Source organism: Indicator indicator, chromosome 16, assembly GCF_027791375.1.
Source record: "Indicator indicator isolate 239-I01 chromosome 16, UM_Iind_1.1, whole genome shotgun sequence".
NCBI lineage: Eukaryota > Metazoa > Chordata > Aves > Piciformes > Indicatoridae > Indicator > Indicator indicator.
In genome coordinates, this window is record NC_072025.1 from 23423868 (window position 1) to 23545763 (window position 121896).

Sequence of the window (121896 nt, forward strand, 5' to 3'; positions counted from 1 at the left end):
CTTGTTAAACATTTTATCTACATTGGCTTTAAAGATAAAAGCCTTGAGAGCTGGCTCAAGTGAACTTGCCCAGTGCTGCAAAAGAGCAGTGGAGGTGCGTGTAAGGATAATGTTAGCTGAGAAGTTGGACGGAGTTAAATGGTACCCTTAATCCCCTTGATACTGGCAGAGTCAAGTTAAAAGGTCTTCCCCACTTGGGGATGAAGGCTTTGCACGTGTAGATGCTGGTTCACTTAAGGGCAACACTGCCTCTGCGGGAAAGAGCCCTCTTCTCTGCTGACATTTGCTTTATTGCTGAGGTTCTGCAGTGCCTCATGTCATGAGCTGGGGATGTGTGTTGAATTTTTGGTCCATCGAGGCTTTTTAAATGAACAACAGTGGAGACAATAAATGGCTAGAAGCAGAATGGCTGAACAGGAGGAGAAAACTATAGTAAATGTAGTCCTTGTTTTCCTTCTGCCAGTCAGTTTACAGCGTCATCTGACTTCTGTGCCTTACACTTCCTATTTTAGCTGGATTTTGTCTGGTTATTCACATAGCAGAGATCCACATTTTCCTTCTCATTCTCACAGCTGTTGAAAGCAACAGGAGGCTGCATTCGCCTGGCATAGTTTTTCTTGGGATCCTTCTTGTCTGCTGGGGTTTAGTGTCCCCAGTCCCTTACTGTGGTTTTTTTTTGTTTGCCCCATTTCCTGCCTCTGGACCCCTCTGATAGGACTGCTTGGTCTCCTCTGGAATGAAAATCCATGTGAGCACGGGAACAGGAGCCACTTTTCTCTGATCCCTTCCCAGGTTTGTTTCAGCTCCCAGAGGGGGATTTTCAGCAACAGCTGTACAACATCCCTAACTGGATCCCTGAATTGGATTTTTTTTTCTAGCCCCTGGTCTTTAGCATTGCCTCCAGCCTAAGGCAGCGTCCATACATCGCAAATGTTTTGTATTGAAATATTTTCCAGGTGTAGCGTCCAAAATGCATCAGGTAGTTGAGCTTAATTTCAGTTGACTTCAGTAAGAGTTACACAGCTGTCATTGCAGAGAGTGGATGGATTTTGAGGTCACTTTGGGGAGATTTTGTAATTCAATGCAAGAGGAGCAAAACAGGCCAAAGGAAGACAAGTTTTCTGCAACCCTACTTCAGTTGCAGTCAAAGAAAGCCCCCCCCCCATTAATGCTAATAAAAAGATAAATAAAGTGTAAATCAGGAAATTAGAGAATTTGCAGGAGTTTATTTTTTGAGGTGTATGGAATCATTTAATAAACTGAGAAAATACACCTGGCAGCAGAGATCTTCATCTTATGCTAGAAATAATGTGGCTGAATATTTCTGTATGTAAAATTAGAGTCTTAAAGAAATTGTTTGGGTAGTTTTCTGTAAGTGACTGCAGGAATGACACGGATGTATTGAAACAGTATATTCAGGATCCTAAACAAAATCCTGTGTGGTGCTCTGAATCTTTTGTCTTTGGGTGTATTTCCTCTCTTTCTCAACTCAGTTGTTGATGCACTAGTTATATGCCTAATACAGCCTTCTACAACAGATACATTTTTATTTACATGCAAATTGGTAGGAGGCAGCTTGCCTGTAAATACTGTGCTAATCATTACAGATTCCATGGCTCATCAGGACTCTGATGCCTAATTGGCTGCTGGATTGCCTGTAACTCTCAATAGCCTGATTCAGAGCAATAGGAATTGTTGAATCTCCATAATAAAGGGAGTGTGATGAAAGGTGAGTGCACACCTACTTTATATGTGTGTTGTTGTTCTCATCAAGGTCAAAGCATTTTTTTTCCTTCCAGATATACATATTCATAGAGTCTGTGCTCAGCTAATGGGTCAGAAGATTAAATGGTTGTGGATTAAGAACAAACCCTACTGTTCTCCTAATTAGATTGAAAGTTACTTAGTTCATCTGATTAGAATTCTGAATTCAAACCAGCACAGCACTCCTTGTCTACTTGGAAAATCTGAGCCTAAGAGTCACTAGAACAGAGTAACAGTCTGCTTCATCCAGTCCCTCCCAATCTCAGAGAGGCCACCCCTGAAGGATCACCAGAATCCTCCTCAAATTTACATAGGGTGGGACTGACCCAGGGCAGAGGGGCTGTACTTCCAGGGTTAGCCAACACACAAGATATCAAGCCAGAATTAGAGTTTTTTTTTTTAATATTCTGGCAGAGACATTACTTCTTCTAGTCCCTGGTAATGGGCACATTACCTAAAGTACTGTCAGAAAAGTTTTGTCTTGCAAGTGCCATGCATTAAAACGTCTGTCTTTTTAACACATACTAAGGTATGTAGTTAGCAGCCATGACTCAAAAGAGTCCTTGCCCTGAGCCTGGAGTGTCACCACTGCTCTTCCCCTAGGCTTGGTCCCAGGGCTTGGAAAAGACTGCAGCATCATCAGGCTTAGAAGACCTTGGGAGACAAATGGCCAGGTCTAACAATAGGTGTACAGTTGCTTTACAGTTAGGTGATTTAATTTCCTGTTGCTCTGCTGGTTTGGGCTGCTTGTTTTGGGGAACAAATCCTTATTAATGCTTTATCTGTAACACCCTCACTTCCACCAAAAGGATCCCTCTGTGAACTATTTTCCTGACTTGTGCTGTGTATCACTTCCTTCTGCTCCCCAGCCACGCAGCTGCTCCTGCTCCAGCTGCCTGTGTGAGGAGTTTTTGCAGAGCTCCTTAATGAATGCAGCTCCAAGATGCTTGGCTTAACTTCATGGCACCCATGAACATTTGTCCTTTCCCTCTAATCTTCTGAATTGCAGGAGTGTTCAGTATTTGGGCTTTAGATCCTTCCTGGGTTTATTTAGGTGTAGAAAAGAGAAGGGAGGGTGATGGAGGGTCTGTTTAAAAATAAGAAAAAAAGATAACGGTTTGGTGCTACATTGTCCTAGTGCTTTCTTTTACTTCTTTTTTTTGGGGGGGGGGAGTTGGGGAGTGTATGAATTATTTTAACTTTTCTGATTGAAGGTGGGGAAGAGACCACAGGGTCAGACCTGTGTATTTAACAAAAAGAGAGCACCAAATTAGACAATTTCAAGAAGTTTTCACAGGTGCATTAAAATAGGATAAAATTCATGTTTCCTTAATGAAAAGCCATGTGTGTCATTGCACAACAGATATGAAACAAAGAGAACTAAGAAATGTGTTGGCACTCAAAAGAGCAGGAAAGTAACACTGTTCCTGTCACTGTTAGAAGGTTAAAATCCTGCCTGGCAGCCTATAAACTATTTAAACGATCCTACAGAAATTCCATTTACTGAATCATCTTTGGGATTTATAACTAAATCCTTCACCCCAATTGAAGACCCAATGTACTGACAGCCCTATCAGAAAATACACGTTAATGAGGGGAAATTGTAAAACTGGGCAGGAAAAAAAAAAGCCCTCTTCAGCAGAGGTCCTTGCTTCAGTCCTCACTTCACATGGCCATTGAGATGATGGCAGCTGTGTTGCTGTGATCATATGTGACCTAGATTTTCCTCACAGTAGTCCTGTGCTCTCCCTGATCTTGTGTAGGCCTAAATGAATTGAATAGAAACAGTTCTGGATGCTTTCAGAGAGCAGTGATATCATGTTCTTTTTCATTCTCTCTTTTTCTTCAAACCACAGTATCTGTTCCCTTGTGGTTTTCTCTCTTTGCTCTCACACAGTGGTTGTGAAGGAGGACAGGGCTGATGTAGCTTTAATTTGGGTAATGGTGGATGGGGAAATCAGGGCAGGTGCAATTCCTCCTTGGTGTACTGCGACACAGCAGACTGTAAAACTCAAGTCCATGGATTTTAGCGCTGACTGCATTAGGGGAAGACAGGAGGGCTGTTGGGAAGATTGATGGGTGAGACTATAGCAGCAGGAATCCCTGATTTTCTGTGCTGACCATGGGTCTGAGCCTGGTATCAAGAATGCTTTTGGGTACCACTCATATTAAGCTCTCCTGCCTGGGGTCAGAAATTACCTTAGTGCAAGCTCCTAATTCTCTGGGGGAGAAGACTTGGAGAGACTCAGGTCTCAGTGCATGCCCAAGCTGTTGTTAATGCTGATTGGCTGGATTAAGTGCGGGCAGGAACAAACTTGTTTACATTTACGGCACCCAGCAGTAAGTCTGGACTCTTCCCTCGCTGCTGGTATGGAGGCTGACAGTTCTCAGACCCACTCTCCGGAACATAGCTTTTGACTGCCCAGCTCTGACACCAATACCATTTGTTTGCTTGAACAAAAATCACTCTATTTGGAGGGTCTTGGTTAAGGTGCTTGGAAGAAACTTGACAGGTCTGATTGGATTTCCTTTGGGAGATCAGCAGGGTCTTGCAGCAAAAATGGCTGAAGCAATCTGACTGCTAATAAAAAAAGGCTGACTGCTAATATTTTCTTCCTTCCATGTAGATCCTGCCGAGCCTGAAAATTCCAAGTTTTTAGGATTGAATGTAAATTTTTTTTAAACTTCAACCAAGCAGCCAGCACTTACAGTCAGAGTCCAGTGAAGACTTCTAGATACTGTTCTGACAGGAACAAAAATAAACACTTACTCTCTGCTTCAGCTCTTATGTGTAATAAAATTGTAATGATCCCATCGTCTGCTTGGCAGAAAGCTGTGAGGAATACTTCTCTTGCTGCTGTCTTCCGTTACAGAGCTGTTCTGACAGTGGCAAGTGAGTGTTACAGGTGGTGGGTGGGGGTTCCTTCCGAAATTTTATATAACTCCAGTATTATCTGTTCCCATGATTGACTTGACACATGAATTTGAAACAGTTGGAGCTTCTCTCCCACTCTGGTGTAGCAAACTGGATGTGAAAATGACACTTCCCCCTGGGAGCTGATAGCTTGCTGTTTTGGTGCATGGTGTTGTGTTCCTTTGTTCGTTGAATGTGGCACTTGGCAAGTGGTTTCTGCCACTTCAGGGCTGTCAGCTCTGTCTGCTAGAGGCCTAGATAAAGCTTCATGAAAAGCCTTTCCCTCCAAACAAATCTTCTCTCTAAAGTACTGACTCTATAACAAAGCAAGCGGGAGCTTAGAGGTGATTTGGATTTTTTTCCACCCCAAAGTGTGCACTCTTCCCTTGTCATGCCTTTTTTTTAATACGGTATTTCCTACCCTGCTGTAAACACCAGGGTGAGTTTTGTCTCGTGACTGGGTAGTGCTTTGCCATGGCATTCCTTTCGTAACACGTTGCTGATAGCACTAGATGTGCTGCTGGCTGCTTCCAAAGCTTATCAGAGGGTTTGTCCCAAGAGCACTTAGATAATCCTATGAGGGGATGCATTAGCAATAAGGAACCTGTGTGAAGCACTGTTGTGATACATTTGTGACAAAGCAGTATTAAAATATATGGGAACAAATCTGTGGTCCTCAAGAAAAGTATGGTTTTAATATGTCATGGGGAAGCAATGTGCATAGAGTGTCCTGGTCCACAGTGGCATCATATCATTGGTAAAGTGGCCTCAGGGACTTATGTACAACATCGTCCCAAGGTGAAAAGTTGGGCAGTAGCATCTGTCCTGAAGCCCTTTCTGACATTCATGTTGGTCATTATCAGAGTAAGTAGCAGAATGAAAGAGGTATTCATGCCTATGGAACTTGCCTGGTTCTTGGGTTTAGTGGCAGAAAGTAGATTTAATTTGTCTTAGGGTTCACAAAGGTATCTGAATACTTAAGAGATCTTCAGCAGCCATCACTGGACCCATCCTAGTGGAATTTGCAGCTTTGCCTGTTGAGGTGAAGACTCATCACTTTTTGGATGAGTTTTTATTCTGTTGTATTATTCCTTACTCCCCAACAGCACAAGGAATTGTATCTGAATTCAGAATTACTGTGCTTTCAAATTACATGCAAGTGGTCTGACCCAAGCTATAAATTGATATTTTGGCTCATTTTTACTGGCTCCTATAACACAGAATACAAATCACAAGCTGCCCAAAGATACTGGATCCTGTTTTGTGTACTGTGCTTTTTCCCTGCAGTCTGGCAGTTGTCTGCTCAGCTCCTAATGGGGGAGCAGGGCTGATATACATACAGGGACAAGGCAAAAGCCATAATTCATGGTCAGATAGGAATAAAAGGAAATGTTTGTACTGAAGGGATGTCTCCTGTGTAGTGTGTCGGGACTGTCACAGCCTCCAGCTGCCAGAACAACCTCCAGGGCAGTGGGATAAATACTGAAATGTGGGAAGACAGCACTATTAGGTAATGAATCTGCAAAACTAGAGGTACAATACTTGCAGTCCAACTGCAGATCCAATTATAATCAATGTAGGTTGTTTTAGGGACTTTGCAGAAACCAGGATTTGACTTCACAAGATGAAATGAGAAATTTAACAAGGATGAAGAAAGGTGTTACCATGCTATTCATAACACTCCTTGTTAGAAGCTGCCAGCTTCTTCCTGCATAAAATGAAGGAAGCTACAGGTGATGGAAAAATAAATTGGTCCCTGTGGGCACAGTGATTTTGACTATACACGTGTCTTAGAGATGAGGCTGGTGTGCTACCAACTGCAGGTGAAATGGCAACAGTGGGACATGTAAACCTGGTACGTGTTGGTGATGCTGGAGAGCTCCTCAGCAATGGTCAGGCAGTAATGCCACATTTTGTTCAGGCTGAGGCTAAAATAAACCCTTCCAAGAACACAGAGTTGCTTGTTGGAAGAGTAAATGGTAAATTGTGTGAATACTTCTGAATTTTCTGCCCCCTTCTCACAGTTGCACCTGGCAATGTGGGGCTTGCTAAAGCTATGGGAGAACATTGGGGTACAATGAGGAATTGGATACAGTTTCTTACAGGTCAGACCTAGCTCCTCATTGCTGGCTCATTTCCTTGTACACACTTTCCAAGTGCTGAGTTGTATATGGTACTGAAAAAATCAGCTTTTGTAACCCACCCCCACCCCCCCCCCCAGCTTTGGCTTCAGTCTGAAGCACAGTTATGTGGGCAGGGAGAAAGTGTTCCCTGAACGAATCCACCAAAAACATAGTGCCTGTCCTGTAACAGCTGAGATTGGAAAATAACAAACTAATAAACCAAAGTCTTTTATTTCTTCCCTTTTGTAGATCACATACTGAAAGTGTCTGAAAAGTGCCTCTGTCTCTCAACCACAAGGCAGGAGCAGAGACAGCCTTACAGTTTGCATAGTCAGATGTGCTGAAGAAGAAATATTTGCTGGGTTTGCCTGGAAGCTCACAGCTAGGGTAGGCTTTAAATCTAAATGGGCAAGGTCAAAGTTTTTCAGTAGCTTTGTCTTGTCTAGAATAGGACTATCTAGATGAGGATGCCTCTGACCAGCCCACTGAGGCTCTCTAGCTTCGTGAAGGCTTTCTGGTCTGCCGTTTTCCCTGGATATTTAGCACTGCATAACATCACAGAGCTACTGCCATGCTCATGTGGCCGTAGAGAGCAACTGTGACTGGGCTATGGGTACAGGACTTTTGTGTGGTTATGTCTGGACTTATGTGAGGTGAGTGAATAGTGACAGAGAGAGAGGGAGCAGGCTTGTCTTGAGGGCCTGGGTTTGTTTGCCAAGACATGGAAGTCCAAGCAAAATCTAAAAGCTGCTTTCATAGAATCATAGTTGGGTTGGAAGGGACCTCAAGGATCATCCAGTTCCAACCCCCCTGCCAAGGGACACCTTACACTAGGTCATTTCATCATTTCGTCTCTGGCTGTGCTGCCCAGAAAGAACAGTGTGTGGCCTGATCTTGTTCATGCTCTAGGTTTCCCCATGAGCTCAAAGTGAAAGACAACTTTCCTCAGTCCTGTCCTACCAGGAGTGTGTATGATGAGCCCATACCTGGAAAACACCAGTGCTTTGCCTGTTCAATATATACAAAAATAGAAGATGCTCTTGCTGCCTAAGAGAACATAGCACCTCTGTTCTCTATCCTTTTGGATGGTGGCTTTTTACCTGTCCTGTGGTCAGTTTTGTGTTGACAGCTTTACATCCAAGAGCTTTTTTGTGATGCATGGAGAGCTTTGTGAAGCTTCTTTCAGCTCTGTTACAAACATGAAGGTTCTCTCTTACAGTTCAGGTGCACAAAGATAATGACTAAATGGTGGAGGAGAATTGGCCTTAGGAGGTAATTTTAGTACCTTCTTGCAAGCTACAGCACATGATGCTTTTTTTTAGTAACAGGACTCTAATCTCACCTAGTGTAGTCTATGCTCCTTCTGATGACAGTCTGTAGACTCAAACCAGGTTAAGGAGTAAAATATCCCTTTCTAAGGGAGCTCCACATACAGTCATGGTGCTAGAAATCACCTGGATGCTAAAGCAGTGCTTGATTTATAACAACAAAGACTGGAAATTTTGACCTGGATATTCAGGTTCATATTAAAATCAAACAGGCCCCCTTTCAACTATGAAAAATAAGACTTTCCATGGCAGTCCAAAGGCCACCCAGAGTGGAGCAGTAGATTTTTGCATAGAGGAGAGCTCATACAGGGCATATCTACCAAATTGTTGCTTCTCCCTCATATTGTTTTTCACTGTCATTTTTCTCCCTAAGCTCTGTGGCCTGAACTTTCCCTGACCTCCATAGGCTGAGGCCAGAGACAGCAAGAAAATGTTGCCTCAGATGAGTTTTTTTCTTTCCAGTCTTTTTCCTGTATCTTCACAGTTTCTCTGTCTGGTTTATTGCATTTGGGGACAGATTTTTTTCTTTGATATTGTGCAGATAATACGATGGTGTAGTGCAACCTTTGGTAAGTGGACAACCTATAATCTCGTCTTCACAGCTCTTTTTCTTATGCTTACATCGTGAATGTGAGATTTGGATTTGCACATTTTCGTTCCTCTACAACACAGCCACCCTGGTACAAAGTATTGGCTGTATTGTATGTAACAGGTCCTGGAAAGTTGCTTAGATCTTTATTTCTGAGCTTGGCACAAATAGTGTGGCATGAGTATTTTTAATGCTGTTCTCATTATGAAGGTAGAACTTTTCCCTGGAACTCTACAATCATTTTTAGAAAAGAATTGGGAGCAATAGCAATGAGTGACAGCTCTTCCCTTGAACCTTTTCTATTAACCAACAAGAAAGGATATCATTTGCTTCCTTTGCAAATAAACTGGTTAAAATAGTTCTAGGGCTACCTGAAAACGTCATGTAAAAGTGGTAGTAAAAGGCAGCCCTGGTATCTGTTGAGAAAGGATGTTGTTCTTACTCAGTCTCAGTCATGATGAGAAACTTACCTTCCAGAGCTGACCACATTGCAGGCTATTTTGAGGGGACAGTCTCTTCACATTGCTTGACTGTTAAAGGCTTTAAAAAAAAAAAAGTATTAGAAGTAGGCAAAAGGATTACATTACAAAACCCCCTCATGCATTCATTGAAACCTCATCTAATCTTTGACAAATCTTCCTTAATATTATATAATAAGAAATAGATAACTGGGCCTATTTTTACCCTAATTTGCTTTCGTTTGATGACATTCAATAGTAAGATTTATTATTACCCACATGGAAAATATCCTGCCTGTGGGTGGTTAAAATAGATCCTGCAGACAAGTCATCAATCAGCTCATGTTTATCTCTTCTGAGATCAGTGATATCAGTGGCAGGAACAGTTTAAACTAATTCAAGAATATTTACTGATAATGAAAGGAAATGTTCATGTGGATTTATACTGAATCTCTCACCAGAGGTCACACAACATTTGTGCAGGAGGGCTGATTTATTAAGCTTTGTTTAAAGATGAGGCATGGAGGGCTCAGAGGTGCCTGAGCTCTCTCAGGCAGGGGCAGCAGCCCTTACCCCAACATGTGCTCTTGCCACCGGCAAGAGGGTCTGACTTCCCTTGGAGAGAGTGGCATGCAGAGGGCTTTAAGACAATACTGGTCTCCCTGTCCTCATTGCTGACAAGTTCAGCTGAAAGGATTTAAGACTAATGCAGACAAAACGACTTTTTACAGCAGACGAATAGCATGCAGAAGGATGGTCTTGTGTCTCTAAGAAGTGAACTGTAGCTTCTAACTTAACTACTCATTTTGAAGCAGAAGGTCTTGTGTGTGTGTGCGCGATAGAGAGGTTTTTCAAAATTTTATGACAGCATTCAGAATATCTATAGGTATTGACTGCAGGGTTCAGGACAAAGACTTGTTGTCCGTGAGGCAAAATAACAACCCTGACTTTACCTAGCATTTGCCTCTCAGTGTAATCAGTCTGGAACTAAGACTGCAATTGTTATTTCACCCATGTGCAGCAGTTTTCTTTCTTTGTAAAAGTCAGTATTTATACTTGCTGAAACAAAGAGCACTTTGAATTGCAACGTGAAGTGTATAGTTTTTAAAAAGTTATAAAGGAGTCTTTTTTGTTTGATTTTTTTTAAATGTTCTTGTTTAAGGAAATTTACTGGAACATTAATTTCTCTTTGAGAGGAAACTTGCTGTATGTGGACAGTAAAGATGTTAAGATCAGGATGAATGTCTATGGGAGATAATAATAGTGAATAAAAAAATGCACTAGTCCAGTGATCATATTTTCCAGGAACTGCAAATATTCAGTTCTGGGTTGTGTTTTAAATCTAAGCCCCATTGTTCCTGGATGGGTTCTGAGTCTGTAAGAAAGACTTCTTCTTTGTTCCTTTGAGCAGCTTCAATCTGGAGCACTTGGACCAGTTTTATGCTTTAAGCAAGGTTTTGAAGATGTACATGTATTTTCATTCTTGTGGCTTTAGAATGTAAAGCAAAGCATCTTTTTACCATTTCCTGTTGATCACGAGCAGGAATAATTTGAATGACGAGGAGCCTGCGTGTGGGACAGCCAGCAGTTATCAATGGTACGTGATACAAGCCATTAATACACTCCTCCCCTCCTGCCAGGGAACATGCCTTGTGAGGCCATACAGCACTAGTGAGAGCTTCACCTCAGGCAGCCTGATAGCCTGGCATGTGTGTTGTGGTGATGCTGGCTGTACAGGCTGACACGATTTGTTCTCCAGAGAGATACAAGGTAGGTGGGAACATTTTTTCATGTTGATGCTGGTGCAGTTGGTAGCAATAATTATACACTTTCAGCATCAGGACCAGGATTTAGTTGTGCTTTTGTACGGGTGAATACCGTAGACTGGCAGTACAGAATATTTTTTTCTTCCTTCTTTGTCAGTCAATATGGGGTTTTTACAAAGCAAATGATACTTCAGCTGTGAAGCACTGGTGGTGACCAATCCTTTAATGCTTTGGCATTCACCCTGTCCTGCCGCAGGGGCATGGGAAGCTGCTTCCTGTTCACAGTTGGGATGTGTTGGTGGGTGAAGTTAGTCACCTTGTAAGAGAAATTATTTGGAAATGCTGTCATTCACCCTTTTGACATGCACAAGTTAAAATTCCTGCTTTTCAGAACGCTCACGTAAGGTTTCCTGGCGCAGCCCAGCACCCACATTTTGCCCATGTGGCTGTGTCACATCATGCATGACACTCTTTCATACCAAAAACCACAAGAGTCCTAGATGCCTGTGGCACACTGCATTTGTAAGCCTGACTCTGCTATTGAAAGATCACTGATCTGTGTGACGGCTTTGACAATACAACCTGGCAAATACTAGCCTAGAAAATACTCAGGAGCTTGTTGCCATCAGCAGACCTGGGGTCCCCAAGAGGTCATTGTCAGCAGCATGCAGGGTGAAGCCATCCAGTACAATTGTGTTAGTGCTATCACAGAGCATGAACTCCTGAGAGGGGACTTGGCACTGGCTTATGCTCAAGGGCAGCTTGTGAACAGGCAGCATGCCAGCTAGATGGGCATAACTATGGACAGCTGATAGACTGTGTGTGTGTGTGCAGGCAAGGCAAGATGCACAGCTGGGAAATGGGAAAGAGATTTCTACAAACTTCTGCTCTGAGGGGTAAGAGTACATTGAGGCGATTCCAATCCACAGAGGAGTAAATAAATGATTTCTGGCAGCTAAGACAGTTTCTTGGTCTGTCTGAATCTGACAGAATGCTGTGGGGGAGAACTGGAGATGTCATAGTTAATGAGTATGAAAATTGTATCAGCAGCTTGGCCATCTAGGTTTTAAATGTTGTCAATCTATAACATGAAATACTTCAGTCTAAGGTTTTCTGGCTGTCTAGTGTAAGGCATAAAAGCAGCCAGCCTCTCTGTAATGAGTTGGTATGTATAGACAGCAAGCTGTTTATAGTAAAGCAGAAATCTTGGCTCTTCATCTCAACAAGTGAAGTTTAAATTAATCAAAAAAGATGGTAGGCAGAAGAGGAAAAGGAGTTGTTTTCTCCTGTTTTCACCTCTTTGACCCACCTAACAAACTGAATTCCCCATGATTTTAACCTACCAGACATCTGCTGGGAACTTAATTCAGCAGAGAGGAGACAGTCCAGAAGGTTCCTAGAGTGCATGGATGACAACTTCCTGATGCAGCTCTTAGGTGAACCTACCAGGGATAAGGCTCTGCTTGATCTGCTGTTCTCAAGTAGAGAAGGGCTGGTGGGAGATGTGATGGTTGGAGGCTGTCTAGGGTGCAGTGACCATGAGATAGTGGAGTTTTCAATATGCAGGGAAATAGGGAGGAGCAGTAACAGAATCCTCACTTTGGACTTTCGGAGGGCAAACTTCAGGTTGTTCAGGCAACTTATTCGGAAAGTTCCCTGGGTAACAGCCCTTAAGAAGAAAGGGGTCCAGGATGGTTGGACCTACTTCAAACAGGAGCTCTTAAAGGCACAGGAACTGGCAGTTCCCACATGCCGTAAGACGAGCCGGCGGGGAAGACGACCGGCCTGGATGAGCAAGGAGCTCCTGAAGGATTTAAGGGAAAAAAAGAGGGTTTATCACCTTTGGAGAGGGGGGAGGCAACTAGTGATATGTTTAAGGATGTTGTTAGATCATGTAGAAGAAAAATTAGAGAGGCAAAAGCACAGTTAGAAATTAAACTGGCCGCTTCCGTGAAGGACAACAAAAAGCATTTTTATAAATATATTAATGCTAAAAAGAGGGACAAGAGGAGCCTCCACTCTTTATTGGACATGGAGGGTAACATTGTGACTAAGGATGAGGAGAAGGCTGAGATTCTAACTACCTTCTTTGCCTCCATTTTCAACAGTAAGGCAGGAGGACTTCAGGATAACTGGCCTCCTGAGCTGGTTGATGGGGTCAAGGAACAGTGTTGTAATCCTGAAATCCATGTGGAATTAGTTCGAGACTTGTTGAGTCACTTGGATATTCACAAGTCCATGGGACCTGATGGGATTCATCCTAGGGTGCTGAAAGAGCTGGCAGATGAGCTGGCCAAGCCTCTGTCCATCATTTTCCACCAGTCCTGGCTCACTGGAGAGGTCCCAGAAGACTGGAAACTGGCCAATGTGACACCCATCCACAAGAAGGGGCAGACAGAAGAACCTGGGAACTACAGGCCTGTCAGCCTGACCTCAGTGCCAGGGAAAATCATGGAGCAGATCATCCTGGGGGCAATCACTGTGCACCTGAAGGATGGCCAAGGAATCAGGCCCAGCCAACATGGATTTAGGAAGGGCAGGTCCTGCCTCACCAACCTGATCTCCTTCTATGATCAGGTGACCAGCCTGGTGGACGTGGGAAAGGCTGTGGATGTAGTCTACCTGGACTTCAGCAAGGCCTTTGACACTGTCCCCCACAGCAAACTCCTGGCCAAGCTGGCAGCCTATGGCTTGGACAGCAGCACTCTGCGCTGGGTTAGGAACTGGCTGGAGGGCCGAGCCCAGAGAGTGGTGGTGAATGGTGCCACATCCAGCTGGCAGCCTGTCACTAGTGGTGTCCCCCAGGGATCAGTGCTGGGCCCCATCCTGTTCAATATCTTTATTGATGATCTGGATGAGGGGATTGAGTCCATCATCAGTAAATTTGCAGATGACAGCAAGCTGGGAGCAGGTGTTGATCTGTTAGAAGGTAGAAGGGCTCTGCAGAGGGACCTTGACAGGCTGGACAGATGGGCAGAGTCCAACAGGATGGCATTCAACAAGTCCAAGTGCCGGGTGCTCCACTTTGGCCACAACAACCCCATGCAGAGCTACAGGCTGGGGTCAGAGTGGCTGGAGAGCAGCCAGACAGAAAGGGACCTGGGGGCTACTGGTTGACAACCAGCTGAACATGAGCCAGCAGTGTGCCCAGGTGGCCAAGAGAGCCAATGGCATCCTGGCCTGCATCAGGAATAGTGTGGCCAGCAGGAGCAGGGAGGTCATTGTACCCCTGTACACAGCACTGGTTAGGCCACACCTTGAGTACTGTGTCCAGTTCTGGGCCCCTCAGTTTAGGAAAGATGTTGAATTGCTGGAGCATGTCCAGAGAAGGGCAACGAGGCTGGGGAGAGGCCTTGAGCACAAGCCCTGTGAGGAGAGGCTGAGGGAGCTGGGACTGTTTAGCCTGGAGAAGAGGAGGCTCAGGGGTGACCTCATTGCTGTCTACAACTACCTGAAGGGAGGTTGTAGCCAGGAGGGGGTTGGTCTCTTCTCCCAGGCAACCAGCACCAGAACAAGAGGACACAGTCTCAAGCTGCGCCAGGGGAGGTTTAGGCTGGAGGTGAGGAGAAAGTTCTTCACAGAGAGAGTGGTTGGCCATTGGAATGTGCTGCCCAGGGAGGTGGTGGAGTCACCATCCCTGGAGGTGTTCAAGAAGGGATTGGACGTGGCACTTGGTGCCATGGTTTAGATAGTCATGAGGTTTAGGGTGACAGGTTGGACTCGATGATCTTTGAGGTCTCTTCCAGCCTTCTTGATTCTATGATTCTTCTGTCTCCCTCACAGGCCCACAGGAGCATTGTCTCATTTCCTCTCTTCTTGGCTCTGTGCACCCCAGCTGATGAGCAATGCAGAGACCCTTTGGCCCAGCTCATCTTTGCATCTTGGAGTGTATTTAGAATCTGCACCATGAATGCTGGAATAAGACAAAACCTATTTACTGTAAACACATTGGCACCCAGTTTTGCAGTCTAGAAAGGAATAATTACCAAAACACCAAGACAAAGGTTTTGTGTATCTTTTAACTGGTGCACAGAAAGGATTCTCTTCATGTCTAGTGATTCTGTGGCTGTTGCAGACATCCAAGTGGGCCTTGCTGTCTCCAGAAGAGACAGAAAGTGACTCTGGGAAAGGTAGAGTGTGGTATCTGACACTACTGTGTAATTGAGGAAAAAGAGGCCATATGCATTATTTATGAGCACAAGGCTGGGCTTAATGTTAACAAGTGAGAAGAAAGTGGCTTCACAACACTCACTTTCTGCTCTTCTCTGTAAGAAAGGTTTCTGTTTTAAAATGCTTGTATTTTAGAGCAGGAGGGAGACAGAGCTGTTATTTATACTGTGCCTTACTCGGGGTGTGTGGTGCTGTACAAGATTGAGGGAGAGGCAGGGATTGCCCTAAGCAGTGCATTCTGTTCACTCAGGCTGTGGCAAAGATGTGTCATGCACGCTGCCCTGTAACTAGCTAATCCAAATTGGCTCTGGGCAAAAGATTTCACTGCAAGACAGAAGCCAGCAGAATTGCTACCAATTTGGCATTTCCACTGAGCAGGGACAGTTTTAAAGAGCTGAGGAATTTTCTCTGAATCACTCTATCCACCAGATGTATTGGCTATGCTCTCTACACATCCAGCTTTGGGGTTAGATGAGCTGTTGTGGCTTTTGTACTCTTATGGATCACTCACCAGCAGGGTCTGTCCTGTCTGCTGTTGGGGTACACACAGGAGCTGGCTTGAGCGGTCCAGCTCCGGCTGTAGCAGTGTCTGACTGCAACAAGCGTGCTGGGGTTTTGGGTTTCAGTTGTTCTCTGATGAGAAACCAGGCCTGGCTGGCTAATGTCACATTTTGCTCTTAATGCTGGCGATGTGTGATCATTGCCAGCAAAAGATGCTATGTTCCGAAGAGCATGGGATGCTGAGCTGCCTCTCTTTCTTGGAAAACAGCATGGGCTGAGGCAGGGCAAGTTCCTCCCTATGGAGTGATCCCCTTACTGAGCAAGTTGCAGTGGCTGTCTGTATGGCAGTCACACCTTAGAGGTCCCAAGCAGAGCCTGAACACTTACTGGAGCACTTTCCAGATAAGAACATTCTTTAAAGACTCCACCACAAAGGGGTAAAGGGCTTTTCCTCCCATTCCCCCCTGATGGAAATGACCCTTGCTGCTCAGGGCTGCTAAGTGCAGCCCTGCTTGGGCTGGAGTCCATGGTCAGCATGTTTGTGTGGTAAATCTGGCACCTAGCACTAATCCATGATCTTGTATTTCCAAAAGATGTATCCTGTTACCTTCTGCAGGTCCCAAAAGGTGAAACCCCAATTCACTCTCTACTCTTTGTAAAGGCCATTGGCTTCTCCTGTCCCCGTTTCTGCATTACAGACAGTTTGTCCTTCCTATGGCATGAAATCCTGATGCTTTTTGTTTTGTTTTGTTTTCACTTCCTGGCTGCTTCCCAGTGTGATCCCAAGCAGACAGTAGTTGGTTTCTGGGAGGAAAAGTAGCCCAGCGGGATAAGATGAGAATAACAAGGCCTCTGTAAAAGTCAGGAAGCAAAAAGCGAGCATCATTGCACTGGAACTGATGGGGGGGAAAAGCTCTCTGTTCCTTGATTTCTAACACTGGCTCATTGATTCTTCTTTTGGTTCAATCAGCAGTTACTGCTTCTCCTTAAACCAGGTTCATAAATACTTAATGGAGTGGGTCCTTACAGAAATACCCCTGAGAAATCATAACAGGGTGAGGGGAAGCTGAGGAACACTGGGATCTTACCAGTGGCCCAGAATGAATGCATTAGAGCAGGGAATTGCTGCTTCTAATAGACCTCACTTGAAAGTCGCCTTGCAGATGGTTTGTGGCTGCACAGCTTGTGTGCACGTCCAGAGGGGCCAGGAGATAGACACCTGGGTGTTGGAAACAGGACTACTGTGATGTTTTCCTTCTCCCCAAGCATGTTATAGTGAAGAAGGTAATGGCAAGAAGGAATAACGAATAAGGATGATTTTGGTAAAGGTGGGATTAGAATAGGAGAGCCTGGAGGTGAGGCATAGTGGTGGGGGAGGGATGCAGCTGTATGGGGACTAGTGAGTCATGCATCCTCCAGCGAGAAGCACTGACTCACTGGGAAGATGATCACTCTGTTGTTCCCTTTCTGCTAAGACTGAGGAATAGTCCGTTGATGGTCAACTGTACTCTGCAAGCTCCCTGGTTAGAGAGTGAGATGTAGAGACCACCATGGAAAGATGAAGTGAGAGGGGAACCCTGGCAATTGTAGCCGAGTGGTTGGTGTGTCAGCAGAGGATCTCTGCAGCAGCTGGAGCAGAGAATCCCGTGGTGCATGGGCTGGGTGTGGAGCAGCAGTTCAGCTCCTACAGCCAGGCTATGCACCAGAGGCTCCAATCCCTGTTTGTGCTTCATGCTGCAGGGCCTAGGCTCCGGTGCTCTCAGTCTCTTACAACCACTGCTCCCACCGAGGCAGAAAAACTTCATAGTGTGCCACCTGGGGGAGGTGACACCCACCTCCACTGTGGATTGAAGTTAAGTACAGTCAGTGGTGATGTAGTTCTGATGTTCGTTATCTCCAGTCCAGCTCATAATGCTTAACAGATGAGGACATTTAATCTGCAGTATCTGCAGATTTCTGAAGGAAAATAGATCTTTTTATTGCTTGTGTACACAGGAGAGTAATTCAGCATGGCTGAATAAAGGAACCAGAGGGCCACGTGGTTTCTGCCTCCTAAGGAAAAAAAGGAGGAAAGAAAATGTCTAAAAAAGAATTTAAAATTACCCTAAAAGCTGATTTGCACACAGATTGTTGCAGCTTGAAAAAGATTGTTTTGGTTTTGTTTTTGGTTTTTTTAATGAGTAAAGTGTAAAGAGCCCTGATACACAATGTGGTGGTGTAATTCTTTTCCAAGCAGCAAATGGCTCAAAGTGTGTTTGTGCAGCAAGTGCTGAAGGCAGGGGCTGTAACTGCGGAATACAGAAGATGTAATGGCAATTGCAAGCCAGTGCTGCAGTTTTCTTTTGCTTTATGTTTTAAGTTTTATGTTGGTAATGTGAAGTAATTAATGAACCAGAGCAGTGCTGCAGAGGGAGAATAATTTTAATGTTCTTTGTAAAGATGCTACTAAATCAATGGGGCCGTTTAAAAAGGAACAATAGCCTGGAGATTAGGAAACTTAATATGAGAAATTAGGCAGGGTTTTGAGAGTGATCGAGTCTTAAGTAGGCAGATACTTTGTGATGTGCTATGTGGGCATTTGTATGTTTGGCATACACTGGCAAAGGCAAAACTTGTCAAGTTTTAGGCCTAACTACTCAGACACTGCAATGTCGATCAGAAATAAAGATCCTCAGGACCTGGAAAAGGCACTGAGAGGTTGCAAAGCACAAGCTACACTCCTGCTTTCCACTATGCAGGAGCAGTATTTTTCCACTCCTGTGATAGGTCTCTGGCTAGCAGCTACATAAGCGATGTCTACATGGTCTTTTGAAGGCAGATATGCGCTTACTCTGGCCGCTGGCCAAGAGAACCAGAAGCCATGTAGCTGCAGCTAATGTGCTACATGCCCAAATTACTGTGGCCTGCTGAGAGGCAGGATATTAGCTTGGGCTTAAGGCGCTGGCCAGCTCAGACCATGAGCAGAGTTTTCTTCTGCATGCAGTAAAGCATGTAGGCAAGGATAGCCAAGTGGCATAGGATTTGGAAACCCCTTTTTATTATCAGTTAGGGCAGGTTAGTTGACCCCATGAAGATCAGGCAGACACAATTTACTGTGCATCCTGCCCCAAGCACAAAGAGCAACACCACATGGTTGGCCTCAGAGCCAGACAGCTTCTTAGTGGCCAAAGAAAACTGCTTTGTGGGCTTGATCCAAATTCTCTGGGCCTCCAGTTGGCTATTCCTGTCATAGGCATACCCAGAGTTTCTCTTCTGTTTTGTATGGCAGTGACTCGTTGTGGACAGGCAGGGTTTGAATTCAGTCTTCACTGGCCCTGTGAATTTCTGCAGGAGCTGTGTAATGTGACACCTGGTTGCCCACACTGAATTCTGAGCCATGAAGGTCTACATGTGCAAGCAACATGCATACACAGCCCAACAGTTAACTAAGAAGAAAGGCTGTCTCCATTTTGGATGGATATCTTTGCTGGTTTTTTTCCTTCCTAAAGTTTTTTTTATTGTCTTAATTTGGAATAATGCTTTGCTTGAGACATGTCACCATATTTAATGTTAATGAAGGCAGAGCTATGTGTACATATATGTGCATGTGCATATGTGCTCATGCCATATATAATACAAGAAAGCAGGTATGTTTATATGTAAGCACATTTTCAGGCTTTCTTATCTTAGAATGATACACAGATACTAAGCATCACAGCAAAATCTAAGACCACAAATGCACTGTGTACTAGGCAGTAACATGGTGCAGTGAATCAGGGACTTCTCACTCAGAACATGTAGCCTGCCTTTCCTGCTCTTATGTTCCCCCATCTGCAACATTTCTGGAACATTAAAGCATTTTAAAAGCAGGAATTTGGGTAGTTGTCTCTGTTGCTGAGGACTGAACTGCAGTTTGAACAGGGAGAAGCTTTTAATTAAACCCATCAGGTGAAATCCTGACCCTGTTAGGGCCAACAGCACAACTCCCACTGACCCTCCATGGAGTCAGGATTATGCTCCTATCTTGTAACACTCTCCTTTTCTGAATTTGAGATATTAGTCCTATAATAGAGTAGATAAGCTAAAAATGGAAAACAGTCTGACCTAAAATAATTTGACATCCATATCATAGTGCTTATTGTCTGCGAATACATCTAAATGGCATGCTGATTAATCCTGAACTGAAGAAAATGTGATTCACTGGAAAGAACTGGGATTGCACCAATAATTCAGTACCAGGAGCTACACACCGTTGACTCAGTGTGTAGTGTTGCCAGTAAAACTTTATTTGCAAGCTGTCAGATTCATCTGCCATTTTCCCAGCTACTTTGGTTCACTTTTGAGTGGCCTGGCTGAAATATTCCAATCCAGTTCAAGTGGGCTATCAGCTACTTTGCTGAAGCAATTTTTTCCTCTGCCTTTTACTGAAAGCAAAACAGTCACATCAAGTCAGGTTGCTGTGAGCAGTTTTGAAGAGAGATAACGGTTGCACTTAGCACACAGCTGGGGCCGAAGTGAAGCAGTGTAAGTGCCTGAGCTATTCAGCTGGAAATTACCTCCTGTGCAGGAACCTAAATGTCAAGTTCCCCAGTCCCCTTCACAGCCCTGACTCTGACAACTCCCCTTCTCCCATGACTCTTCTTTATTTTCCTACAGATGTAACTGTGCTTTCCTTCAGCTACACTAAATCATGGCTGGGAATGCCACAATTTATAGCAAGGCGAGCTGTCACGCAGGACTTCAGATAACACTTAGCCACAATAACGAGTCAACAGACCCACAGGAAAGATGCCTTTTGAAATGCACACTTTGTGTCAGCAGTGCCAAAACTAAGGAAACAAAACAATAAGGGGAAAAAACGGAATCATCAGATGCACCTAAAGCTATAGGCTGTAAAGTCAGATTGGGCAAGAAAAGCTCAAATAGGAGCAGATCTCAGGGACAGTACATACGTTGTTTCCATAAGCTATAAGCCAGCATATACTCCCGCCATGCAATGAGAGGAAAGCGATAAAAGAAAGACTAAACATAACCATGCAAAGAGAAGAGAGCAGGAGTCAATGTGTTTTCTTGTTGTGGAACCTTCTCATGGCAAATAAGCAAGACTCAAGCCAAAATTTCAGGACACGGAAGCTGGAACTGCTACACTGCCGCATGGCTCACAAGCAAGCTGGCATGCAGAAAGGGATCAACTATACATTGTTTAGAAGGAGCCACACAGAGCATGCAGCATAACATGCATCTCCAAGGCATTTGGAGGCAAAGACTATCAACAGTCAATGGAGCTGATCCAAATTTACAACAATGTAACAATAATAATTTCACTTTCGATGATGGAGGAACAAAAATGTGCACCAGAAAAAAAAAAACTGGTAGTAGGCTATAGAAATGGTGCTGGGGAAATGGCTTTGCTTTACTCGCTAGCTCCTTCAATTCTGGCTCTTGTAGTACTCACTCTAAAACTGATTACTCTTTCATTGGACCACTCCTTAAATAATAATCCTCTGAAGGAACTTTCCAGGTCACTAACACGATGAGAGGAAAACAGTATTAGCTAAAGTTCTTGTATTTGTGGTTACTTCATGTTGGTACAAACAAAAGTGCTTGGTCTTGAATTAACAATAGCTGTGGTTTAGGTTCTCTTCCTTCAGTGATCCCCAAATTATACTTGCATGCATAATTTGGTACTAGAGGCAGAATAAACATCAGCTGTAATAGATGATTTTTTTTTTAAGGTTATTAAGGGTAAGTGCATAACATTTGTGTTCTTCTGAAGAAAGTATGCTCAGGTTGAGGGGGCAGATGAAAACCATGTCTTTGAGAGCAATGGCTTATGGCTTAGTTCTGCATGATAAAATAAATAACTTGGATTAACTTCAAGCTCCAATACCTCGGATGTTTGTTGTCACAGAGCAGCAGCTTGGCTGATGGGCAGCTCTGGTTTAGTCGACATGTATTAGCTGAAATTGCTCAATTTACATGGAGTGCTTCAATCTGCTGGTTTAGAAGTCTGTCTCACACAGACTAACGTTTCAGCTTGTGAATAAATGGAGGACTTGTAAGGGTCATTAAAGAAATTGCTAAAGCTTCTGCAAGTGCTATAGGCCAGATTGCTGATTGAGACGCATAGCATGCATGTGTCACTGCAGATACTTCCCAGAGAATGGTGCTGATTGGGATTTTAATCTGGACAAAGTGCTAGAGGCAACTTTCTTTCCAACACGCAATTATCCTGATAATAGTATGCTTATTTTCCTCCTGTGTTCAAAGTGTGTGGTTTGCTGCCACTGTGCAGTGTGTGTACAGCACCGTTGGTAGAGAGAAGGGGAAAAAAAACCCAGTGGACAAAATTCCTGCCACAGCAAAGGGCACTTGGAGCACAAACTCCATTTTATGGAGGACAGTGTGTTTGTACCTTGGATGGATGAGCCAAGTAACCAGCACAGGGCTGCCTTGCTTCCCACAGCCTGCAGGATGACTCCTTACTGGTTCTCAACAGCCACATAGGAATAAATTTGAAGCTCAGCCTGCTGCTGAGTCTAAGTGGTGCATTGGAGGGGCAAGACTATCATTTTATTGTGCTTACACCTCTTGTGACTTCCCTAGTGGGATGCTGAGCTGTGACAGAGTCTTCCAATATCTCACACAACACAAGGAATTCAGACTAGTTTCCCATGGACATTTGCCATAAAATAACTTTTTTAGAAGAGATAACTCAGCCAGGAAATGGGAACTAGGGGGCCAAATTCCTTCACTGAAGTCACCCTCCCATTGGTAGAGGGTTTAAAACGTTGCCCCTATATGACTAATCCCGACTATGCTTCCTCATCTCAGCAAGTTTCGAGAGATGAACGGCAAAACCTTTTGAGAAAAGCAGGCTTTATTTGCTTTTCTTCATTAGGGAGTTTTCTGCTAGACTGAATTACTAATAACACTTTGTTTATTAATATTTATGAAACCTAGATTTACTTTTCAGTATCATTATCTTCTGCTCCTTAATACCTTTCATCAAGCTCAAGGAATGAAAACAAACTCAGCTGTTTTGTGTTTGTTCACAATCGACTACCAGGATCACATTGGCACTGTTACGTCCTTGTTAGTGATGGCAGTGTGTGCATTTCTGAGGCAACATAGGAGACCTGTTCTTACCTTCAGCACTCTACAGCTGGAAATGATTGAGTGTGCCAAAACCTGCTAGGAGAGCCAGAGAAGGTATTGCTGCTTTCACAGCTACCTCTGTCCTTCTCTCAGCAGACAGCTGTGCATTTGGCTCACTTTCTTTGTGTCCACTTGTATTTGTTGCTTGGAGTGAATGCACATGCCCTAGGCAATGCACATAAGATTTGGGGATTCTTATGGCTAGTTTAAAGTCTTTCCATTTATTGAGATAAAGCTGGACTGGATTTAGTTAAGTTTGTGCTGGGCAGCCACTTTTATTCTAGACTAAGCGTGATTTGTGTCAATTTACCTTAAATCCATTCCTAATTGACTTGCACTGAACTGAACTAACACCTGATTTATACCCTCAATTATCCCATTTTAGCCAGCAGCTCAGGCATGCTGTCCAGTTCCAGCAACTTAACGAGTTGCCGCACATCAGTTGAGTCAGGGTAATCCCAGCCTGCTGCTCTTTAGCCTGCAGCAAATGTGAGGCTCAGTGTGTCAGCTTCACCTCGGGGCCAAGAAAAAGAAAAACCTAAACTGGTTTCTTCCATCCGAGATGGCTACAGGCAAAGAGCAAATACACATGGTCAATTACCACGGCTCAGATGATGCATGGTAAGTTGTCAAACATGTCAGTACGTGAATGAGATCGCTCCTTCGTGTATTCAGACCCTGGAAGTATCATTTTTAAACTGGTGTTACATAAACAAGTGTAGCTGGGAGATGGACACATGGACAGATTAGCCTGGGGACAACAGCACCTTTGCTTTATGTGTCAGTCTTTTACATATGCATACATGCATGAAATGCAGGTATGCCTCTCCTCTTGTACCCAGGGGGAAGGTAGAGCTAAGGCATGGTAAATTCAGTGTGACTTCTGTTGCAGTAATGGTTTTAGCTTAGTTTAGAACAGTTCAGCCTGGCTGAAGTGTAATAAAATAGCTTTAAACCACTTCTACACCAGTTAAACTATACCTCTCGTGTATTTTACTCTTTGCTTAGGTGATGCAGATTGGCAGGTCATATCTTGGAATTAATAAGAGACTTTCCATGGATTTTATAGAGCAGTATTTACAGAGAGGTGTGAAGACCCTTCATTTTGCAGTCTAATTTAAAGAAGAACTTGTGTCTTTCTTAAAAACATTAAATAAACAAACAAACACACACAAACCAAAGAAACAAACCCCAACCCAAACAATATATAGAATGAGCTTGGACCCTTTCAAACTCTGACTGAGGACTAATTCAAGGCATGCCTGCAGCACCAGGCATTATTATCTTGGCTAGCATGGACACATTTTGAACACTGCTTCTCACTCTGCTATCAGCCCCTGCCACTTCTGTAGTAATGTGACAGCAAGAGAAAAAGGATGGGAAGGTGATAAAGTTTGCCCACGCAAGTAGAAAAGAACTTTCTGTTTAAAGCCAGCTGGCTTGGCTTGGAAGTGAAATGGCTTTTTAGCGTGAGGTGACCTGCTCATGTGTATCAGAGCTCTGTCTCAAAATACTTGTCCTAGGGGCAACAGCAGGGTCAGTGAAGTGGTTTATTGTTGAATAACGATAGGAAACAGGTGAGCTGTCTCAATGCCAGTTCATCTTCTAAACTGTTTGACAGATAAGAAACCATCCTCAGAGGCTGCAACAAATGTGCTGCCGCATTTCGTGGTTAGAGCTGAGCATATTTTTAGTAAAGGGTTGAGAAAGTATGTAATAATCCTAAATCACAGCCAAGAAAACCATAAACCCCTTAACAAATGCCTGTTCAGATACAGAACTCAGAAATGTGCACCACTTGATCCATCTTAACGCTCTGGTAAAATTTTTAAGGCCTATTTCCAAACTCAAGCAAGCTTCCGAGAGAGGGTCAATGGCATTTTTGCCTTTACCTGAAAGGGTCAGAGGGAGAAGTTATTTATCTTGTGGGACACAGACTAATGACCCTAGGCATAGCCCCCCCCAGAAATCAATGGGAAATACACCCAGGACACAAATGACACCCAGGTCACAAGTGACCTGGAAAAGGCTGAGGTTCTCAATGACTTCTTTACCTCAGTCTTCACTGCAAGGGCCTCCAGCCACACCTCTGGAATAGTCATGGAAGCTAATGGCAAGAACCAGAAGGAAGAACTGCCCATCATAAGTGAAGATCAGGTTGGTGATCACCTGAAGAACCTGAAAGTGTTCAAGTCCATGGGACCCGACGGAATACACCCACGGGTACTGAGAGAACTGTCAGAGGAGGTTGCTGAACCTCTCTCTATTATATTCCAAAAGTCCTGGCAGTCTGGGGAAGTCCCCACTGACTGGAAACGGGCAAACATTACTCCCATTTTCAAAAAGGGTAAGAAGGAAGAACCAGGGAACTACAGGCCAGTCAGTCTCACCTCTGTGCCTGGTAAGATCATGGAGCAGATCCTCCTGGAAGCACTACTGAGACAGAAGAATAGTGAAGAGGTGATTTGGTACAGTCAGCTTGGGTTTACCAAGGGCAAATCCTGCCTGACAAACCTGGTGGCCTTCTATGAACAGGTGACAACATTAATAGATGAGGGGAGAGCAACTGATGTCATTGACCTGGACCTGAGCAAAGCCTTTGACACTGTCCCACACCACCTCCTGGTCTCCAAACTCGTGACACATGGGTTTGATGGGTGGACCACGAGGTGGATAAAGAACTGGCTTGATGGCTGCACCCAAAGAGTGGCTGTCAATGGCTCCATGTCCCAGTGGAGGCCAGGGACAAGCAGAGTCCCTCAAGGCTCAGTCCTGGGACCAGTCTTGTTCAATATCTTTGTCGGTGACATGGACAGAGGCATTGAGTGCACCCTCAGCAAGTTTGCTGATGACACCAAGCTGTGTGGTGCAGCAGACACGCTGGAGGGAAGGGATCCATCCAGAGGGACCTGGACAGGCTGGAGAGGTGGGCACAAGCCAACCTCACGACGTTCAACAAGACCAAGTGCAGGGTCCTGCATCTGGGTCGAGGCAATCCCAAGCACAAATCCAGGCTGGGCAGTGACTGGCTAGAAAGCAGCCCTGAGGAGAGGGACTTGGGGGTGCTGGTGGATGAGAAGCTCAACATGAGCTGTCAGTGTGCACTTGCAGCCCAGAAAGCCAACCAGATCCTAGGCTGCATCAAGAGAAGTGTGGCCAGCAGGTCGAGGGAGGTGATTCTCCCCTTCTACTCAGCTCTGGTGAGACCCCACCTGGAGTACTGCATCCAGTTCTGGAGCCCCTATTACAAGAGGGATCTGGACATGCTGGAACATGTCCAGAGAAGGGCCACCAGGATGATCAGAGGGCTGGAGCACCTCTCCTATGAGGAGAGACTGAAAGAGCTGGGGCTGTTCAGTCTGGAGAAGAGAAGGCTCCGAGGTGACCTTCTTGTGGCTTTCCAGTATCTGAAGGGGGCCTACAAGAAAGCTGGGGAGGGACTTTTTAGGATCTCAGGTAGTGATAGGACTAGGGGGAATGGAATAAAGCTGGAAGTGGGGAGATTCAGGCTGGACGTGAGGAAGAAGTTCTTCACCATGAGAGTGGTGAGAGCCTGGAATGGGTTGTCCAGGGAGGTGGTTGAGGCCCCATCCCTGGAGGTGTTTAAGGCCAGGCTGGAGGAGGCTCTGGCCAGCCTGATCTAGTGTGAGGTGTCCCTGCCCATGGCAGGAGGGTTGGAACTGGATGATCCTTGTGGTCCCTTCCAACCCTGACTGATTCTATGACACATTTGTACTGAGAAGGCTGGACACGATTACAAAAGACCCAAAAATGACCAAGTAAACTGCCCAAGTTGAAGAAATGAACTATTTCATAAGTGAAGTGCTTTAAAAGTTTTGTTCCTGTGCCATGTATGTTGTAAGAGGTCACGCAGGGCCATCGTGGGCTCACTGTATGAAGCTTGCAGATCAGGGCAATAGAATGTGCCTTTTTATATGTGGAATTTAGTCAGTGGTGTTTACAGTGAAGCAGATAAAGTGCAGGAAAAATAACACTTAAACTTACATGTTAAGAGCATCTCCAGCTAATTGCAGTAGGAGCTGAGGGTGCTCTGCACATGTCAGAAAAAACTTACCTGGCTTTTAAGAGTTTCACAAGTCTTTTGTTACTTGAAGGGACATTGTTAACTTCAAATCTACTTTAAAAAGTAGTTCAAAGACTTTTCAGGTATTATGGTCTCCTATTTCTATTTCTATCCCTTTTGTTTCCTAACCACATGGGATACTGACCACACATACTGCTGTCAAATATAGAAATTAAACTTACAGAAAAAAGGAGATACTTTCTCTTTAATCTCATGGAAAGTCTTCCAGACTAAAGCGTAATTCTTAAATTGATAATAGCCCTTTAAGAATTTATTTGCCATGTAATGTTAGAAGAAAAAAGTCTTTAAGGTCAGTTTGAACATTAAAAAACATTACAAATCCGTTTCACATCGTTATTAGAGATAGTGGCAAGCAGTGTTTGAACGTGTTTCCAGATATGTTCTACATTTAACAAAGTAAATAACTTTTAAAACCAGTTAAATGATTTCTAGGTCTTTGGAGACAAAGGGCAAGACCTATCCTAAGAAATACTTTGTTGCATAAAAATAGTAACTATAGTTCAGCATTGCAATATTTGACAGTAATTTATGAAGTGGCAAAAGTGTTAACAGATGAAGGCCTGCAGCTTTTGAATCATATAGTAAACAGGAGTGTTTTTTTAGAGGTAGAGTAATACGATATCATCAGAAGAGGAAAATACATTTTAATAACAAAAATATTGAACATAACTATTTTTCTTTAGATCTCCCTAGCAATCTGTGTGTTCTTTTTAAGATGTCAAACTATACCATGCATATGTACACTTTGCTCTCTCTCTAAATATACATGTGCATGACACATTTCTAAAGGCAGTAAATGAGTGCTGGGGAAATACAGAAACAATGAAGTTCCTAAGAGAGGCTTATTTTTTCAAGTTATTAAAAGAAGGTGGCAAGCATTCATGAGGATATGAAAATTTAAAGCTGTCTGCAGGAAAATGGAAACCTCTGGTTAAGGCTGCTGCCAAAAATCTCAGCTATGTTATGTCAGAATGTTTAATTGCAAGCTGCAATTTTAATGAATGGAAAGATATGGCAAAACCAGGAAGTTTCTGAAGCAACATAGAGGAGCCATGAAAATAAAATACCAAAGGTTGTAAACTTGAACGCTGTTGGAAGCAGGAATTTCCTACTGTGCAGAATTTGCCAGCTGCCTGGTTGAGAAGAGGTGCTGGATATCATCTCCTGGGCTCAAGGCAATGCTTCTTATGTCTGTGTGAGGAAGTCAGCTTTGCATGTGTCATTATGGGTGTTTACAGAAATGCAGCTTAGAGATAAGGGGAGGAAAGGCAAATGTCATAGTGCATTAAATAACATATTTTCCTTACTTTCCAAGAAGCTTGCTCGCAGCATGATGTTACTATTTATATCAGATCTCTTAAACCTGGCTGTTGCTTCATGTTAACATGCTGAATGGTGAGAAAATCCCAGCAGAAGAGCGTGAATCCCAGTGAGACTTGTGTTCTGTCATTGTGAGGACCTACAAAATACCACAGGTTTTGCTGAGGTATGGATCAGGCATGCAGGCAGAAAGGCATGCCATACAAGTATTTCCCGTGTTGATCCTCCAGAATTAGAAGGCCAACAGCAAAGCAAAATGAAAAGTACCAACAGACAACTTCAGATAACAGCGCTTGAACCCCTGGCTGGAAAAGTTTGAAAGAGAACTTTTACCTGTAGCTCAAAACTAGCAAATATAATGTACACCCACATTACAGCATTCTTAGACAAGCTGTGTCTGATCTATGTACCTTGGCTGCAGGTTTTGGAAAAACAAATATTCCCAAGGCAATCAGATTACTGAGCGCACCATATAACGATGTAGAAATATCAGTGGTTTACAGAGGGCACTTTATGAAATGGATTGAGCAAACTTAATTCATGCATTGTCAGGCACTTTAGCCTTAACTAAAATAAGGAAACCTTTACTTGATTATATCAGCCTGTAGTGGAACACCAGAGCCAAATAGTGTACGAGCAATACTCCCAGCCACAGGCAGGGAGGTCAGGGGAGTTTGTTCCAAGCCAGCTTTCTCAGAAAGTCTGTGTCTGCACCGAAGTGGTCATTACAGGGTTAACAGGGTCACCCAACATGTTAATGGGAAGGAACCATTATCTGCTCCTCTCTGATTTCCTGCTCCCTAGGTGGGTGCCTCCCCTGCTCCTACTCTTTGTTTCTGATTCCAGTTCCCATCCTGAAATGCCCCGAGTACAATTTGGTTTTGTTGCACTAAGTGGTCCTTTACAAAATCTTCATTCATGGAGTATTTCCACCATTGTAAGTGAAACAATGTTAGGAATTAATCTGTCCTGTGATTTTAAGAAACCTTGTTCGTGAAAGCTTGTTCTGAGATCCTCCTTCCCTATGAAGGATAACTGAATTGTTTGGTAAACATGCAAAAAGCTGCATAACACCCCCTGTGCCCCTTACCTGCAGTTTTAAAAGTCTTGCACTTTGTTTTTATACAAAGTTCACCTTTAGAAGTCTGAGACTGAGAATTTTTCTTCAGGACACAAGATGTAAAAGCTGATTTCTGCAATATAGGGAACATTTGTAAGGAGGCTGTGTCAGTGTGAGCTGAAATTCCCCCCACACTGACAATAACCAGGCTAGCTCAGTCTGGAAGTGAATGAAAGCTGTATTTACAAGCAAAATCTACAATGTATGATGAAATGCAATGAATATGTACAAATATACAAAATTCACAACATTACAAATATATACAATCAACAGAAAAGCACACCAAGCTCCCTTTGCTTCCCCCCAAAGGGGAGTTTTCCCAATGGGCCTCTCTCCCAGGGGCCTCCCCGCCAGACCCCCCTGGCAGAAAGCAGAGTTAGTTAAAAGCAAAAAAACTGTTAACTTAGCTTGCCAAGGTCAGTGTGTTATCTCCAACCGGAAGAGAAGAAGAAACAGCAGCCAGACAGCCCAGCAAGCAAGCGAACTCCCCACTCCGACTGCAGAGTGCCCCACTTTGTTTTGAGTAGTAGTTCTTAAACATTTCTATCTATCCAATGGAAGTGTTTAGAACAATCATTATTTTGCTTTCTTACACCCAATAGTGACTTATTTACACTCTTTTCGCTTTCTCTGCTTGAACTTTGAGAAGAAAAATTAAAAAGACAGGTTTAAACCATCACAGAGGCCTGAGGAACAGTCATGGTACATCTCTGGAGTGTTTTGTAAGAAGGTCCTAAAATGCAATTTAGTGGAGATACAATTTAGGTGGTAGTGCCTCCAAAATACCTTGAATGTATGGGTGGCAATGCACTGGAACAAAGATGCAAGGGAAAGCTTTATTGCCATAACAACTGCTGGGTGATAGCTCTATTCAACTGTAAGGCTATTCAGTTAAGAATACTGCTGTCTTTTTGTCCCATATTTTTCTTTATATTTGCTGTTTCTCTTGATTTATTTTCTGATATCATGGAAACTACACTGTCTGCTATGTGGCCAAGGAATGAGATTTCAGGTGATTCTTTTCGGCCTCTGGGTGGTTGTGCATAAGATGGGCAGAAATGCATTCAGTAGTTGCTCTCTTATATCTCAAGAGTGATCCTAGCAGATGCTTGTGATAACCTTTCACTTGCCATATTGACCCTCATGTGTGATGTTCTTTGGGGTGTTACACTGTTGCTTCTAGGGTCTTACAAAGATCTTTTTTTTTTTTCTCTGCAGTGTGGATTTTTGTTAATCACCTACAGCTTTGTATTCTTTGGATTGCCCAGGTGCATTTGACCTTTGCACTTGTTCTGGAAATCAAACCTGATGCTGAACATGGCCATCAAGTCAAGTAGTGATTTTAGTCATTCTGATATGTAAATTCTTCAGTGATTTTACTTATGTCATCCTAAAGGGTGATATTTTCCATTTATGCTGTTGTGGCATGTGTGAACATCTGTGACCTCCCCACCACCCATTCTCTTCCACTCACAGTTCCAAGAAGGGGCTGGAGAAGCAGATGCAGTAGCACATCCCAGTGTATGGAAAACATCATCTGTAATTTCAATTGGAGGCCGTATTTTGCACTTCCTTTTCTCAATTGTTACACAGGGCAGTGTTTCAACTGAGGAAGGAATGTGTTTCAGTGGGAAGATGCTGCTTTAGACCCCTTACCCATTGTTTGCAAGGCATATAGAGAAATCTCTGGAGCAACACATTATGCTTATTCTCGAAGTGCCACTGAAAAGGACAGATTAGAACCAATTATTTATCTCTTTGGCTTCCTTCTCTACACTTGCCAGCTTAGAGTAATATGATTACATACTGAAAATAATTAGTATATGCAGAAATCCTTTCTCAGGCCTTGTTTCAGCATCTTACTCAGACTCCCACTGACTTTCATAGCATAAAGAATTGCGGGTTTTATCTAACATCTTTTTAGCATACTGTTGTCATGAGAGGATTTCATGGTATTAATCACTGGATGCTGGCAACAGAACTTACAGATGCTATGTATGATAGGTATAGTGAGCCACTTGTACAAAAATCAATGACATTTGTAATGTTCGTGTTGAGAACTGTAAGAAAACTGTGTGTATTTAAATCTTTCTGACTAGTATAGGCAGTAACTGTCAGCTTGGAAATATGACACTACATGGCAAGTATTTGTATTTTGTTTATTCCTTGCTTTTCACACCTCTTACTAGCTTTTCCCTAGGTCCACAATTAGAAGTGCCTATTCTTGCACTTCTGTTTTGAATGAAAGGTGGATGCTTCGGAAGTTATTCAACTTACTTCCTTATTTATTGGCTGTATATTTAAATCTTAGATAAGCTTTACATTATAAACCCTTCATTTCAAAGTTTCTGTGAGCTGTGAATTACTGCTCCCATTTGGGCTAAATGTTTAGTGATGGACAACAGAAATTTACATTAACTTTTTGGCCATGACCTTGGAATAGCTAGCTTTTTCTTTCCAATGGTATGGTTATTGCACTGCAAGTTTGGTGTTTGTGTCATTGTTTATTGCATCCTGATTTTGAATCACTTGTGGAACAAGTTTTTTTTGTACTGTTAGTGATGGAGTCTTCCAAAAGTACTCTTTGTAGAACACTCTCTCCGTTTTCCAGAGAAGGCACCTTTGATTCTTGTGTCCTCAAGCAGAGATGAGCTCTCTCCATTGGTGATGTACTGCTTTGAAATGGCTCCTACCATTTCACTCTGAGGCTGCAGGTATCTTGCAGAATAAATCTGGAGAAGCTGTAGAGAGCAGATGATTTTTGGCAAGTATCTTTTTATGATACAAATTTTTTTTTCGGGAGGTGTCATTCTTCAGCTGCTGCCTTCTGTGAAGAGGACGCCAATTTTATGTCTTTTATTCTGTATTCCCAAGTAGTCTTTTCTACTTGAGGCAAAACTAATGGAAACTGTGACAAAGCTAATATAGAAATGGATGGAGGATCCAATGTGGACTGTCACCTTAGCCTGAATGTGAAGGCAGAGATCCTGTCCTCACAGAGCAGTGATTTTCATGGAAAATTAACCGGAAAAATAACAGATCGATCGATCTATCTATCTATCTATCTATCTATCTATCTATCTATCTATCTATCTATCTATCTATCTATCTATCTATCTATCTATGTCTATATGTACACTGGGGAGGTGGTGGTTTCTGTGAGAGTGCTGAGCTTTTTGGGGTTGGTAATTGGTGTTAATCTTCTGCATCCTCCAGTGACTACGTCGTGCAAGAGGGTAATGGGGCCCTTAACGAGACTTGCTTTAATTATGTGAAGGACATGGGTTTGGACCCTAAGAACCCAGCTTTCCCTCGTTACAGAGATGACAGTGGGGGGCAGCAGCTTTACAGGGGCCTTCCCGCTCCGGTTTCTCCTTCTACGGAGGCAGCCGGGCTTACGCAGCGTCTACAGGTCCCTGAGATGGCGGCCGGGTGCAGGACGAGTAGCAACTGCTTGGCACGGCGGTGGACAGGGAGGGAAAGAGGCCGCGAAGCCGTGACCGTTACCCCCGGCAACCCCTCTGCACGCCGCCACCCGTGCCGTGCCGTGCCGTGCCCTGCCCTGCCCAGGGCGAACACCTTGGCGCAAGCGCTGCTCCGGGGCGGGCCGGGCTCGGCTACGTGCGTCACTGGCGGCGCACAAGGGCAGGCCCTTCTGCGCAGGCGACACCCCCACGGTTGGGGAGGAGGAGGCACGACCAAAGGCTTCCTCCGCCGTAGGTCCGCCATCGCTCGGCTTCGATTGGCTTCCGGTTCCCCCCGCCTTGCTGATTGGACTCTTCCCCGTCACTCAGGCCCTCCACTTTTGGTTACGCCCCACCTACCAACTGCTTCCTGGTTGGCCGGCACCCGGGTTTCTCACGGGTGCTGTGATTGGTAATGTTGTCCCTTCACTCTGGCGCAGTATCCTATCGGCTCACGGCGCCGCAGGAGTGGGTCGGCGGAGAGGAATGTAGAGTCGGCCGCTCCCCATGGTAGAACAAAATAATCCGGCGATGCTGGTTGTGCGAACTGGGGCGCCCCCAGCCCCACCACTAGGTGCAGCTTCACTGCGTGTTTCCTTAGGCTTTTCGCCTTGTTCCGCCCCTGCCTGGCTCGGGTGAGAGCTCTCAGCGGCCTCCGAGCTGCCAGGAGAAAAGGGCGGAAGGATATTACCGGGAGGTCGCCGCTTTTGAGGCGCGAGTGTGACAGGAAAAGTAGTTCCGGCTCCGATTGGGCCTTGTTTCCCAAAAATAGCGCCCAGTGGGTATCCGTGCGCCGGTGTCAGTGTCTCCTGAAGGAGCCTCAGCGGGGAGGAGGCAGGAGCGGCGGCGGGTAGCGAAGGGGCGCGGGCGGGTAAGTGAGCTAGGGGGTCCTTGCTTTGGGGGGTTAGCTGGGAGAGTGTTCCCTCAGCCCAGCGGCTCTGGACAGTGACGAGGGTCGGAGGCAAATAGCGGGGTCGAAGGCAGGGGCAGCGGGTGACGGGCGGTGGCAGCCACCGAGGGGGTAACTCGGGGTAAGGAGGGAAGGGAAAGGAGAGAGGTGGAAGGTTGTCCTTCGCCGTTTGCTGCCTACTGCCTTTCCGTTCTGCCGTACCGAGCGCAGCGGAGCCAGGGCTGCCGGTGGGGAAGTTGTGGCGGGGGAGGGGCGGGGGCAGCAGGGTCCCGCGGGTGGGCAAGTTCCCCACGGCCGGGGCCGCTCCGCAACTTCCTGCAGTGCTGGCGGAGGGGAGGCTGAAAATGTACGGAGGAGGCCGGCGGAGCCTGCCCGGGGGCTGGTGTAGCTGCAAGGCAGGGTGGGGTGCGAGGCCCTGGCGCTCGGGGGGCGCTTAGGTAAAAGCGGCTTCCCCTTGGTGTCCAACTTCGTGTTGAGGGGTGCGAGGTTGGGGAGGGGGCAGCTGAAGGACCTTTTGTCCTGCTTCTCGGCAGCCACGACGGGTAAGCAACATCACGTCAGGGGGGAAAAAAAAATAACAAAGGTACCAAACAAAAAAATTCTCCTTTGGGGCGTCTGGCCGTGGTAACCGCGAGCGAAAATGATTGGGAGGGAAGGAGGCGAGGGTGGAAATTGTTGAAGTAGTTGCACCCCGTGTGAAGGAGTGTGACGAATGGGAGGAGAAGCTGCTTGCTAGTGTGTAAACTGAAGGATGTTTTGTCCAGAGGAGGAAAAGATTGAAGGTGCAGCTGTAGGATTTTGTGTTCAGCAGCTTTGTGCAGAAGTCAGGAGGATAAAAAAAAGAGACTGTGCTGGAAAGACAGTGAATTCTTTGAGTTTATGGAGCCGTGTTTTCTAATGGTTTTTTAAAATCTGCTTCTGAGATGCTGGATAGTGAAGAGAATGGAGTTGCTTGGAGAAAACTAAGCCATAGTGGCTTGTTTGACAGGTGATTAATTTCAGAATTGAGAAAACGGCGTTCTGTTGGGAGGAAAGACAATTTAAGAAAAGTTTTTTGGTTTTTTTTTTTATGCTTAGTATAAAATTACTGTGCCCCGTAGTCATGTAAAGAATGTATTTCTCATAAAGATGGGGCCAGGGGGTTTCGGGAAGTACAAAGGAGAGACAAGGAACACTTTTTAAACAGTAATAAAAATAATTTAAAAAAAAAATGGCTTGGAATGCTGATAGACAGTGGCTATAGAATTGGTAATATAGGCAGGATTTATTTTAAACCTTTTTCACAGTCTGATCAATTTTTATGTATCCGAAGCTTATGTATGTAAGCTTTCAACTTAATTATGTTAATTGTCCACACATAACTGTTCCTTACGCAAGTCTTTTCCTTTTTTAGGAACTAGGTATCTATATTTTCATAGGTGTTTCTGTTATTGCTAGCTAGTGTTTAAACAACCTGCACAAAAGGTGTCAGAACAACAGTCCTATAATCTGTACTGTCTGGTTTTAAAATTATTTAAAGTGTTTATCTCTGTCTCTTGCTTGTAAGAATGTAATCTTTGGGGTTTTTTTCCTTCTCTCTGACAAGTGATTTGCATTTGGGAGAGAAATGTGAGGTTCTTTTTAACCATTTTTCTCGTTTAGGTGATAAAATATATGCAAAATGACATCTTTACATTACAGAATTTAGAAGAGTTGTAATAAAGGATGTAGTATTAACACTTTTTGGGCACTAAAGGGCATAATTATAAAATGATATTTTAAAGTTCTGCATTTGTTTAGCATAACAAAAGCAAGAGAATGGAACAAATTGTCTTGATAATGAAGGGTTTATTTTTAATAGTGCTGGGCAATTGGAGATGAGCCTTTTTTTGACTGAGGGCATTCAGTTTGGAATTTAGGAAGGAAAATAACCCAGTGCCCTGGTTAGTTATTTTTCTTTTCTATAATTCTGTTCTAAATTTGCAGCTGACATAGTCCACCAGTGGTAGTAGAGGACTGTCATCATAAATGAGAAGAATCCTTCAATGAGAGGGACAGGATCTGCTTCAGAACAATTTTAGAATGGATAGCAGTCTCTGCCAGTGTAGCTCATGTAGACCAATTTTAATATTCTAGCATTTGTAAGGATTTATTTGTGAGAAAGTGTTTACAGATTGTAAAAGGCTGTGGTAGAAATGTGTTAGCCTTTAGCTTGTGTGCTTTTTGTGTGTTTTGCTCCATGTTTTAAGAGTGCGTTTAAACCCATGTGGTTACACCTCACCTTTAGTAAGTGAGTGGGCCTGTAGAATGCTTTGTATATGTATAGATACCTGGATTTAGATACCTGTAGTTTTACATACTAGTTTTTTTTCTCTGTGCAAAACAAAGGATGAAGAAATAACATGAACATGGAGTTTAATATAACTGGGCCAATTGATCTATAGAATTGACTCAAGTGGGACTAGTAAGATGAAAAGGACTTGGCTGAATGAAAAGTTGGAATAATTCTGGAGAAGAGAATGCCTTATTATGGCAGAAGTCCTGTCTTATGTAGAGACCCTGGTTGAGCTGAAGTGTGTGTGGTTTGCCTTAAACTGGTTAATGTGGGCAGCAAAGCTTTAACAGGGTTTAGTTTAGAATGTTAGCCAAGTTTCTCAGATAACTTGTTGATATTGTTCTGTGTATTTTGGGCCCCAGGTGCTGCTTGAGAGATACTGGGAGCATGTCTGTGAACAATGCCATGCTACCTTCCTGCTGATGGCTAGGCCTGCCTCACAGTACACAGCTGATAAATTTGCTACCAATAGTAAAAGTAGCGTAGCATGATGCTGTGTGATGTGCAAGTCTATGTTAGTTTGGGAACTAAGATTTTTGCTTAGATGAGAAATATCTTGAAGCAGTAGTAACTAGTTTCTTATGCCTTGCATGAGACAATGACTCTGTGTTTCAGCTCAATGCTTTCTAAAAACACATTTTCTAAAAAATGGCATTAGCACATTTTGTTCACCCCACTAATTTTTTTTTTTTTTTTAGAGGCCAGAGGATTAAATACTTAGTGTAAAAACTGGAGCTTTTGGCCTGATCAGTCCTAGCAGCAGCCTGATATTGCATGCAGAACACTGGGACGTATTTCTCCTCACTGAAACAAAACTTAACTTTGAATCAGTTGGACCATTGTGTGGCAGTGTATGTGCTATATAATTTCTAAATGCACTGTTGCTCTAAGTTTTCACATTTCTTCTATTTGAAGGATGTTATCTCACTTGCAATGTTCTGTTCTTCAGTTGGTCACATGGGACAAGTTAAAATCTCTCTCCCCGATGACATGGATGAATTTTGGTGTTTGTTGTCTTGTGTTCAGGTGCGATTCCTTCAGCTCTGGTAAAGTAACCAGAGAAAGTAAGTTTGCTATTCCTCTATTTTTCTGGTATGCTTTACTGCTAGGCTGAAAGGCTAATGCAGTAAATATTGGAATGGACTGGCTGATGTGTTGTTACTGAAGTGGTACCAAATGTGACTTTTTCTGTCATGTGGAATGAATACTCTCTGAAGGTGCAGTCAGGCCCCGAAATAACTGGAAAAAAAAAACAAAACAGGTAGAGCTGTCTTTTCTCCTGAATGTTTACAAGGTGGCTTCAATGTCTTAAGAAATTTGCAAGATTACAGCATGACTGTTTTTATTCTTTTTTCCTCAAAGTTAATTTTGTTGATCATCTGGTAAAAGACTTCAGCAACTTCTTTGGACAGCTAATCCAAATACTGTATCGATGACCTAGAATATATCTAGTGAATGAACAAAAGGTTATTCCTTTGAATTAAAACTAGACTTCAGCCATGTAATATGATGATAACCCTCCCCCAGCATGTGTTCTGTGGTAGAGTGCCAGCTGAAAAATGTCATGGAGGGTTAAATTTGTGGCCTGCAGTAGCATAGTTTGCTTTGTCTGTTTTAAAGTAAGCATCTGATCTAGGTTTCTACTTACTGCTACTCCCCTCATATGGTGCATTCTCATTTGAATATTTGATCTTTGAAGTTACTGCTTAGGAAGTTGAAAGGAAGGAGTTAGTTTTTTTTTCTTGAATATTAAGGGAGTAATTTTTTATTAACTGTATTATTTTGACTTCAGTTTAATGATTCTGTGAGAATTTTTCTGGATTTTTTTAATCTTTAGCTCATGTTATTTTTTTCTTTAGGAATATAAAGCCTGTACTGTGTACTTGCATCTCCATTTGACACTAAAGAGGAATTAGTATCTTGCAAGACAACTGTGTTCCTGAAGTTTCAGCCTCCCCTTGCCAAAACAGTCACTGAGTTGGAGTACTTTAAATGATATGTATGGAAAAAATTACTTTCTCCATTTCCCCTTAATCTGGGGCTGCGCATTTTGGTGCAGGGGAACCTTTTCTGCATGAAGCACTAGGCTTTTTTTCCCCCCATGTATTGTAACAGTAGAAGCAATCCTATGTGATGAGAATACATCCTTTTTATGTGTGTGACTAATTGAATTATTTTTTCAGGGAATTAACTACTTTATATTCATAATGCTAGTGATGCTTAATTCGGTAGGTATCCCAGTTATATTTGTCTTTGCCCCTGAAGAGCTTTTCAATTCTGCCGAAGTCCTTATAGGCCAACCTAGAGAGTTGAGTGTCTTCTGTATTGCTCTGTGCTCAGCTGAATTTCACTAGTAGTTACTAAGTATTGTGTCATGCCTATATATACCAAGATAAAATGCCAGCCAGGCATAGTTGGGAAAAGGTGTCTGCTTTGAGTTAAGTATCTGTGTACCAGGCATTGATGCTGAAGCATAATTTCTTGTTGCTTTCGTACATCTTTTTTTTCTGCTAGTTATTTAGCTCTTTTATTAAAAAAAAAATTAGTTAGCCTTCATTGTGGTGATTTGAGATCACTTAAAATTGTAGAACAGGTGCAGAATGGAAGGGCTTGTGCTCTTGACACTTTTATGATGATCAAGTGGTTTTGAAACTCAGCTTCATTTGAAAACCAGTTTGTTTGCAACACACTAATTCAGGACTTCATGAGTTGGACTAGTTTTACTTTTGTTGGAAAGCTAGCCATAGACTTGTGAGAGTATATAAAGTGGGTATGTCATCTTGATAGCTGCAGCAGTACTTGCAAGCTGTGGTCTGTGTGGGTATTGTGCACTGTATCAATACACACAGACTTGATGTTTTAGTTTTCTGTGATAACTTAAAATGTTTGGAAGGTCAAGGGGGATAAATTATTAAAGTTTTAGCTATAAAACTATGTAAGTACATCTATAGCTGAGCTGTGCTGTGGCTCTGCTGTTAAACATTTCCTTCTTGAAGATATTGGCATACAGAGTTGAGAGAGAGGATTCAGAGATCACTTTAGTATCCCTTGTGATGTATAGGGAGGTATTGTAAGTGTATAAAGATGGAATACAAGGGATTTACAAACAGTTGTAAGAGAAGACAGTAAGACAGTAGTTGAACCTTGAGAGACTCATAGATAACGTACAAAAAGATAAAGGGTTGAAAAGGGCAGGACAGATCTGCCTTGGCTATGTCCATTAAAGGAATCAGTGAAAGGTGTCAGGATAAGGTGGCTTCTATCCCGCGTCATGCAAAATCTGCAATGTTTGAATCCAGGAGGCTGAGAAAGAAGTTGTAATAGTTTTTTCCTGAGATCCCAAAACAAAGTGACCTTGTTTTAGGTTGTATTTAATTGACCATCTTGCTGTTGGGGAAAACTTGGATAGTATAGCTCAGAAGTATTGTGTGAGGTTATCAATGTTGAGGACATCTTGGTTTTTGGTATCATTCTTTCACAGCAACTGCCCCCTTCCTGATATGACTGCATGCATCCTGTTTCAAAAACTGCAAACTGACAAGAAGGGCTGCAAACAAGCTGGTGTATATAGCAATTCAAAGTGTTGCTTTATCCAGTGTGAGCTTTCAAAGCTCTGAGCCTTCTGAGAATATTTGAGAAAATGGGATGTTCCATCCATACTGCATGTATTATGTTGGCATGCAGTGAGGGTAATCAACTACGTTTTTCAGTAATGAAATGTTTTTATCTTTCCTTGAAGCTGTTAAAATTGTGCAGTTATATGAGGGTTTAAATGCACTTTAAGTCTCTTAAATTTATGAGTAATATGTATGTAGGTAGGGCAAGAGATAAACTCTTTGACTTGATGCCTACAGAAAGGGAAAGTACTTTCTGCCAGAATTTTTGAGCCTATAGGCTGACAAATGATGTTTGTTAGTCTGAGTTTGATAACACACCTATTAACTTGACTAGTTGGCTTTGGGGATTTGAAGCTTTTGAGTGCAGAAGAAGGATTTCCTTTGAGGGACTTCCTTGATATCCTGCTGTGTTTCTTTTGGAGCATTAGAGGGTTTGTGGTTTGTGTGGTGGTGTTCTTTTATTTTTTTTTTAATCCTCTTGTTGTTCTCCTTATCTTTGTTTGCAACATTCCAAATGGTGGTGTCTTAGCTTTTAGTCACTGAAACACATATGGAGAACTTTGCTGTGAGAGACATTGGACTCAACTATGAAGAAAGTGGCAGCAGTAAAAGTATTACTGGCTTCCATTAGTAAGCACTAAATTAGAATTTCTTCAAGGGAAGGAAGCAAAAGCATGGATGGCTGAAGGGAGATGCGGTTAGTAGGTGGAGGCAGGTATTAACTCAAGTACTCTGAAAATTCACAAGTAGTGTGTAGAGCATGTAAAAGCATTGTTGAATATCAAAGAATAAAATTCAGTTTTAAGCAGCTATTTGTTGTTTTCTTTGTCACAAGTGTAAAAACTGCTAACCTGGATAGCTGTTAACAAAGTAACAGCAAACTATTAATTGAATTAACTGAAGTTTTAGAAGTATTTTATTTTACCAAATCTGCATTCCAAAATTAGACCGAAACACAGAGTACTTGTTCTCAGTGAAGGACACAGAGATTCAGGATGGCCACCAGCTTGTCATAGGTTTAGTATGAGCTGAACTTTATGGGGAAGAGGGAAGCAGCCAGAGTTGTAAGATAATTGTCAAATGATTTTTTAATTATTATTACTAGGGTTTTTTTTATGCTGTAGGTCAATATTTATCACCCTTAAATCAGCAGCTTCAAGTAGAAGACAGTGTTCAAATTATTGAAAGTTCTGGATTTTAGAACATTAATTATTTCTGAATAGTGGAGTAATTTAGATACTTTACGTAAAATAGGAGGAAAGTACTTCAGGAGACAGGGTTATGGCAGAGTTGAAAATTTCAACTATTAGTGTCTTAACATTCTGAAGGATGTTCCTAGTGACTCCCAGTTGAATTGCTTTTTGCAGGCTTGTTTCTATAGGAGACTGGGATTGACAGAATAATGAAATGTGACTGGATAATGTACAGTTATCCCACAACCTGCTTGTCAGTGAATCTTTCTGCAGATACTTTTAGCATGGTCTGTATATGAGACTTCTATAATTCAGTTGGTTGCAATCTTTTTTTCTCTGTAGATTCCCCATGTGTTTTTGCTGAGGAGATGGACTCTGTACCATCGAGTTAACCCTAGTGGTGACCTGCATGTTTTATAGTTCTCCTTTGAGGATTCCCTAGACTTAGTCTGTGAACCCTGGTCTTTTCAAGTACATGCATTTACAATGAATAGTGTTAGCACAGGGGCTTATACAAAACTTGCTCCAGATTCTATCAGAAAATGAGAGTAATTCACTTCAGAAGAGGTGACTGGAGAGGAGATCGAAGTGTTATGACTGCAAAGAGATACAAATAAGAACTTTTTTTTTTAAAAGCTGGAAAAAGGACTTGGCCCATGTGAGAAGGTTATGATCTAAGCCCAAATCTACTACTCTGGAGTCATGTTATGAGCCTCTGCAGCACCCTCTGGTGATCCAAACATGCTTATGCAGCAGATGGGGTCCTGGTTAAGCTTCTTGCGGAGTGTAACCATTAGATCTTGCCACAGGACTGAAGAAATATTTCAGAACAAGCCAAGGCTGTGACCAACTTTATGTTACTACTGGGTGTGATTCAGTTTTGCTCTTTTTTTTTTTTTTGTTTAGCTTTATAATTTTTGTCTAAGAGGAGGTCTAAGTCATTAAAGAATCTGCAGACTGTCTTGTTAATATTGGCTCTAGTCAAGCATAACCAGTGTGATTGCATGAGAAGAAAGGATTCCAGGTTTATGGCTGGGTTGCTGAGGAGCAGAATATGGTATGGGGAAGAGGGAAGAACAAAGACAATGTGATATGAAAATTTTTATTCTCTGTAATATAGCCCATTTATGAAATGAAAATATGACTTAGAGAAATGGTGGAAGTAAGTTTGAAGTAAGACTTGAACAGTAATAGTGACGTAGAGGATTTGCAAATAATACAACTTACAGAACTTCCATTTCTTGTGTTTTTCAACTCTTCTGTTACTCCCTGATCATTCAGAGTATCCCCTCTGTACAGTGGATTTCTCTTAAGTTAGTTAACTAACTTAGATGGCCTATTAGCTGTGGCTGGTCTGAGTGCAGGTGGCTGCTGGCTGACTGTGTGATCCAGCAGAACCTGCTACCTCTCTGGTCACTATAGGTTGGGTGCTTTAATGGGGGTTCTGTGCAACTGATAGGTCAGAAATTCTGTATCGTTTCTTATGACGTCTTAAAAATAACCGATGCTTTTACTGTTGCATGTAGTTAAAACTGGCCAATTAAATCAGAAGCTGTTAATGAGGGAGAATAGACTAAGATCATGTGAACCTCATTTTATTACAACAGCAGGTTTTTAAAGTTGTGGGTAGTGGACAGTTCTGACTGCAAGATTTTATTGCCATCATTGATATTGCCCTAATCTTATATCAGGAAACAGTGTTATTTTCTTAAGTGTTTTTATTTAATTTTATGTGAAAATAAAGGTAGGATAATTTAAAACTCCACATTCAGTTTCTTAATTTGCTTTGCTTATAATATCTTTGATTTAATATAAATGCAGTATTAGCCTGTGATTCATTCATTCAGCAGAACAAAGTTAAGTCTTAAATAGATCTTAATTTTGATGGTGCCTGTTTATAAGCATTTCTAAGTTGTATTTCTTCCTATCCAGAGAGTCTGCTCAGGATGTTTGCAAACTTCTGCAGTGGTTTAAGGATTTTTGTAGAGGGAATTGACTCTGTGGCGTTTGTACTCAGGATTTGATTCTTATGATCTTGAACAGAAACTCAATGGGTTGTCACTGCAACTGTCTGTACTCTGTTTTTCCCTTGCCAGGCCTTGGACCACGATTGTGTGCAGTTTCAGACAGCAGTTTGCTTCTCTTACACATATGTTCTGGAGGTCAGGGAGCAGGAGCTTATTTGTGTACAAGAAAGTCAGAAGACCTGTTTGTCTGGAAACCTTTTAGATGTTTCTTTTCTTTAACACCCTGTGTCTTCATCTCCTGAACCCTAATGCAACCCCCCCCTCTAAAAAGGGTCAGAATAGTGGAGGGAGTATCTTGTGGTCTAGGAGATACTAGTAGATTTCTTTAGAATAAACACACAATGTGAGGCTCATGCCTGTGTTTTATTGAGGACATTCTGGATCCTATTTTTTAAAAATGAGGTGTTTTATTGAGGCTGAGTTGTTCTGTAATGAAACCTGCCACAGTATTGCTGAAGATAGTGGCTGATAGTGGTTTCAGCCTGCTCTTCCATCATACATTTCTTTAATGAAATGTTAATGGGATGGTGATCTGATAAGCTGCTTGAAAACTTTGTGCAGCAAACTCACTTATCTGAGCAGCTTTCTTCATATCTCTTTCAAGGTATCTATGTTTTTCTGCAGCTGTCTTGCATGCATGTAGATAATACCTACAAGCAAGCCACCAAGATTTTCGTGTATTGTTCTTCTAAGGCTTGAATGACTAATTTTCTGAAGTTGTAAGGGAAAACAGCCCTTTGTGTGAAGTTTCTTTTGTGCTTGTTACAGCTCTTAGGAGAAAGTACAGACTAAAAGAGTTGCAATCTGAGGAGGAATCCTCCAGGCTTCTAATCTTCAAGCGTTGAGATCACAATTCTTGTTTCTGTCTTACCTGTACTTCACTGCTTTTAATTCTTATGGTTTCTTCTGCTTAATGGCTTATAAGATACTTCACTGGCATAATTAGCTTATCTTAAAATAGTCTGATCTGTTGTCAATATTGGAAAAGGGAAGGAATAGCCAGCCCAGTCACTGGGTTTCCTGTCATGCACCGACAGAGATGTGTCAGTGTTGGGGCCACAGGGGAGGAAGGAAGGAGTAGGTGAGAATTTTTAAAGATGTAACAAGAGCTTGAACATGAATGCCCATGTGTGTTAGGATCTGCAGATGTTTTCTTGCAGGTTTTTTATAATGTCCAGTTAAAGTAACTAGAAAGCAGCTTTTGTTTCAACCAAGATGCAAGTGAAGTGTAATGATGATACAAAATTCAATTCCTAAGGTGTTCTTTTCCTATATTGCTTTTAATGCTTGTTGCTTGGGTGTGCCTGACTTGGTTTATTGACTTTCACACTTGAGAGTGAGCCTTATCTTACCTCAAACTCCTTGGTTCACACTTAGGAGTACTTCTGGTGTTAGACCTTTAAACTTGGAAGTGTTCTACCATTCATTTATCTACTTAGCTGAGAATGGTGTGACTACTTTCTGTAATTACCTTGTCTTCTTTTTCCAATTCCACACAATTTTAGGCAAGGAAACAACTGTATATATTAATGAAAAGACTGTTGCAAGTGTTTATTTCTGCAATGAAAAGGCATTATTTCTGGAAGAGCTTGTGCTGCAGTTATTTTAGTTGCTACAATATTGAACAAGGGATTAGGATACTTGTTTCTTGTTACTATGCAGGAGAAGGAACTTGATATACAATACACCCAGGATGATGCTTGTAATGTGATTTATTCCATATTTTCTGGAAGACTGCTTTTTGTTTGGATTTCTGTACAAGAACATTTTTTTTCTCAAGTTCATAAACCCTCTCAGAATTATATGCCAAGTTGCCATGCTTTTTATTGATTAAAAATGAATTTCTTCATTTAGTGTGATATGAGCTGTTTGGTGTTCAGAACTTCAGTAGCTATTGCCGGATAGACAAATACTGACTGCTCTTGACTTTCAGCAGAAAATATGTAAAATGTTTTTTAGGTAAAGTTTGTTCTGCTTGTGGATTGATAATTCCATTCATTCTGGAATCTAACAAAATTGCAACATTGACAGTGTTAGGTCTTAGAATGTTGATCTCTCAAACCCAGAAAACAAAACCAAAACCAGAAACCAACAACCACCCCTCCTCCCTTCCCCCCTCCTCCCTGCCCCGAGACACACAAAAAACAAACAAAAAACCCCCAGACTTCTAAGAACTGCTTTTATTACATAGTGTTTGAGTTTGCAGACCATCACTGAGAAACTAACTTTTGGACTTAGTAAGAGACAGTTAAAAAATAATTTCTGGATATTGTTGGAGTTCTACTTCCAGGTGGATTTTACATGCTACCTCCATGCAGGAAGCGAGTAAAATAGTTCTAACTGTACGTTAATGTCTTGCATATGCTGCAAGATTTCATTTCCACCCCCCCTTTATTCTCCCTTTTCCCTCTAAATGGCAATAACTTGGCATGTCCTATGTATAGCTTAATTTTTAAGCTAACTAGTTTTCTGTTGCTGGTGCTCTTAGATACAGGAGTAGAGTTGCTATGTAACTGAAAATTGGAAAGTGGAACCTGATTCTTTTCCTGTAGAGCTATACATCCCAAAAGCTTGGTATGGGCATTGTTTTAGTATGGTTCAGTTTGTTACAACAAATGATTTGGAGAAACTTTTAGACTAGGTTAGATGCACTAAATTCAGTTGAAAGCTGACTTCATTTCTTGTAGCACTTGAGTTTTTGTGTTGTGCCTGTGTGTGTGTGTTGTGTTTTGGGGTTTGTTTGTTTGTTTTTTCTCCTCTTCCTGTGTTTATTAACTGTGCTTATGATTTTTTTCAGTGAATTAGTTTCACTGTTCCAGCTAAATCCTTGGCTGCAGTGGTGGTGTAACTGGTTGCAATCTTATTTCAGTATTCTTTCTACTATGTTTCCTTGTCTGTTAGATCTATTGAGATGAAAATGCTGTAAGCTGATGACATTGCTTGTGTGCTTGTTCTCTGTTACGGTATTAGTGTTTATGTCTTAGAACTGTTAGTAGAAGGATTATTAGGACAGGAAATCTAGCACAGGAAAGCTTCCTGTATGCTACTTGAAATAATGGTGCATTCTAACAAGATTCCTGTAGTAGTGGATGTTTTCTTCAGTACACATTAGTTGGCTCTTGCTATTGTCCTCCTTATAATCATCATGTTGGCTGTGTTACAGTCAATACACAAGTTGCTGTAGCAAAACTTCCTAAAACACTATAAAAAAAGTATGTAAACCCATGTTTGGCAAAAAAAATGCTCAAGGGTTCTAATGGTCCCTGACTCTGTAGGGATCTGTCTTTCTCTTTCTGGCATTCATGTAAGCTTTTTAATCCAAGTCTTTGTCTCTTTCTACTCTGCTGTATTCCTCTACCAAATTAAATTATTTAACTTATTTTAGCAATAGGAGACAATTTGAGCATAATTAATGTATTTGTCTAAATGAGCGATACCTAATTGGATTATCATTGTTTAGAGAACATGTCTGCAATGATTCATTTGGAGCTGCACTTTTCTGTTTGAGAGGAACAGTAAATATTGAAGTCTCACTGTTCAATCCAATGGAGGTAGTGTCAGATCTTCACTTCCACTGCCACTCTTAATTTCCACAATGAACCAGTGGGTTGAAATGCTGTTTTGGAATTCCAGGACTTTGAAGTGATCTCTAGCTGTAGTTCCATGGCAGAGAAAGGCACACGCTGCTTTCCTACCCAACACGATCAGCCTGTGCATGGCCAGCCCTTCTCTCCTGATTTGTCTGCTATCCCTTTTACAGGAGGTTTCAGCATTCTTAGTACTGGGCTTCATATTCTGCCCATGGGAAGATGCACTGGATCTAGAGGTGCTCAGTCATTTGGATAATGAGGGAAGATAATGTCCCCACTGTTTAAATGATTTTTCTTTGAAAGGTGTTTCTGGGTTACAGTGCTGTCTTTCTAGGCTCAGGCAATTTATGTATGAAATCTAAACTTGGGGGAGTTTCTTCACCCAGACCTTAGACTCGTGTATCCAGTGGATCTGTTTTAGATATGTTACAATTGTACAGGCCTTACCCATTTTTCCTATACAGCAACTTCATTGGCTTATCATGACACTCGCTGGAAAGACTTGCCAAGGTACTATACTGAACAAGTAGGATGGGGAAAATATTGCTAATTAGATCTATTTTTCCAAGTTAGTAACCAAATTCAGGAAAATAGTCCTTAGGTCTGTTTAGCTAGAATTCCTCAGATGCCCTCTTAGATCCAAGGTAAAGCTCTATTGTGGTATGTATATGTAGACAGATACATGCAGGCTACCTTTAAACTAGTTTAATGGAGCTGTGTAAGTGCATGGCATGTTAGGATCCCCACACAGAAAAAGCATTTAATTTTTTTATCCTTGCCACTTGAAAATCTGTGGTGTCATAAAATGCTCTTTAATTGTGGTACCTACATGGGGCAAATCTGTTTCTTAATGGAGGTCATGTATTAAGAGGCATATTTTTCATCTATTAAATCTTTAGGAAATGGGGTTAATGTATTCAGTGATGACTGTTCACTAGCAAGATGTGGATGGCAGTGCACCTGTGCCTTGAGGTGGGTGTATCTTATCACATGGTCTTGTGTGGTTTCTAGCTGTGAATTCCTGTTTCAGCTTTTCTTCATGTCTTGAGCAGAAGAGTGCTGCAACTATTTGATATGTTCCAGTAAAACAAATGACAATCAGCACCCACCAGCTTTTATGCTTTTTCCATTTGTTTCTTTATGAAATGTGGTTTGGTCATTTTTTAAAGTATTGTGCAAGCATATTAAGATTTTTTTGATTTAGCAAGCTTTGCTGCAGGAAGTGCATTCAGTGGTAGGCTTGAAATTCTTCATTATTATTGTGTTACAAATTTAAATGATTCATCCTTAAAAATCGTATTTTTCTTTGCATATTTCATTCAGATGATTACAATGAAGTTTGTAGTTTTCAGTAGAACTTATAGTCCCAAAATTTGTCTGTGGTCTAGGTTGATGCCTCTGTTCTAGGAAGAAAGGTTTAGCTCAGCTGGCCTTTAACAAATGGGGAAGACTGGACAGGTAAAAACTTTTGCTTCATTTTGTTTATGTGTGAGGAGGCTTCTGAACTGTCCAGCATACAGATCTCCTGGTGATGATGGTGCTGAAGATTTCTACTCCATTGTAATTTGACTTACACAAATGGTTGCCTGACCAATTCTTTCTGACTCTACTCCAAATGCCTAAATCCTCATCTCCCTGCTTAGGTGCAATTTAACAATCTGTTGTCCTGTGACAGGGCAGAGCAGTATGTTGAAGAGGAGGTACAGGATGCCATGTGACTTGGCCAATACAAAGTGCTGTAAACAGTTGAACCTGTGTTGCACATGATTTTTGGTGTGTCTGCAATAGTCTGCTGTCTTCAACTGTGTTTTTGGTGTCTGTTTTTGGAAGTAGTTACAAGTAAACCACAAGTATTCCTCCCCACACCTTCTGTCTCTGTTTCTCTGAGCTTTCATTCATTTCACTTCCCAGTGAATAGATGATGAGTTTCTGTCAGATGTATCTAAAGTGGTAGCGTTTTTTCTTCTGCAAAAGCAAGTCTTGTGAATTCTGCTCTATTTCATTTTTACTTAATATCTTCAGGTCAATTTTTGGTTTGTTTTCTAGTGCTTTCATGAATAAAGTTCCAGATCAGTCAGCTGAGTATGTCCCATGAACAGATTGTTGTTCATTTTTTTCCACCTGGGTTCTTGAAAAGTAGATGCTCTAAAACAGACCAATTATGTGCTAACACTTTTGAAGAAACAAAGCAGTTACTGTCTGACCTCAAACCCAACATCTGCATAGTTTTACATTATGCAAGCTATGCTTTTGTTCATAATCCTATTAGGTAGGTTTTGATTTCTGTTGTTGGGTTTTGTTTGCTTCTGAATGAGTAACCTGTAATGCATCAAACAGTTGCGTACAATTTAATTCCAAGTCCTTCACCAAGGTCAGCGTTTGAGCATTTGTTGTTCTTAATCAAAACATGGTTCATATGATCTGTAAAACTGAAGCCTTTCTCTGTAGGACTCTAATATTATTGAAGTAGAAACACTGTTACTTTAGCTCTTACTACATTGGTGAAATTTAGAAGCTATGTCTTTTGGGGTGCAGTAAGAACTATGTTCATTAGAAGGATGAAAAACATGTTTCTTGTAGACAAGTTGAATTTATTCCGGTTCCTAGTTTCATCTTCTTACTGAAGCTTACTGGTTCAGTTATTTAATTTTCTGTCTTTTTTATTAGTGTTAACTGTTTTGTACTTAAAATGTGCTGGTACCTTTTTGCTAATAGTAGGTCAGAATGGTGTGTAATTCTTCAATCATTAATACAGAAACAAGAGTTCAAATAAGATGTAATGAAAAATGGGTTCAAGTCTGATGCAGATAATGAGGTGATGGCTTAAATATCTGAGCAGTAACAAGTCAAATGCACAGTTTAAGAGTGAACAGTTAGAATCCAGGTAGGCTCATGCTTTTTTGACAGTTATGCAGAGGTGAAGCATGGTTCTTGAAGGTTGGTGTTTTTTCTTTGTCGTGACAGCTTCTGTGCTCCCCTGGGTTGGGTGTGAGGAATTCTCACAGCAGCTGTATAGAAACCTGTAAGTGCAAAGGATGGCCCAGATTTGATGGTAGAGCTATCAGGCAGAGTACTTCTGTGTATTAGCATTTTGTCAGTGTGATGCTGTTGGAGCAGATAAGTATCTCGCTTGTGTGTGATACTGTATGAATGCATGCTTGGCCTGACTAATAGAAGTGTTTCTCCTGGTTCATGAAAGAAAACCTCTTTATTAGAGATTGTTTTGTGCCTCTAAGGTGGTCCCTTAGCACAGAAGTTGTAATGTCAAAATGAAATCTGGTCAATATATTAGAACCATATGGTAGACCTCAGATAGTTTGGTGCTTAAGTAAAACTGCAAGTGTTACCATGCTGCTGTGAAACTGTGGTGTTCTCTATCTTTCTGTCAGTGTGTTACTTGCAAAATGCTAGTGTTCTTTGCAGACCAGTAAGGAATAATTCTGGATAGTGAGCTAGTTTAAACAATCATCTACTTGAAATGCAGCCACTTATTGCAACATACCTGTACCTTTGTCTCTCTATGTTCCCATGATATGCCCATAGCATATCTTTATTGTGGCTAATGTGGTCAACAGTTAATATGTCTGTCTGATTTCCAGATATCTTCCATACAGTTGAAAGGGAGGACCAGTGATGCATGAACAATCTTCCATTTGTCACCCTTTTTGGAGCGGTCAAGGCAACATCTTTGGAAGCATCACTGTGAAGGGCTGCATGCTAGATTAAAGCTAAACTGAGCTAGACAAGAGCCTTTTCTGGCACTGGGCAAGCAAGGTTTGAGTGTGCAGTGCAAGAGAGCAACCATCAGCAAAGTGTAGGAGAGCTGAGACAGCACCCAGGGGGCCTGTTGGAATGCTCCCAGGGAGTGCCAGGAACAGGGTTAGCAGATGGGGTGGGCAAACAGGTGTAACTACTTCAGTGGGCAAGGGAAGATCAACAGATTTCATCTGTCTGGACTTCTGTAAAGCCTTTGATGCAGTCCCCCACAACATTCTTCTCTCTTAAATGGAGAGATATGGATTTGATGGGTGGACTGTCCAGTGGATAAAGAATTGATTGGATGATTTGCATCCAAGGGATATAGTGGTCAATGGCTTGATGTCCAGATGGAGGTGGGTAGCAAGTGATGTCCCTCAAGGGTCTGTACTGTTCAGTATCTTCATCAGTGATATTGATAGTGGCATTGAGCGCACCCTTGACAAATTTGCTGATGATACCAGGCTCAGTGGTGTGGTTGATGAGTCTGACAGATGGGATGCCGCCCAGGCTGGGAGGTGGACTGCGGAGCATCTCTTGAGGTTCAGTAAGGCAAAGGTCCTACACCTAGGTCAGGGCAATCCTAGATACCAGTATAGCCTGTGGGATGGTGAAATTGAGAGCAGCCCTGCAGAAAAGGACATGAGGGTGCTGGTGGATGTGAAGCTGAATGTGAGCCAAGAATTCATATTTGTGGCCTGGAAGGCCAGTCGCATCCTAGGCTGCATCAAAAGAAGTGTGGCCAGCAGATCAATAGAGGTGGTTCTGCCCCTATGCTCTGCTCTGGTGAGACCTCACCTGGAGTCTTCCATTCAGCTTTGGAGCCCTCAACAAAGGAAGCACCAGGAACTTGATGGATTGGGTTCAGAGGAGGGCTGTGATCAGGGGGCTGGATCACGTCTCCTACGAAGACAGACTGAGGGAACTCAGATTGTTCAGCCTAGAGAAGAGAGAGCTTCGGGGAGACCTAGTAGCAGCCTTCCAGTACCTGAAGAGGACCTAGAAGGTGGCTGGAGAGGGACCTGTAGTGATAGGACGAGGGGCAGCGGTTTGAAATTAGAGAAGTGTAGATTTAGGTTGGACATTAGGAACCAGTTCTTTACCATGAAGGTGGTGGAACACTGGAACACATTGCCCAAGGAGGTAATTGAGGCCCTCTCCCTGTATATATTCAAGGTCAGGCTTGACAGGGCTCTGAGCAACCTGATCTAGTGTAGAATGTCCCTGCACACTGCGGGAGGGTTGGACTAGATGACCTTTGGAGGTCCCTTGAAACCAAAACCATTCTATGATTTTATGAATCTCACAAAGATTGCACTTAACTGTGTCAGCATGTGCTTATAGCATGCAGCAAACATGCAGTTGCAGCTTGAGTAGCTATAGAAGTTAGTTACTGTGGATATGGTTTCAGCAGAGTAGCAATAGTCTGAGATTTCTGTGCAGACTATTTACCAAAGGTCCGTATGATGTCCCCTGCCTCCAGCTTCAGTGCTGAAGCTTACTGTGATTATGCTCTTGCTAATAAGTATTTCAGTTTTGAGCTAGGTTTTCCTCTGTGCTTATGTAAAGAAAAGCATTAATGTGTATTCTTCCAGCAAAATATGGATACTTTATTCTTATGTCTCTTGACTTCTCTGATCAAGTTGCTTCGCCTTTTATTTTAGCATTCTCCAGTGCAGCAGTCTGAATCCTTAAAGCAGCTTCTCTGATATGTCCCCTTGAGTGTCTGTAGGCAGATTTTAGAAGAGATTGCCTTCCTTTCCCCACTAAGTTGATAAAATTAATGACAGCCCAGATTTGTTTGTACTTTTTACATGCCAGTGTGTGTTTTTCTTTATATGTCAATATATGTAGACAATGTGTGGGGTTTTTATATGTATCTTTTATAGACAACATCTGCTATCAAACTGTTTGAACAGTATGCAATGATGCTAGTTTAAAATGTGTTCTAGAAGTTACTGTGTACCCAGTTAGTTTAATAGACCAATAAAATATTGCAAATATAGGTGAATGTCCTACCCAGTTAGTAACATGTACTGGTTTGAATTTCATCAGTCTTGCATATCATGTGCAGACTATAATGTTGTGACCTTTTCCTTAAATTGTTGTGACCTTTTCCTTAAATTTTTGTAGCAAGCGTAAGACAAACCAATTAGCTTTGCAGTTTTGAATCTTAAAACTTATAATATAGATAACATAAATGCAAGGCTTACTTGTGTGTTCTAAAATCGGTTAAAGTAGCATTGGCATACTTAGTTCTCTGTTGGCAAGGCTTTTCTCTTCAGATGGTTGTTTGGAATGTGAGGCCTCTTCATATATTTGCTGTAGCAGAGCTGAACTGTAATGTTACTTATAGGAGAAATTTAATACAAGCAGCTTGTACAGAACTGACCTGCTGCTGTGATAGCATCTCATATATTTAGCATGCATGAGTCTAGTAACCATGTGATCTTAAGCAAGTGAAAGACACAGTGAAACTCTAAAAAGTTATGATTTCTCTGAATGTTTTCAGGGTTCTGTTGATTAAATAAAATGTTATCAAACTATTTGAAGAGACTCTGTTTGTAACAGATGTAACCAACTCCAGTATTTGGAATGATGAAGCATTGTGTCTGCATACCAGTGTGCGAGAGGATTGCAAATTTAAACACAGTTGGATTTTTTTTTTTTAAATCCAGCATAATTTTTGGAGTGTTTTTGTTTGGGTTGTAGGCTGCTATGATTCAGTTTTCTGCTGCCCTGATGACTAAAGATTAATTTTTTAATCAAATCTGAAAATAGCAATCTGTTCCTTACTTATAAGAAAGGCTACAAATGTAAATTTCAGCAATGCTGTGATACTGTCACATCTGTGCATAAGAGCTCATGTGTCAGTGACATGCCTTGTGCAGATTGAAGGAGTCACTGTTTAGGAGGTGGTACACAGGGAAGAGTGGCGTACAGGAGTCCTCTATCAAGACAACATTGCAAAGTGGATGGTATCTTTAATGGAATGTAATCTTGTTGTTGTTCAAAATCCTAATAAAGTTTAACACCATTTTCTCTGCTGGTATGTTGATGAAAGTGTGATACTGATGTTGCTTTACCCTTCATAGTTGTTTCATGTCTCGTGCTGAGCAGAAAGAATAAGATAGCTTGCTCATTGTCTCCTGTTTGTTGCACAACATTTAGCATGCAGTAGCAGGTTTCTTCTGGCACTAAAGCTATGGGCCCAGGTGAATGTCTGAGGTTGAATCTAAGCACCAGAGTGGAGCTTTAGTACTAAATATAGGACAGTATATTTCTAACAACTCATTGCTAAGAGATTTACTTAGTCTCAGACTTGCATGATTGCATTCTGTAAGCTTGAAGATTCAAGTGGGTTCTGAATGCTTTGGGAGTTTATTTCTTCTTCAGGTCCAGTGGTCACACATCATGGCAGTGAGGCTTGGCTAAAAACAAAACGAAGGGCTCCATCTCCCCCAGCTCTGATCTTCCAGCTAGTAACTTGTTCAACTTCTTCCTGCTGAGAAGTCTGTGTAGGCACTTTCTTCCAGATAATGGGTTGCTGGATTTTGATGCTGTTTCTCTACACAGATTTTCATTATGGGCTAGTGAGCACCTACAAGGTCGAATGTGTTTTCTATCGTATTCTATAGTTTTGGTCAATACTGCATTTCCAGAAAAATTACAGGGGAGCCCAATATGTTTTCTTCTGAGTACTTCAAGGACACATATAGAAAAGAAATTAAATTATTTTAAAGTTCTGGAATTAATAACATAATAAAATAACAAGGTCCCTTTAGAGTTCCCATTTTGTTTTTCTGTAGCAGCCTGGATCTGAGACACTGCAGAACCACCAGTGAAAAGTCACATCTTGAGCAAAAGCTGAGTCATTCAGAGTGGGGTTTTCAGTGATATTGACAAACAGTTATTAATTTCAGTTTTGTGATTTAGCTTGCTTTTTCTAATATGGCTTTCCCAAGTTTTTGTTATAAGGATTGAGTCTTATGCTTAGTTGATTCTGCTTTCAGAAGGGTGAAGAATACCATGTGCATCCTTGAGAGGCCTTCCCTTAAGGTAAAATCCTTAAAAGTGAATGAGAACTGGTTTCTTTTTAACATCTTTTCCAATCTACTGAACTCAAAAAGCCATGTCTGTGTCGTTGTTCTATGCTTCATGGCATCAAATTAGATAAAATGCCATAGGTAGAACTCCCTATGGAGAAACTTACTGTTAACTCTTTTTCTGCTGCTGCCTTCCATCATGTGCTTTCCTTTGCTTTTTGGGAACTTTAATGCCTTTCTACCAGCTGTATGAGGTGAACATCTTTACTGAAGTGAACTTGGAGTCATTCCAAGAAATAACAAACAGTGAGACTTGAGAGCTATCCTGCCTCTATATAGGAAGGCTATAGGGAAGATTACCATTCTGTTCAGGAATATTTTGGCTTCAGTTCCACCTACTGGAAGAATTAAGGGATCTCGTTTGTATAAAATGAGATTCTGAGTTGGAGGATTCAATATATAGCTTAAGCGATTCTTCCTTTCCATGCCCAAACTGACATCTTGCGAATAATGCATATAGACTGACTTAGCAGCATTAAAATGCCAGAGCAGAAATCTTAATTTACTGTGTTTAAACCTGAGCTCAGCACATTGCTGTTTTCTAGCTGCTGTACTACTATGCAATAGATCCGGCTTCTGCAGCTTATTGGCTACTGATGCCTGCAAAGGCCTGGTCCCTATAAAGGCTTATTAATGTTGTTAATTGGGTATTACTATCAAAATTAAATACATTTCCCTTTTTCTGTGGCTGAAGAAAAATCTGCAAGAAGCTAGAAGGTAGAATCTCTGCAGTATTGGCTGACATAACATAGTAAGAGTAGTGCCTGCTAGAAGTACAGGATAAGCTTGTTTTGATTCATATCTTCCCCCTGAAAGCAGGCAAATATTTATAGTGTGAAGGATGTCTCCACCGCTCCCTGCAGTGAAGCTGTGTGCTGGATTAAGTGATGACACTGTCTGTTGGTGAATTCTTACAAATCTAAATATAGACTGTAATCAGTGGTGTGTCTGTGAGTTGGTAAAAGTCTGTTGGCTTCAGATGAAATCATATGCTGAAGTTTTGAGAACTAGGACTGACTCAGTGGTCAGAATTTTGGGTTATACTAAGTCTCTCTTTCAAATCTCATAAATCTTCATTTAGCAGCATGATGAAATTGCTAGAAACCAGCCATCAATCTGCAGTTGGCCTGAACTGCAGAGTGAATTGCTGCAGAGACACCTTTCTTCCAGTAGGAAGACAGAATTTTGTTACCTTTGTCCTTGTGTTTCGCTTTGGTTTTAATTTTCTTTCTTTAAGTCTGAACGCATTTCATTGCAGCTTCTGTAATTCTGCCTCAAACTAGAGGAGGTGAGCACTGAGAGGAAAGCAGAACTCTGTTACCAGTGTGAGTTCTTGGACAAGTCCACTTCATTAATTCTTTCATCATTTCTTATATGCTATCAGGAGTATCTCATATTTTTGCACAGAGTTTTTCCCATGTTTGCTCTAAGTTGACCCTCTAGTTTTTATTACTGGCCTCATACACAATCTACAAAGCAGAAGTTAAGGGAGAAGGAGCTGCACTATGTAAGAGCGTGAAAGGATGGGACTGAATGCTGGAAGTTTCTTCTTATAGTACTTGTAGCCAGAGTTACAGTTCTGGTACTATGTATCTGTATGTTGCAATGATATTCAGTAGATAACGGACATTTTCCGAGTGGTCTGTGAAAGCAGGTATGTTTAAAGGTCCATCAGACTTATTGAGAGGAAAATATGCTTTTAATGCAGAAAAAGCAGTGGTAGGGCAGATGAACATACTGGGCTCTAGCTGCACTGTCCCTTGTAGGCTCTGTCTTTGCTGATGCAGGTGAAATTGGAGATCATGAGCGCTGGTAACTCCTCTTTGCCAGCTAGCTGACAATATTTATTGCTTCAGCTGCTGCAGGGCTTCCAGTCAGCATGTGAAAGAAAGACAGTTTTAATGTCCTGAAGGCCTGGAGTATGCAACAATAACTTTTTTAGGAGTTAAGATTTCATGCAGGTGCAAGGATGTTTCTAAGCAGATTCTTGAAAGTCACATAAACTGCAGGCCAGTTCACTGTGGTGCACTTTTCTGTTTATGTAACTTATATAATTGCTCACTGATTATTTACATTGAGTAAAATGAGATGTAAAATGACTAAGATGGCATCTGATTCTAGTATACAGAAGCCACTTGCAGTAATACCTTTAATGTGCAAGGTTTTATGATTGTTTTGTTTTGCTAAAGGAAATAAGTATATAGGGGTTTTTGTGAAGACAGTGTTTTGTTGTCATACCAAGAAGGAATGGAAAAGATTACAGATTCTTCCTGGCATACTCTAATGATAATGTTAGAATAAAGAAATTAATTTCCGTGTCTAAATGTCTTATTACTTCACATGCAGGAATTTATCACTAGATTTAACCACTCATTTCTCCAAGCTTGAAGGTTGACCAAAGTGTCTGAACTTGCACATTGCACGCTTCCATCTAACAGGGCTACAGACAGTATCAAAGATTCTTATAGTGGGATGCCACCGCTCTTAGCAAAATAAGATACTGCTGTTAACATTAAGTGCAGCAATTAGAGCTAATACCTTCAAGGAGAAGTCACTCATGTCTAACTGATACATATTTGCTTTACAAGTGAAACACAGTTCCTGCATCCCTTAGCTAGGTTTTTGTCAGAGATGGACAAGACAGCTGCCTGGATGGAAGGGATCCAGCTGTGTGTGTGAAATGGGCACTACTTTGTCATTTTCATAGCATGTTTAAATCACTGATGTGATAATTAAGTGCTGAGATGTCCACTTTGACCATCTAATAGTGCAGGAAACTGAGGCTGATCATCTACACCTCATTTCTGAAGTGATTTCAAGCCTGTTTCTAAGTATTTCTGGTAGTTTCTTTGGTAGTGAGGATAATTTGTTTACAGAAGCAGTGTGTGACTGTATTATTTATTTAATGCATCATTGCAGGCCTGGATGGCCAGCTACATTTTAATCTCTGCTTTCTGACCTATCCTAGTTACTGTCAGGTCTGGGCAGTCATTGCATTAGATAGCACTTGGCTGACTAAGTGAAGATGGAGATGTCTACCTTAGAGTTTCAAAAAGTTTGCATTTGCATCTAATGTTTCGTGTCAGAGTTAAATGAATATACTTGCTTAAACAGCAGAGGTTTTCAGTAAGGGAAGTCTACAATGATCTGAGCCTGCCTGGGCTTCTGCTTCACGTCTTGGGCTACTTAAATGTAGGCCATCTGTCCTACATGCAAGTTGCAATTCAGCTGTTGTGTTATTTATCTTAAAATTCCTTACTCTTGTTAAGCTCTTCTGCAAGGTAGTATTTTATCAGAAGAGCTTTGTTTATTTACATATGGATCACTGTTGATTCTTGCTTGGGACCTCAAATTTTTGTGGTCCTTCACTTCTGTCACCTGTTACCTTCTTGTTCAGACCTTTTTGGTGGCTCTGTTCATGCAACAAAGTTATTTGTCAGGATTTGCTGACAGGAAGAGAAATTGAGATATTTTCTAAGTTTTGAGGACTTCTGGTTTTAATACACTAATGGGGACAACTGGGTCAGACTGCTCTCTTTCTATTTATATTCTCTGAATATTTCATTCCAGAAGCTATTGAAACGTAATTGAAAGACATCTTGCTATGCGCTGCCTGAATCATGTATCTTTGCTGTGAAGCAGTGATGTTTGTTAGGGTCAAATGACATTAAGTTTTCTGTTTGCAGCAAGCTGCAAGAAAGGTGAAATAATTATATTTTATTATCTTCTCTGCCTTGAAGTTATAGCACGTAGAGGAATTACTGCAGCATCATGATTTCCATTTACTAACTGAAACATGCTAACTGACTGTGGTACTTTTTTTCCTTAGCAATGGCAACAAACCATTGTACAAAGTTACTTAGTTTTAAAATGAGCTTTCCATTGGGAGAACGGTTCTTATCTGAAAAGTCAGTGTATTGTGATCAGTGTAGTTTAGGTAACATATTTGCAAGTGAATCAAAGTGGATAGATTAACATTAATGACATGTGAGTGTCCAGACTACCAGGTATCACCTGCCAATAAAGAAAAAGGCTGATATGTAGGAGCAGAAAAGACTGTGAGTAGTATTCTCACTTCTTTTCTTTGTAAAAACTGAGTTTACTGCAGTATTTTTAGGTGTTTGGTTTCATATCTTACTGTAGCTAATTTCTGTTTTCAGTGGCCTGCCTTGAGGGGGAGGCTGATAGGTGGGGAAAGAAGTTAATGAAGTACTTGGGTCAATAAAATATTTTTAGGTCTAAGGAGTTTCAGTCTAGGTTGCTTTTAAAAATGACTGCTGAAATTAGAGAGTGAGAATCAGACTTTCTTGACTGTGAGTGCCTGGCGTCATTGAGTTCATTGATGTTGCCTTTATTCTGCCTGTGTTTAATCTTCCCCCCCGCTGCCCAATATATCACTCCTGAAGTGTAGCTGAGTGGATTCATCTCACTTGAACGTTGTTTTATTATCTGCCACTTGTGTGCCTCAGATCCTGAAGCCTTTAGATAGTAAAGAAAGAGTCTTCATGCATATTTAGAAAGGGCCTTTCCTCTGATCTGCTGTAGCCAACAATAATGGTGTTTTATAGTATGACTATGTGCTTGCTGCAGGGATGGGAATAATTCACTGAAATTCAGTTTAAATATCTTTGAAGTACAGTACAACTTTTTTTTTATTTAGGAATTTGAACTGGTGATGTATCTGTGTTTTAAAAGAGATTGAGTTTTGAATAAAGCCTATAGCAGCCACAGAAAAAGGAACTTACCACTAATCTGTTAGAAACATGTAGGCATCTTTATGGTTTAGCAAAGTCTTACTGATGCATACAGGCCGTTTGAAGCACTGTTGTTGTGTCTCTCTGGTTTATAATTGTTGCACTTCAACAATATAACTGCATGTTGTCATTTAATCACACCGAACAAATTATCAAGAAAGCTCTTCTATGTTGTTCAGTGAGTTGAAGCATCTTAAATTCTTTGATGTGTGATATTTCTTCTATTTGTTGTTGATTTTCCTGCCCTGCTCTCTTTAAAAGGAGAGTATCTGTATCACATGGAATTCTCTGGAAGACTGGAAACATGGATTTGGTAAGAGAGAGAAAGTATGCATGGTTGTGGAGACTAGCTGTCATAGCAGGTTACAGAAAAAACCCACCAAAACAACAAAAAGCCAACAAACCCACCCACCAAAAAGCCAAACAGAAGTTCCACAAATGGAAGTTGGGCAAGAAACTTGAAGCCTGCAGCTTGTGCAGAGCACATAGAAAAGCTGCTGTGTAGGGTCAGGAAGAAGCAGATAGTTAAGAAGGAGCAAAACTTTTGGAAGAAGTTTCCCAGGTACAAAATGTGACCACACAGCCCTCTGCATCATAAAGCCACTCTTGACTGAAGCCAAACTAGGAAACAAAGGCCCATCTTGCAAGGGCACAAGGAAGAATATTGTTTATAATCCCTCTGTATTTCCATGCTCTTATCTACTCATGTTTATCCCTTGCTAAGAATTTTAATAAAATCTGGCACTTCTTAGTTCAGAGTCTTTTTTGAGGAAGCTCCCTATAGCACAAGGTGTAAGCAGAGGCACGGAAAAGCTCTGGCTGCCTTTACATTCCTGAAGCCAGCTGTAAATGTTTTTGCTTGCTTTAATGTTTGTTCGGTAGCATGTGTTCAAGTTGCTGTCACACGGCTGTTTGTTGCATTACCTCAACCCTTTGCACTTTGTAGGCAGAGTGGATGGTTTTCATAACAATGAATTACTAGAAGTTTAGTCACTGATAAGATTTCAAAAGTTCACTTAGTTTTGGAAGTTGTACTGCAAGTTAGTTTGCTGTGCTATCCAGTGCATACAGTTTCCTGTGTCAGATAAACTCAGTGTAAAGTAAGATTATCTCATCATTTGTGTGCTTTGTTTTTCCCAGTAGAAGAAATTAAAAAACAGGCAATGAAATGCCTTTTATATACATACTTCACAAGGAAAGATCTGTGATGGTTTCTACTCTTGTCTTGGGAAACTGTGCCAGTTCCATACTAGTCAGTTTTAACGTACTGAGAATGGACACTGTTTTACTGAACTGGGGAACTGCTTATTTGACATTTGCTCCAAAGAAGCTGAATGCAGCCTACAAAATCCTTATACAACTTTTTTTGCCTGTCTTCATTTCTATAAACTTTAAATCTTACGTTACAAAGTTTTACATTTGTAGATGTGAAGACATCCAGGATGCTGTTTAAATTAGATAAGCTGGCCCCTTGTTGAATTTTGAATGATGTGCAAAAGTAGTACGCTGTATTTATGCTTTTCTGATGTTGCTTTCAGCTTTTTTTGCTGAATAATCTAGCTGTGAGATGTGGTTATGATACATTAGAACTTTGAAAGAGATATTTTTGTCTTATTTTTAGGTTTATGAGTGTGTAGTTCTTTAAATGCAGATTATTTGTTCAGATTCTGAATGGATTGTAAAATTAGTGCTTTCCCGAGCACCCATTTTAAAATCTTTGGTACTCCTCAGAAAAGACAATCTACCAAATGATGTGGTTCTCAAAAGCAAAAAGGGCAATACTCTTCTGGATAAAGATGTCTGAATAGAAATGCCAGCAACCTCAGTTTTTAAGGTTACTTCGACATGTTTATGTTTATGCTTATGTTTAATGTGCTGCTTCCACTGAATGCAGCCTGTCATGGCCATGTTAAAAAAATCAGAGTAAAGATTTAATTTCTATAAAATTATCAAAACACTGAGTGACCACATAAAACAAGAAAAAAGCAGGTCATGCAGCTTGTCTAGAATGTTGTAGAAATCTGACCAAATCATTTTATGATTTGCAAGTACAGCTGTAGCTGTGAAAACATCTTCTGTCCACTTGCAGTCCCCACTGTTACTCTGCTTTGCTCGACTGATTTCTGTGGAGATGAATATAGATGTGGCAGGTGGGTCAGAGGTGTTGTGAGAACTTAGTGAGCTCTGCCTGTGCCAAATGCATGTTGTTATGCAAAATAAGATGATCTGTATTCTCTGATCTATTGATAAACTGAAGTTGAGGAGGGAAAAGTAATGAGCCAAGATAGCAGTAATTAAATCTTGAGTGTCACTGTGGTAACTGATGAAATATGAAGGCTTCTGGAAATAGATTTCACAATGATAATACTTTTTCTTACAGCCATGACTTAGCAGTATGTAATATGTTTTAAGTGTTATCTGAAGATGCATGAAGAAGATTGGTGATGTGTTAAAATGTTGAAAAAACAGAAGAAAGCTTCATTCTGCTTGGTAAATACATTAATTGGAAACCAAACAGTTCCATGTGTGTATTTTATTCTCTCTTATAGTAAGATGAAGGAAAATAGTGAAGGTGACCCTTTCACTTGTTCATGGTGTTACATGTTTGATGTTCAATTCATGATCAACGCTTGTGAAGGTGCCTTTTCAGCTGATTCCTCCTGAATCATTAGACTGGCTTTAAAGAAAAGAAATTATTTTCCTAGCTGAGAATAGCAGCATGATTTTGGTGATTTCTGCCCCAGATGAATTAAAGTTGATTTCACAGGGTTCCGTTGTCCTTTGTAACAGAGGAGAGCTGTTCTGGAGCATCTTTCCACTGTCAGTGAAATGGTGTATAATTTAAAGCCATCTCTAGCAGACATTTTTATCATCATTTTGGAAGGTACATACTAATGTCTCCCTTCTTTGGAGTCAGAGGAGAGTTTTTATAAGGAGACATGATGCTCTGTCTTTTTTTATTAGTAATATTTAAAAAAAAAAATCTTGACCACATAGTAGTTTAGTTCCACAGGCATTACAGATTCATAATAACCTTGAGGCAAATATATATTAAATGTTTTTCAAGAGCAAAAATATGTGTATTTTCCTTCAGGAAAGAAACTTGTCTTCTGTTGGTGATGTGCAGAGGTGTGTGAGTTTAAAACCTGCTTTTAAATGCTTTTCATTGGACTTTGAGCTTGTCACTGTGGAAGTTACAAAACATGTAGTGAGTTGTAAACGAACTCAGTACCTGCAAATGCTCTTCTGTTTGGTTATGGAGCAATTATCTCTAAACATAAGTTTAGATTTCTGTATCTACTGCAATTATTTTCTAAGCACTATAAATGGAAAAAGGGAGGATTATCTGGGCAAAAATTTTAGAGTTGTGATAAAACTGACATGGTTGTTCTAAAAGCTCCAGTTTATTCACTACGAAATTAGTCTTCATGGTCATAGTTTTTAAATAGTGGGGTTTATTCTATTAAGTGTCCAGAGCCATCTTTCTTTGTGCCTATTTTTATATAGCATGGAAAAGTCGCATCTTTCAACCACTTACTTGATAAGTTAGAAACAAGTTTCTTGAGAAACTCTTTGGAGCATGTTTTCCAGTCTGTTGTTCAGTCATGTAGTTAGTTTCTTCATCTGTTTGTAGAAGTCTGGCAACAGAATTGTTGTGATTACTTAAAATATTAAGTTCTGCTTCTATCTAAAATTTGATTTTAATCCATGTGGTGGGTTGGAAATTCTTCCCCCGACATTAACTTTGCCAGACTAGCTCATTTTGGAAGCAAATGAAAGTTGTATTTACAAGCCAAACTACAATCTACAATGAAATGCAATGAATATGTACAAATACACGGTATTTACAATATTTACAGGTATTTACAATTAACAAAACAACACAAGGACCCCCCTGGCCAAAAGACCAGGGAAGAAGCTGTAACGGCTTCCTCCCTGCCTCCCTCTTGCCTCCCTGTACAAAGGGAAGAGAGAAAGAAGCAGAGATATATTAGACTTAGCCAAAATAAAAGTAGTGCAGCCAAGGTCAAGCAGAAGCAAGTTAGTATCTCCCAGGCTGAAGCAAGAAGAGAGCAGGAAAAATTGTTTTGGGAACCAAATCTTACGGGAGGTATCCCTCCACTGGAATTGTTTAGAATAATCACTATTTTCCTTTTCATACCCAGTAGTGATTTTTACTGTTTTCTGCTCAAAATCTGTGAAAAATTTTAAAGGCATAGACTAAAACTATCACAATCCAGTACTGAAAAGTTAGTTCTCTTTCTGTGGTTCTTTCTCCACTGTTAGCTCATCAGTTTCCAGGTCCTAGTTTTATCTGTTAATAATGTTGTTTTGAGAATGTAAAGATTATGTTAGAAAAATCATGACCAAATTTATTAATAATTGTAATGTCACTTGAAAGCATGTGGTAAAGATCTATGTTTTTACAGTTAGCTGGATAACAGCATCTAGAGAGTATAAGTGGTCCAAACAGGATGAGACATAATTTTTGGACTCTAAGCAGTAGGCCAAGAAAAAAGTTTATAGCAATGCATAACAGTGTGGAAAAAAATACTACAAACCCACTTAGTTTTAGATAACTAGAATTCTTGCCCATTCCTGCTCCTAGACAAGGCCATGTTTGTCATATTACCTAGGAGTGTCTGTACTGTCATAGGTGGTGATGGTAGTTCTCAAACTGGTCTGTCATCTCAGGAAAGTCTTTTTAAAAAATTAAAAAATGCATTCCAGGAGTAATAAAACTTGTTTTAAAAACAGGTGTCTAAATCTTAGTTCATTTTTCATACTTGTGTAGTTTTGTTTGCAAGGAAATACAGTTATCTTTGTCTTACGACTTAAATGCATGTCAAAGAGCAGCAGCAAAGGCCATTTTGAGTCATATGTTTAGTATTTGGAAGTTGCAGTTCTTCAGTAAGATTGGCTTTTGGGTTTGGTTTCTTGTTTTTGAAAGTTCTCTGAGATGTTTTGTAATATGCCTTCAAAACTTGATTTGAAAAGCTGTATAACTTACAAATTAGAAGCTCAAAGCCAGATTTTGTTTTAATATGGAAGCTGAGGACCACATTTAGTTGCAAAACTCCACAGATCTGCTCTTAGATGTACAGTTACTGAAGTGGTCTGATATCAGAGATGTGTGTTGTTCTTCCTGGCTGAAAGAAACAAGTGTTTTATGATGTTTATGGCTTCTTGGTTTTTATGTTGTCCTATTTAAAAAAAAAAAGTTATTGTGGCTGAGGGTTGTATTATTGTTTTATAACAATGCTTGTCACTTGTTAGCTGAGAACCTTGGATGTCTGAGGCCAGTCTCATTTACTGTAAGGCTGTACTTGGCTGTAGAAGAATGGCTTCTAAACTGAGGATGGAAAAAAAGATTTATTTCCTAATATCATGGTACAGCAAGAAGTGTTCGATAAATGACAACATGTAGCATTATTTTGGAGGGGTAGGCTTTACTAGTGTTTTGTACTTAGATTGCTGTAAGTAATGTCAAATATGATGACAGGGCTATGTAAATACGACTGTAGGAAACTTTTTGTCACTTTTTGCACACCTCTGAAGAAATCCCAGAAAGAATCTGAATGCAGGTAGGGTCCCTATGCTTGATATCTTAAAGTCTAGCTTTGAAGTCGCAGAAAAGAATTTGGAGCAGTGCTGGTAGAATTTTTAAAGCACAGTGATTGCATCCCATGGCTTTCAACATGTTTCAGTGCAGATTCAAATCTGACTGAATATATTTTAAGTAGATTGAGATTTAGGAAAAAAAGGTGTCTGGAGTAGTATACCTACTTTGTATGAGGTTGCATTCACACTGAGCTTATGAAGAATAAGAAGTTCTTAGCTCTCTTCTGGACAGTGAAATCAAATCTGAGAATCATATTTGACCCGGTTCCTTACAGCCCTCCTTTATCCTTCTGATTAATTGTTTTGGTGAAGACATTATGTGACTTTGTGGGTTCCCCCTCCCCCCCCCAGCTATTTCCACTTAATGCTATGGGACAGGGAGGAAGGAAGGACCTGTACTATGAAAAAAGACATGCTTTGTGTTAACCTGCTTTGTTAATGTAGAACATTCAACACATGGTGCTGGGCCTTGTCACTATCTTGATATATATGGAATTTTATATTCTGGTCACATCCTTGGTAAGCGTGCAAAAGTGTATGGTAGAATTGCCGATGAGTGCAATTTGGCCATGACTGTTGTGCAGCCTGTGCCCATCAATTCATGCTTAGGGGCCAAATTTACAAAAATATCTGCACAATCTCCTTTAAAAATACCCACTAACCTTGGTTTAGTAAAAATTGTCTATCTAGTAAGCCATACCTATGGTTTACCAGTGGAAGATACTTCTATACAGATCTGTGTTTTCATGCAGCTGTGGCTGTCAGAGTTATCATGCAAATGATCCAACGTCATGATGCTCATTTCTTTGTGTGTGTTGCAGTAAATGAGCTCTGATGAGACAGTTGCTGTCAAAAGTAGCCTGCATCTCTGATGGTGAAATGGAAGTTCCCAGAAAACAACGAGGCAGAGGCAAACAAAAGGAAAATAAATGGAGTATAATTGTGACATGGTTTTTCCTAACCTCTTCTACCAGAAGGCTTCAAGACCTTGAGTTCTGCACAAATTTAATTGGTTTTCACCAAATCCTTAAAAAACAGCCTTAAAAAATAGGTCCAGTACAGCTTCTTTGCTTTAAAGTTACATGTTTCTCACTATTTATGAAATTGTGAGCAACCTTGACAACAAGGTCCTGAAAATACACACTCACAAAGGTGTGTGTTTTGCTTATGGTTCAGTTGTCTTTCAGTATTTGGTGTGGTGTTTTCACATGTGTTGGGGAAGGGAATAATAAATTAAAAAAAAGAAACAAAGGCTACTTTTATACAGTAATAGAGCTTTCACTTGGACAGCTGCAAAAGTAATTTTTCTTGCTATAATTGCAAGCTGGCTTTTTTTCTGTTTGATGCTCATCATGAAGCATGTGTTGTGTTTTTTTATTTGCTGATTTGTACAGTTCTGTTTAATAGATGCTTCAAATTCTTCTTAAAAAGAAAAGAAACCAAATTAACAAACAACAATTTGTTGTGTGCCCAGGAAAATAATGTAAAGCCAATTTGGTGGCTGTAATTTGATTCTGTCAAAAAGTAGAAATTTTTCTTTATCAAGGTTATGTAACATTAGTTTCAGACTTACTTGCAGAAATTAGTGTGTGTTGTTCTTCATATGTCTCTTAATTTCCTTTGATTCTGCCCTTCATTGGGCAGAAGTTTGTTGATGATATAAATGAAGTTATTTTGATTTAAGAATTTTACCTAAGTATGTTGCAATGATTTAGCAAAATGAACAGTTTGGTTACATTTTGATGCAGTCATGTGGTAGACATAGTCTTTTATGTTACATAGTTTTGTTGCTAGTCAGGAAGGAAAATAGAACTGCAACTGTGACATGATCAAGGGTTTGAAAAAGGAAAAGTCTTTGCTCCCATGAGGGATGGTAACGTGTGTTTGCTCGGGGTGGTAACTTTCCACCCATGAAAGGTGGCTTTTTACTGCACAACTTACTCTAATTTTGCAGTTCATGTCAAAATCCTTTCTACTCTAACCTCATATTTCAGTTCTTAGCTTAGAAAATCATCTTGTGACTTCAAAATGAAAGGGATGCAGTATTTCAGAGCTGGGTTGCCTTTGGCAAATGTTTCAAAGCATGTTTCTGGTGTCCATAGCAACCAGCGGAGAGGGAGGAGAAGCTGGACCCAGATGGGGACAGATTTGCAAATAGGAATTTGCCAAGTGAAAAAAGCACTTGAGGTTGAAGGAAGTAGCAGATCTGAGAGGCTATAGTGGACTGATTAACGAGGGTGAAGCAGATCTTGCAAATGGTGAATGGGTTGATGCATATGCCTAGTAGAGCACAGTCATTTTAAAAGACCTGAAATAACACCCCAAAACTTAACACACAGTGTTGGTGAAAATTTAGTGTCAGTTTTCCCGTTTTTCTTTGTACGACAGTACATGGAGCAGATTATGGTGTTTCCCTTAGCCTTTCTTCCATTAGCTTATGGCAAATATTTGTGCCTCTCTTTTATTTTGTATTGTTTTGTATAGGTGTTGTATAATGTCATGTCTTTTTTCTCTTCTTTTCTACTATGAGCTCTTTATTTTATTCACTGTGTAGACTTGGTTTTGAGTATCAGTTGCAGAAGATGGAAGAGGTGAGTGAATGTGACAGGAGTATGTGAAGAAAATGTGTGGTCCCACATAGGTGTTTAAAAATTGTTCCAGAGCATAGGTCTGTCTCCTTAGGAAAATTTCAAGAAGCACTAAATTTGCCTAGGTGTATGTCTAATAGAGGAGAAAATAAAATGCTGATGAACTTCTGTATACATCTGTGGTAGATTATCATAAAACTTCATGCACCTTGTTGTAAGTCTTAACATGCTCTGTCCTTATGTTTCAAAAGAACAGTGTGAAAATGGAAAAGGTAGAGAGGAGGGTGGAATGGCTGGCCAGGGAGTAGCTTTTGGGTAAAAAGTCGTTAAGAGTTAGAATCCTTTACCAGTAAAGGTAGCTGAAGGACTAACATGAAAGTAGAATATGACTGCTTATTTACTGCCTTAAGCAATTAAAAATCTGTGGGTGCCAAGTGTGAGTAGCAGGGTCAGGCTTAAATGAAAGGTTTTATCTTCTACTCTGATCCATTACTAAGCCATGAAACTCCTTGCTTCTAGGTGGTAGAAATGTACACAGGTTCAAAAGTAGTATTGGTGGAATGAAGACTTAATCTTAAATGCAAGGTTCTGCATATGACTCCATAAGTTCCTCACTGAGTATCTGGAGAAAATGCTTGCTAGATATTGCTTGTAACTAATACATGCTTACTCTACTCCTGTGTTTTACCTCTGCCATACTACTGATATTTGCTAATAGACACAGATGATATGTTGGACCAAATAGACTGTTGATCTTGCATATAGTGGCTATTTGTATGTACTGGTTGGAATGGTGAGTGCTTTTAACAAGCAGAGAAAGGAATCTGAGAGAACATTTCTCCTTCACATGTTGCTTGTTTTTTTAAATATACGCTATTGAAACTGTTCTCTGCATACATAGCTAAGAGCTGCTTATAGAGATCCTTTTGTTAGGTATGTTTCAGGAATGCAACTAGATTTTTGCAGAACTAAATTTAATGTGTAGTCATAGCATGAGCCAAGGAGTGGTTTTCCTTGGTGGTGCTTGTTTTTTTTTGTTTAAAAAGAGGGGCAGCTGGCTGAAAATTGTGTGAATTGAAGCTGAAAATCCAGTGGATGTTCTTGGTGGTGGGTTTTGTTTTGTTTTGCTTTACCAAAAAACCACCAAAAAGATAGACATGTATGTGCCTGCACTGCTTTCCATGTGCAATGTTTGCAGTGTGCTATTGGTTGTGTAGAGCCTTGTTCACCTGGCCTTGGCAAGCTATTAATACCTTTTCAGCAGCACACTTTGAAGACATTTCTTTTGTTGAAGCAAATAAAAGAAATGCAATGCGGATGCACTCTTAAGTTTTGCTGTATGAACAATATCATACATCCTTTTGACCAGTGATGATGATCTTAGTGTTGATTTGATCACAGATTCCATGGGATAGTGTTTCTGAATACTACTGGACATTTTGTGATGTTTTACAGAAGCAGGCCTTTGTTGATAGCAGGTAAATACAAAATAACATCCCTTCATTTTGTGACGTTCCTCCACCTTTGGTTGTTTTTTTTCCCTTCCCCCTTGCTTGCAAGCTGCATCAGAACATCATGGTTGTTTCCTCAGTGTAGATTGAATGTATTGTGAAGTGCAGCCTGTGACTAATTGCCTCTTGCTGTCTCTGCTTATTAACTCTCTGATGGTGATGTGGTTGCACCGCTTTCTACACGTCGCCTCAAGGGCATGGCATTGTGACACCTATATTAAAATATACAAGGCTTCCTTTCAAAAGACATTTTGGGTTGGAAAGTTAAAGTTGTAAGCTAGTACTGTGGCTGGTTTTACTCCCTTTATTTTAATGAACAATAGGTAGTTATACAATAAGGTGTACCTATTTCCTATTTGTATGTTCTAGTGTACAGTTCATGTTCCAGAAGCTGTTTATTTTCGTTCTTCAGATTTGTTAAATTAATGTTATCCTACAGTTAAAGCAGTATGTTGGGAATATGGCTTTGCACTTTTTAACTGAAAATGCATTTAAATCTTGTGAAGTCAGTGGGATGCATTAGTACCACATTAAAGTAATAAGCTTCTCAAGTTGCACACACCTTTATCTTTCTAAACAGCATAACAAAATGAAAACAAGTGCTGCACTGATAATTGGTTATTGGCAAATATGTAAGTTACACGTTCTTGTAAAGAAAGAGTAACTGTAATGTGAGAGTAAGTCTGTCTGAATTATTCACTGGTGCCTTGGTATCTGTGAAACATTTCTGTGAAAATATTTGCTTTGGTCTTTATCCTTTTTAAGTAAAGATACTCCCTCTTTCCTCCTTCCTGCTTCCTAATGAAACTCTAAATATTGTCTTATCAAATGAGATGTAGTTAGTTTAGGAACAGAAACTTTATATTCTCATGGCTTTGCTTCATTACCATGGCAATAATTTTGCAAGAGAAACAGGAATCATAGTGGGTTCTCTCTTAAAGCTTCCTAAAATAATTAATGGAGTTTACCAAAAGTTCGTGGGTAGATTTTTGAAACCTCAAATAACTCAAGGCCTGTAACTTAGTGGTGAGCACCACTCCCTTTGACATCTGTAAATTTTTAAGGCATCAATTGAAACTGTATGAAATAGTCATTTTAAATCTCTAGCTTATAGGTATTCACTGGAATTATTTTATGCATGTGCTTATTTTATTGCTATGCAGTGTACATAGTTTTTTTTTTTAATTTTTTTTAGGTGCTTATAAGAAGAAATAGGAAGCTTTTCTCCAGCTGAAGACAAAGTTAAAGAAAGCTGTATCATGTGTTAGAATACTGAAGAGTGACATTTCTTGGATTAGTGTATTTCTGGATAACAAAGCAAAAGAAAGAAGAGGCTGAAAATGGGGAGAAAGAAAATACAGATCACAAGAATAATGGATGAACGGAATAGACAGGTGAGAAACAAGGAGTTTGCATGAACAAGTTCATCAGTATGCCTAAAAACGAATGGAAACTGAATACATTAATCTTATTTCCTTCTTCTGAAGCTGAGCTTTGTCTTCATGTATCTACAGATGACATGACCAGAATACAAATGAGAAACAGGTCTTAGTGGTTTTCCTGTTGTTTGAGGGAAAATTGTTATTTATAAGTAATATGAATTACTACTTGGAAACAAATTCACTGTGAAACTGCTATTCCTATTTAGACAGAATCCTAGTCTGTACTTGAAATAGACTGGAGGGTTATGTTGGAGCAGAAACCTTACTTGATCTGATAGATGCTAGGAACAGTTAGTAATGAAGAAGAAGCATGAGAAACTCAGGGTGGTGTAGTAAAAGTATTTACTGCAACCTCCTTGACTGAGGAGTTTGGCATAGCCGTGGACAATTATCTACAGTGGTTTGTATGTGGTAATGAATTTTGTTAACAAGCTGCTGCTTAAAGGCACAATAGCCATCAAGAATCGTGTTGTAAGAAGGAAGAGTACTCAGAAATGTGCTGCTTTACTTTGCTGCTCTTGCCCTAATAAAGAGGTGTTCTCTGAGCTTGAAAAGCACCAGAACCTGGTGACTCTGTAGAAGTAGTTTCCTCTTAACTTCTAAATTGCTTCATGAGGTAATATATGATCAAAGTTTTATTTCTTAAAATGTATACTGAGGTGTCTGGAAGCTACCATTTTTAAGTAGTGTAGGAATGACAGGCGATCCTCAGGAAGAGTGGTGGTGAGTCAGACCAAAGATACTGCTAGAAAAGGATCTTTTGTCCAATGATGGTCATAAGCAAGTAAGCGTAGGATGGAGTTGCATGTGTTATGCTACTCTGTAATCCTCTTCCAGTTTCTAACTATTCTAAGCTCAGGGATTTCCTGAGCTGGATGTGGTTTCCGTATATTTAGTAACCTTTAATGGGTGGGGTTTTTTTTTTTGTTTTGTTTGTTTTCCCTGCCCCCAGCCAGTGAACTTGTTCAGTTATCCTTTGAGCCCTTACACAGTTGCAGCATAAATGCAGTTGCTGCAGTGTCTTTTGGCTGGCATTTTCTGTAGGTCCATTACCTGTTGTTTCAAGAAACACCTTGTTGTTTCCACTTTGTCATGATTCTATTAATTATTTAGCTCTTGTGTGGAAGATGCAGCAGTCACTCCCTATCCAGTCTGTCCATCTTGCTTGTTCTTCTGTGGACCTCTGCCATGTTTTATTATTCTCTCTTAAAATAACATTTCTAGGATGAAGCACCCTAGGTTGCTTAGTTTTAATACAGAATTCACTCCATATCTTTGCTCGTTCTTACAACTTTCCCCTAAACCTTCTTGAGTATTTTGTATTGGGTGGCAAAGGGACCCAGAACTGCACAGTATTCAAGATGTATGCAAAACATGGACTTATATAGTGGTATGCTGATGTTTATTCTCTGTTCCCTTCCTAGTATTTGATTTGCTTTTTTTGACAACTTCTTAGCACCAACTTGATGTCAGAGTAATGTCAGAATTCCATGACATAGTCTTGCTGCTTGACACATCAGTTCAGAGCCCATTGCTTGTTTGTGAAATGAGGATTGTTTTTCTGCCTGTATCACTTTAAAGCAATGTAAACTCTGTGAAGCCTATATATAGCAAGAGAAGTATTATTGGAGTTTGGGTGAAAGCCAAGTATTGTGTTTGAACAGCTTTAATCACACACTGACAGTATGTTTGATGTAGATAAATGTCTTAAATACACGTAGTAAAAGTAGGTGAATTAATAACTTCATTTTTTTTCAGATCTTGTTCTAGAACTTAAGGCATGTTGAAGAGATGGAAATTGATCCCCCTCCCTCCTTTTTCAATCTTATTTGGAGTTAGTTGGACAAACCAGACATCATGCTACTAAGCCCTGACTTTTTTCTCCCCCCCCATCACCATGTTCATTGTTCATGTTGGAACAATGGAGGGGAGGAGAACTAGTGCATTTGTATCAAATTTTGGTCCACTTGTACCATTACTGTGACTGAAGGAAAACGTGGAGCTTAAATTTGAAGCTTTGTTTCTGGCTGTTCTTTGACTAGAGTTTATTCTTTAGTGACAAGGAAGAGGCCTTAAGAGAAAAGTGGAAACTCTTGAGATGGTAACATACTGCATCTTGGTTTTAAAAGGTTTTTAAAAGATAACTAAAAAAGTATTGGAATCAGTTTTATTGTCTAGAGATATTGATGACCTTTTTTTACCCCACAGGTGTCATGTGGGTTTGGGTAGTTAGTATATAGAGTTTTAATGTACTAAAATACCCTGCTGCATTGAATATTTCACAGGTATTAATTTGCTTTAGAGATGATTTTTTTTTTTGCACTGTCCCAGATAAGAAGGCCATTTCAGGTTTGTTTTGCCAAATGGAAAGTGTAATTCAGTTGTTCCCTGTTTTTTTTTTTTGTTTGTTTGTTTGTTTTTCCACCTCTGTGGCATACACAGCTGGAACATACATACAATGTTCTGTTCTGATGTTCTGTATGGTGGTTTGGGTGGGTTTTTTTGGCTTTTTTTTTTTTGAGTAGAATGGGATAGAGCTTTGCCTGCAGCGTGAGCTCATGTAACTTAGGAGGCAAGAAAAGTGTTGTCTCATCAGAAGCATCTTATTTCTGATGGGGTTGTATGTGAACTCAAAACATAATATATAGACTGCTGCTCTGGGGGATTACAATTGTCATGAGACTGTCTATTAATTAAGCAGTCTTATCTGATTGAATGAGCTGTAGGACATTAATCTTCATTAAGCTGAAGAGAATAAAGTGCAGTAAATTAGATATCAAAGGACCTCAATTTTGCTGCCTTTTCTCTCTCCTCCTCACCCATTTTTTGCTAGGCAATATTAGAATAGTGCTGAGGAGGGCATTGGCCTGCAGTAAAGATTCCATTGTTGGTTTTAGTGTCGCCCTAAATGGCAGAGAGAAAAAAACCCAAAACAACAAAAAACCAAAAACCCAAAACCCAAAAAGACCCCAGAAAATGTGGAGATCTAATGTTGTGCTTTTTGCATTCTTAAATGAAAGCTGAGTTTTTAATAAACTGTGTGTTAAAGAAAGACTTGAACTCCAGTGATATCGGGGTTTGTGCTAAGCGTTGTCCAAATATCAAGTGGTAAATTGATGCTGAGTATCTCACAAGTAACATATGCTTTTAAGAGTCAAGAGAGAACTTTCAGTGGAGAAGATACCTTGACCCAGGATCTTATCTGTCCTTAGTCCAATTTAGCCTTCAGTCTTTTCATTTAATGACTTTTCGAAGTAATATAGCACACTCTACCCTCACCATGTTTTATGGTGCCTTTTTCCTGACACAAACAAAACAGTAGTACTTGTCTATACCTCCTTGTACTCAGGTAGTAGTTGCTTAAGTGTCTTGTAATTGAAGTAACAGAAGAACTACAGCAGGTATATAAAATCCCCAGTTTTCCCATATACCCAGAGGAATCCATACAAAGTAATTCTTAATGTCCTATTAAGAGAGGATAAATAAACCCTAAGTGTCGTGCAAGAAGGTATGTATAAAGTGGCAGAACTACTAGGAGACTTAGGCAAGATGCATTGTGTTTTCAAAAAGCAGCTGTATTGTATTACATGTGGATAGTAAAATTTTCACCTGTATTTGGGGAAAGTGTACAGCTCAGTGCAACCTACTTCTGTACTTACTCAACTTGTTCAATAGATAACTGAAAATAAAACAGAAGATGCATTACGGTAAAGGCTGTCAGACTTTTTGGCATCTTGTCTCACTAATGTATTGTAATTGTTAAACAGTAAGTAGGTTAAAAGATTTGCTTATACTAGCTGAACCTTGAATCTGTTATCAGCATTCTTACATAAAGAAATAGTGCTGTGTCTTAATGGTGCTTCTCCCCAAGCTTGTTTTGAAAGGGTTGAACAGAAAAGTTACGGTAAGTGTACTCACTTTTCATCTGAGCAGGGATTATTCAAGGCTCTGTATCTCTAAACTGTAAGAAGTTTCTCAGTTAGAAGCACTGCATGGTGACTTGAGTGGGACTATGGTTACCACAACATGCCTGACATTCTATGTTCTCATATTTATAGGTTGTCTGTTTATTACCTCCATTGCTACTGTGGTTAATTGTTAACAGTCCCAGTTTTCAAAAATCAAATTCACAGTGCGTTTTTGGGAGGAGAAGGCACGCTAAAACAGATATTTTATTTTTTGTTTGCTGTGGGTACTGTTTTAAAGCTGGAGAGTAATCTCTGGCCCACACTACTTTTGCAGACATTTGTTATCAAGGAGCAGTATATGCCTATACTTTTTTAAGAATACAGTTATTGTCAGCATGCTGTATACATGGTGTTGTTCATATCCGTTTGCACCCCCTGACACTATTTATGAAGTTGGGAAGGATAGTGTATATTCTTTCATTATGGCTAATATTCAAAAGGTAATATGTATGAGATGATAGTCTTCTCTGGAAAAATTGCTTTGAGGTGTGTACACACTGAATTTTCCCATCCATCTTCAGAAACTTGATATACAACTAGGCAATTAACATGTTAAACTGTAGAAACCCATAAAACAGGTTTGATTGTTTCTTGTGTTTCACTTAATTCCTGTTTTGTAAGACTATACTGGTTATCGTCTGGCCTGTAGGGCAGGTAGGCCACTAACTTGTTACAAAGACACATACTTTGAATTGTAATGTAGGGGTATGAATATGGCCATAGACAGCAGTGTTCCATTCAGCACTGAAGCTCAGATGGAAAGGTGCCTTTACTTAAAAGGTCTCAAAACATTAACTTCATAGTAAATTAAGTGCCTTTTTGAAGCATGGAAGAGAACATAAAATATTCTCCTTTAAGAAAAGTGTGCCTTAGTGTCAGACTTGTGTTTGATTCAACTTTTGCGCATCAATATTCTTATATCCTTAACTGAAATCTTGTGAAAGGAAGATTTTTTTAAAAAAAACTTTTTTTCATAGTTGGTGATGATTTTTGTGACTGTGGTTCCCCCTTCCTTGGTGAGCAGATTCTCCTTTGTGATGGTCTGTAATGGATTTATTTCCCCACAGCAGCTCTAACTGGAGAGAATGATTTTATTTTTTTCATGTTCCCAAGTGGCACAAACCAGAAGTATAAGTGAACTGGATTAGAAGGTTCAATAGCAAAAAAAATGAGAGTATTTTGTAGCTCTGCATAATTAGAAAACATATTACATAGCAGCGTTATTGCTTTTATTGATACTGTTGTGTTCTTTGATTTTATTAGAATTCCGGTTATGAGTAACTTGTAAACTAGAATAACTGATAATAGAAGAAAACGTTGTGGTACCTGGAAAGTCAGTGCTGATTGAACAGAAAGAAATGTGGGTAGAGGATCCTTCAAACTTCAACTATCATTAGTAGTTACATACTTTCTCCTTAGTAGTTGCATACCAGTGGAAGAGCTGGGGTAGTGTATTGTTTAGTTCAATTTAATGAGCAGAAGACAGACAGGTATGAGAGGCATTTCTTCTGTTAAGCTTGTACACATGCTCAGTTATGACTCTCATGAGTAGGAGTAAATAAGGTAGATTCAGTGGGTATGTTCCTTGAATGCTTGATTATAGTCCTTTGAACCCTTGTTGTGCATTTTAAAACAAAAATCAATCTTTTTTTCCCCCCACCCCTCCCTCTTCTCCAGGTCACCTTTACAAAGAGGAAGTTTGGATTAATGAAGAAGGCATATGAGTTGAGTGTACTCTGTGACTGTGAAATAGCACTGATCATTTTTAACAGCTCTAACAAACTCTTTCAGTATGCCAGCACTGATATGGACAAAGTTCTCCTTAAATACACAGAATACAACGAGCCGCACGAAAGCAGAACCAACTCAGATATCGTTGAGGTAACAATTTGAAAAGACACGTCAGTTTTCTTATCTCCGTAACACTTGCAATATAGAGCAATATAGCATATTTGAAGATATCTTGACCAAATGTATTTAAGAACTTGAAAACCTTGTCTTGAAATGTAACCTGCTGCTTTTAGTCAGGTTTCTCTGAGGCGGTAAGTCGGCTTCACAGCCATGTTGGTTTCCCATCTGCCCTCCACCCCCCGCCAGTTTCTGGGAAACATGATTGATTTCAGCCGTGTTTGGCAATGGAAATAGAGGTGTGAAAGATGTTTTTCTGGAGGCAGAGGGGGGGAAGTGTTCAAGGTTTTAATGGCAAAAATCAGTTGGATGGAGAATAAGGTCCAAAAAGTGTCCTCAACCTAAAAAATTACTCTTGGCCCCTTTTATCTTCTGAGACAGAAGCCACTTTATCAGTCAAATATTGCACACGGCTCAAATCAGTCACAGCCTGTACTACTTCTTGTACAGAAAAAAAAAATGAAACAAACAAAACCCCCACAACAAACCAGAATAAAAAAAAGCGAGTCTGTGGAGGAAGTGAAGTTAATTAAATTTGTTGTCCAGTCACTCTGCATGTCAGTTAAGACATAGCACTAGAATGACTGATTTCTGCAGTAGTAGAATAGTGTGAATATACTTACCCAACGGTATTGGGTTTTTCAGCTTTTATTATGCTTGAGCTTTAAATAGAAACTTCTTCCAGTACATAATTTCTTTCTAACAGTAGAAATCAAGGATTTTCTTGGCAATTGGAGCCTTTATGTACTGTAACTGCATTTCAGATAAGAGTTATGACTCCACTAGTCCTGTAAATAGACCAAAACAGGTGGCTGACTTAAGTGTTTAATTTGAATTCTGAAGTTGTCTTCCAAAGAAATGCCTTGCTTTTTAGGAATGATTTAGGAATAGTGATTAGCCTTGTATAGCTGCAGAGTCTATTGCCAAGGGGATCACAGAGTATCATGTAAATAGGTTTTTAATAAAAAATCAGATTGACAAAACTGACGAATAGACAGATGCATTTCTTTCAGAGGAGATTCTCTGCTAATTTAACTGCCTTTTATGATCAGAAAGAAAAACCTCCCTACCTTCTGTCTTCAGTGCTGAGTACTAATAAGAGAGATAATACAAGCTTTGAAGAGTTGAAGGAGTATTACATAGTGACTGGATTAGCTTAAATAAGAGAGAGTGCAGAGAAGGGGAAAACCTAATGCTTTCAAGATGAGCTTTTGATTGCGACAGACATGAATTTGAGATAGGGATGCATCTAAGGCCTCTTTGTGTTACGGCTTGTAGTAGTGCTTCTTCACAGAACGAGGGCTAAGAACCTCTTCCTGAACAATTTCTACACCATGCTGCCTGCGTTTGGGAGGGGGGGTAGGCAGGGTTTACTGTCGGGGTTTTTCAGGTGGTGTCAAACATTTGACCTCTGGCAACAGCATAGCAAAGTGAAGTCAATACCCAAGTGCATATGTGCTTTCTGTTTTGGGGGAACAGAATCTGCAGATTATAATTTTCCTCTGTAGGTTCACTGTATTATAGTAGTATGAGATTAAGGATGTTACTCTCATTTTTCAAATGTAGCATAATTTGGGAGTGCATCTCCTGATCTCTTCAGATTAACCCTGTGTGCTTCTTAGTCTGCTTGAAATGTTTTGGCTTTTTTCTTTCTTTGGAAGAATTCATTTAGGCAGAAAGGTGAGCATATACCTTTTTTCTAGGAATATACATTCTTGAAGCTTGTCTGTGTTCTGGATGGGAAGGATAAGTCAGTAGGATGAAAGATTTACAAGCTAAACCAGAGTGATAACGATGTTTTCTCTTCCCCGCCACCCCTCACAACTCTTTGCATTTCAGATTTGCTCTGCCTGTGTGGTATCTTTGTAGTCTATTAACAATTGTTATTTAGGCAGTTGGGATATAATTAATGGTTGAATTCGGATGATTTGCTTCCCACTGGAGGTAAATAATGTTCTTGATTTAGAAAAAACATTCCTTTTCAGTGGAAAAATTGGTGATTGGTGGAAAATTATCTACTTCAAAACGGAGCTTGACTAGATTCAGTGGAGAATATGATGTGCTTTAGAGCAGATGCAATGACAGGTACAGCATAAGAAGGGAGGAACATATGAGGTGAGATGAGATGGGGGAGAGTAGGAGTCCTGTATTTAAGCAGTAGCAAGGTGGTGGAATCTCACTGCTTCATGTAGTTTCTCCATTGACAGATGCTTGTGGCATGACAAAGGTGAAGTGGCAGCACCAGCATTTTGAAAATGTTCTGAAGACGTGTCTGTGTAGAAATAATACTTTAACAAATAAAAATTACAAAAAAATACTCTCTAGAATCAGTAATTCCATTTTATGGAGTTATAGGTGATGCATCTATCTTAGGTAATGTTTCAGTAATTCACTTGCCTTCTTGATATGATTGTCAAGTAGGCTCACCATGAAATTAGGCTTGACCTTCTCTGGTCCTGATACGCATTGACAGGAAGGGATTTTTTTGTTGTGTTAGAAGGAAAGCTAATTCTATGCAGCTTAGAAGCTGTGTAAGGGAAGAAACAAATCTCCTGTTACTTATTTTCAGTACTGATGGCAATGTTGTAAATGATTAAGTGAAATTGATGAGGCATCTTCCTGTTATAGTTGCCTCCTGTTCAGTTTTGGCATAGGAATTGCTTTTATATGCCCAGAGCTTGGTATCTTCTGTTGCTGCTGGAACGTTTGTGTGAAAACATAGCAGGAGGGAGAGCAGTGCCATTTTAAATGAATACTAGAGGTTTTTTGGTACGTGCCCTTATGTCTTTCACTCTACATGTTATTGTAGATGTGAATGCTCTGTTGCTGTCCTGTACCTATTACTTTCTAATTTTTTTGACCCTTTTAATTTCTTTTTATAGGTCCTGTTGTTCTTTTTAATATGTTGATGTTTCTTTTCCCTCTCCTTTCTTTGATTTCTAAACAGTTTATCCCATCAATAAATAGTTGGAGGCTTCTTAACCTGCTTCTTACAAGGGCTTTCTGTCATTGTTGGTTTTGCTGGTTTTTTGTAGCTACTTGATAACAAATACCTGATGTAGGTGTAAAGAATACCTTTTTTTTCAGTCACCCTGGCAGAATCATAGAGTTTTGAGTGGCTGGAATTGGAAGTTACAGTACTTTGTTATAATGTAAGCTTAGTTTTCTAACTATCAGTATTGAACTTACGGATGGTCCATGCCCTGCCATTTGGTACTTTTTAAATTATGGGAGAAGATCTTGCAACAGATGGCCTGTAACCAGCTTCTTTGTGGCATTTTGAGCTGGGACTCACACTCTGTGATCTTCAACTTTTTTGCTGTTTCAGTCTGGATAAGAGCATTAAAAAAAAAAAAGGTAAATAGGAAAACCAGGATTGTATGAAATAATCCAAATCAGAACATATGCAAGTCTGTGAAAAAAATTCCTTGCTTATCAGATGAGGCATAATTGGTCTAATGAGGATTTTAGATAAATTTCTGCATCCCTGTGAAAGGTGAAACTTTGCATATGACTGCTGATCTCCTGACCTTTTAGTAAATGGCATTTACTTAAGGAGTAGCAAGAGTTATGTTTCCTTTAAGCCTCATAAAGGAAAAGATTGTCTTCTGTTGAAATTCCAAAATTACCCTTTTGTTAAATAACCTTTTTGTTATTTTGTTTAACATGTATCTTTGATGTTTCTTGCTCTTGTAGAGTGTGGTCCTTCTCATGAGAGAGATTTTTGTCGTGATGTACAATAAGGTTTCATTAATCTCATTTTTTCACAGTTATTTGAGTGAAAGCTAGGGCCTTTGCACAGGTTAGCTGGACCATACAGGGATATTGGAAGAAAATTGAAATTTTCATTGTGAGCACTTTGAAATCTTAGGATTATGTGCCATTACAGCTTTGTAAGATTGTTACACCGAAGTGCTATCTATAATTTGAAGGACTTTCCGTAGGTGTTACAGCATTTAATGCTTTAAATGTTCATGGCCTATCTTCTGTAATACATTATTCCTGGCAAGTAATTATTTTTTCCTGAAGAAAGAGTGCTTCTGCAGAGCAAAATGGGAAGAATTTTAGATTCTATCAGGGTTCTGTATCTATAGGGTTGACAGAATGTTGTAGTGTATAAAAGATAATTTGAGACAGTGAGCGCTCATTCTTTTTTGCTCCAAACAAATGGAGGGAAATGACGAGGCATGCATGCATGCTCAACCTTCTTTAGTGCAGGGGTGTTAAGATTATTGCAGATTGTTTACAAGGTAACATTTCCATGTTGGGCCCTGCTGTCCTTCATGAGGGTCTCAGAAAGCAGCAGCTGTGCAGTTTTCCCTCTCCTCTAGTCTTGTTTATTCTGGAGTCAGTGGTTGAAGACAGGCTCTTCTTACCTGTTTAGCTTGACTTTTTATCTCTTGTTCACATTTTCCTTGAGCGATACAGCAAAACAGGTTTATTTCACCTACACTTGGCTGTAGGTGGATTGGACATGTTCCATCACAACACCTTATCAAATTGAGATCATTTGTTTTTTAGGAGACTGTCTAAAATGTGACCTTTGCTGGTTGGCATTTGTTCCCATGAGAATTTCGGATAGGTGTCAGTTCATGAACCTCTTTTCTATGGTTTAAAGCTGTTTTCAGTAGAGTATAATGTGCTTAGGTTATACCCCAAATATTGACAGCTGTCCTTAAGATATGCAATAATCTGTAATAAAAGTTGGAAGTAACAAGTACCTTAAGAATCTGTCCTAAACTATATCATGTAATTACTGTAAACATGCTCATTCTTGTGAACAGACTGCTGTATGGGAATGACCAGAATTGTTTCTTGGTGTAAGTTGCAGCAGGTGATTTGGATGTTTGTATTAAATCTCTTAATCATGGAAAGTGCTGTCTTTAATAGGAAGGAACATGTGTTGTGGCTTGATGTGATAGTGGTCATGTCATGGTTTTGACAAACGCAGGACAGAAAGCAGATAACCATACCAGCAGTGGGGTAAATAAGCCAGTTTAGTCTTACAGAAGCTGCATTCAGTGCATCATTTTGTATAAAATACCAAGTGGGCATTCTGTTTCCCTGCGTCTTCACAAAATGTTAATGGGAGCTGTTACAGGAGCAATGCGTGTTCTTTAGTCATAGCATACATTGTGTCAGTGATGTGATTGTCAGATCTTAGCTTTGAGAAAGCCTGTAGAGCTCATCTGCACGTGTAGAGCCTGCAGCATAAAGAAGCAGATGCATCTCCACAGCCAGATGGAGCATATGCCAAGTGTAACAGTGTAGGGAGCATAAACAGAAAAGTTGGTGTTGAAGCACTGTGTTTATAAACCAAAAGCTTTTGGGTGGTGGTGGTGTTTGGTTTGTTTGTTTTTTTTAATCCAGTTTTCTCCACCTCCTCAGCATTGCTTCTTTCCAGGCTATGCATTACCAACATGTGTTTTGTACTGTTGTCTGTGTAATGCAGCACAGTACTGTGTGAGCCATGGGATGTTATGGTGTTTTGGTAGCACTTGAAATAGTTCATAGGTTCTTTTTAAACATTTGGTGAACTTCAGTCTGGGAATTGTAGCTCAATATCATAAAGCACAAAATTCTATGAGAAAGGTGTCCAATTAATTGATGCTACTTCCTTCCTTGGTGTGGATATCTGGTGTATCCAATTTAGATGTGCATTTGGCAAGCAATTTGGGTTTCCATACTTTGCTTTTGAAAGCAAAGAAGTAAGATGGTTGGAATTGGATCAAATGCTTCAAAAGTACATAATTCAAAATGTTTCATAAGAGATGTTAACTGGTAGGGTTTGAAACATTGTTAAGAAGGAAGAGAATGCTCTGACATGGCTTCAATTGAAAATGAAACCCAGTGCTTAATGTAGGGGACTAAAATCTCCACATTTATATGAGCAGCTGTATAGAACTGAAATAATTGCTGAGGGGCAATACTATCAGTGATGATGGTCAGACCCACAGTAAAGATGGGAGGAATGCTGTCAATGCTGATTAATTAATGTTGGTTTGCATTCCTTCATATTTGGTAGATAAACAATTGCCAGAGGTGGGCTTAGACCTATGAAAAAAAACCAAACAAACTAACTTAAAAGCTTTGAACCGATAGCAAGATACCTATGAGTACTATGAATAGTATCATGTGGTTTTGTCTGGCACTTTGGTCTCCAAATAGCATGGACCATGCTAGAAATAAGTGGTATAAATTTATAAGAAGAAAGAAGCTTAAAAATGGTTTCAGTGAAGAAAAGAAATGATTTTGCAATCTGCTCATGATGCTGAGAAAATGTCGCCTCTATTGAGCTTGATTTGCTAAATGATTATGTAAATGTAATTATCCTGCATGTAACTTCTCAAACAATTTGAGACAGCACATACATGCCTTTGAGGCGTTTTAAGGAGGTGATTGAGGAGGACTTATGTATGATTAAGGACTAAAATCTCACTTTCAGGTTACCTTTAAAAGGAGGAAAAAAAGGCATAGAAACTGAAGTGGTCTGGAATATGACTCGTCAAAGCCCAGGATATATAAAAATATATGTGTGAACGGGTTATGTTTTGGAGGTTTGTTTCCCATTCAGAACTCAGGCAGAAACAGCTTCCTTGAAAAGTTGAAAGTGTGATGAAGGTAGCAAATATTTATTTTGAACATAGTGACAGAAGACACCTGTGTACTTCGTGCTCCTGAGAGACTCATCATAGTTTCTCTGTCTCATCTTTCTAGGTTGATTTCCCCCCCTCCCGACCCCCGGAGATGAAGTTAAACATCTTCAAAGTTGTTTTATTCAAGCTTTTTACTACTATAATTGATTTTTTTTCCCCCTTATCTTGCATTTGGTAATATTGTTCTACTTAGGAAAAATCTTATAATTCCTTGGCGCTGTGGAAATTGCTTTGTACGTATGATTTGCATTTATTTATTTATTTTAAATGACAGGTGGTTGTTGACTTTTAAGAAAGCTGACAGTGCTAGAATATTTTTTTTTTCCTAGTTAATGTCATTTTGTGTTCCTTCATTTCTGACATATAAAATACTGGAAGCAGGATAGACTTCATTATTATTATTTTAAACAGCTTTGGCTTGCCTGCAAATAATCTGAAGCTGCGCTTTCCTTGTCTCTAAACCAATGATTAAATTTAGTAGTTTAAAGTTAAGAACAGTAGATTTCTTCCACATCTTAAAATAGCATTGGTGTTTTAAACTTAGGAGGCTGTATTGGTATGCTGAGTTTTGATGAATTCCAGTTTTAGTCACTAATTAAAGCAGGTATATTTTTGAAGTTTGTCTAGATAGGATGTGTCTTTTACATACAACTTTCTGGAGTGTCTTAATAATGGTTGTGCTTAGCTGTTGTATTACTACTAGCAATTTTATGTAGTTCCAGTTCACATTACTCTCTATCCTACAAAAGTCCTATGACAGTTAGAATAGTGAGGTTAACTTAAAGCTGTGAAATGAAATTTGCTGTAATGGTCTCGATTTTTTTTTTTTTTTTTTTTTTTTAATAAGCTAACAGAGAAAGCTAATCACTTAACTGATGAGTGACAGCTTACTTGGCTGTACATGAGTAGAATCTCAGATTGAATCAGGTGGCTCTTCAGGAGGCTGTGCTGCTACGAGGACTAGAATTTTAATTTTATGTCAAATACTAATATAGGAGCTTGGTTTGGTACCTGCCTACCAAAAACTGTGCAGAAGCAATCTTGCAATAGGTGATGTGGATATATTTTAAGAACCAGTATAACTTTGTATTTTATCCAGAAGACATGACAGGAGTTTGAATTGGTCATAATAGTGTCTCGTTGAAATTTTTTTCCCTATTCATGTTAACTTCTCTTTAGAGAAGAAGGAACAATACAGGTCTGAATATCACTAGTGAAAAGAAAATGCCTAAGTCTTTCCTGTCTTCCACTACCTACAATCTATTCATGATCAGTACAGTTCCCAGAGACTTATTTTAGTTCTTAGAACATCACTGAATGTGACAGACATGACTGTGCACATGACTGCTGAGTGGCCTGCCCTGCCAGTCTGTGCTATAACTCTGTCATTGTAATCCTAAAGTGCAGACCAAATCTAAACAGAAAGTAGTGTTATTTCAGGGTTCTTGTCACAGTTTCTACTGGTAACATGTGGTGTTAATATGGTGACTATAACTTCGGATTCTAACTACATAACGTTAGCTTGTGTGATTTTATTGCTCTCCTTTGCAGTATCTAGATGTAATTGGAATAAAGCAAAATACTCAACAACCCAAAGATTAAGAGCAAAACTTGTTTTCACTGTACCTGTAGAACTTACTAGGATGAAGTTAGAATTAAGAAACTTCACTTCTGCTCGTTTTACTGTAAAAAACTCAGGCTGTTTTGCTTTTGAATGAGGTCTTAATGATGTAAAACCTGCCATTAGGTGGAACCTCTTTTGGTTTTTTACCTTATGGCTATTGTAAGTATTTCTTATGTTTCCTATGAAAACTACTCTTGACTTGGGTTTATATTGCAAATTAGCAGATAGTAGCACCTTATTTATTCCATCCTTCTTCACAAATCTTTATGAAAATACAAACTTTGAACTGTAGAAGCCAAAATGTGTCAAACATTCTAGACATTTGTAAAATGAAGATGTAATTTCATGGGGAGTAGCTAAGAGTGTTTTGAGAGATTCTTTAAGGATCTGTCTTGCATCTGGGATTCTTTGGTCTGGAGGGTTTGTTGGAGTGATTCCTACATCCTGTATGTCCTACTTGAGGCTCCATGTTTATGTATTAGTAGCAGAGACTTGGATAACGCATTCCAAAATATCAAAACTTAATCAAGTCAACTTTTTTCTTTTTTCTTTTTTTCTTTAATATTGCCAGTAGCTTCTATTCTTGGTAAAGAACGCATAGTGCTCGTTTTCTTAGAGACTGTTTTTAGTGTTGATAGGTACTGCTAGTCAGCTAGATAAAAACATTCATTCCCCTCTGTTATGATGTCCTGTGTTTATTTCCCAGCTGTGCAAGTGATGTTTGTCTAACTGATTTTGCAGTGTTCTTGGAGAATGTGTGTGTTTTTTGAAATTTTTAAGGCTGACACACTAAGTTTATTTCTCGCACCCACTGCTCAGGAAAAGCATATCAAAGACCTGATTCTGGATTTAGCTGTTGTGGAGATGTTGGGTTAAATGGGATTGAAAATTGACTTCAAGGAAGTCTGCAACAACTCGCTGCTTGTTAGTGCTAGAGTTCATTCAGGCAGGCAGACAACGACGTAATTATTTGCTTGTATTAACAAGTCCTTCAGGCTGTGCTGGTCTCATGTATTCTGCAGCCTTTGTGTTGCAGAATTTGGTGCTTTTGAAATTCTGTATTGACAGTTAGAAGACTTTGCAATTTCAAAGCGAGGACCATGGCATCTGTTGATAAGTGTGACTTCACACAAGCTGTGCATGGAAAGAATAAACCCCTGAACAATGCATCTCCTGGAAGTACACTTTGATAGATGACTGTACTTTCTGGTGATACTCTTGATTTCAGTGGACATTTAATGTAAACCCAGCTTTTTTGATTTTCAAGCTCATGGGTTGCGTCTTCAGCTGTCAACCCTGCCAGTGTGCCAGGCATTAACCTCCTTGCAGAAGGGACAGCAGAAATGCTAGTTGCATGATCATTGCTGTTCAGCAACCAGTGTTTTAGCATAAGCTGTCAAAAAGGAGGGGGAATATCAGCTCCTACTTGTCTTCCGGACCTAGGAATGTTTACATGCTGTGTTTCTATTGAGACTTTTCTAATGCGTTGATTTTTGAGTAACCCTAAAGGCTTGGGCCCTAAACTGATGGTGCTGCTGCAGAAGAGGACTTGGGGAGTCTCTAGCCTCCAAGGAAAAACAGTGTAGATCTTTGTACTGTCATAAAACCTCTCAGTTGAGTAATCAAGTGTATGTGTGCTGAGATACTTCTGATCACATGACAGAGATTGCAGCTTGTTCATTGCTAGTGTTTCACTGCAAGTGATGTGGCCCATCTAGGCTGTGACATTCTCAACACTCATCTGAACAAAAGACTTCACACTGATCCTTTCACCTGGTTTGTTTTGCATAGAGACTGTTCTATCACCTGAATAAAGGAAATAGTTTTGGTAGTAGTTCTTGTGGTACAGACCTAGAAATCTGATAACAGCCCTTATTGTACCATATTGATTTATAATACCATTCTTGCAAATCAATACATATCCAGTGTTAATGTCTTTGTGACATACCACTGATAGTTATTACATCTTATTAATGTCATATCAATGATGTAAGCTCCCCTATGGATATTACACATCCGTAATATACACTAGGGACTGTGGAATGCTAGTTAAGTTTGTTAAATTGGTAGTAGTCTGAGTTTTAATATTTAAAATGATGTCACACTGACACATACTGGAATTATTTATCAGCTTCTTTCAATGGGAAGTGGACAGTATATTGTTGAAATTAAAACCTCCCAAATCCATATGGAATATTGTGACCATTTTCTGGATCAAAGCTCATGTACATTCTTCCACTGAAAGCTCTTCTAACTGTAACAAGCTAATGCTGTTTAAAGTCCTGCTCTTTTCTGCATTAAGTTAAAATTGGTACTTGTTGAGTATAGTAATGACTTGATAAAATGAAAAAAAAATAAGCATGCCCCATTCAGACTTCATCCAATGTTGACATGAATTACACATGATAGCGTGAAACTTAACTCCTATTTTCACTGTCCCTGATTCCTGTAAGACTTTTTTCTTTCCTTCTCTATGTTCCACCTTTGAGTTCTCCTTACCTTTTAATTTTCTACTCCTTTTTCAGGTTAAGACAGGCTCCAAAGAGGTGCTTTGGCTTTTGAATAATTCACTTTAAGTGAAGATTATGCAAGGAAAACCATTAAGTGTATTCCTTTGACACATAACTGAGAAGCTCAGTATTCAAAACATGAGTTGTGACATACTTATTACAGCTTTGTGTCTTGAAGTCCTACATTCTAATTATTTTAATTCAGTAAAAAGGTGTCTGCTTGCACCCTGCCTCTCTCTTGCTGGAGACTCTCACTGTTTCCCATTGTACAGACTTATCTTGGTTGGGGTTTTCAAGTACCTGCTTTCATTGTCTTACTCAAATTGCATCTTTTGAGGGTTTTTTTGTTTGTTGTATTGGGGATTTAATGTTTGTTTTGGTCAATACTCTGCACCAATGCCGTGAACTGGGATAGTTCCTGTTTAGAGCGCACACATGTGCCCGTACAGCCTTTTAGCTATTTGCTTATACACTTGGACATCTTTGTAGGTGAAATGAAATGGTGGTTCCATAGCAGTGTTAATCGAAGCTGGTTCTGGTAGATGCTAGTGTAGCCAGCTCCCTTTATTTTCCATATTAATGACATTGTAACAGTTTCATGAATGCTTAGAATCCACTAAACATTTTCTTTTGGAATAGTTGTTCTTTGTCTTGTAATTACTATTCTGATAATACTAAATTATCTTAGGTAACCAGACTTTTAAATAGTTTGTAAGCCTTTCCAGTTGTTAAGGACAAGAAATGTTTGGAATAGCAATGCTGCATAGGCAGTTAGGCCAAAAGAAATCTGTTCTTTAATTTCATTACAATCAGAGTTTAAAATTTTTGTCTTGGCAACCTATGAGTAGGATATAATATTTTTACCAAAGAACTTCTAAAAGATTATGAAGGACATTTTGCAGATGGGTTGCTACACTTGGAAACTCTTCATGTTCCATATGGCTTATTTGCAGTGTACTGTTGCTGTAAGGAGGCATTCAGCTGACTGCTGCTGTTGCTGAATTATATTTTAACCATTGCAAGTATATGAAGAGGTATATATGGAAGGATGTGTATGTACATATGTATGTTGTCACATGAGTAACGATTGAAAAAAGCTTATATGTACTATGAAAATATCTTTGAACATTCTAACATAGAACTGTGTTTTCCTTGGTTTTACCCCTAATTTTCCTTGTTTCAGACATCATTCCCTGAATGGACAATAAAATAGATTTGATTTATATGCTGAGGAGTAGTTTCTACTTTCTGAAAAATGAACATCTGTGTACTTTGCCTTTTATTTTTAATAAAAAGGTTGAATAAGATCACCTTAGACTGGCAATTCAGTGCTCTTTAATGGAAGAACTTAGTTGGTGGTACTTTATAAACCAGGTAAAATAAAAATCTGCTTAGCAGTACAAAAGCTCTGTTGTATACAAGTGAAGCAGAGAAATGCATTAAGTATTAGATTTGGGAAGCTTGGCTTAGCTTTTGCTGTGGAAACAGTATTATCAGTGCTAATCTTTTTGAGTCTCGAGGTTCATTTTAGGAATGAGGAATCCAGCTTGTTTGTAGGTCGGCAGCTGCATTATAAAGTCCACAGTTTGCAGACAATGTTTTTCTAAAGTCACAAATCCAAAGAAGCAGCTTTCCTTTGTATACCTTCTAGCACAGTATGTGGTGCAATACTCCAAGAGTGAAGAGTGCGTTGTTATTCTTTAATAATTGCTTCTGGTTTATCTATTTAAAATAATGTTTCACAGCAGAGATGCTTCAAGCTAGAATTTAAGCTTTGTACAGTATCGTGTCTAAAACCCTTTTGTATGTGTTATTTTATAGAAATGAGAGCTTGAATTCCGAGTGCCATCTTTATCATATCTGGGAGGAATTTGACAGCTAGCTTTCAGGATTGGCAAGCGAGGGATACATGTTAAAATCTGCAAGATACTGGAAGTGCTCCAGCATTTGAAACAAGACAGTGTCTCTTCTTAGAGTGGTATATAACAGGGACACTGATAAAATTTCAAATCATGAACAATTTTTTGCTGTAAATGATGAATAACTTTGCCTAAAACTGAATATAGCAGAGAATTGCTTAAAGGACCCTTCTATTTTATGGACTAGTGGTACAGCTTTAGAGTTGAGGGGTTTTTGTTTGTAAAATCCTGGAATAAGTAAGTAATCCTAAACCTCTTCTTTTTTTTTTCCTTAACATAACTATAATATTTGGGCAAGAAACATAATTGTATCAAACTTCGTTGAAGTACAGCACAGAGGTTTTTTTATGTCTAGGTATTTTTGCATAAGATCAATTATTTACTTCTGAAATACCACCAGTAGTTGAGCATAGATACAGAGAATATTACTTCAGTAAACTGTGAGTATATCAGTTTTTCAGTTATTACTTAGCATACGTTTTTTTTGTTTGGGGACCCTACCAGAAAGATTGCTGAGGCTGTTAAGAAGTTAATCTCCAAGTTGCTTAGCTTGTGGGAATGTCTTGTAATCTAATTTGACTTCCTATGCATTTTATTGAAGCTTTGAAAGCTGGGCACTGCTCTGCTTTGTTGTGCTGTTTTGGGATGTATGCATTTGTGGCTATAATTAGAATGTGAAATGTGAGCTGATAGCATAGCAAAATGTAATTGAAAATGTGTCGGGGTACTGCAAGGACCAGTATTAGGGCTAAACTTAAGTAGCCTCCTAACTCAAAGGAAAGGAAAATAGCTTCCTAATGAAATTTGCAGCTGCTTCAGTGGGTGAAGTTGAGAATATTAACAGACCCTGAGGAAAATTTACAAAATATATAAACATTACATAAAATAATCCAGTGCATATAACTTTTTTCAAAGAGGCCTACAAAGCTTCCAACACAAAACTCCATTAAGAGTTACATGGCTTTTGTCTGTCTGTTCACTTCTGATGCATATACTGCACTTAGGGTTCATCCTTGCTTGTATTTTAGACAGTGGTCAAATTTGTGTGCTCAGCGCTGCAGGGTCAAGCTCTGACTTCACAGAACTCCAGAGGAAAAAAACAGAAATGATGATACTTGTAAAGCCAAACTGACCTGCAGGAGTTAAAAAAATATTATAAATAGCTTTCAGTTACCAGAAGCACTCCTCAGATACTTGAATATGCCTTATATATAATAGGGGAGAAATGACTACATGCGAAGCACGATACACTGTAATATTGTTCAAGATGATGAAAGGAAAATTTTGTGTTCCAAAAAAGAGAAATCCAGCCTGGTTTTAGGCTGAACTTCTTGGCACCAGTGTTTAACAGGAAGCAAATAAGAAAGCAATTGTCGTGTTTTCAGCATGAATTTTTGCTGTAGGTAAAGTCTAGTGGTACATACAGTTCTTGCCCTCTTAAGTCCTTCTCCAATGTCGGAAGGGAACTGAACTGTTAAAGGAATATGCCCTGTTTTTTCTTCCACAAATGATTCTTACAATAAAAATGAAAACTGAGTGGGAGTCTGGTGCTGTGACTACTATATTTACCTTTCATTTTGTGAACATCCAGAAAAACAGGTGCAGCTTTTAAAGCAGGATGTGATTATCAGTGGTGACTAAAGCAAGGGTTTGCTGCTGCCAGGAAGGGACAGGCCATTCTTTATGCCTGCTTTATACATGTCTACTCAGCCTGTATGGTGCAGAACCACCTTATTCCTGCTATAATTGAAAACAAACCCAGCAAAAATAAGGTACAGAATTGCGAAGGAGAATTTTCTGTCATTTTAGTGAAGCAAAAAATTACTTACTGCAGGCTCAAGCAAACATCAGTTGGCGTAAGGGTGATCTCTTGGATCATGCAATAAGTTGTTACTGTCAGCTCGTCAAACTGCTCCCACAGAGGATTCAGCAATTCCCTTAAAACATGGAGAAATAATCTTAAAGCATGCATCTCCATAATCATCTGCAGAGATGGACTGTAAGACTGATCCTAAAGGCTGTGATGTGGCTGGATAGCTTTCAGTTGTCCTTGGATCTCAGTTTTAGGAATAATTTTAATTGACAGGAAAGGCACTATTGCAATCTGGGCTAATGCTTCTGGTTTTTACGTTTTGTTAGTGTGACTGCAGCTTCAGTCTTTTGCTTCAGTGATCTTACCATAACTGAGCATTGCTCCTCATGACAGAGGGATGCTCAGTCCTGACCTTCCTTCGCATTGCTGCATGAGTGCTTGACAACTGCATTCATGGGTGAGGAGTCTTTGGAATTTGGTGCAAGTGGCAGTAGTGTCCTCTTCCTCTCTGTTCTTGCATGGCAGCTCTCTAGATTATCTGGAAACTGTTTAGTTCATTGGTTATCCTTTTGATAACCACAGTGTATGTGCCTGCTGGAGCAGCAGTACTATGTGACAGTATTAGTGGAACCTTCTCATTACTTAAGGTCTGAGGAATACTTTTTAAAATTATGTTTTTTTAAAAAAGTACTTCAAATTTATTCTGCTTCTCAGCTTTTCTGTGTTCTGACTGCAACAGCAGGAATAGAAGCAGCCCCATTTTTGAAGTGAAAGGTTTACCTTATCCAAGGGAAGTCACTTTTCATATCAATCTTAGTCAAATTTTGGAATATTTTTTCTCATGTTTTTGGGATGAAGCGCCATCAAAAATCTTAGCTTCAAGAGTAAGTGCAAAAATAGAGCTGTTAACATGATACATGGTAGCATTGATAGCAACAACCATTTCCTTTTTGTGTAGTATTACAAGAAACCCAACACTGAAAATGTTTTGAATGAACTGATGTTTTTTGCACTTTATAACTCTTTCACCTGAGGTCATCCAGCTTTCTTGCTTTAAGGCATAAAAATGTTTCCTAAGGTGACAATGAACATAATCAAGTTCTCTACAGTTTTGTCAGAGCTGGTAAAGAGCCCAGACCACTAATATCAGAAGTCTTGGCTTTTTAACCATACTCACTGAACAATGTATGCTGATTGTGCTCCTTCAACCATTAGCAGCATGTCTCTTAAGAGTCAGATATAAAAACCAGGATCTTTTGTGGGGAGGGGGACAGTCGGTGGTTGTCACTTCATCTCTAGCAGTGGTACTCTGTGTTTATTACTTCAGAGTTTTTGGTTTCCAGAGCTGCTGCTGATCAGTACATTGAGCCTGTGTAAGTTTGTCTGAGAGAAGCTGTGTCCAGCTGGGCTGAAGCAAGCCTTGGAGAGAAGGTGGTGACTTGATTTCATGCTGTGGAGTCTCAGCATTCTGCATTTTATGTTTCTCTGTTGGATTTTGTGGAAGGAAGCTTATGCTAAGATAATTACATTGTGATGGTTGAACATCATCTTAGCTTCCACATGGATCATACAATAAATAACTTAATTGTGTTTTCGTACTCCTTGGTATCTCTATTATCTGTTTCAGTGAAATTTGTCTTGAGTTGTAGAAAGGAACTAAATTTTTTTTTTTCTTGTTGTTTTGTATGAAACCCTTCTTCTGTTCCTTAGATGTTTCCTGCCAAAGCATGATTCTTTTCTTAAATTAGCAAAAACCAGTGCAATTAAAAAGTACTTTGCATAGTGTGGGGAAGTCGAGGGAAATATTTGGGACCTTGTACCATGTGCCTGAATGTAATATTTCAACTTGTCGTAGCTAGCTCAGCTATACATTCTTATACAATGTTTTCTAAGCTCTGCCATTAAAAAGCTAATTTACCAATGTCTTTAGCATGTCTTTAGTTTTACACAGTAGAGCAAAAGCAGTTTAAAACTTCTGGGCCATTCTGCAGTATCAATATGATCAGACCTGTCTGGAACGGTTGTATAGCAGCTTTGTATGTCCCAGCTCTCTTGTTGTCTTTGTTTCCTTTTTTTTGTTGTTGTTAAATTGGTATCTGCCTTGGTTCCTCATAGGCATTTAGCACAAATTTCTGACAAAAATCATTCCTTTTCTCTCATCAGTGAGCTCCAAAATCTCAATTACTGAAGGCACAATGCAGTGTGTTGGCAAACATGTTGGAACAATTTCCAGTAATTTTGGCTAAGTCTTAGAGGAAGTGGAAAATAATACAGATTAACTCAAAAAGCTACACATTCCCTCAGATAATCTGGAAAACAAGCCTTAACACCAGGAGGTAATTGCTGTGAGCACCCAATAGCAAAACTTGAGATTTAACGTACTTTTTCCTTCTTGTTAGTAAGAAAACTTACCGTTATTGGCCCCAACTGCAAAATGTGATTTTATTCTAAACAACCTTGTGGATCGCAGCAGAAAACCAGAATTCTTTCTGTTGTACAAATACTATGTGGTCTCGTTAACTGTTTTGTTGGCGTTTTGTTTGGTTTCTTTTCCTGCACCTCACACGCTCTTCAGTTTTCAGAGTTAATAAAATTTCCATCTCCACTATAATAATATCTTGGAAATAGCTTGGGAGTAGGGGGCGTGAGTTATTTACATTAATAGGAAAAATACTAAGTTGTAGCTATAGAGGATCTGAAGGGTGGGGTCAGCAGTTGTTTATGGAGTTTGGCTTTCTTGTATCCCCGCAGCAATTCCCAGCAGTCATGCTTGCCTTGTTTTCCCTTCAGCAGGGGCCTGTTATCGTGTCTTGCTCTGCAGCCATCGAGAAAGCCGGGGCTGGGCTGGCTCACGTCGCCTTTGCCTGCCTGTGTGAACAGATTGCAGCATTCCACTTGTTCAGATGAGCTGCCGAGCAGAAATGTTTTACTCTTGTTACTGAGCAGTGATAAAGTTGGCAGTCTTTTTATGGTTAGGTTCTCAAAGTGGCAGTTCATGTTTTAGTGATAAGGAGACAGAGCTTTGGATATCAAACCCAGACTTACTATCTCTAACAGTGAGCCATGGCTTAAATCCTTCCACAATGACAGGAACCCCATCTGGAGTGACAGTTTCCAGAATCTGAAATGGGAGATACTGAGGCATTTTCCTTCCTCATGAGTCAAAGCAGAGTTAACCCTATTGTTATAAAATATTAAAAACAAAAATCACCAAGAGGAAGGATGCAATTTTATGTTCAACTAAAATGTCTTCCTTTATATTAGAAATTTGAGTCTAATTTTCAGACAGATCTGGGAGGGTGAACTGGCAGCATGACACTTAAAAGCTTTTGCTTGAGTGCTTTAGAATATTGAAAGGAGCACTAATGAATCTCTCATGCTGCAGTACTTAGAAGTGCTCTTATGTATTTATCAAAGGCAGAGAACTAGATAATGTGGATTTCTTGCAAGATCTTTCTTTATAGTATCTAAATACAGCTCCTAATTGTCTCTTGGACACTGCTTAAGCATATTGATGCTGAGTACGATGTAAAGATCTACTGGGATTCTATTTACAGAATTCTGTGGGTTGCAGGGGTTAAGCGTAATCCAGATTACACAGTGTTAACATTTTCCCTACTGATATCAAAGTGTAGAAGACTGGCAGGCTGACTTGTTAGGAAGGGCTGGGAGAGGGATAAGAGGCTCCGACCTTGAGAGGCCAAACAGCCAGCCCTTGTATGGCCAAGTCCCTATACGTGTCCTGCTGATTGGTCAGAAGAGCAGGATCAGTGCTGTGACAGGTGTTGGAGGAACCTACACCTGTTTTCCCCATATGCTGATTTAGTGACTACATTTTTGTGGGAGTTCCAGATACTGCGTGGGATACACAGAGCAAGCCAAGAAACTTGAGAAGGAATTATAGCGTATGGTGACCTGTGATATTAAAGAATTTCAGCCAGTGTAATTGAATTTTCAAGTACTGCTTTAAAACTGAAGTACAAACAGGCAGTAATTTGCATATATGTAGATGATTAGGGAGAAAGCTTTGTGTCTTTATCGTATTAAAATGAGTTGATAGCTCTTTGGGAAAAATGCTGATGAATATTACAGTCTAAATTGAGATCTTTTATTTTTTAATCAAATATTCAGTGTGTTATGGAAACGTAGCTTCTGTAGCAAAAACAAATGCAATTTCTTTATGGTGCTGAGAACATCAGCTTGCTGGCTTCTAATCTTATGGTTTTTTTAGTGTGGAATTCATAGAATATAGAGAATTTCTCAACAAAAAAAAACCCCTAAACTCACAACTCCCCTCATGCATGTCTAGTTCTGTTGCTCCCTGATGTACCACTAAGGTGTACTTGTTATGAAAATCTATGTTGCTTTCCTTTTGAAACTTTTTTTAAAGCAGCAGCAGTTTTTCCACAGGTAATCTCTTAAATCGTGTTTTGCTTTAAATGAGAACTTGCGAAGAAGGCTTTCTGGTAGTGTAATGATGGGGAAAAAAAAACACCAAACGAAAAGGAATGTAAATTTCTTTAAAAACTTGTAGTTTCACATCCTTCCCCTCAGTAGTTTATTTGTAATGCTTAGGTTGTGGACAAGTTTGGGTTTTTTTACCAGGGGATGTTGATGTGAGTTCTCCATCAGAAAACAGGAAGTAGCCCAATAAAGGAGTTGCATCAAATTTGTCTAAAGGAGTCTGAAAAAAAACATATGTTTAGCAAACTAAGTAGTTTTAGAGAGGGATTATGTAACTTTTCTGTACTTTTAGCAGTTCTCATTATGCAGGATGGTAGAAGTGCAGGAAAATCCTGCCTTTGTAAATTACTGTGTTACATCTATTCATGTGCTGCAATTGTTGAATTTGAATATCGTAGTCACTGTATTTCTCAATTTAGCCATATGCTTCATAAAACAATGTTAATGTTGGGATATGGTAATCCATTTATTAAAGATCCAGTAAACTGGCTTTTAATTAGCAGTGATTAACTCCTTTACCATAGGCTGAGTGTTTCTTGTATGTCAGGCAACTTTACTCTGTCAACCAGAATCTAAAAATGGTTTTGTGTGGAACACTGGAGGGATGAAATGGTTGTAGGTTAATGTTACCTGTGAGATGGCAGTTGGGGAAGAGCCTTTTCTCTTTGTGTACTATGCCACTATTTTGAAAGACTAAGCTTGTCTGTTGAACAGTGAGTTTTGTCTGTGAAAGTTTCACGTAGTTGCAGGGGCTCTGAATGATTCAGTAGTGTACAAAACTTCTTGGCAAGTTAGTATGATTTGTATGTGAATTTTCCAATTGTATTTCAGACCTTAAGAAAGAAAGGCCTTAATGGTTGTGAGAGTCCTGATGCTGACGATTACTTTGAGCACAGTCCACTATCGGAGGACAGATTCAGCAAACTAAATGAAGATAGTGATTTTATTTTCAAGCGAGGCCCTGTAAGTACTTTTATTTTATCTCTACTTTTTATTTGTTGATCCTTTTTATTAACTTCATTATTTAGGCTCTGAACAAGAAGGAACACAGAGGGTGCGACAGCCCGGACCCTGACACTTCATATGTGCTCACGCCACATACAGAAGAAAAATATAAAAAAATTAATGAAGAGTTTGATAATATGATGCGGAATCATAAAATCGCAGTGAGTACTAAAGTATGGTTTGTGCTTCTATTACATGCATGAGAATTTTCATGGTGTTTGCTTACCACTGAAACCCACTGCAAAGACAAGAGAATGTAATGGTTTGAGAAGGGTGTACATATTTTTGAGGGGAAAATGAGATGTTGATACCTGACCTTCTTAAGATACATCTTATCTTAAAGAATAAAGATTTGTCACCAGTTTTGGTTTTTTTTTTTTTTTGCACTCAGTTTTTCATACCTTGTGAACATGAGGTAACATTTCTAAATTTCAGGAGACTAGCTGCATTGCCTAATCCTACCTACAAGACTCTTGTAAAGATTGATTTTTGTCATGGGACATTGCATCTTGTAGCTCTTTGTCTGTTGCTGAAGATTTTACAGTATATTAGAATCAGGCAAATAGATTTGGGTTCATTTTATCATCAAATCAGTGGAATTTGTTTGGCTGAAGATTGGATGTAGAAAGGTATTTAGATCTTTAAAGGTAAAGACTGATACACGATGGGAGCCTCAAAAGATTAGTGTTTTATTCTTGTTGAAACTGATGGAAGCTGCTGGTTTGAAAATTTTGTCCCAAGTGCTTAACCTGTGTGCAGCCATAACTCACTTAGCTCTGGAACTCAAGGAATTTTGGGATAACAGCAGTGTATATTTTGCATGCTTTTCATGGCAGGGTACATGATGACATTTAATTTCTATCTGCAAAAAGCAATTTGTGTGGAGTATTACAGGGGAATTATTTCCTAATGCAGAGCTCTGCCACGACCTTTGAGTTTAAGGTTGCAAATCTTGCAACAATTAAAGTAAATGGCCTGGCTAGGGCAATTGGCACAGACCCTGGGGCAATCAAGTAGGTTGTCCCCAAATGGCTTGCTGAAACTTAGAATTATTTCATTGTTGAGAGCAATAAGGCCATCTCTGGGGACTTACCAGCAAAATGAGTCATGACACCCAACCTTACCTCTTTGGCTTCATTCAAGTAAAAAGAATTTGCTGAGTGTGATTCGTTCTTACTTCGTTTTGAAGCTTTTGATAGCCAATATTTCTGTGTTGAGACATCTTCAGGCCTCCTTTCTTAGTGTGTTACAGCTCAATTGCTCTCCCTTGATTTTCTGTGATCTTCATGAACAGCCTAATTTATTTGTGGACCAGTGCAAACAAAAAAGGCAACATGATTTTTTTTTTTTTTTTTTTAGCTCTATAGTTCTGTATTTATAGCTTAAATTAGACCAGTTGCGGTTCAATTTCCAGTACTTAGGGGTCTGTGTAAGAACATAGTTTCTTTTGTTCTAGGGTATTTATTACTTCAAAGGCTAGGAATGAGGCAATGCTCAAGTATTCAGTCATAACCAAATGAGTTCTGTAGATGGGCAGAGGCAGCCTTTATTGTAAGGTGTGGGGAGAAGCTGTCATTTATTAGTTCTATATTGAGAAACCTACAGCAAAAAATGTTCCAGCTGTTAGCTTCTAGAATTGTTTTAAGCATACATAAGGTATTTCAAGTTAATTTGAGTTACTCAAGAGTGTGCTGTTTAAAAACAACCTTTTTGTGTAGATACTGAACAGTTTCTTGAAGTAATTTCCTCTGAAAATTAGTTAGTGTGAATGATTTGCTAGCATTACATCTCTATGCTTAATTACTTTTTCCTTCCATCTGTACCAAACGTTGATAATGTTTCTTAGAATGCTTCAGTAGGGACACTATAATTGGCTCTTGCTAGTAAGAGATTTTTTTCTGTGTAGAAAATGTATTCTGCTCTTTGAATGGGAATAGTTACTGTATTTCTAATACTGTTGTACATAAGGATCACTTTCAGTAAATTTTAAGCTGCATATCACAAAAGTGGATCTTTTTAACTATACTTTCTAGATCATGAATGTGTATGATCTGCATTTGATCTCTAAATCTGAACTATTACCTCTATTCTGTCAGTAAGTACTGCTGACTTTTTACCCTGAAATTGTACCTGTCATGGGTTTATTTCCAGTAGTTACGAGAGCTGTGACAGAAAAAGTCCCTTTTATTTGAGAAACTCATCACTGTCAAAGGATAGGAATGAGACAAAGGCCACAGAAGTTAGTCATAACCAAATAAGTACCATAGATGGGCAGGCATCTAAGCTTTTGATTCAAATTGTTGTTGAATAACAAACACATATGCTTCAGGGATATAGTTGCCTTTTAAATAATGCTAGATAAATTAGAACTGTAGAAAATAAGATTTGCTAAAAAGAAAGAGTGGTGGTTTGTGCAGAGCTTTATGGAACACAGCCCAGAATAATGAGAACTGAAATACTGCAATCCAAATTAGTGAACTTAATGAATTTCTAAAGATCTCTCCCTTCTTTTGTTGTTGAAAATGGCCATTTTAGAGCTGAGTATCAATGTATTGTGAAGGTTATCAATAGAAAATGTATTTACTAACTTTTTTGTGTGTTTAACAACTGGCTATTTTATATTGTGCATGTTTATGCTTACATTTTGAGGGTACCACAGTTCATTGTGATTTGTAGACATGTTTTGCTTGTCATTGCTTTGTAATAATCTAAATTAACTGGTAAATCTGTTGTATTTCTGAGCTTGTGAATTTATATGGATATCTTCAATTTTTGTATTTGACCTTTCAGTATTTCAGAATTTTGTGTAATTCCTTTGCAACTGTATTTATATGATACATAAGAACACTGTACAACAAATGGATGTTTTAATATGGTTTAAAAACTAACATGATTAATTATTTTGGTTGTTGGTTTTTGGTTTGTTTTTTTTTTAAACCTCAGTAGTTCTTGGCACAAACTTCAATGTGTATTTTTATCATATGCTATTTTTTCAGAGTCACCACTAATGTTGTCTTGTGTGTGTTCCTCATCTTCTTTCCTCCAGCCTGGCTTGCCTGCTCAGAACTTCTCGATGTCAGTTACAGTTCCAGTGTCCAATCCCAACACTTTAACCTACAGTAACCCAGGGAGTTCCCTTGTATCCCCATCACTGGCAGCCAGTTCATCGTTAACGGACACGACCATGCTCTCCCCACCTCAGACCACCCTGCATCGGAATGTATCACCTGGGGCCCCTCAGAGACCACCGAGTACTGGCAACGCAGGTAAGGTTTCAGTGCTGTGGTGCTTTTCTTTTGTATTCTCATTTTAGTTAGTTAAACCCCATCTTCAATCCCTCTCCTCCCCCAGGGAGTAAGTTCTTAATGATATCAGTGCATTTTCTTAAGTTTTGATGTACAAAATTCTACAATACTTCAATAAGAGCAAGTGAGTTTAATGCTCTGGCTTTTTTTAATTAGGTGGGATGCTGGGGACAACTGACCTCACAGTGCCAAATGGAGCTGGTACCAGTCCAGTTGGTAAGTGTAATATCATGTCTGTGTTGAAAAAACACTATTGTGGGCTTAGTTCCACTGTTAATTAAAAGCAGTTTCTTATTTTCACTCAGAAAACATGGTTGTGGAAGGACAGAAGCGTCATTTTCATAGTTGCTGTGAAATTGTCGAGTCTTGTTAATCCTTATCAAGCATTTTAACTTTTTATTGCCATGCCCTGTCCACTTCATTAATATTTGTATTTGTGATTTTAGTGGTTTTCAGTAGTAGTGTACTGCTCTTGCTTTTGTATTTCACTACAGGTGTAATTGCAGCACTTTGAAAAGGTCTTGTGTTCAGCCCATTTCTGACTTTGCATGAAATTCACTGCACTTCTTCAACCATCACACTGAAGACAACTCATCTGTGTTCTCGAGTCTAGTATTCACAAGACCTGAATGTTTGGTACTGGTTGTGGTGCCAATCAAAATGAAGGAAATACAGACTGTATTGTTTGTATTGCCATGTGTATCTTGTTAATTATAAATCTTAGAAGCAGATCGCTAGGTTCTGTCTTAATTCTGGAAGATGATCAGAATTTCTTTCAAAAACAGATTAGAGGCCTTGCCAGAAATCAAATTCAGAGTATTTTCTGGTCTTCAGTAAAAAGATATGACAGCACTTTTTCATTTAAATAATATGTTGTCTCCCCTCAACAAGTTTCACTACTTTGATAGAGGACAGGCAGCCTTTGAAACTTACCATGCCTTAGAAAGACAGTTCACCCATTTCCTTCATGGTCGATCCTTCCATTTTTTGAGGTGGCTTGGTAACTGAAGGATGGAATTACATGTAATTCTCCTTGGGATGTGTTTGGAGCAATGAATTAGAGAAGCAACTGTTGACCTTTCAGTAGTTGCCCACTGACTGCTTAGTGTAGCAACTGGGCAAAACTTCTTTGATGATAAAGTCAAGCAGTTGAATTTACAAATAAAAAAAGAGCTGCAACTACAAGGCTGAAAGTACAGGATTGCCTTTCCACTCTTCATCCATTCTTTGCTTATATGTGGCAAAGATATGAAATATTTAAGTGTGGTTTCCATCAGGTAAGCAAGATTTTAAATGAAGGAAACTTTTTCAGTTGAAAGAGATGACTATTTTTAGAAATTGCGGAGGTCAGATGCTGATTTCCACAGTATTTCTCAAGTGGGACTAAGTAAGTTTATTATCAGGCCATTTCAGGCCTCTTTTCCAAAATCAGACTTCAGTAGCAGCAGCAGCCCCAGATTTAAGACTTGTTCTTTCAATAAGCAAATAAAACAGTTGTCCACAGCCCTTGCTGTAGAATGTTGAACTGTAGAAATACCCAGTTACAGCAGCTTGGTGAACATATTTAACACAGTAAAATGTTTTCCTTCTTGCATTTATTAATAGTTTATGTGAAAAGTCAAAATGCATCACTTATCTCTTACTTTCCAGAACATCGCACCCAAAATGTTATACCCACTCGTTTCTAGAAAGATTTTTTCATACAAGAGTTGTTGCTATATGGGAACAGAGGAATGTCTATAACAAGTACCTCTAGCAAAACTCTAATGCTTAGCTAACACCAGAATGCCAAGACACAGAGTGCCCTAAGTTGTTAGAGCTCCACTTGTTACTAGCATATGGCATGGCTGCTTTTAAATACTGTCAGGTGCCAAGTAACCTTCTCAGTTGCAACCTAACTCAAGAAACCATCCATAACCAGGTGTACTCAATCTGCTAACTTGTCAGTTTGAGCTTGATGGCTGCTGTTGAAGTGTGTATATCAAGTTAATTATGTCTGCAGATGACAATGGCGTTTCTAGATTTATTGTAGAATTCACTTTAAAAAATAATCCTCTTTTAAACTTCTCAGAAATGGGCAATTCATCTATGGCTGTATTTGTGAAAGGTCAAATATGCAGCTCACGATTTATAGGACAGGTGTCAAAGATAAAGATGGACTGACAGACCCATATTCACCGACAAAGGGGAAAAACCCAAGTCTTGCCTGATGTGGAGTTTGAGAATTTGAGATCTGTTCTCATTTCATTGAAAGATGCTTGTATGCCTTTTTCTCTTAGCAAAAAACAAATAAAGGGTATCTTGCATATTTGGGGGACAGTTCAAACAAAAATGTTGCATAAAATGGCTCCCATTTAGTTCAGATGAGTCTTTTTCTCAAGTCCTGTGGAACTTGATTGGAATAGATATGATTTGCTTTAGCCAACTTAACAGTTTTTCTGTGGAAAATAACTGAGTAAAAATATCTGCCTGTTGTAGCAAATATTAGTAGGTGGTTTTTAATGTCTAGAACAGAAAATTTTGTGACCATTTTATAATATTGAGAGCTTTCTTCACATGCAGCTGTCATAACTTGTGACAAAGCATTTTTATTTTGTAATATTTTTTTTAATTTTTCCCCACCACATAAAAAGCATTTGCTGAAAATTTTTATTGGCAAGAATATCAGTTTGGAGGGGAAGAATGTCTGGCATTATGACAGTGTTTGCTTTTGAGCTAGCTTATTTTTTCTGTTAGGTAGGTCAAATGTTTAGGAGATAGAATTTTCATGATACTGTTGCCCCTCATCTGGGTTAAACCCTGTTCAGTTTGTGCTGGACATCTCATGTGCTTCAAGAGACTTGAATTACCGGGATGTGTGCAGCTTGCTGTTTGTTCTCAACAGCATCCTGGCTTGAACACATGCTGTGTCTGTTATGCCTTTCAAAAGGCTGTGGTTTTAATTAGGCAAATTGTAGCCTTGCTTGCTCTGAGTACCCAGATACAGGGGAGCGTTAATTTGACATTGAACTGAAAGGACTTGGTGGATGGATCACCTTCAGATTTGTCACAAGGATGTCCACTTTGCTATATTCCAGTAGATTTGGCATTATACCTTAAATCATCCGGAGATTGACAGCGAAGTGCACCTCCAGTGAAACTGCAGTCCTTAAGGATTCTGAGAATCAGAAAGGCTCAGAAGAGTTACCACTTCTACTCAATCTCTACTTTTTCTTCCATTCCTTTGATGTATAGTGTCAAGCTAGAACCACGCAAAGGACCTGAGTTGGTTTTTGTCTCATAGCCTACATAAAAATCGTAAACTGAGTCCTTTGGACTAAGATGATTTCCTTAAGTTCTTCAGCCCTAGGTGATTTTTGAAGGAGTTTTTGGCAGTGGAGATTCTTTATGGTGTGACAAGAGCACAATACATTTCTTTGTCAGGGAAGTAGCCCTTCTGGTCAGTAATGCAGATTAAGGATCCAGTAAATCTTCTGGGAAATTCTTCGCTCTTAAAATTTAATCAGGAGAAAGGATAAGAAAGAGCTAAGTCTTCTTGAGTACTGCATTTCTCCTCTTTATTCCAGAGCTGTGTCTTCTCTAATGTCTTGCTAATCTTCAAATTCTGAAAATGTGAAATATCTCAGGAGTGCTCCACTTCTTTGAGTAGAGATGAAGGATATACTTGCTTGAAAAGCTGTGTCTTGTGAGCTGTTGAATCTGTATTAAAAGCCAGTCCACATCATGTGTGATCTTTTATCCTGGCTTCAGGAAGGATTATGCAGAGATGCAGCTGACAGTTGTCACGCACCTGTAAACCGCTTGCATATTTCGAGAAAGCGATCAAGACTAAGAACTGTGAAAAGCCACACCTGTAAATGGTTCCCTTTGTCTTGAGGGCTTGGCTAGTTTGGAGAGCTGCTTCTTCGTGTCTGAGGATAAAATAATGTGCTTTGTCTTTCACATGGCAGAGTCAAGTGGCTAATATGCTGCAATTCTTAAGAGTACACCAGAAGACTGCAAAACTGCTTTGTGTTGATATTAGTGTTGGGTTGTCTATTAAAAGAGATGATGCCCCAATGAAAAGCATCTATGTAACTCTAGAAAATCATACCTCTTGCAGGAATTTTGCTTGAAACTGGATTGATGCTATCAGCCTCTTCCTTGAGAAAACAGATTTTCTTCTCCATCCAACCCCACTCTCAAACTCCCAGCCTGGATTATCTGCATCAGCTAAACAGCTTGGTACTATTGCTGTAGGCAGTACACCTGGAGCATATTCCTGCTTCAGGCTGCATGTTACTGGTGGTATTTCTAATGTGCTTGCTGCTCTCTGCAGTTTGACAGGTGGTATCTGTCTCAGCTAGTCTTCACTAGACAGAGCTCCTCCCTTCCTAGCTTGTATTTAGAGGGATTTGACTTGAAGGTATGTTCAAATGATGCTAAATCCAACGGACAAAGGTTCTAGATTTGCAGTGTCAGTGGTGTTGGCATAATGTTTTGCCTTGCTGTCATCTTCAGGATTACACAGGCAAATACAAGAGCCAGTGTTCTACCCTTCTCCAAAGAAAGTGAAGGATCCCAGAACACAGAGAGCAGCCTGTTTACTCTTACAGCTTCTAAGTCCTTCTCAAGGAAAAAGAGTACTGGAAGTTGTCTGCAAACCAGCTGTTTCATGGGGTGCAAGTGAACCCTTTTCCTTTGCTAGTCACTGTCAGCATGTAACCAAGTTTGACCAATCCATCATTCTATGATTAGATGAGCTCACAGGAAACTATTGGCATGAAAAATATGTTTGTAGAAGAAAGTATTTGAATTTGTTGGGTTTTTTAGGTTGTAGCAATCTCTTCTTGGAAACCAGCCATCCATATGTGGTCAGTTCAGCTCCTGAAATATCCTCACCTTTCAGCTCATGTTTCATATATTTTTATGTGTTCATTATCTGATTAAGAGGTGCAAAGCAATTCTGGTTAGAAGTTGTCACATGCAACAAATCATTAGTCTCTCAGCTGAATTTAAGTGTATGTGAAGTCTCAACATTTGTGATCGGTGATCACATGTGTTCTTAGTGATCGGTTGGACTGGATGATCTTGGATGTCTCTTCCAACCTGGTTGATTCTGTCACCTTGCCCAGGCTACACTGCCACACATGCTCAGATACCCTAAACATACTGCTTTTGTCATCATGCTTTACATTTTCTCTGCATCTATACAGAGCCATCAACAAGGTCAGAAAGTAGAATTCTGATTTAATTGTAAACTGTTCACAAAAGACCTAAAAGGCATCCAGTTGCCACTGCTGATGTTTCACATGAAGTGATAACATTTAGATACAAAAGCGGTGTGCTTTTTGGGGGGGTTGCTGCTGCATTCTGAATAATAACCCTTGTCTTGAAAAAAGTCCATTTAAATTCTAAACAACCTTGAAAATTTTCTTTTATGTAGCTTGAGGCATTTTTTTTCCCCAGCAACTGGGGAAATGAGAGGTTTTTTTAGTTTTGTAACATTTGTAAGCATTCCCTTGACACTTAGTCATGTCATGTTTTAATATCTCAAGTTCTGCCTTAGAAGGTACACATCTTACATGATAGATGATTTTCAGTATCTTCTATTACTGTCATTTAATTTAATCCTAGTATTATCTGAAGTATTGATTTGTAAAGGTCAGCATAAATAAATTTATTTCAGCTTCTTTGAGATTTTCTGGTGAAGCCTTTCCAAAGCTAGCAGAGGCTTTTTGAAATTAGGGTAGAATCAGCAGTGATTCCTGTACAGAACTGAAAATGGTATGAAGAGCATGTGCTCGTTTATTTTTTGCTTTGTTTTGCTTTTCTGTTTGAATTTCTACTTAAAGCTGTCACACAAAAAAAAAAAAGGGGGGCAAACAAATTCAGCAACTAATGCACAAAGAACATGCTACTATTGGATTTACGTGCAATGTGCTATCCCCTGCCTTAGGGGCCTACATGTAAATATTTTTCTTCAGTAGATTTTTATCTGATCCTCTAGTTGGGTAGTGATTTGATGGCTTACTGCAAATATCATTTTCAGTTTACTTCTAATTAATGACATTTGTCAGGTTGTATGGTGTCATCCGAGGTGTAAATATTTATTTACAACTGTTGTTACGCTTAATCTTATATTGCTTAGCTGCTTGCCCACATTTTCCAAAACTGAGTTTAACTGTTCATTTTCTCCAAAGGTGAACCACAAAAAAAAAAGGTTAATGGCATCAATGACTGTAATTTATTCTTTGAGTAGTATGAAGTACATGGAGTACTTTCCAGCCATGTGTGTTCATTGTTTCAGCTGGTGTGATTTATACAGTGAAATATGAGTCTGGCTCATGTAATTGAATGCTACATCTTGAGCTGCAGGACAATAAATGACATTAAGCCATATTAGGTTTCTGAAGGCAGAATATACAGTGGTTAAAATGGGTGGGTTTTAATATTTAGCTTCAGAAAAGATTTTCCTTCAGAACCAAACATTTTCTGACTAAACAAGAAGTAGGCTAATGTACATTGGAAGTGTTTGTTATGATAAAATCTAATTGAATTGTGATTCATATAGTTGGAAGATGATTGTCCTTTCATTGGTCTCTGTATTCTAAAGATGTGTTTCCAGCATGTTTTTTTGGACTGCTTTAAAGAATTAAGAGTTATATCAAACTCCTCAGGTGGAAGTAAACCCAGTGGTCTTCATTCACACCTATGTAGGATTTGATGTTCTGTTTCCATTTTTCAGTCTGATGGTGGTTTTTAACCATAATTGTCTTTGGGGAAGATCTCTAGAGGGTGGGGTAGATACAATTTTTGTATCATACAAAATAGTAAGTAGATTTTATGTGGTTATTAAAACCTCAGTTTTGCAAAGGGCCATGTAGTTGCATCATCCGGTAATCATTATCTTTTTCTGGCTCCTGACCTTACTCTAAGAAATACCATGCTTTTAGTTATCCTTTCACTCTTAACTTGTAATTCAATTTTCTTATTAGATTATTAGCAGGAAAAAAGGCTTTGAGTTTCACATTAAAAATGAGTATTCTACAGCCTTATTGCAGCCCTAGCATGAGTCTTCAAATAATCAATAGAAATACTCCAGTGTTTGCTAAATGTTCAGTGCTTGCTATTTATAACAAAGGGCTACAATTGGATTAATACCTAGAGTATTGCATGAAACATTTTTTGTTTTTCCCAGTCTTAATATGTTTTTTCTGAACACTCTTTTAAAGAAATGAGCCTTTTGTCAGAACAAATGTTTTGCCTGTACCCTGCTGCTGAATGACATTGCTCAGAGAAGGCAATGGCAAGGAGTTTGTTGTTTTTGACAGTGCCACTAAAAGCACGAAATGTTGCTGAAGGACTGGCACAGTCTTGTAATAAGGGCTGCAGGAAATGACTGTATTGGGTGTGGAAAAAAGACACTGTCCAGGTTTAACACACAAGCTACTGAAATACTTGAAAACAGAGGACAGGAAATGGTATCATAGGATAGAATAAAATGCTGTACAGAACTCCATTGTTTATACAGAGTGTTATTATTCTGGAGTTTCAATTCAACTCAGAACACACTGCAGCTTTGGCATATGAAAGCTAACACTGACAGCCCAGTGAGTAAAAAAATGCTGTTTATTACTAGATTAAAGCCCAGACTTTACTTTTTTTAATAATTTAAATGTTCTGGCATTTTAGCTGAAAGTGGATGGTAATGTAGCAATTTGTCAGACGTAATTTGGTGAAAAATGATGCTATTTTCTAAATCTTTCCTCCGTCACGTTTGTTTCCAAATCTACTTAATTTTCGCCATGTCTATTGTGCAAGATTTCTCTTGCTGTCTGATGCTTTGTAGGCTATCTGTAACTTATGTTTACACTCATTTACAGTGGGTAGGTATTGATGCATAACTGTACTTAACAAAGCCATGCTTTGATAGTTTTCATCTCACAGTTTCAGGACTCTCAGGGCTAGCACAGAACTTAATTTCTCTTCATGGTTGTTTTTCCTGTGTGACCTAGCTGTGACTAGTTTTCTTCTAGTAGTCAAGAGTATATTTACCCTTTAGTATGTATTCTCAGCTCCAGTCCAACTTTTCAGCTACCTTAACTAAATTTTATCACTAGCCTAGAAGCATCCCAATAAACTCTGCTGTTTTCTGCTGAGTAACGTACGTGCTTTAATCACAAAAAGAATTTTTGCTGTGCTTTTCTAGTACAGAAGGAAGAATACTGACATAATAAGCTTTTTCTTTGTTCTGCTGTGTTTCTTCTTTCCCCCATAACTTCTGAGATTGAAGAGTATAATTCTCAAAGAATGTATGCCCAGACCTCTCCTGCAAATGCTTCAAGAAATCACTAAATTTACATGACTCCTCCTTGCTCTTTAACCTTGGAAACTCAAGGGACCTATCAGATCATTCATGTATGGCCAGGCTTTGGGCACTGCAGGAAATCCATGAAGAAAGTAAATCCAGAATGTGAAATCCTGGGTTTACAGTTATGAATTTACTGCTCATCCATATGTGAACAAGAATACTGTGGCTGCAAATTCCAGTAAATTCTACCTACTTAAATTTTCTTTAAAAATATTTAGCAACAACTTTGTGCCCAAAAGACCTTTATAAAGCTGCCTATCTTCAGACCAGCACAAGAGCTTTGTTTTTATTCTTCTATTAATCTTTGCTTTTTCCATTTCTAAATTCGTAAACTTATATGCAGGGTCCCATTTGTAGTGAACAGGGAAAAGGTGAGGACTACATTTGGTACTTCTTCCACTGTGTAACTATGATCAGTAGTCATGGAGGAGACTCCCTCATGAGAATCCTGGTGGATTCACACCTGAGTTCCTAACACAGACTCTATGCAGTACCAGTCACCTTCATGAGTGTGGTGCTGTTACTGAGCCATGTTGCCACTCATTCTTGGTAAGCTTATAAAGGCGTACAAATTCTGCCAAAAGAGATGGAATGTGACGCTGACAACTTTCTTATTTTAATTGCTTTTAGATTAATATATACTTAATGCGATAAAATTGGATTGGGCATAGGGGCCTATTCAAATTAGAATAATACAAAATTCCTGCCAGTATAGCTACAGGCTATTAGGAGAGAATTTCCCACACAGACAACTTTGTGTAGCAGACTTCTCCCTGAATTGTGACTATATAAAGGCTGCTTTCAGAACTGCAATGTTAGTATAAACAATCTTACTATGAATTGTATTTGTTTATACACATATACACAACTACAGTAGTTTGACTATAGGCTTCCCTGTTGCAACATTCTGCACGCTTAACTTTTTTTTTCATTTGCAGCTGAATAAGGTGTGTTTTGTATTTTGGGAATTGTCGTTATAAATAGGATAAAGTAACTGGAATGTGGCTTTAATGTTTTTCTGAGAAATATATTTTGATTTACATGATTAGTGCTGTTCTCAGTATGGGAAAATAGAATCCCAGGCACTGTCTGTCTCTTTTTTTTTTTTTTTTTTTTTTTTGCATGTAAGCTAAGACCTGTATCTTGAGGGTATTCAGCTTTTGGAGATTTCAGTGTTGAAGCCAGGTCCTGTAGGCTTTGACCAGTCTAATTCTACTTAGAATGAGTATTAGGAGTAATGTAGAGGAGGGCCTGTGTAAAATAAATTGATGAGCATAAATCACACATATATATCTCTGTTCAGACCCTGGAATGAATTTACAGGGAAAGGGTTTGTTCTCCTCACTGTTGCCAAATAAAATAACCAATCAATATATATTTTTTAATTTTACTGGAGAATAGATACCGGAGTCCTGCAGATCTTGAAGATATTTGAAGAATACATTTTAGAAATAGAGACTTTAAGAGCTGATTTTTATTCTCACAGGCAACAATTTGGTGTAATTCATGTTATGTGGGGGTGGGGATGAAGTGGGGTTGTGCAAAAGCTCCTGCCTTTTTGCAAGCTCAGCCTGGAGAAACTTCAAAGGGCAAAATAAAAAAAAAAAAAAAAACCAACAGATGTTATTAGAAACAGTTCTTTGGCAATATGCTCTTCTCAGTGTTTAAGCTACCCCAGTGTGTCCTTGAGATGAAACTACTTTTACATATTGATCTTCTGGTGAGAGTGGTTTTTGTTTGCTCGATTACTCAATACTGCACCTCCTGTGAGAAGTTTGTTGTTGGAAGTTTTACAAAAGGAAGATTTCATTATTGGTACATGTGCACCAAAATCTATGTTGCTGCTTTAGTCTTAATGGTACATTTATGCTTCCTCTTTCAGGAAATGGCTTTGTAAATTCTCGAGCTTCACCAAGTCTACTTGGAACTACTGGTGGTGGGAATGGCTTAGGCAAAGTCATGCCTACAAAGTCTCCACCTCCACCTGGAGGAGGTAGTATCGGAATGAACAGTCGCAAACCTGACCTCCGTGTTGTCATCCCACCCTCCAGCAAGGGTATGATGCCACCACTGGTAAGTTCAAACATGAGTTGTATGATTTGCTTTGTAAAATTGAAGTGTTCTGGCCATATACACAGGGCAAAACTACCTTATCTTCTTACCACACGTTACAGTAATAGAAAGGTATTTGCATTCTGAAGTGTCACAAAGGAAGATCTCAGTTAGAAGTTGTTACCTTGGGAGAAGTTAAATTTGTAAGACGTTGGGGGGGTTTTTAGCAGTATAGTAGAGCAGCCTGCCCTAAATGCAGGTGGAGTGCAATCCTAGAGATTGACTGGGATTCCATTGTTTTGATTTGATATCTCACTGACTTGGTACCAAGAATTTTCTTGGTTTGGAGGATGTGGGTTTTACGAAGGGTTAATTCTATGTGTGGAATGGCTGCTCTTACTGGTGATATGAACTGTATTAACATGCCCAAAGGCACACCTTGTACCTGTTTTTCCGGGGTCGTAGTGATTGTGGGGTATAAAATGTAGCTTCAGTGGCAACGATGGTCTGAAAGAAAAGCTTGTTTGATGTGGTGTGCTGGAATGCAACCTTGTGTGGCCTATGATGGATGTCTTGTCTTCAATGAAGGCATGAAAGAGTAATGAAGATCAGGTTCAGTACCTGTTTGTGTACTTTGCAAGACTACTGTGCAGTTTGGCATGTTGGTAAAAGTGTTTGTTCAGCCTAGATTCAGAATAGCATACCAGTTTCATGTCAGGCGTGAGGCAACCACAGCACTGAGACCAGAACAGGTCTTTCAGGAAGAGTTACTCTGGTTTTCCTTTAATTTGGTTGGCCAGATTCTTTGGTCTTAGTCTCTCACTGTCATGTAGAAATTTTAAACACCCATGTGTACATTTTTTTGTGTTCTCTGTGTGGAAGAATGCCCTGTAACCAAGAGGGGCAGGATACAAACAGTACGAGTACTTGCTGTGTAATTCTGACTTGTTTTTAAGATACCTCAAGTGCTTACATTTGTTATTGGTGTTCACAGTGAATAATACAAAGTTAATCTAAGTAACAAAAGCTGTAATTATCCTCAGTAATGATTCTGGGGCTTCTTGTTTTTTCTAGGAATACTGAAGTGTAGAACATACCGGAAACACACTGATGAAGTGAAAAATACACTTGAAAATCACTTACAAGAGGGTCTTCCTAAAGCAGTTGCTCTAATGTTAGTGGTGAACAGTGCCTATGCTTTGTGTTAGCAAATCTATCACATTCAGCTTAGGTTTTGTCTGTGATTTTGAGGAAATTAGGAAGAGATTTCAGAGTAGGGATGCTGGGATGGTATTATGTTTGTATGTGAAAAAATAATTTGAGATGAATGTTTATTGGATCAGCCAGCCAGAAACTGCTGTGTTCTTCTACATGTGTTGGCAAAGTGTAGCTGTGTCCTTGAAAACTAAGTTCTTTCTGCACTGATTTCACCAGAGCCTGTGTTCCTTCAATACAGCGTTTTTTAATAGCCACGAATTACATACGGTATCATACTTCCTAGTAGTGGTATTCACAGAATCAGGGGGAAATTCAAATTAATAATTAAAATACGTAAAAATTCTGAAGCAGAAACATGACTGTTTCTTTCATTTTTGAAAGCAATGCTATTTTTAGTAACTCTGTTATCCCTCTTATTTGCTGAGTACAGTCGGAGGAGGATGAATTGGAGTTGGTGAGTTTGGGCTCCTGTTTGATCAGAGAGAGCAAGATGCTGAAAATGTCATTTGCTACAGCTTTTAACTGTAGTTTCATTACATATTTTAAGTAATTCCAGTGTTCCCTTGGTAGCAGAGAAAAAATACATTTGTTTTATCAAACTCAAAACCTGAGCAATTCAAGTTAAAAACACATGCTACGTGTAGCACTTTCCATTTGTAAACCTAATTTATTTTTTGTTTCCTGAAAATATTTGTTTTTCTTGGAGGGAACATTGGAAGAGAGCCTTACAGAGTAACTGTCCATGTGTGTAGGATATTTACTATCTTTTATGTAAGCTATAAATAACTGCTTATCATCCCCTAAATTATTTTTAGAATGTGGCTTCACTTGTGAAGTTCTTCAGATGGTAACACCAGCTCTCTATTACTTCTCTTGTTTTCAAGGAGATTACATCATTGCTGGTGAGGTCACCTTTCTGAGGTTTAGAATTATTTCATTCTGCGTGAGATTATCAAACCATAGGGGTGTTCCCTGTTTACCAAAAGGAATAGAGAATTGCAAGTGAATAATTCTGCCTTTTTTTCCAGTGGAAAGATATTCTGCTTTTGAAAGGAAACTCTTGGGATTTGTGTTTTTTCTATTTTTTTTTTCCAAAGGTTTTAACATTTGGCATTCTGTCTGGAAAATAACATAAAGCTGACATAATTATGAACTTATTTTTCGAGCAATTTGCAAATTTTGCTGTAGCATAAACTCCATAGAAGATGCTGCATCAGAGTATGATTGTAAAGATACACAAAGAATTCTGCCTTACATACCTTGATTTGTTTTGAACATGGACCTGTTGCTAATGAGGCTCTAATTGCATGAAAGCATGGAAAATGTAGTGATTTAGATACATTTCTTGATGACTGCATGCTGTTGGTTGATTTTTTTTTTTTTTTACCTTAAATAGCAGCAGTAGACTTACAAAAGTAAGAGGAAATGATTTTTGAAAGTCAGTATTGAAGTTCTTAACGTTTATTGGAATGACTTGGTAACTGAACAGGTAAACAGCCTTCATGCATGTTCTTCTCACCTTTATGGAGGAGTGTCTGGTTCCAGTACAAGACACAGAGCCCTCGTTCCATGTAAAAACACGTAATATCAAAATATCACTGCAATTGGTATTAAAGCAAAAGCTCTTGAATTAAGATATTCCTCCCTGGCAGTGCGGAGCAGTGCGACTTGGTGGCGGCGAGTTGGGCCATGGATAGAGCGTGAAGCGTGGGCCCTCTAGTGGAGTTCAGAACTGCGCTCCTTCTGGGGAGGAGCTCGCACAAGGGAGATGCCTTAGTGCCTGACTCAGACCTGCTGAACAAATAGCAACTACACCTCACGGCTCTTGCTGTGCTAATTCCACTGCTAGAAAGCAGTTTCAGACCATGTCTGTGAGCACTGGATGTGAAACCAGAGACGAATGATAGCATAGTGAGAAATAAAGATATTGAATCCTTCCTGTTACTGCTCCTGCTCTCGTTTCCACCAGTTTTGTTTTTTTTTTTTTTTAAAAAAAAAAAGTTAAAAAGTCCTGAAATTTGTTTTGGATTTTTTGGCTGAATCCCAGAGTACAACAAATATCAGACACATCTAAATGTTTCTTTGTGTCTTTGTATTGTCTGAGTGTTCAGGAATTATATTCAGAAATAAACTACCTCAGAAAACCACTTTATTAGCCACTCAAAAAAAAAAAAATCCCCATGAGGAAATCCTTTGGTCTGGATTGTTTCCCAGTATACTCCTCCTTAACTTTTCCATTATACAGCAATCCCAACTTTATAGGCTGCCATCCAAAAAAGCTTTGGAAAAACGTCAATTCCTGACAGACACAAATATCTGCGCTAATAACATATCTTTGTGCCAGATAAATTTGGTCTAGTGGAGATTTTCAGAAGTACCTAAGTGATTTAAAGGGGTAAATTACTCAGAAAATCAGTGGGACGTTCTCTGTGACCTAGAGCTGAAGTAGAGTGAGTGCATGCCAAAGAGACTCTGGATCTCTGTGAGGCTCTAAGGTGGGCTTTCAACAGCAGCCAGACAAAATTCTGGTAGCCAATGGCAGGCTGTGCTGATTTTTAATACGGTAGCTGTAGTATATTTTTTTCTTTAAAACAGAAAGATATAAGCCCAGAATTGATAACCCTCAATTTATGCTCATGAGTTTTAGCTTAAAATTGAATACAGCCCTGTTTCTGTACCTGCTCATTCCATTATTATGAAGGGAGTCATGCATTTTTTAATACTTCTCTCTCAAGATCAGAGTGAAGTTCAAAACTGAGTGCTGCAGATACTGAAATGCTGTATACCTGGCCAAAATAAGGAAAAAGTAGTAGTAGCTTCAATCCTGTAAAGCTATGAAATTGAATTCTACCAGAGAGATGGAAAAATGCTACTTCTGTAGCAAATGTTTTTTAGAGCTGGGGAGGGCCTTGCTATAAAAACATTTTCAGCAGCTTGAAATCAGTAATGGTTCTGTAAGGATGCAGAAATATAGGGTGTAGAGACTTCTAGTACTTCCAAGACTTCTGTAGGTAAAACTAAGTATCTGTTGCTTGAAAATTACAAAAATGTAGCGTTTCCTGATCTTGACAGTACTACCTACGTTGGTAAGATGGTGCTTTGAAGAAAGACTTTAAAGTTGTCTCCACGAAGAGTAGTAGATTCTGTGACAGAGCAGCTTCGCTGTCTGCTGGTGTTCACCACTGTGTTTAACACAAGTTTTCTAGACAGCAAATTTGGTTGAAGATCTTCATTTGAGTGATATGTTTGCTGCAGATGTTCATCCCAGTATATGGGAAAGACAGACATTAAACAGCCACGTTGTGCCTATAGTTAGCTGATCTGAGGCCGTCTAGTTTAGCTGTTTTTTTCTGTAAGAAAGCACAGTTGCTCCATGTGAACTCAAATGTCATTTCTTGGAAACATAGCTGCATTATAACAAGTACTCTCTCAGTTTCTCAGGAACCTTGGGAATGGTGAGATTATTTTATCACTGAAATCTTACAAACACAAATTTAGAAGATCTCTGTGTTCCTTTCAGGACAGGTATAGTCAGCACAGTGTCAAAACTGGCAGCTAAAATGCTGAAAATTGGCTAAACATCTGGAAGTGGGAGACTCTCTTCTGGTGGAACTGCAGCTCACCATCTGCACTAAAACATCTTAGAAAAATAAGGCTGAAAACTCTCAAAACACTTTAGAACTTCATAGAATTGTTATGCATATCCCTAAGGAATTGCATTTGCTTTTATGCCCCACAACTCTAACACTATTGAAATCTGCATGCATGGGAAGCAGACCAGGGAGTCTTAATTTTTCATTTTCATTTCAGTTTGCCAAGATCATTTTGGTTCTCTTGAAATGTTTTGGCTTGTGTGGAAAATCTATCCTGAGAAAAAGGATATGTTTGTTAATAAAAAATGCATTTTAATTGAACACTATTTTTGTATTAGCGCTTGATTTGCTGTGGTTCTCACTGATATCGCAAGACGTGTTGTTATTTTTAATCATTCATAGAACACCCAAAGGATAAGTAGTTCTCAGTCTACACAGCCTCTTGCTACCCCTGTGGTGTCGGTGACAACTCCCAGCTTGCCTCCTCAGGGACTGGTGTATTCGGCCATGCCTACTGCATACAACACTGGTAAGCATTGTCTGGGGTAAGTGTCTTGGTGTGTCAGATGTGTACAAGGCTTTTGTGATTCATAAGCCCAGAAAATTTGCATTTCTCTGACACTTGACTTTTTTTCCGCTCTTCAGTTCACATGAAGGCTCTTATTCATGAGAAATGAACCCTTAGCTTGGAGATGTGTCAGTGTTGAGACTTAGAGCCAGGAAGAAGCTTTCAGTCAGCCAGGTTGCACACAGCTGAATACAGAGAGAGACAACGAAGCACACTGCTTACAGCAGTAGTGTTCACACTGTGCATTGGAGAACTGAAGTGCCTCATGTTTAAGTAGCAGTTCAGAGCACGCTGTCCCTTCCCTTCTGCTCTGCGCAGTGTCAAGCTGGAGGGAATGAATCAGCTTCTACTGGGGCTTTCCATTTGCCTTAAGAGAGCCTTTTATTTAGCAGTTTTATCAAGAGCAAGGTGGGGCCTCCCAGGAGGAAGGTGTTGTCAGCATGACACCAGTGTGAGTCTCTTTGTTCTGAAGGACTTAAAGCTACTTTTTATCCAAGGTGGGTGTGATGCAAGGGATTTGGTGATATGTGCTAATTAGTTTACTGGTTTGGAAAGTAATTCATGATGTGGTGCCTCCTGCTTTGTCTCCCTAGCAGTAGAGATAGTTTTGACTTCAATCTCAAGGTGATTTATTTCTTACAGACCCTGTATGTAATTAGTCAAGGAATTGTAATCATTTCCTTGAAAGGCTGCAGTCATGATGGCCTCAGGTTGATTACCACTGCTCTGTGATGCACAGTTTAATTTTCAAATGCACCTGCAGATGAGCTACACAGCAGATGAATGTCAGTAAATGCTGTGTGCCAGAGTGAGAGCAGCAGTTGTGTACACCTGAAAAGGAAAGGGAAGGGAATTGTTCCCCAGTTCACTGTTGGTTTTAGGTGAAGTACGGTGAAGCCATTCAAGTGTAAGTGCCTTAATTTGTTCAGAAAGGGATTTCTGACTTGGAGACCACTGGGATGGTCATGTAAGTCTTATTTTGGTAGGCTTTCACATGTTTTGAAAAAAGTAAAAAAAAAAAAAAAAAAAAGCTACTAAAAAATATCTTGTTTCTCTCTTCTCCAACAATAGCTCTCAGGACAGAACTACTCTAGAGAGCTTCTGTTTGTAGCTCATCAGCTCTGGCTAGACAGGAAGGCCTGAGAGTATTATGCTCTTCTTTCTGTGAATCAAAGATCCTGGCCTCCAGCAGAGGAGACTCCCTGGTAGCATCTCTTCCCTTGAGCTGTGTCATCTCTGCTGGCTATACACAAGTAGCTGGCAGGTACAAGATGCTCAGGAACCCAGAAGGCAGTGGAGGGCCTTCTGCAAAGGAACAAATTGCTTCTTAAGGAGCCACTGTGTTGTGTGGCAAGGTTTTGGTAGGGAAGGAGGGAATGAGGATGCACACGTGCTGCAGGAGTGACTTCTCTAAAAGTGGATCAAGAGCTGCCCCATATCAGACAGAGCATGTTTCATCTGGCTTCAAAATGTATCTGCTGCTGCCCAAAGCTGAGGCCAGCGGCAGAGCTGGTGGCACCTCTGATAATACATGTAACAAGGGGCAGAAACTGCTGAGCCAGTCCGTTATCGGTGAACTGATGCTCTTACTCTTTTGCAAAGGTCAGGACAAATCGAGAAAATAAAAAAACCCCAAACCGTCAAGCTTTGTAGGAAATGGCCAAAGCTGAGTGAGAGAGGTTTTGTAACCTTATCTGCTGCACCATCAGAAGTGTTGGTAAAGGGGATAGATACAGCAGCCATAGAGTCATCATAATTCCTCCCCAAAAAAGATGGGATTTTACACATTGCCTCTTTTTTTTTTTTAATAGCTTTTCAAGGCTTCACTGCAGTTTGTAGTTTAGACTTGTAACCGTCTTCCTGTGCTGATGTGCTTGTTAACTGACATTTTCTACCCTTCAGCCTCTCTGTGTCAGTTCTGGGGCAGGTGCTGGCATGTAGGAGGTTTGTGTTGGGAGGGAAGGTTTAGTCATCAGTAACAGTAAATATTTGTACTGTGGCAGTACCCGGCTAGATTATTCCTACCCTGGGGGGGTTAAAGTCTAAAGAAATAGAGGAGAAGATGGGGTGGCAGTAACACTGCAATGAGCAGAGTGAAGGATTGTGCTTGGTGTGACTGGTTTAGAATTACAAGCTCAGGTATGAATTTGCTGGACACACAGATCTTGGCTTGATACTTGCCACAGAGATTGTTCATACATTGGTTTGCATTTAGTGGCTGCTTAAAGTAAACAAATAGTGCTAGTCTCTGCTCAGAAGGTCCACATTGTTTTACCTGTCACCTCACTGGTCTCTTCATTCTCTCATGCAGTCTGACATTTCAGGAGGCAGTGTTGTGTATGTTCCTCATCCAGAATTGCCCCTAAACTGATGGCTAAAACATCAACAAGCTGTGAGAGGGGCTGTAGCCTGCATCTCGGGAAGCAACAGACAACTGAAACTGGTGTTCTACACAACAAAGTGCTGTTAGCGCTGGGATATGGTTTTAAACACCAGTCCATTTCCTTGATAATGCAATTAGCTGTGAAAAGCTTTTAGCCTTTTAGTGTTCTTCAGACACTTTAAAATTATTTCTATTAGATTGAGCTTTTTAGAGGATTTGCAAAAAGAAATTTGATGTTGAAACCAAATTGTCAACTGGGTATTCTCAGAGTAATCACCACTTGTGGCAATTTCAGTTTTGCAGTTCAAGAACTAAGATAAAATTCAGATATTTCAACTGTTTCTTTGGATTGATAAGGGCTTGGGGGGTTTTTTCAGGGCTAAAGGGGAACAGATTCAGCACTTAGGTCCTTAAAGCACTGGGTGTCAGTTTTGCACAAATAAACCATTTTATATGATTAGTTTTGCTGGAAAAGTGTTCTCCCTGCAGATCACTGGAGGAAGGGCCAGAATGAAGTCAGTTATTCTGAAGCAGTCCAGGCATCACTAGAAAATAATACTGACTTACATTTGAGCAAAGCTTGTCTAGCCAGAAATTACATTATTTGCTTTCAGTCCCTTATTTAGCAAAGGCACAAAGTTCAAAGGTCACTACAGCAGTGATTTTTTTTTTTTCCTATCATACAGAAGACTCTCTTCTGTCTGCACCACTTGTCCATCTTGCATCTAGTCACTTACGTAGGTGTCCTGCATGTACTGCTGGCAGATAGAGGGTTATCAGGAGGGATGATAGTTGTGCAGTGGTACATATAATCCCATATAAATCGTAAGGGTGTTTTTATTTTTGGACAATGCTAAAAATAACTAAAACTCCAAATAAATTTTAAGCAGAATTTCTGGTTCATCCTCTGGCAATTTGTCACATTCTCAAGAGACTAGAAACTATTTTAAGGAAGCTGTATTACAAAATAATTAAAAGCAGAGAAGTGTTTGGCTTTGTTTTAAAATGTGAAAGAAAAGAGTGAGTGCTAAAGTGAAAATAACTTCACCCCTGTGAGCGAAGTGAGAAGTGTCTCAGCACTGCAGCCTCGCCAAAACTAGCAGCCAGTCACTGCTGATTGGTGAGAGATTTTATTACCCATGTGTATTTCAAATAATCAAAATGTCTAAGGATATTTGTTAGATGGAGAAATGAGTTTAATCAGACCAAGTAATGAGCAAAACCATTGTGGGTCCAGGGAGGACAAACAAGACCTTTAAGATGGTGTCCAGCCATTAACCCAGCACTGCCAGGCCACCACTAAACCATCAGCACCAGCCTTAGTAAATTCAGTGCAAGAGGCACTATGCCTTCCTACTGACCTGTATGAATTCTTCCCTTTTTGTTCTAAAATTTCCATACAGGTGAGAATCTTCAAAAATTGAAATACTGGGCTTTACAGTAAGATGCTTTTAAAAAAAATTATATATATATAAAATATATAAAGGCATAAATATGTTCTACCTGTGGGTTCAGAAGAAGCTCTGAGAGACAGCAACATGTAAACATTGAAAGCAGAACGCAAAAGAAATTGTCCTTTGGAGGCTTGTGTTCCTGCTAAACTCCATGTGAGGACTGCTCCCAGACTCCAGTTTCCATGTTCGGACTCCTTTGGGCCACTGGCTTTCGTTTAGGGCAGAAGCCTTTCTATTTGTGTATGTGCAGGGTGATACTGCCGGTGTCCTCATGTATTTATATATATATATATAACTACATCTACAAACTACTTTCTTGTTTTGTTTTCCCCCTTAGATTACTCCTTGACTAGTGCAGACCTGTCTGCTTTGCAGGGGTTTAACTCCCCAGGCATGCTGTCCTTGGGGCAGGTGTCAGCCTGGCAGCAGCACCACCTTGGTCCATCTGCCCTCAGCTCTCTCGTGTAAGTACCTCTGACATGATCACAGCCCGCAGTCAGTCAGGAGTTGCTCTTACTTCAGGCTAATAATCTGTTCCGGGGAACGTTTAGCACCAGAGACATTCTGATGTCTCTTGTAGTGGTCATTGTCTTTTTAGTTTGCTTGGTGGCTGAGAAGCATTTGTGTTTCATGTCTTTGATTGGTCAGTCCTCAGGCTGACAAGCTGTGTCCCTGCTGTCCCAGCTTCTTACACAGGAGTCACTGTGTGGTGTACTGAAATGTTTGGAAATTGAGATTGTTTCTGTTTGGTTGTAACTGCTGTGATGCATTCAGACCTTTAATCAGTTCTTTTTTCAGCTCGGTCTTCACAGACTCATGTTGAGGGTGCGGAACCACATGGCCACCATCACCCCAACACATGAATTGTCACTTTCTTTTCCTTTTTCCTGTTTTCTTATTTCTGCCTTTTGGTTTTATTTTTCCCAGTACTGGCAGCCAGCTATCTCAGGGTTCAAATTTATCCATTAACACCAACCAAAACATCAACATAAAATCTGAACCAATTTCACCTCCCCGGGACCGTGTAACTCCCTCTGGGTTCCCGCAGCAGCAGCAGCCCCAACCACAGCAGCAGCCTCAGCCTCAGCCCCAGCAGCAGCAGCAGCAGCGGCAGGAATTGGGTCGCTCTCCTGTTGACAGTCTCAGCAGCTCCAGCAGCTCCTATGATGGCAGCGACCGGGAAGACCCACGAAGCGATTTCCATTCCCCTGTCGTGCTGGGCAGGCCACCCAACTCAGAAGACCGGGAGAGTCCCTCGGTGAAGCGGATGAGGATGGACACATGGGTGACATAAACACATAGCACTGCTGCCTCACTTCTGTGTTCTCAAAGTGAACTGTCCTGACATATCTAACTTTATAAATAAGGACATAAGTATATTTATATGTATATACATACATGCATATATATATCTTCACTTGCATATATATGTGCTAGTGTGTGTAGCATACACAAAATCATCAGGCACTTACGACAAACTTCTTGTATAGCTGCAGATGTCCCATGGTAAAACGTAGGAGAACAATCCTGTAGGCATTGATCTAGTCTGGCACTTACCTGGACTCGTCGTTTTCATGATGTAATCTGTTTTGTAGAGAAACCTTCTACCCGCAGTATAACCCTACCACACTAGATTGCCGAAACCGGGAGGGCTCGCCTGTAGTAACGTCCCTGTGTGTGTATTCAAGCTGTATGGTTACTTGTAGTTAAGACATAATTGCTTTGTAGCAGCAGAGCAGTAGAGAAGCAGGAAGAAGAAAGCAATACTGTACATAAAACGACCTTTATATACCCAACATGGCATGGGTCTCTATCGCAGAGGGTGCATGGAGAAGGGCTGATGCTATAAGAAATAAACAAAAACCCTGTTTTGCACGTGCTAAAAAAAAAAATAGTGTATTGGGTTAAAGAAGTGATTTTTTTTTTTTAATGAAAGAGAGACATAGAGAACGCGCATGAAATATTCAGAAACTATTAGCCTAGAAAAATAGAACATTAACAAAATAAAATTAATATATTAAGTTATAATTGGAATATGTTTGACAAATTTGTTTTTACGTTCATACCTTTGAAAAATATAGAAACGGATTTTAGCTCATGTATATTTTATATTAAAGAAAACAATACCCTAATGGATTGAAGACTATATATAAAGTTATATACAGTACTTTTGAACACATTCTGCTATGAATTATTTATATAAGCCAAAGCTGTATGTTGTAGCTTTTTTTGTAGAGTATAGTTTTATCTTATTTTGACTTTCTAGTTTTTGCTTTCGAAGATGAAAAGGAAAAACTTGCAGGCGGAACCTTGGGGGAAAAATAAGCCATGAACACTTCTATGTAAATTTAAATTTGAGCCAAACTCTTTGTGTATATAGCATCCTAAATATATTATCACCTTTGGTGTAAGTACCGACATATTGTACGTTCACCAGATTACAAAGTATATTTTTGTGGATTGACGCCGACTTGAGAAAAGGCGAGGTCCTTATTAAGTAGAGTATTCACTGTTTAATATTTACTATTTTGTTAAATATACTGTACTTTCTTTGGATTTTAATTATTATTAATATTATTATCCAGATTTTTCAGAGGGTGTATAAAGGGGTTATTCCCCCTCACTGGTGGTGAATGTGTGCTGTTCAATTGTAATCTTTGTGCTGTATGGTTAAGCTTCATTATACATTTTATATATATGTATATAAATAGCAAAGTGGCAAAAAAAAAATCCGGTGTTAAGTTCATCCTGCATAAATATACAAAATCTGTTACAACACATTTTAGGGCATCAATTTAAAGCTGCCTATTCTGAGGAGGAAAAGAAAAAACAAAAAACCAAAACAAAACAGTGGAAAAACTTGACCTGATTTCTCCTGGTAGGGAAATAACACATATCAGAGGAGCACAAAAGG

The 121896-nt window shown here is 39.7% G+C and overlaps 1 protein-coding gene across 1 annotated transcript; it reads left to right on the forward strand.

Moving 5' to 3' along the window:
• Window positions 1–33399: 33399 nt before the first annotated feature.
• MEF2A (myocyte enhancer factor 2A) lies at window positions 33400–120965 on the forward strand. Its single transcript, XM_054387881.1, has 11 exons — window positions 33400–33630; window positions 69943–70141; window positions 75835–76038; window positions 95883–96014; window positions 96080–96217; window positions 99103–99322; window positions 99518–99577; window positions 109597–109787; window positions 114980–115106; window positions 119320–119446; window positions 119910–120965. Exons 2-11 carry the CDS (start codon window positions 70088–70090, stop codon window positions 120274–120276), a joined length of 1620 nt encoding a protein of 539 aa, XP_054243856.1. The 5' UTR covers window positions 33400–33630; window positions 69943–70087; the 3' UTR covers window positions 120277–120965.
• The last annotated feature ends 931 nt before the right edge of the window (window positions 120966–121896 follow it).

Excerpts from the sequence above, each read along its gene's own strand:
- MEF2A (XM_054387881.1), top strand. The coding sequence starts at position 70,088 with ATGGGGAGAAAGAAAATACAGATCACAAGAATAATGGATGAACGGAAT. Across the intron at positions 96,015-96,079 it reads TTATTTTCAAGCGAGGCCCT|GCTCTGAACAAGAAGGAACA; the intron begins GTAAGTACTTTT and ends TTCATTATTTAG. Across the intron at positions 119,447-119,909 it reads TCTGCCCTCAGCTCTCTCGT|TACTGGCAGCCAGCTATCTC; the intron begins GTAAGTACCTCT and ends TATTTTTCCCAG.